General features: G+C 43.9%; 1 protein-coding gene and 1 pseudogene across 2 annotated transcripts; one reads left to right on the top strand and one right to left on the bottom strand.

Annotated features, from left to right (window-relative positions):
• Window positions 1-59323: 59323 nt before the first annotated feature.
• Window positions 59324-141195, bottom strand: Aldh1a2 (aldehyde dehydrogenase 1 family member A2). Of its 2 annotated transcripts, none has more exons than XM_036192982.1 (14): window positions 140597-140766; window positions 102422-102526; window positions 102112-102252; window positions 99966-100095; window positions 93776-93837; window positions 91656-91784; window positions 91423-91536; window positions 74228-74330; window positions 72348-72532; window positions 70416-70580; window positions 70139-70296; window positions 68941-69015; window positions 61406-61494; window positions 59324-59971 (listed from the first exon to the last, which is right to left on the bottom strand). In XM_036192982.1, exons 1-13 carry the CDS (start codon window positions 140711-140713, stop codon window positions 61422-61424), a joined length of 1557 nt encoding a protein of 518 aa, XP_036048875.1. In that variant the 5' UTR covers window positions 140714-140766; the 3' UTR covers window positions 59324-59971; window positions 61406-61421. The 2 variants fall into 2 exon arrangements, with proteins under 2 accessions (XP_036048875.1, XP_036048877.1); XM_036192984.1 differs by lacking the exon at window positions 140597-140766 and adding an exon at window positions 141146-141195 and having other exon boundaries at window positions 59347-59971.
• On the top strand, window positions 108363-108777 carry LOC118587215 (annotated as a pseudogene).
• Window positions 141196-144179: the final 2984 nt, after the last annotated feature.

Genomic DNA, 144179 nt, shown 5'->3' with positions numbered 1-144179 from the left:
CCATATGTAGCTGTGGGACACTTGAATGTAGCTACTACGGCTAAAGTACTGAACTCTGAATTTAATTCTATGTCAGTTGATTCCTGTGTGCATGGTCACATGTAGCCAGTGACCCTGCACAAGACAGCTGTTGAGAGACTTTTCCTGTAGACATGGGAACAAATAACTCCTCACCTCAGGGAGGGTACTGACGCCTAGATTCCCCTGCAGAGAATCCCACCCAACTCTAGCTTGGTGAATTGATGAATTTATTGGGACTCCTTACAAGAGCATGGGGGAGGGGTTACTTACAGGGGTCTGGGTAACTCAAAGGCATCTGGATCATTGCAAGGCCAATTCCAGGACTGTTGACTCTCAAAAGTTGTGTCCCTGGAACTCCTTTGTTTGACTTGTAGTCAGTTCCAGTGAAGAGTCTCTTCTTCCTGAATTATCATCCCCAGTTTTTCTATAAACCATGAGTTCTGAGTTTGCTAAGATTCATGTGCTTTCCTGAGCCCTGCAAGATTCCTCAGTCTTATGGGTCCCCCTCCTCCCTCCAGAAGGGAATGTTTTAATTCGGAAGAAATAGCTAACAACAGCAGCACAAGTCTAGACCTCCAATTGAGAACCTGGCAAAAGGCTTATTTCCATTGGACCTTCTTAACAAAAGCAGGAGATCTTGCAGTGTGCTCCCCACATCACTAGCAGCCGCATCTGGGAACTTATTGAAAATGCAGAGTTTTGAGTACCACTTTGTAACCCCAGAACAGAAATTCTGGGGCTGAGGTCAAGCAATCTATATTTTCACAAGCATGTTGTACTGACTGACCCAGGCTGGGCTTGTACTAGGCTACACAGCCAAGGCACAAGCAACCATGTGCTCTGCTGGCGAATAAAACCAAGGTTTCCTGCACGCTAGGCAAGCTCTCAAGCGAGTGAGCCACATTCCCAACCATGCAAAAATATCTTTAAGTGACTTTGTGGCTAAGTCTAAAAGAGTTTGGATCATGAAATACCAGCTTTTCTAATTACCTCATAGATCAAATCTTTCCAATTTGAACTCCCTGAAAAAGGCAACCAAGATGGTGAAGATGAAAACCGTTACAGGAGCCTACTGTCAGCTTCCCTGTTAGAGCTTGAAGACCTTGCTGACCCTCACCAACGCTCCATCTTCTGGGAAGCAGATGGGCTCAGCCAAGGGTGGCTGCCGTCCCAGCCTTAAGGCAGTCACACTAAGTCCTGCATGCCCGTTCCTCTGCCATCTTCATAATATCCCTGTGAGAAATCACTTCTGGTCCAGGAGTTTCGCTCACTTGACTCTGAGGGAAATAACAAGGTACTGGCCTGTGAAACGCTTCAATGAGGTAAGATGCCATGTGTCCCAGGAAAGTACAGGAGGGGACAGGACTGCTTTCCCAGAGTTGGGCTCCAGTCCCTGTCTCCCTGCTGTGGCAGAGCTCAGCTCTGGTCTGTCTGTGGGCTAGCCCTTTGGGACCCTTTTTCTCAAAGGAGGTGTGGAGATGGGGGGAATATCTATGTCCTTTTGGCTGATCAAAGTATCCTGCCTTTATAGAGGGCTGGAGGTTGAAGCCTTGTCTGGAATGAGAAATAAGCTGAAATAAAAACAAACAAACAAACAAACGCCCTGAGCATCTGACAAGAATCAGTCTTCCATGGAGGAGAGTCATCTCTACATCCAAAAGGCTGAGGGCAGAGAGGGAGACACTAAGAGAAGTTGAGAGAGGTATCAAAGGCTCAGCATACATAACCAAAACAGTCATCCAGTTATTCAGTCTACGCTCTTTAACATGAGGTGGATGAGCCATGGTGGAGAAGAAGCAGCTTTGCATTTGCAAACCCACTCACTGTTCCAGGAGATCCCCTAGAGAACTAACCTGATGATAAGCAGCCTATCCTATCTCATACATAGCATACATAATTTTTATTTATTTGTGTGTGTGTGCTCGTGCACAGTGTGCACGTGGGTGTGCTCGCCCCTTGTGTGTGCACGAGGAGGCCAGAGATCAACACTGCATGGCTTTCCCCACTGATTTCCACCTTATTTTTGAGACAGGCTCTCTCATCGAACCTAGAGCTCACTATTTTGGCTAATCCGACTGACCCAGCCTTTGGGATCCTCCTGCCTCTTTGTTGGGATTACAGGAGTATGCTGCCACACCTGGCTTTTTCATGTGGATTCTGGAAACCTGAATTCAGGTCCCCTTGCATGTGAAGGGAGCAAGGGTTTTATCCAGAGCCATCTTTGCAGTAGCACCTGAATTGTCTTCACAATTATTTTCATTTGGCCTTTGACCAACTACAAACGTAGGAACAACCTTGTATAGTAATCAGTACTGTCGTGTTTGGGATGTGGAGAGCCTCCTGTGGGTTCAAGGGTTTAAACACCTGGTCTCTAGTCTGTGGCACTGTTTGGGAAGGTTGTGGATCCTTTAGGTAGAACTTCAGTGAAGGAAGTGGGTCACTAGGGGTGGGCCTGGATGTTCTATAGCCCAGCCCTACTTTCTCTCCTTTCTCTGCAGATACAATGTCGCCCCTGGCTCCAGTCCTATCCCCAGCTTCTGCACTCATGTCTCTTCAACTGTGAGCAAAAATCAGACCTCCACACCTTAAGCTGCTCTTGTTAGGTCTCAGGCATCAAACATAGGAGCCTCTGGCTCATCACTGTGTGGTATTTGACCATGTCGTGCTGGCGGTTAGATGTTGTTTCTATTGTGAGAAGTATGTATGAATCTAGTCTACTGCTGGTGGGAGTCTGGGTATTTCTCTTTTGTGGCTATTATGAACAATGCCACCATTTCCAGGTTAACTGCACACTCATTTTGTTTTTTCTAGAGGTGGAATTGCTAGGTTGCAGGGCATGCATGCAGAGTTTTAGTAAATTATTGGTGAAATTATTAAGGCCACTCCACGTAGTTAAAAGGGAGATTTATTTTGTGGGGTAACTTACAAATGAAGGGATAGGTTGTAGGGTCTGGCAAAGGTATGGCGCAGTCCGGCGGTGTTCTCTGGAGAACTCTGCTTGGTCTACCTCCAGCGTTCAGGGTCCTGGAAGCAAGAGAAGCCTCTCCTCTCGATCCTGGGTCTTCAGCTTCCTCCCTCAGCCCCGCCTTGTGGGCGTGACCATTACCGAAGCCTCAATGGGGGTTGGAACTTCCAGGCCAATGCTGGGATGGCTACCCACTACAGTAAATACTAACAGCTCTCCAGAGGGTTGACAATGATTCCATGCTCACCAGAACTGTAGGAGTTTTCAGGTTCTGAAGACTGTCTGCTCCACAGTGGTGTCTAAACTATCACCTTTATCCATCCATTCCTGTGGGGGACCCTTTTGAACAGTCATTTACATGGAAAAATGGGTCCTCTGGCTCTTGTCCTGACAGATTTCCATGAAAGCTATGACCAAAGCAGGAACAGCTAGTGCCCTTAGTGTTGGGGGGACCAGGGAGGCAGGAGACAACTGCCTGCTTTACCAGCCCCATTCCTCAGCCAAGTTCCTGAGCTTAAATCTCTCTGCTTCAGGTCCTCTTCTCAGCTGTCACCCCATGGAATCATGGATCTGACATGTGACCTTTAGATTACGCTTGGTCCTTGAGCAGAGACCTGTCCCCAGGAAGGTGTGGAGCCCCCTCCCCCTCAGCCCGCACCCACTCGGTCCCCTTAGCTTCTTTCTGTTCGACCTTACTCCATCTTCTCTCAACCCTCCCCCAAACTCCTTCTCTACTTGTCTCCAAAACAGGAATTATTTTGCACATTTTCTTTCCAAGTCCAAAAATAGGAAAGAGAAGGGAACAGCTAATCTGGTCCAGCTGCTGGTTTGCTACTTAACAAAGATGTTTTAAAGTCATTTTCTCTCTGGTTTTTCCTTCACATCTGCACCACCTCCCACTCCTCACACATCCACACCCTTTACATAACCATCCTCTCTGGAATTCAAGGAAGATATTTCACCCTGCTGAAAGGGGCTGTACCCCAAAATGCCAAGCCAACATACCAGCCAGTCCCCCCTCCTGTCTTCTTTGCTTCTCTTATGCACATTCCAGCACATTCTACCCCAGGCAATGTCCTGGACTTCTGGCTTTATGGGGAAGTTTGGAGGGCAGGGAAAGATGTGAAAAAAGAGACCCCACCTCTGTAAAAAATGCAAGTTCAATGAGCAGGCAAGCTGTGAAGTGATTGCATTTCTTGGTGAATCACCACATGCTATACTTCAGTCATGTGTCCCATTCATGTCCCCAACCTACAAATGTGTGATGTAGGACAGGCCTGGTGGCCAGGTCTGGGATTGATGCTAACACAGCCTCGCCATGCTGCCTTTGTTGAAGACATTGACACTGGAGGCATCAGAGGACTTACTATAGTGTTCTTTGTGGTCAGAGAGTATATCACTGGCAATGGAGAGCTTCTGACAGGAAAATGGGCCATGCGCAACTAAGTGAGGACATCAGGCATGCTTTGGAACTATTGTGGGTAATGAGAAGAAATGAGTATTCTATGACTGAGATAATAAGCATTTCACCTTTAGCCTGGGACACTTGCTTTGACCAAAGTGTTCCAGCCAAGTGGCTGTGGAGAAGGGAGGTGCTGCCTTCCAAGGGTTCCCAGAGACCCCCTTTCCAGCACAGGTCCCTACCTCTAGCCAGGCCTGTAGACAGAATGGGGTAAGTATCAGGTCCTAGCAGTGGCCAGCCCAGCTCCTCCAGCAACCAGCTCAGCTTCACCTTCTGTCTGCCCAGAGCCTTCTCAGGCCTTGTACATTGCCATTGGAGAAAGGGGCCGTGCCTCAGTTTCCAGCCCCTGCCTAGTAAGGAACTCTACTCCTCTCTTGTGCAGCAGCTCAAGTCAAATCCAGACACTCAGGGACTATAGATGTAACCTTTCTCTTCACATCCTTCTCTAGTCTACAGTTGAAAAGGCCACATGTAGTCTTAGAATGTGGACCTTTTTCAGCACAGCTTCTGACACTTATCTGAGGGGGCCGTTGTAGAAGTCACAGTTGGCTGAGCATCTTTGGAGGGGACCCTCATATTCAAATCCAGGTCAAATCCAACCTCTGGAAGGCTTATTAGGTAGGGGGCATTTTCTTTAAAAGTATTGTATCATTTGGGCTCAAGAGAATCTACAGGTAAGAGAAAATCTTTATTCTTAGCTTGGAGACATCGAGGAGCATACCCCCCCTACACACACACACACACACACACACACACACACACACACACACCATTTTGGAAGACATCCCTAGAACAAAATGAGGGACATCAGTGACTTCTTGGATAGCTGGTTAGCCAAGGTGCTTCCTCATGCCAGCATCCACTCTCTTGTTAGTTTTAAGTGTTCTTCAGCTTTGCTTTGGAGCTCTACCTTTCAGCCCATATAACTAAGGTGGGACCTCCCACACCTCCAGCATCTAGTGTTGATGTAGGTGTGTCCAGTTAAAACTGCAAGAATTGATTTAGAGATAGGTGCTGTTTGGTTCAAAGATGGTCTGTCTGCTTTCAACAGTGTCTCTCTCTTCCTCCCCTTCTCTCCCTGTGTGTGTGTATGCACCTAACTGTGCCCAGCCTTTTACCTGGGCACTGGAGAGACAAACTCAAGCCTTCATCCTTGCCCAGCAAACACTTTACCCATGGAACCATCTTTCAATCATTTCTAAAAGGAGGTTTCCCTTATGATTCTGAGGAAATTAAACTTTATTTCTTCTTATTCAGTATTTAATTTCTTCCTACATAGAGCCCTTCTTCCTCCAGCAGCTATATGTAATTAGGAAGTTGTAAGTATTCTGAGTTTTTCAAAGATACCTTCTGGGGGTAACTCAAGACAAATCTGGTTGATATCAATTGTCCCTGCATAATTACTGAAAAATGTCCTTTAAATAAAAAGGGCCTTAGTGATGGATGGCACATTTCAAGGCCCCCTCACCTGCGGGAATCTTTGGTTAGTAGTAAACTGAAGACTATGTTTTATCTTTTTCAAAGCTTTGTCTTTAATGAGGCAAGGAAATCGAGTTAGGGGATAGAAGCAAGAGAGAGATTTGTTTAAAAATAACTATTGCAGCCTTAGCAAAGTTTTTCTAGCATGAATTCAATAGGAATCCAACAATAATTTAGGGGAAAAACCCCTCCCAGGCTGTTTCAAAGCGTGTTTGATGGGGGCCGTTGACTTCTCTGCCTCAGCGCCCTCTCACTTGAGGAATCTGTGCTTGCTAAAGGCCATCAGATAACGTGTAGCTGGATATTTTCCCTTAAAGCCAGAAGTGGCTTTGGATGCTAGGATGAGTGTCTTTACCAGAACAGCTAAGGAAAAACTGGATCTTTGATTCAGGGAGTGTCCTCAGGAAATGAGATTTATAAACAGAATTTTTTTTGCCACAAACTATTGTCCTGTGAGTAGTGCCTGATGCAGAAAAATGTGACTGTCCTCAGCAGAGAGTGGGGATCCCTGTGGAGGTGCTGACTCTGTCACCTCTCATCTGGTGTGTGTGTGTGTGTGTGTGTGTGTGTGTGTGTGTGTGTGTGTGTGTGTGTACATTAATGTTGAATATCTCTTTCAATTACTCTTCACCTTAAATTTGGGACAGAAACTCTGGCTATATCTGGAGCTCCTTGATTCACTAGGTTGAATAACAAGGGTCTTCCCATCTCTACCTCCTCAGCATTGGCTTTACAAATGTACACTGCCACTCCCAGATTTCAAATTTATTTGTCTATCTATCTATCTATCTATCTATCTATCTATCTATCTATCTATCTAATCTATCTTTCTTTTTTGTTTCTATTTATCTATCTTTCTATCATCTGCTTTCCTTCCTTCTTTCCTTCCTTCCTTCCTTTCTTTCTTTCTTTCTTTCTTTCTTTCTTTCTTTCTTTCTTTCTTTCTATAATCTATTATCTATCTGTCTTTCTATCATCTACCTACCTATCCTATCTATCATCTATCTATCTATCATCTATCATCTATCTATCTATCTATCATCTATCTATCTATCTATCTATCTATCTATCTATCTATCTATCTATCTAATCTATCTTTCTTTCTTTGTTTCTATTATCTATTTTTCTATCATCTACCTTTTTTCTATCATCTATTATCTATCTATCTATCTATCTTTCTTTCTTTCTTTCTATCATTTATCTTTCTATCATCTACCTATCCTATCTCTCATCTATCTATCTACCTACCTACCTACCTACCTATTTATCTATGTATCTATCTATGTATCTATCTATGTATCTATCTATCTATCATCTATCTATCTATCTCTCTATCTCTCTATCATCTATCTATCTTTTGAACCCCAAGTCCTCCATAGCTAAGCATTTTATGTGGGTGCTGAAGATCTGAACTTAGGTCCTCATGCTTGAGAGGCAAGTATTTTATCAGCTGAGCCATCTCTCTAGTCTTCTGGGCTCATCTGTCTGTCTGGGTCCTCATTGGAATCAGTTCCTAGAACATTTCTAGGTCACGCCTACCCAATGTATACATGTTAACTATGTCAGTAGCTCACATGTCATTGGGACCTTACACTTCTTCCCTAAGTGGCACAGAAATGTAGCTGGGACCATTGCATCAGCAGGGGTTTCACTGTCCATGCAATAACCACTTATCTGAATGACCATCATATGCCAAGAATCATATCAAATGCCAAATATGGTAGCTTATTCTTTACCTTACAGTGAGTTATGATCACCATTTTACATACCTAGTGAAGACTAAGGCACAGATAGGTTGCCTTGCCCAAGTTCATACAAATAGTGAGACATAAAGGCAGACTTCAAAAGAAGGCACCATGGCTCCCAAGCCTATGCTACCCATCCTTTCTCTCCTCTACTCTAGTATGAATGACAGCCTATCCACTCTCTTAAAACTGGTATCCTGTCCACTCTAGTGTGAATGACAGCCTGGCCTCTCTGGTGTGAATGACAGTTGTCATTCTAGTATGAATGGCAGGCTACCTACTCTCTTATTAATGAATGATATTCTGACCACACTAGTTGAATGACAGCCTGGCCTCTCTGGTGTGAATGACAGCTGTCATTCTAGTATGAATGGCAGGCTACCTACTCTCTTATCAATGATATTCTGACCACTCTAGTGTGAATGACAGCCTGGTAACTCTGGTAAGAATGACAGCCTGGCCCCTCTGGTATGAATGACAGCTGTCACTCTAGTATGAATGACAGCCTGTCCACTCTAGTTTGAATGGACAACCTGTCTGCTCTCCTATGAATAGCTTGGATGGTAAATGGATACCTTCTCCTGATACTGGTTCCTTCACTAGCCCCTTCTTCCCTTTCCTGGAAAATTCTTCAGATTTCACACAACATGTTATATTTGCAGTCTGCAATTTCTCATGGTTCTCTCCTATGAAATGTTCTCTCAATCACCTCACTAATGTCATCCTATCAAAGTAGCCAGTGGCTTCTGTGTTGATAGAGTGGATGGGAAATTCTCATTCTGTATTTTCCTTGCTGAGCCCAGAGCCAAGTAGTACACCATTCTCAATTCCTGGAGACTTTCCATTGGTTGCCAGGGTACACTATATTCTCTTGTGTCACAGTTCACTCTTCAGTCTTGGAACCAGCATGTCTTGGCTCTCTCAACATCTCACTATGGGTGTATCCCGGGACTCTAGGCTTATAATGCCTCTCTTGTCTGTCTACACTCTGGTTGGTGTCGTCAATTTCATGGTTTTCAATATCTATACCTTTTGCTTTTTATATCACTAACCTGTGCTTCTTCCCTAACTTGAGATGTTAACTTCCTCCAGCACCCAGTGTGTGTGAGTGATTTTCACATGTGTGAAAATAAGCTCCTGTTTAAGCCCAATGAAGTCCCAGCAACACTCTGTCTGCCTATAGGCTTGTCCACGTCACTTTTCATCACATCCATCACTGCCCTGTCATCCAGGCTCTCATCACCTCCTGCTTGGATTATTGTGGTAATTTCCTAATTATTTTCATGTTTCTACCCTTGTCTAGAAATACCAGTTTGGAGGAGAGTCAGATCATGTTTCTGCTCTGCTCAAAATAATTGGATGGTTTCCCCATGTGGGGGAACGGGGCTAATTCTAATTTCCAAAGATGACCACAACAGCGTTGTCTAGCATCCAGACACTTCTTACAGTGAGTGTTAAGAGAGGCAGAGTTTACATTCTCTCTCTTGATCTGGACAGGCTCAGGGATATGGCAAAAAATGATAAAAGTAACTTCCAAGGAGGGGTCATGTACATCAAGGCAGCAGAGTGCTCACCTGGTTCTCTGAAGACTCTTGCTATTGGGTCCTTGAGCTTTCATCCAGAGAGTCCAAATACCTTGAGGTCGCCACACTGTGAGGAAGCTCAGATCCTGGATGGAGGCTGTCTTCAGATGTTCTCTTGGAGAAGCATAGTTGAGGTCCTAGGTAGCTGGAATTACCTGCAAGCCTATGAGAAGGATACCTTAAAAAAACTTAGAATTTTCACCTATCAGCCACCAGCCTAGGAGTCTACAGTGATCCAAACACCATGGACATGCCATGTAAAATATGTAAGATGGCTCCCATAGGATTACAACCATAAACCCATGAGTGTAAGAAAATGATTTCTGTACTGTGAGTGTAAAAATGGAAATGGGACCACATTCACCTCATGTATCCCTCCCTTGGGTCCTATACTCCCCTTTAAGGTATGATTCCTACCATGCTAGCTTATATTAATGATAACAGACAGTATATTTTGCCATCATTTGACACTCATAACATCAGGAAAAATATTTATCTCCTCCTAATTCTCAATACAAATGTCAAGATTCCATTTACTCCTTGGCACTTAATTACCTTCTGAGGAGGCAAAGAATAATGGTTACCATTACCTTTAAATATCTCTTCATAAAATTTAGAAAATAAACATTCAGTCGTGAAAACCAAAAGGTTTACAACAAGAGAATTTTAACCTTGAAAACCATCCAGCCCCAGAATCTAGAGTTTATGTAGGAGTTTGAAAGTAATTTGCCAACTGGGCAAAATACTCACACAGCCCCAGGAATACCACCAGCGCTGCTATGAATCGAGATGGGATGTCACATTCCTGAGTCTACGATGCTGCCCATGTTCCTAGTACTTTGAAAAAGGACCATAGGCTTCATTTATCAACTTAAAATTTATGTTCTAACTGCCTACTGTGTTCTTGAAGTTGCTTTAGACTCGGGTAATTCTGCAAGAAATTGAACCTCAAACAGCTTCCACTCTTTTCCTCGAACAGAGTGATCTGGCTGGCAGTGTTCCCACTGGCTGGAACTTCAGGACACATGTGTAAGAGATTGCAGTATTGGGCACTCTCCCTTTGTCCTCGACCATGCTGGATGCAAGACCCTGAGCTAGAAGAGCCCAAGAGCCTCTACTCAATCAGGTTGAATTTTTTAATTAGTTGTTCTCAAATCCATTCCTCTGTGTGTGTGTGTGTGTGTGTGTGTGTGTGTGTACCTGTGTGTGGAGGCCAGGTTCATGCTGGGTTCTTCCTCAATCACTCTTCTTATCTTTTGAGACAGGTCAGCCAATGAACTCCCAGGATCTGTCTGTCTTCCCCCAGTCACAGCTGATTGCAGACATCCATGGCTACACTCAGCTTTTGCATGGGTACTGGGATTCTGAATGCAGGTCCCCCAGTTTGCACAGCAGGCGCTTCACTGACTGAGGCATTTCCCCAGCCCCAAAGCCTTTTACCATTGTAAGAAGAGAGAGAATTAGAGTTGCAACTTCTCTGTCCATATATTACTGCTGCAGGCTTCTGAGAATATGAAAATCAATGTTTGTCCACATGCATCCTGTACAACCTGATGCGATTCTTGGTATGTTAATATACCGTCACATTTCATATTTGAGAAACAGAGAAGTGCCATTTTTTCCATCTACAGATGAGGAAACATGTCTCAACGATGCCTTGTGATTCCCAGGGTAACAAATCAAGGAGAGGGTGGAGCCTGAGTACCTGACTTCTCCTTGTATGGATGGCATTTCCTCTCCAATATGGTGATATTTTATTTGTACTGAAATGTGATTTTATTTGTATGTTAATAAATAAAGTTGCCTGGGGGTCAGAGCTAATAGCAAGCCATAGCAGAAGCCAGGCAGTGGTGGTGCACACCTTTAATCCCGATCACATGACAGATCTCTGTGTGTTCAAGGATACAGCCAGCATGGAGACACACACCTTTAATCTCAATACCAACCATAGAGACCTGGAGGTCTATATAGACAGACAGTGACGAGGAGGTCATGTGGTTGGGTTTACAACCAATAAGGAAGCAGAATAGAAAGTCAATAAAAAGACAGACTCACAGGAAGTAGGCCTCTTTCTGAGGAGAAGGACAGCAGTGGCAGGAAGGGTAAGAAGGCGGTTTTAAGTCTCAGCTCTCAGCTATTGCTCTGACCTCTTGGGCTTTGAACTCTGCATTTGGCTCTGTGTTTCTTATTTAATAAGACTGTTACATCTACACTCCAAAATGGGGAATCACTCACAGACCTTCAGTAGCTAGTTCATTCCAAATAAGCTGGCTGCCATTTACATGACCTTCGTCTCCTGTAAGGGACTCACATGACCCAACTGAGGGGAAGGGAATGGGAGGTTTAAGAAAAGGAGGGAGGTTGGGGTAGAGTGGAAGCAAGGTTACTGATTTAGTCAGTGAAAATCCAAAGTGCTCAATTAAACGTGAATTTCAGATAAACAACAGGTTGTTTTTTAGCATGGGTGTGCCCCAGATGTTGCATGAGACATAGTACAATTTTGTTGTTTGCACTTGAAATCAGCCTGGCAATTGTAGAAGGAACCCACACTCTTCCCTTCCCTGCTTCCTTCCTGCCTGTGGCAGGGGCTCAGGGCTCCTTCTCAGCTTGGTTTTGTGTCCAGCCCTTCCCGTTATGGGGTTTTTCCCATTTCCAGACTTACCCTGTTTCCTCCACTTTCATAGATGCTGCCCTCTGAGCCCATAAAGGAATCACCTGGAGCCCTTAGCCCTGGTCTTCTTGGCTGGTCTTCAAACTAACCACACCCGCGTGCTTCCTTTCTCTGCCAGTGTCCTGGTGATGTGAGAGGGAAACTCAGAAAAAGGAGGAAGGGTGTAGTGGGTAGCTGTTCCAGATTTGACCTGGAAGTACTACCCCTAGTGAGGCTTCTGGTAACTGCCATGCTTACCTATGACCTGCTCCTGGGGCAGGGCCAAGACAGGAGCCCTTAAGACCCAAGATCTGGACATGCAGGACCTCTTGGTTCCTCATGATCCTGGATGCTGGATGGAAGACTGAGTCAGAGTTCTCTAGAGAACTTCGCTGGACTGCACCTCACCTCTCCCAGATCCTGTGACCAACCCCTTTACTAGCTGTAAATTACCCCCAAATCAACCTCTTTTTAACTATGTGGAGTTGCCTTGTTAAATCCCCACATTAGAAAGGGACACTTCCCAAGCACCCAGGAGAAACCAGACCGCCCTGGAATGATGCTGAAGTTCCTCGGCATTTACTTACTGCTCTTGCTGTACCCCTCCACCCCACCTTTAGCTCAGCTATAACTCTGCTGGTTTTAGAAGTGTCCCCCGGGAGGAACCAGAAGATCCCCAGCACCATAGCCTGCAGGAGCTGTATGTCTTTCTATTCCAAAGGTGAGGTTCATTCTCATTTGTTTTATTTAACAAGCAAACAAACAAACAAACAAACAAACAAACAGGCCAAATCCCAACTCTGCCTTGTAGCAGCTGCTTTGAACAAGACTGAGAGGAATTGCTCACTTTGTTCACCATGACAAAGGATTCTGTTCAGCTCCATGGGCTTGGGCAGGACATCATGATGGGGAAGGGAATTCTTCATCTTATGGTGGACAAGAAGCAGAGAGGAAGGAAGGGCCTGGGAGTCAGGTATAACTAGTGACCTCCCTAAAATGATGAAAACAGAATTACTTGAAAAAGAACAAAGAATGTGTAACAGACAGTAACTAGAAGCAAGAATCCTAGTCTCTGCTTGCTGCAGTCACCGAGCATCAGGAACAAGTCAGGCATAGCTGAGTGCTGGTTTCCCTGGGGCAGCCCCGTATGTGCCTACTGCCCCGTGAGTGAGACCCCAGTGTGCCCTCCTTAAGACACCTAGCATATGACGAGATTCCACAAGGCTGCAAGTGAACTGTTGCTACACACCTGGGTAAGAATGGGTTATGAAGAATGGAGTGATGGATTTGAGCTCCAGAGGTTTGTTTCTGCTTTTGTGATTTTTTAAAAGAAGATTCATTTATTTATTATGTATACAGAAGAGGGTGCCAGATCTCATTACAGATGGTTGTGAGACACCATGTGGGTGCTGGGAATTGAACTCAGGACCTCTGGAAGAGCAGTCAGTGCTCTTAACCTCTGAGCCATCTCTCCAGCCCCTACTTGTGTGACTTTGTAGCATCTTTTTGATACATCCATATTTTCTAAATTTGTACAATGAACATGTGAGTTTGTGACTGGGGAAAGTGAGTTTTTGGGGGGGATTAAAAATCAGCATTTGGCTGTTGTCTAAATCAGCTTCAAGTGTTTAGGAGAACCACTTTAAAAACTCTAGAACATTAAACCTCACTCTAACACTCGAGTCTCAGAGATTCCTTAGTGATGCTCTTAGGTTTTAAAAAGCTTTTTTTTTTTTTTTGGTATTTTACTCCCTAGGAGCGCTCTGTTCCTATGCCAGACTGTGAGAACCCACTTCTTCCCATTATCATCAAAGGAGGGTATTCACAAAAATTGAACCCAAATCTGCCTATTTACATATCCCGCTAAACCCAGACTTTTCTCTGCTTCAGAGGCAAATCTTTTCTTTTAAGCTGTAAGTGTAACATTGCAGAAATACACTTCCAATTCTTGAGGGACTAGATGGGGGAGAAAAAAATGGGGAATGTTGGAGGGAAAGAAATAGAGAATACATTCTACCCTCCTCAGAGAAGCTGCTGGAAGGGAGGGTAAGAGTAACAGAACTCTGTGTGTTTGGGTGGCCAGCGAGACGCCTTGAAGATCATACCCTTGACACAGTGTCCTGACTGTCATTCTCCGGCCTCATGGCCTTGTATTCCTTGATCCTCCAACTCACCTTAGCATCCTGCAATGGTTCTCTTCAAAGACCCTGTCTTCCCATGGTTTCCACTCCCAACCATTGGCTCATTCTTCCACCAATACATTTCCACCTTACCTGGCATCACTGAGGACCACCACATGCTCCACCTTCAGAGAGCTTTCCTGGAGGTGCCTGTCATCACTGGAATGTAAATGAAGGAATGCCATCCAAGCACCTACTGTGTGCAAGTGGCCACAGGGGATACATTTCAGCTCTTTGACATCATCAGAGTTAATTGGAGGAAATGTGGAGCAGTATTGGCTCAGAGAGGGAGTCAGAGCGGACCCCACCTGGGCAGAGAACATGTGTATGGGACCCATTTGCTGCTTTCATCACTTGCCTCCATGGGACGGAGCTACATCTGGATCCCATTACCATTATGAAAGGTACAGGCTTCATGCTTGCTCCAAAGCCCAGCTCTGATTTCACAACCAGCTTGGAGAAGCAGGAGGCAAGTAAATACTTCCTGTTCCATTTGTAATCAACATGCACTTGACATCAATAAACTGGGGTAATTACATTATCATTATCATTAGCATCATTATTACTGGACACAGTCTAGAAGACATTAATAGAGGCTTCTACAGAAGACTCCTGGGACATACGGGACTCCAGTTGGAGTAGAGAGGGTAGAAGGAGGGTGCCATTTGTCTCTTCCCTTAGACAAGGGGATGAGAGCTTTGTAAATGTCCCCAAAAGGCTGTAGTGAGCAGACAGGTAGAATAGCAACAGACATCCCATCCTTTCTTCCACACAAAACTGACAAGAGCTTTGGGCTGGAAGCCTCAGATATTGAAATAGGATGGTACCTTCCAGTAGACAGGTCCAGAACAAACCAGTCAGTCTTAGTCTCTCTCCATCTCTCTCATCTATGTCTCCCCCTCTCCCCACCCTACTCTCTCCCTATTTTCCTGTCTCTACCTCTATCTCTCTCTATTCCCTCTAACCTCCTGACACTAACTGGGACCTTTGGGACTGATGAGCACCCGAGGCTGTAGAAGATTCAATATTGAACTCAAGTTCCAGCTTCTCTGCTAACCCTCTTGCCTGCCGACCAAAGAGCTCCCCTGAAAGATGGTTCCTGGCCGGCATTCTCTGTTGGTGACTCAAGACTCTCCACTTTGGCCCTAACTAGACTTCCTTCTATTCTTCTGCACTCTAACTATCAGGAGAGATGCTCATCATCTGCCCTGAAGACAGAACTAATAGCTGATCTTTAAAGCAGGCCTGCCCCGGCAAAGCCATTAGGTAGTGGGGGACATCAGACTTGACATGAATTATAGTAGAGGGTGAAGGGAAGATGCCACTTATCTCCTAACCAAGTAGACAGGGAAGCTTTCTGGTGATTTCTGGAAGCCCTATGTTGAGGATATTTACTCAATTATTTCTTAGCTAGTTTTCTTAAGATAAAGCTTAAGGGGATGGTAGGAATGGGAGATGTGACCAAGAAAGGCACCCAGATGGTTTTGGTATTCTCTATTAGTTTTTTCTGATAATATTGTATTCCTAATATAATAATAGAATCTAATAGAGTTAAGCATTTCTATTGATATTGTATTCTCTATTAGTTTGTTCCTAATGCCAGACACCATGATCCTGTGTTGGCTTCTTTAGTGGCTAGGTCATGTGTTTAATGAAGCTACTTGCTAACTCTATATTCATACACATACCCACACCAGCACCTCCACACTTCCTCCCCTCCTTTACCAACACACAATGTGACAATCAACACAACAATATATCAGCAAAACAAATAAATCCACCTTGGACCCACATACAGCTCTCTTCAGTGTGGGTACAGCTGGGAACCAATGAATGGAACCGTAAGGAAATGTGTTCCTAACATTTTGTGCCTTTGATCACTTCAGGTTTGTAAATCATTTGTGATTAAAACCAAAACGATAGTTATGAAGCTGGTAGCTTTCCAGAGGCCTCCCGAGTCACTTCTCTGGTGAGTATGTTCAAAGAGTTGAATGGTTCGAGGCATATCCGTTCTCTGTGATGCCGAGAGACATCGAGGCTTCAAGGCAGCTTCTTAGTTCAAACAAGGCTCAAAGACGGCAGGGCAGCCAACAGCTCCAGAACTACAACCAGGAGGAAGCACATGCCAGCCTCCACACTTGGACCCTTGGGCTAATTCCATTCACATTTCTGAAACTGCTCTCGGATTTGCTCCACTGCCTTGATGGGTTGTTGAAAACAAGAGCTATTTATAAGGACTCTTCCCAGGCTGGGAACTAACTCAGTCAGTAAATGCTGACCTGGCAAGCAAGAGGACCCGGATTTGGTCCCCATAACCCATGCAACAAATTCCAGGCTTAGAGGCATATGCTTGTAATACCAGCTCTGGGGAGGCAGAGACAGAGTCTCTGAGGCTCACTGGCCAACCAGTCTCCCTTAATTGGTGAGTTATAGGCAAAAAGGAAGTCCTGTCTCAAGGAGGTAGATGGTATATTTGAAGTTGACATCCAAGGTTGTTTTCCAGCCTACACACACACACACACACACACACACACACACACACACACACACACACATCTCTGCATAACTTGAGTGCACACACATGCAATAAGTAGCACTCCCTGGAAAACAGCAAAACTCCCATGACTTCCCAGGTGCCAGCTCCACACTGTAGCACCCTTCCTCTAAGTCAGGTAGGAAAAACAAGAGAAGAAAGCCAAGTTAAACTGTTTCTTTCACTCAAATAAGCTTAGCTCCAGGACCTACCAAGATTTTCAGTGCTAGAGGCAAGGAGGTATTAAACCAGGAAGGGAAGGGAGGGGAGAGATTGGTAAGATGTGGCAAGCCAGGGATGTAAAGGGCTCACAAGACCAGGGAGCCTCCGGCTTCATCAGACTCAGTTTGTGAAACCTGAACATCTGTTCCAACATCTGGCGTCATGTGTGAAACAGGGAAAGAAAGAAATCGGCAAGCCACTTCCGACTTGCTCATAGAAGTCTCACAGCTTACCAGCCAGGCTCCAGACTGGACAGGTGTGAGCATGGTTTCCTTCCTAGTGTGCCCTGCTCCCCGGCCCTCACTTCTGGAGTCCCTCTGCTTCAGGCTGCATACTTTACTTTGGACTATTCCAGGCACAAATATTAATAACGTCCTGTTGATCTTCTGTTTCAAGGTTGAATCTTTCTAAAACATTTTCCTTAAGAAAGAAGAGAGGCTTATGATATTTGTAGTATATTTATATCATATATATACATGTGTATATACATACACACATATATACATATACACACACACACATATATATACATATACATACATACATACACACATACATACACACACACACATATATATATACATACACACACACACACACACACACACATATACATATACACACATACTCACACAAAATCTGGGTTACTTTTGTTACACAAGCTCCTCTATTTATTGTCTCATGGTGTGTTCCTATCCCTTTGTGGCATCCAGGGTGAGTGAGTTATTGTTACCTGTTGTGGAATATTACTTTAACTGTGTAAAGGTGTGTTGCATTCATTTATGTTGCATTTGTTTCACCTTGCCTGCCTAAGGCCCCTGATTGGTCTAATAAAGAACTTAATGGCCAATAGCTGATTGGTCTAATAAAAAGCTGAATGGCCAACAGCTGGGCAGCAGAGGGATGAGTGGGGCTGCCAGGCAGAAAGAATACATAGGAGGAGAAATCTAGGTTCAAAAAGAACAAGAGGAAGAAGAAGAGAGGAGAGAACGAGGGAGATGCCTGGGATCAGAAGCCAGGCAGCCGCCAGACAGACAGACACAGAGATAGCAGCAAAGTAAGATGTACAGAAGAAAGAAAGGCAAAAAGCCCCAAGGCAAAAGGCAGATAAAGTGAAACAAGTTAATTTAAGTTAAAAGAGCTAGTCAGGGACAAGCCTAAGCTAGGCCCAACATTCAAAACTAATAATAAGTCTCCATGTCATGATTTGGAGCTGGTTGGTGGCCCAAAAGGAAAAGCTGCTACAGTTACCACCCTGACACTCGGGGATTAAAGGCTGGTTGAACTCACAGCGAGTAGGGGCTCTAGTCTCCCCATACATTGCTTCCACTTTTACCTAGCCAGCACATTGCTGGGGAGAATGAGAGTCCCTAAATTGAAGACAGAAATATCTGGAAGACAGTAGAACTCCCAGGACAAGGCTGCCATCCCTGGGGTTCCTGGGGTGAGGCGACTCAGGAGAGCCTGGGCAGGGACATCATCTGCCACCTGGCTCCTGGGCCTTGGTCTGGTGCTATGGAAGAGAAGGGGAAGTTCTTGGGGAGAAGGAGGGTGGTATCAATTGGAGCAGTTGTTCTTAGGGTCCAGAGCTTATTCTGAGTGTCACTATTCTGATTCTTAACAACTGAAGCAAAAAGGAACCTTGTCCCTATCAAGGAGAGAGGTCAGTATTGAGGATATCAAAGTCAGGTGGATTTAACAAGTCTCTGTGCTTATCAGCTGTGTGGCAAGTCTCTCAGCCTCCCTATGCTTCACAGTAACAGGAGAATAGTAAGAATCTTCCACATAGGGGTTTTGAGAGGATTGGCTGAACGGAAGTATGTAGAAGCTGTTAGATCAGCGCCTAGTACAAGATAGATAATATACTTCATGGATGAGGAAGTTGAAGATTTAATATGTTGCATGGATAAAGAAGTTGAAGGTAAGATCTTAATGTTACTTCTTGACATTCCCTCTAACTTTAGAACAGCCTCAATGGCATTGGAAACCAGGTTTAGTAAATAAGCTAGCACCTTTCCATGTCACGAGTGGAAGGTTACTGGGCAGATGCAGTGAGCACAAGGACCAAGGTGGGGAAAACATTTGTTGTGCAAACATGAGAATCCCAAAAGATATTCAAGAGCCAAGGGAGAAAGTGTGGTTGATTTTAATAAAGAAGATAGCCGACTGTCTTGCCAACTGATTTATGGGGAAGAGAGCAGAGGCAGTAAAGAGGATAATACTGACAAAAAAGGAAAGAGCAAAGAAGGAATAATCAGTACAATGGGATCCTGGGAGAGATAGAAGAGTCTGTGGTATAGAGCTTGGGCAGAGGAATTAGCTCTAAGTACCAGAAAGATGTCACCTCCTCAGAGAAAAATCAGAAGGAGGTGGTAGATGCAGTAGACTTCTGGGTAGGAGTCAAGAGACCCTGCTTGATGGTCCAAGTCATCTGCTAAGGAAAAGAGGGAGAAGTTGGCAGTCTTCTAGAAGCATAGATGATAGCAGAGGGCTTTGGGAAGCCACTCCAAATGGGACAGTTACCTCAGATAAGTAGCATTGCAGAACAGACAGGAAGGCTCACACAGCTGGGACAAGTAGAGATGGTCACCCATGTTCATAGTTTGGCATCACTCAGGTTTAGGAACGGGAATATGGACCAGTTGGGAAATTCTAAAGAGTCAGGGAGATTTAGAGAAGGAAGAGGGACAGAAATTGAAGTTAATTTAAAAAGATTTGGTACTAGGTAGACAAAAACAGTCAGAAGGGACTCAGGCATGGAACAGGCATGGATGCTGGAAGAAGTGATAGCCAGAGACTTTCAAGAGTTGAGGCTAGTGTGGCCAGACTCACAGGCACTGGGGCTCATGAACTTGCAGATAAAACTGTTCTCCTAAGTGCCCGGGTCTCTAGTGTGGATTTGAACTTGGGTGGCATGGAAGGGGTGTCAAACAAGGTCAACAACAGTCTATTCACAAGAGAAACTTGCTCTGGTCCTCCTGCCCCTCATACATTCCTCTAATGGCATGCCATTTCTAGTCTTATAAAAGATTCTGGGTTGATTCAGCCTCTTTAGCATGATTCTCTTGGATCCACTCTGTACAGGAGGACTGGCCTAGGCCTCATTCTTCCTGTCTAGCATAGGCTCTGTCCATACATCCCAGATTCCCATTTCATACATCAACTTCAAGAGCTCTGGGGAAACTTCTTAATTCCAATCTTGAAAAGCTTGGGGGTCTACAACTCTTGAAAATGACCTGTACAAAAAACTTTTAAAACTCATCTGGGTTTTTAAGCACATACTACTCCCTTGGGTGATGTCACATGAAGTTCCTGTCTACTCAGTAACACAATACATTCTTTCATCCACCCTGAATTTGCCTCTCTCAGTATTCCAAGGAGACTCATTAACATTACGATTGGGGGAACTCACATGCTTTAGGAATTGAGATATGCCCCAGAAGGCATTTTGGCAGAGTTGACATCTGTATGCCTGCTCATATCATCCTACATCCTCTGTGAGCACTTCTGATTAGGATGATGGCGATGGCCATTTAATTAGCACTGTACCTTCTAAGGTACTTTCTCGTAGCTCATCTAAGTTGAGCCTCATTGTAATCCTGAGTTAGGAAGAATGCAATTGCTGCTGTCCAGATGAGAGGTAACATGACTTGCCTGAGGACATGTCCATGACTCCAGATTCTGGCCTAGAATCTTCATGCCCCAAGTACTACGTCCTAGAGATAGGAGCATGGTTTTTCTGGTTCTAGGTTCAGTTTGCTGCCCTGACACTTCCTCAGAATATTGTTTGGGTAGTTTTATCCAAGCAAACTGTCCAGTTGTTCTTGCCCTGAAAGAGTATTGTGTGGATTAAGTGTGACAGTCTGTAAGGACTTAGTCATGAGAACCACAGTCTCTAATCCTCCATGACTTTCATGAATTCGTGGTCATTTCCCTGAATTATAATAGATGCCATGATGTTCATCACTTATAACTATAGTTTGGGAAGTCCTATTCTTATATTACTTTGTGCTTTGGTTCCCTGCACATGTTCTGTACATTTATGTCACTGAGCCCATCAACAACAGCAGTGGGTACAGTGGGTTCAAGTGGGTGCATGTGAAACACTATTCAAGGGAGATCATATTCTTGGCTATTAAATGTTTCAATAAGTTTTGAAGTAACTGAAATCCTATAAAATTTGTCCTCTGATCAAAATTAAATTAACAAGAAATAACAGATAGTTAGAAAATCCAAAACATATTTGGAAATCAAATATGTACTTCAGGATAACCCATGAGTCCAGAAATAAAATGAAATTAAAAGAAAAGTGAAAGTTTGAACCAAATGGAAATGAAAACACAGTGTGTCAAAGTTGTGAATGGTAGCTAAACCATTAATTAATTAATTATATGTAAATAATATAAGCTATTATGCATATGTTAAAAGAAACAGCTCAGGTAAACAATATAAGCTTCCATACTAAGAAAATAGAGGAAAAGAAAAAAAAGATGTAAAAGCAAAAATCATTGGTGTAGAAAAGAGACATAGAGATAATCGATGAAACAGAAATTGGTTGTTGATCTCAATAAAATTAATTAACATCTACCCAGATTAATTTTAAAAGTGACATAACAGAGTAAGAATATCAGGAATGAACGGGTTGTTATCACTACAGGTCTTAAAACATTAGAAAGACAGTAAAAATGTTTGAACAAATTTATTTTAATATATCTGACAACTCTGATGAAATGGACCAACTTCTTAAGGAACCTCCAGGCCAAGTTCACTCCAGAAGAAGCAGAAAACCTGAAGACCCCAAGTAGTTAAAAGAAATGGAATTTGTGCTCTAAGACTTCTTATTGCAAAACCAAACACCTCCAGGGGCAGGCATGCTTAGTGCTGAGTTCCACCTGACAACTAAAGAAGAAATCATTTAAATTCTATATGGTGTGGATTTCTCAAGAAAATCGAAGAGAAGAGTTTTTAGCTCAACATAGGAGAGCAGCGGTACTCTGATAGGAGAATTAAAAAAAGAAAATATGAATCAACAGCTAATTCTATCATGAACAGAGATGTGAAAGCCTTAAAAAATTAATGAGTGACATTCCGGAACATATACAGAGTATAACATACCATATACTACTAAGCATTAATACCAGAAATACAAGGTAGGTTTAAAATTTAAAAATCAGTGCAACTAACCCTATTAATAGTGTAAAGGATAAAAGGATAAAAACTATATAATTATAAATGTCAATAATTGAGAAAGTATAATACCTGTGGTAAATATTACCAGTGAACTGTAATAGAAAGTAATTTCCTTTACTTGATAAAGGCTATCTATGGAACACCAACACCTCGCATCCTTGGCCAGAAAGACTAGATTAGGAATAAGTTATGTTATGTCTGCTCTCAACAGCTCTGTTCAGATTGTCCTGGAAGAGCAATAAGGCTAGAAAATAAACCCAAGGAGGCCAGGTGGGAAACTTTACTTCAGATAACAGAATAGTTCACCTAGAGTCTAGGGGGAAATTTCAAAGCCAGAATGCTAATTGAGATAATAACACCACAAGAACACATAGTGATGGGTATTATCTGAGATGTACAATATCTTTGTGTACAAACATACAAAAAGCTCACTCATTCCTGAAATTACACAACACTAACGAGAGGAGTGGAAGAAGTCCTGAAGAGAGAGCCCCACCATGCAGTTGGTGCACGTGTAACATTTTGTCTCAGCAGTGCATGTGTGTGTAAATGGGCAAGGTTTTTTTTTTTTTTTTTAAATGTTTTTATGGAAAGACAAAAGAACTAGAACAACAAAAAGAAGAATACTCTTGAAATACTTTCCAGGAAGTCACAACAATCCAGAAGATGCAGTATCAATGAAAGGACAGCTCTATAGGCCCATGGAACTGGAGAGAGGTGCCCGAAATAGACCTACAGTCTTATCCATTGATTTTTGTTGAAAGTACAAAAATGATTAAATATTTCAAATAAATGCAAATGTATCAGATGATCCTATGAAACAATAAAACTCAATCCATAGTTTATAGAATGTGCAAAAATTAATTCAAATTTGATAATAGAAGTGTAACACTTCAAAAATTTCAGAAAAAAATTAGGAGAAAACCCTTGTTAACTTGACTTTCTTAAAAAAAAAAAAAAACAACCCACAACCTAGACAATAAAAACCTGATAAATCAGAAATACTACAATTAAGTACTGTCTTTTTGAAATGTACTGTTAGCAGAATGAAAATCAACAAAAGGAATTGGGAGAAAATATTTGCAAATCACATATCTGATAAAGGACTTGATTCTACATATAGAAGGAACTGTCAAACTCTATGATAATAGGGCAGTGAGATTGGCTCAGTGGGTAAAGTGTTTGCTGCCAAGTCTGATGACTTGAGTTTGATTCCTGGGAGCCACATGTTGGAAACAGAGAACTGACTCCCATATGCTGTCCTCTGGTCTCCACAAATAAATAAATGTAATCCAAAATTTAAAAGTGAATAATTTAAAAACCCTGAACATATTAGAGGGAGGGATTGAAAAAACACTTGGCCAACAAGACACACCAGTAATAATTACACATAAAAAGGCATTCAATATTACTAATCACTTGAGGACCACTATTAAAGAGACTAACAACATCAAAAGCCTGACAAATAAATCCTGGCAATGATGCTGAGCACACAGGAATGCAAAGTGGTCTGGCCACCTCTCAGAATCTGGACGCTTCTTAAAACATTAAACATATACATATGCTGCCCACCAACCTCTTTCCTAGGTCTTTACCCACATAACATGATAGTTGATGTTCACACAAAAATGTCCACAGAAGGTTTATACAAAACTGGTAAGTTCTAGAATGGAACAAGTGAGCAGACTGGGTGTGTCCATGTGGACACTACTATGTAACGGCTGAAGTGAGCCACAGACATACACCACAAAGTGTCTGAGATGGAGGTGCAGTATGGTAAGCCCAAATTAAATGCTATGTTCCACTCATTCATGACATTCTTATAACAGTTTATAAAAACAGAAAACAGATCAGGAACCAAAACTGGGCAGGAGTCAACTGCACTAGACCACGGAGGATCTTTGGAGGGCTGGAACTGTTTATATCCAAATTATGGCCATTAATGCTGGTTATTGAACAACATGTGTTTGTCAGCATTTACAAGAGTGTGCATTGGAGAGGACTGATTTATTGTATGTATGTTGCATCTCATTCATGTGTGTACATTTGTATGTGTGTGCATATGTATGTGAAGGCCAGGGGTGAACCTCAGGTGTCATTTTTCAGGAACTGGCTACCTCAGTTTTTTGTTTGTTTGTTTGTTTGTTTTGTTTTGCTTTTTTAAGGCTCCAGCCTGTAAAGTCATTGAAACTGTAGGGTTTCTTTGGTACTACAGCACAACATATCTTATGCTGAATAACATTGCCACTATCCTGCCCTCTCTAGAACGCTATTTTTCCAAGGCTCTGTGTAAGAGTTTTGGGTTATAACTTTTGAACATAAGAGAGAGAAAGAGTTGCCAAGGGCCTTAAATCCTGGAAGTATAGATAGCGCTGAGTTGATGGTTGGTACTCTTCCATAGGAGTGAGTCTTACATACCCATGGAAGGGCAGTGGCCCAGTTACAAAGTTGTGTTGACTCTATGGCTTGGCCACTGCGCCTCTACCCAGGAGCGGTTTTCGTCGGTCGCTACATTCTTCCCCGGCAGTCTCTCTGTGGGCTGAGCCCCTTAGGCAGCAGGAGCATCCGGAGTCGTCCAGTTTGAGATGCTGTGCCCTGGCTGGCTCCTGCACTTACAAACTATATTTTCCTGTTCAGGTTGCAGTGTTCTGTGGAAAATGTGAAGCAGAAATTGTTGTGATAAGCCCGGAGCTGAGGGGCCTCTGGGGAGCAGCCCTGGTGAGCTGGGTCACCTCATTTCATGAGGGCCAGCCCTGAGGGAGGTTCCACAGGCTTAATTAAAGCCAGCAGGAGCCTGTGTGAAGTGAGGAAAGCAAAAAACCAGGGCAGCAAAGAGCAGCAAAGCCAAACCCACCTCCGTTAGCTAGAAAGCAACCTGGGGAGTCCAACACACTTGAACCCATTCATGATCCAGTCTCTGAGCACAATGGACTAGGGCAGGGCAGCACAAAGGCATTGTGGGTAATAGACCATGGAGGCTAGGGAAGTGAGAGAACCCTAGCAGAAATGCAAGGAAGCTGACCTAAGGGAGGCTTAGCATCCCTTCTGGAAACTGTAGGGCAGAGCTGGGAGTACTCGAAGGAAAAGCAGCTGGGACTTCCCGGATGGCTAGTCTAGCCTAATTGGCCATTGAGAGATCTTGTCTCAAAATGCAAGGTGGACGGCTTCTGAGGCATGACCTCCGAGGTTGTCTTCTGGCCTGTCTACACACACACACACACACACACACACACACACACACACACAGAGAGAGAGAGAGAGAGAGAGAGAGAGAGAGAGAGAGAGAGAGAGAGAGACGCACATGTACGCACATGAACACCTGCACACATGTGGACGTGCCTCACCAACTGTCACAGACATGCACATACACAGAAGTAGAGGGGACCGGGCTTGTCTTTTTCTAATGGCATCGGCCCACCATGAGACTGGGTCCTTCTTAGGATCCGTTCCTCATAGCTCAGCTGCCAACCAAAAGTTCCACCTCCCAGCACTGGCAGGAAAGTGGTCAGATTTCAAGAAGTTTGTGGAGGATAGGCACACCAAAGCAAGGGGTGTCAAGCCTGGGGAGGAGTCATGAGCCTTCACCTCTTCAACCAGGGAAATCCTATTTTTTTTTCTGCCTAAGTGGGACCTCACTGAAAATTTAACTTTGCTTTTTAAAAATTGGTTTAAAACAATCACAGAAAATTTGAAGATCAATACTCTTAACTTTGTAGATGAGAATGAATCCACAGATGTGAAATGATTTGCCCATGTTCATGCTGAGTTCTGGCCATGGTAGGGCCAACACCCATGTCTCCTGCTTCCAGGTGAAATCTCCTTGTTATCCGCACATGCTCCTGGGCCAGAACTGGCTAGTGTGTCTTCTTCACTCCTGAGGAGCTTGGGCAGTGTTTTCCTCTCATCCAGATTCAGAACAGAACCTCAGAATTCAGGCTAGAAAGGACTCTCATTGTAGGAATAGGGTTTTTTATTTCACTAAAGAGGACAAGTCCTGGTGGAGGTGGCTCTTCCATATTGTATGGTTAGAAGCAGACTTAGAATGAGCCTGTGCCCTTCCCCTCCAACCTTCCCTCCACAGTGAATCTGTTCCTCCCCAGTCCCTTGAACTGTCTCCCCCAGATCAGCCCCAAGCACAGGTCCTGATTTCCTATGTTAGACCAGGCTCCCTCCTTCAGTCTGTTGACTCAGAACATATGGGCCTCAGAGCCAGCTAAGCATCCTTTCCATGTGTGATGCGCCCAGCTCCTCACAGCTGTGGTCTCCCCTCTCCAGTGCTTTCCAGCACCTGGTTCCAGACCATTGCGACAACGCATGCCCACAGAGAAAAGGTTATCTGACACAGAGTAGAAACGGAAGAGGTGGGAGGGATGGAGGGACCCATCTCTTCTGCCCAGTCCTTAGCTCTGTAGAACTCATCACTGCTCTCTCGAGCCCTTCAGGTCACCATGCTGATGGCAGAGGACTTGGAAGCAGCCTCTCAGGGAAGTGCTAGCTCAATCATGGAGAGAAACATGGAGAGACAGCAGCGGTGGCTTAATGTCCTGCTCCTTCATTAGATACATCCGACTCTCAGCTCCCAGCTCCTGTCTGTTCTGCAGGTGTCCCAGCACATCTACACAGCACCAGAAATTGCTCCATATGCAGTACCAGATGTTTGCTTAATAGTCAGTATAATTAGTATCTGTATATTGCATTAGTATACTTTGTTCATGCAGCATTTATATTTATACATTTAGTAATATATCTATTAGCACTTGGTTATATAATACATTATTATATGATATAAATCTTGTTATAATAATTACAGCGTGTATGTGTGTGTTCCATCATTACATGGGTTCTGGGGAATCGAACTCAGGTCTTCAGAACTGTGGGGCAAGAGCTTTACCCACTGAGCCACCGTGCCAGCCCCTGAAGTCGTTTTTTAAACTCAAACGTATGAGCCCCTGACAAGCTGTGAAAACACTTAATGGTTATCAACAGGATGCTGTGTGTCTGCAGGCTCAGCCTAGCTGGAGCACCAGTCTGGGAGTCCTGCAAGCTGCTTTAGTCTTGGAACACACCCACGGGTGTCTGAGTACTGGGAGGGTGAATCAGAGGAGGGTTCTGCCTCTCCCGTGGCCCTTTTTATGAGCCTCAATTTACTCACCTGCAATAGGGCTGAGTAAGGAAGGTGAATTAATCCTTCTTCACCCCAGGTCTGTGAGAAACAATTGGAGAAACATTGCAAAGTGTTTGCATGAACAAATTCATCTACAAAACCACCCGAATGGGCCTCTGGGGGACGACAAACAGACTTTTACAAGTTCACAGTTACTTAGCTCCGATCAGGTGATGATGTTTTATTTCAGGAAAAAGAAAACACCATGTGCTAGCCTAGTTGCTCATGTTGGGACCGAGTGAGGACTGTCTGGGGAGGAGGGCTGCTCTGGGCTCGCCCCTGGAGGAGCAGTACCCCTGCCCAGCTAAACACTGGCAGCATCTCTGCCAGCACCCAGGGTCCTGCCACTTCCTTATCCAGATGACAGGCTTTTCCTGCCCCCTTTGGCTTCATGTAGCCTTTCTAGTATTTCATGCACATTGATTTTGTCTTCTTCTGGAAAATTTCAGAGGAAAAATGTCCTGTAAGAACTTAATGTTTTCTTTTGACATATCATAGGAAGTGGCTAAAAGCATCCTCTTCTTTGTCTTGTGTTTTTCTAACTGGCCTTCAGGAATAAGAGGACCACCCATTCTAGTTAGCAGAGGTGACTCTTTCCCCTCCTCCCTCTCCCCTCCCTCTCTTCCTTCCTCCCTCCTTCTCTTCCTCTCTTCTTTTTCCTCCTCTCCTTTTAAACATGATTTTAATGATTTATTGATTTGTAGCTCTGGGGAGCCTAGCTTGTAGCTATGTTTATAAAGCTGGAAGCTGTATCTATTTGGTGGTAAAAGTGACTTTGTCCTCCCAACAACTCAGAGGGGACAGGCACAGATTCATGTTTTATCTTAAAACTCACGTGACTGTGTTTCTCTGGATCTGAAAAGGACATAGCTCTCTGCCTCTGAGAATCACAGAGGCCTTCTAGGTCTCAAGTCTGGCTTGAATAACTTGAGCTGTGAGAGGAAGGATAAATATAATTTCTCCCTTCAGTAAGCCTGGCTTGTGCTGTAGCTACTCTCCTCCTCCTCCTCCTCCTCCTTCTCCTCCTCCTCCTCCTCTTCTTCTTTTTCCTCCTTCTCCTCCTTCTCCTCTTCTTCTTCCTCCTTTTCCTCTTCTTCCTCTGTTTCCTCCTCCTTCTCCTCCTCCTTCTCCTCCTCTTCTTCCTCCTTCTCCTCCTTCTCCTCCTCCTTCTCCTCATAGGAAAAATCAGCTGAGGATATGAAATGCGAAGCAGGGCTGGTTGTACAGTTATTGCTGTGTTCTTTTGACTTACCACTTAACTTTGGTGGGATTATGTTTGCTTATAAATAAACACAAGCGTCTTGAACTAGATCACAGTCTTTGTTTTTCTCATCAGTAGGATCCTTTACTCAAAATCTTGCACCAGGCCTCTTCATCGGAGGCCGTGGAAGTTTCTGGGACTGAAGGAAGTTGGAATATTTCTTGCCCATCTCCAATCCAGGGCCCAGGATGAGGACTGGGAGGCAGAGGAGGGTTGGTTTGTATCCCTCCCAGTTCTGGTAGATGAGGCTCTGGGGACCACAGACTGTACCCCTCTTACTGATGCTTCCTCCACCTCTCCTTCTTGGAAGAGGTGAAACTAGGACCCTCTGGTTCAGACATGGCGCCATGTGATAACGGGCCAGCCCACCCCCTGCTAGGACACCATTGCCTTCATCCTCAGCCTCCCTGTTCCTGAGGCTCTGGCAGATGGGAAAATGCCCTGAGACCTGGGAGAAGGCCAGGAGAGTGCAGGGAGCTGGTGACCTCACAGGGGAGGAGATCAAAAGAGGCTGAGCTCATCTGACCCAGGACAGCTGTGAGAACAGAGGAGGCCTGAACCACTCCAGGCAGGGAAGGCAGAGGCCCTGGAGCCTTCCCCCAGCTCCAGGTGGTACCTGCTTTCCTTCACAGTCATTTTTATGTGGGCAGATGGGGAGGGAGAGACAGGGTAGTGGATTTCTGCTTGTTTGCCTTCTTTTAATTGATTTCCTGCCCTGTCCTTTTCTCCCACCTCCTCAGACTTTACAGGAATTTTGGGTTATTCAGCGCACCCTCCTCCCTGTCAGACTAGACTTCATTTCTCGCATTCCACTCGGGCCTTGGTTCCTAGAGCCAACTGCCCCGGTTAACCTAGGTGAGATATTAAACTCTACCCGCCTCAGGGAATCACCCATCGTTGGCCCCCGAAGCTCCGGATCTCTCCCCAGTGAGGCTGAGATGATAACAGTTCCCGTGGTATTTCCAATTAAAAATTCCGGACATGCTTCCAGCCTCAGCCAGGCAGCGAGGAGGGTGACAGGGAACAAATGGTGACAAGGAGAGAGAGAAAGCTGGGAAGAGGAGGGGTGGTGGAGAGCAAGAGGAGGGAGTGATGACCGAGGCCAGAAAAGATGCTTGGAAGGATGGAGAGAGCCGAGAGAGGCAGGCCTGTCTGTGGAGAAAGGTAAAGAAAGGGCTCTGGGTCCAGCCTGGACAACAGAATCAGCTGGTTTTCTCTCGGTGTTCCTTCATGAGCACAACACAGTGTTTTAAATTACCTTTTTCTTAGAGTAGTTTTATTTAACTCATCCGAGGGCCCATCCAAATCTGTACCTGAGATCCTGCAGAAGGAAGGAGTTTCAGAGGCCTCACCTTTCAAGGAAGAGAGATCTCTCCTCTCCTCGCTGTTGGCCTCTCAACTGTGGAGAACCATGACTCCCAGACAGGCACTTGACAAATATGTTTTCTAGAAACTCATGTATCCACCAGGCCCTCGAGAAGGCAGTCCACAGGAAGAGACCAGAATGAGAGGGAGGAGGAAGGGCAGTTATGAAACATTCCCCAACAGCTGTAGAGAGAACATGCCATGCCGTGGAGGAAGTGAGAACCAGCCATTTCACATGCAGAGGAGCAAGCCAGGAATCCCTCGGTCACCCATTTCCATACAAATCATGTGGAGTCACCGCCCTCAGGGACCCTGGCCACCAGGGAGTCTCTTGAGGAAAGAGTCACATAAATGGTTTCCTGCAGTGTGCAGCCAGGAAACACCCTTAGTCAGACCTAATCTCCCTCAGATCCTTCTCCTCAGGCATCTCAGAGGCCAGGAGAGGGTGCTTTGTAGTGTGAGTGTGCCACAAACCTTCACGTGTGTGTGCCACAAACCTTCACGTGTGTGTGCCACAAACCTTCACGTGTGTGTGCCACAAGCCTTCACCACCTCTCTTCCTATCTAGGTGATGGTCAGTCCATTAAAGTTGCCAGTCAAAATTAACCATCACAGACAGACTCTGGAGTTTGGCTCAGCTCTAACAGTCAAGGGAAGGCACTGAGACTCCTGGATTGAGATGGGAATGCAGGGGTCATAAGGTGGGTGGTAAAGGGTGGCATAATTAGGGTTTCCTTTGAATGTGAGGGGAGCTGCAGTGCACAGAATGAATTCTAAGTCCAAGGTGAACGAGAGTGGACCAGTAGAGAGCGTTGTGGTGGACTAGCCAAAAGGTAGGATGCTAGTGGAGACAGCAGCAGATTCTGAAAGGTACTTAGAAACTGAAGTAAAGGGGTTCAGTGAGGGGTACAGAGATTCTCTGGATTTTTTTCTTTCACACTGGTGGGATAGGGTGTTGTTCTCTGAGGTAGATAATATGACCCGGTGTGGGAAGCAGATGACAGATTTTAGTAAGCTCTTCTCACATCTAGACTAGACCTCCCTATGTATTCTTACCTTGAGCTCAACACTGTTGCATTAATCATTATCTGTGCAATTTTGTGTTTGTTCTTTGAGTTTCCTGGAAAAGTATTAGTTCCATGAGGGTGGGACAGAGTCTGCCTTATTCTCCAGGAAATCTGCAAGGCTTGACTTGATGGCATCCAGCAAATGTTCATTGCGCAGATGAGTGACCATCTGCCTTGGCCCCATCTTGCCCATGGGAAATCTCCACTTGGAACATTCCCCAGTTCTGTAACCTCCGTGTATCCCAAACAGGATCTGTTACTAATGTCTCACGCTGGAGTTGAAAGTTATTGGGCCGGGAGTCAAAAGATCTGGGTTGAAGTCCCACTGGTTACGTGTCCTACTAGCAAGAGGTTTACAGAAGATTCAGGAGTATGATCCTCCAAGTGTTAAATAACCCGAAAACCAGGCCACAGAAACCCAACCAGCCAAATGAGCCACAATGAGTATCATATGGAAGGTGTTGACACCAGAATGCCTGAGGATGACTCAGTTTATAGTATTTCACTTCATATTTATTTATTAAATTTTTGTGGTGTGGTGTGGTGGTGGTGGTGGTGGTGGTGGTGGTGGTGGTGGTGGTGGTAGTGTGTGTGTGCAAATGCACACCCAGGGATGTATGCATATGGAGGCCAAAGGACAACCTCAGCTGTCATTCCTCAGATGTCAATCTTGTTTGTTTAAGACAGGGTTTTAATTGGCCTGGAGCACACCAAATATGTTAGGCTGACTGGCCAGTGAGCTCCAGCAATCCACCTGTCTCCACCTCCCTGGTGCTGGGATTACAGGGCCCTGTCACCAAGCCCAGCTTTCTGGGGATCAGATTTAGGTGTTCAAGCTTACAAGGCAGGCATCTTACCAACTGAGCTATGCTCCAGCACATGATGATGATGATGATGATGATGATGATGATGATGATGATGATACAGTACTATAGGAACCTCAGAGCAGACTCAGGATCTCCAAGGAAGGTTTCTCCCTAAATATTGGTTTGCTTCAAAAAGGATTTCTCTAGGGGACCTTTCACAGGCAACTGGGTCTCAGTGTTCCCTGGGAAGGGGTCAGAGTCAAAGGCCTGGGGTAGAGCTTTGGATTGTCGGCTTGAGGGAGAAGGGCTAACCTCATTCCAGAGTCTCCTTCCCATCCCAACCTGCAGTCTGACCACAGACAACAAAGACCCACAGCCTAGCCCAGGACAGGTGTCTACATGCAAAGATCAAAGCTTTGCTCTTGTCCATTTGCTACCTCCAGGATGGGACTGAGAATTGCAGGGTTGCTGTGGACACAGAAGACCAAAGCCAAGGACGCCAGAGCTAGAGGGATAAGGCCATCGACCTATCCATGAATGCTATGTAGACACAAGTTCAAATCTCCAGATGGCTTTGCTTTCATGATTTAAAAGGCTAAAACAGAATCTGGTCCTGAACATTGCTCTGGGGCCCCAGCCACCACTCACTTTCTAAAGTAAGTTTGCCCAAACTTCTGACAGTAAGAGCAGCTGTATGTGTGTGTTCGTGTGTATGTGTATGTTTACATGTATGCAAGTACATATATTGTGCATTTGAAGACCAGAAGACAACTGTAAGCATCATTCTTCATAGAGCTTGCTGATGAGGCTAGCCTAGCTGGAGTGAACCCTAGGTACCCACCTGTCTCTCTCTCCCCAGCACTGGGGTTACAAATCTGGGTCACTGTGCCCAGCCTTTTTTATTTTTTATAATATGGATTACAGGGATCAAACTCAGGTCCTCACATCTATAAGGCAAGGGCTTTAATGACTGAAACATCTCCCCAGCCAGCTTTGTTCATTTGTTCCTTACTCTTCGCCAGGCTTGTGCTGAGTGCTTCTGGACAAAACCATCCACCTTCCTTGCCACTCTGGAATGTGGCTGCAGTTCTCACCTCCCTCCCAAATGAGGGCATGAAGTGTAGACAGGACGTGCCCAGGGTCATAGAGCAGCGGTAGACATATTGGGGTTTGAATTCAGACAGCCCCAAGTTTGTAACCATCCTGTATGACTACCATTGTAGATTTTCTCTTGTCCTAAGAATGTTTCCTGCAGCTCAGTTCCCCTCCAGCTGTGACATTTCTAATCTAGAGTTCATGTTGGGTCCCCAAGTCATGTCCAATTGCAAAGCAGGCAGTGTGCAGAGGACTGCTGTGTCCTGGGGAGAGGAAATATTTTGCTTTGTGAGTGTAAATGGTGCGTGCAGGTTCTGCAAATTGTCCTCCGGGGGCTCCAGGCTGTGCTTGCAGGAAATGCTCAAGTGTCCACTCTGGACAGGACAAGCCCCAGGAGGAGGAACAGGTGCCCAGCTGCTGCTTGCTGGCTTCAATCAATAGCCGTGGCAGAGCTGAATCCCACACCTAGTGTCGCCTGCGGAGCTCTGATGCAACTCCAACACAGCAGTGGTGAACTCTCTGGCCATGGCATGATGTCTCTCAATAGTAATCAACCAAGATAAACACCAGGACATAGGAATTCAATCTGAAAGTGCGCTGATCAGCAGAACACAGCGCATAGAGGACTGTACCAAGACCTATCTTAAAGTAACAGATGTCCATGCTTCCAAATTAGTGCTTTTTAACCCCTCTTGAAGTTGCTTGGATTAAAATCTACTTCCAAAGAAGCCTGGAAGCAATACGCTGCAAGCTTTCTCCTCTTGACATCAATCTTCCAGCTGTTGCTTTGCTAGGATTAATTTGCCTCTGAGGGGTTTCAACACCCTCCTCCCTAGTGGATTTTCAGAGCCTGTAATGTCATGTAATCGGGACCGTGTTATTTTTGTCTGAGTCTCTGGGAGTGATGTAAGAGGGGAAAGAAACTAGCTGACTTCCAGCCATTGGAGCAAAGGTTAAATTAGTCTTGGCCCTTCACCAGCTGGACAGATCACTGTCCAAGCATTTGCTGCTCACACACACACACACACACACACACACACACACACACACACACACCCACACACACCATGGAAGTCCTCTCCCTTTCTTTTGAAATTGCTTTCCCTAAGATATCCTTGCCCACCCACAATGTCCCAAGTAATATGTCTATACATCTGTCCCTTTCCATGCCCTACCATCTTCATGGTGCTACTTATGGAGCTTCTGTGTTTGGGATAGTCATGGCATAGAGCTGTGGATGTATGGGGAAGGACTTCCATCACTCTGTGGCTGTGGAGGACACACTACCGGGTTCCTGGTCCTGTCAGCAGTGCAGAAGTGGGTATCACGTAGACCTCAGAAACACCCTTGTGGCTTTGCAGTTCCCACTTAACTGCCAAAGAGTACAAGCCCCACAGCTGCCTACCCCAGGAGCAGGTCCACTTGCAAGACACCAAAGGACTGTCAACAGCTTCAAGCTTACACTTCCAGCAAGCCAGTCTGGAAACCCGGAAATGCATCCTCAAAGACTATGTCTCCATGGTCACTATTTGCTTTGCATTCTAAATAACTGCAGGACATGAGCTGTGCCTGTTGCATAATACCCCAGACCTGGTGCCTATCTGTTTTATTTTGGCTATTTTTCTTTTGTTAGTAAGCAGGAACTCATCGAGTGGCCTTAGGGTTGAGTGCAGGCTCTTGAGAAAACATCTCTTCAGGAACAGGAGACACAGTGACATGGTAAAGTGGACTGGGACTATGGAACTCAAAGACAGCAGAAATTTACTGAGAAATCCTCAAGTCCATGCAAACCACCATGCGTTATTTCCTTAGCAAGTCCAGGAGGAGAGTCTGCGGAACAGGCCCAGGTTCCTGGAGTGAGAAAGCTGTCTGAGAGGGTCAGGGTGGGCCTGCCATGCTACTCTGAACTGTGTCCCAGCAGTGGGTGATAGGTCCAGCTCAGCTTCTTCCTCTGTGCAATAGAGCAAAGGCACACTTCTGTCCTACAGACACAGGGTCACTGGAAAACAGAAGGTGCTTACCAGGTCACCACTCTGTAGCACTATACCAACACCACCAGCCACCTTGGCATCTACCCATTAATTGTCCATTCAAGAGCTGAGGAGGTCCCATGGCCCCACTACCCACCCTTCTCAGGCATAAAATGAGTCACAACAATCCAGGTGTGGTGCAAGCCTTGACTCCCAGGACTCAGAAGGCAGAGGCAGGGGCATGGCTGAGCTTCTGTGTTTGGAACTGGCCTCATTTGCAAGATGGTTCTCTGTTTTCTCAGTTCACTGACTAGGTTCTGCAAGACTTGAGAGTCCACAGCTGCAGGGCCAGCCTCTCCTGCCATTCTGGGGCTTCTGACCCTTTCTGAGCCGAGGGGTACTGGGTGGTTTGTAAAATAGCTTCAAGGAAGCAAAACAACACTTTTGTTTTTGTTATTCAATGGAAGCTTTTTATTCAATCAAACACTTTTACTGAACCCTTAAGAACCTTGGAAAAGATTCTGGGTCAGCACAAGGTTTGAACAAGATCTTTGCCAGCAGATGAGTCCAGGGGCGTGGACCTCCACACCTCCTTTCCTCCAAGCTTTTCATTGGTGGAGGAGAGAGGACTGGAATGCAGTCCCAGATACCACATGGTCCAGGAGAGCAAGAGTCGCTGCTCTCGCTTCCATCAAAGAGAAGCAATGTGGACTGGGCAAGCACAGGCATGTTTCCACTATTTACTCATGAAAACCTACCCCAGTTCCGTGAGTTAACCGCAGCTATTTTGGAGGTACGCTGTTAGGCATTCAGGCACCGAAGCCAAGCTGTCAATGGTGGTTTTATTATCCCTGTCACTAATCTTCACTGACTTTTATATATTCTGTTCTTTAATTTCCCCATCAACCGACACACAGAGCAACCAGGACATAGGAACAGACCAAAAGTCATTTCTACTAGCCTGAATATTGATGGAGATTAACTTGTGTGGTTAAGAACAACTGTGACAGCCTCGGCCAATTTCAAATGAGTAGCTTCCACAGAGGGGACCCTGCTTAGAAACAGGGGCTAAGCTGGAGTTCTAGATGTAACCAATGTCTTTTCCGGGAAGTTGCTGTCAAGAAACAATTGTCTAGTGGGTGGTTCCAATACCCACCTCAGGCATTTGGGAAGCTGGCATTTGGGTCTCCCATCTGAGCATTAGCCCTGTTTAGTTCCTGAGGTCATATGAGGTGTGTTCAGGGTGGCCTGGCCACAGATGCCAGGCACATGGACCTCAAAAGGGAAGTTCTCAAAAGTGCCACTCCAGACTCCTGCCCAGGTAGGTGAACTGATCTGGTGTGTCCAAAGGAGGCCTGGGGAGGCCTCTGGTTTGCAAGTATTCCTGTGGATCTGATGCACAGAAGGGTTTAGGAGGTCTACCTGCACCCCACCTCTCACCTTGCCCTGGTGTAATTTAGGGTAACACCTTCCTAGTTGTCTAAGGGACTTAGAGTGTGTGTGGAGATGACCTGCCACTGGTGTTCAGCCGCTCTGAGAGCTGGAACTTGGCATGTGTGGGCAGTCCACAGCCTCGTCACATGGAAGTCATTTGTCACAGATCACTCTGTGTGCATGAGAAAAGGGGTGGCCTACCACTTGTAACAGAGCTGCTCTCACAAACACCAGGGCTTTCCTCAGACCGAGTCTACAGGCGAAGCCATGCCCTTCAGCTGCCCCACAGTGCCTCGGTGGGAGGCCCTTTATCTTGAAGTCGACAGAGCAGAGTCACCTTATCTGTTATCCAAGGCACAGGTCAGAGGGCAGCTGAAGGGCGGAGTCACAGGCCAGCCAGGAGAAACACCTCAAAACAGCAGTGTTGGCTGGACCGATTGCTGTTAGTTCACTCAAGAACTTACCAAGAGTGGGAGGTGGTTCCCAGCCTTGGCAGCAGGTGACACTGGACAGCAAGTTGTTTCCTTTAATATGGATCATTGAGTGTTTGGGATTTCCTGTTTTCTGATCAGATATATAATAGGCTAAGAATTTTTTCTCAAACTCAGTTATGTAGCCGAGGCTGAACCTTGAATTTCTGATCTTCCTGCCTCCCACTCCCACACCCAAATGTTGGTATAATAGGACTGCACCGCCATGCCTGTTTTCATATGGTTCTGAGGATCAAACCCAGGGCCTGATACATGCTAGGTGAGAACTCTTATCAACTGAGCTACATATATCAACTGAGCTACATATCCAGCCTGAAATATTTTTATCACTTTATCTCCAAGAGTGGAGAATTCATTAAAAAATTTAAACAGGGTTGAAGAGTTGGCTCAGAGGTTAAGAGCACCGACTGTTCTTCCAGAGGTCCTGAGTTCAATTCCCAGCACCCACATGGTGGCTCACAACCACCTGTAATGAGATCTGGCGCCCTTGTCTGTATACATAATAAATAAATAAATCTTTAAAAAAATTTTAAAAAGAATATAGGATTCCCATTTAGGTATAGGAAGTAACTGAAGTTTAGGAAGAGAAGGAGAGAGGAGGGGGGAGGGGAGGTAGTGAAAAGGAGCGAAGAGAAAGCGAAGTGGGAGGAGAGGAAGGAAGGGTCTGGAGTTTTACTTTGGACTGGGTAAATAGGCATAGTTCTACCTCCTCCCCCAGGTCTTTGACTTCTTGTTACAAATGGATTGCTCCAGAGGGTAAAACATCGGGCTATGGACCAGCAGGAACAGCGGCTCCCACTAAGAGAAGAGGGTCTCCATCCAAAGACTCACAGTGCTGGCGGAGAGCACTCCAGCCTCAGCGAACCACAGACATTCTACCCTTAAACACTCAGGGCTTAATTTCCATAGGATTCAAACCCCAGAATCCCATAGAGACAGACCTTAAAACCACAAGTTCTTCAAGGTGGACTGGAACCTGGACTGACTGATGAGGTTTCCAGAGAGGTTGTGTCCTGCCACAGCTGTGTTGGCTCTGACCCCAGGATGGTGACCCCATACCTTTAGTGTGCCTCCTATTATCCTTTTCAACTGTGAATGACTAAACCAACCAAAGGAATTGATCTGTGTCTTACCCATGACTCCTTGGTGCTGGCAATGAGCAATAGCACTTTGCATTTCTTTTTCAGGAGCTCTGGTCTCACCCCAGGCTCAAAATTGAGCCATTTGAAGAGAGAGAGAGAGAGAGAGAGAGAGAGAGAGAGAGAGAGAGAGAGAGAGAGAGAGAGAGAGATTCTTTACTGGTGCCATGTTCAAGGCTGAGGAGGTTTCCAGGAGGCCAGCTCACGTTTCAACTGTCTCTCTTTGGAGGGCGTCAAAACCTCTGCTTGGTCTCCACTGTGCTCAACTAGCTTGTATCATAAGCCTGGTCCCTTCTGCAGCTGAGAACAACTCAGGGTTCAATTGCTTTGTTCTGAGGAGATGTCACATATTGTCTCCCTTACTCTTGATGTTACTCAGCTTTCTGTAGCCATAGCAAGATACCTGAGACAGCAACCTTTCTGGCTTCAGAGCCCAGACCATGACTGGACAGATTCATTACTTTAGAGCCTCTGGTGGGGATGACAGCAGACACCTCATAGCCAGGAAGTGTACCAGAAGAGGAAGGGGAACAAGGTCCCCTTGAACCAAGTGCAATTTGTCCTCAAAACCATTTGTAGCATATTATTTCTTATTCTTTCTCAGGAATTAGTCACCAATAGTGATCTGACAAGCAGATAACCCCACTGAACTAAGAACCTCCCACTAGCCCATGTCTCCAACAGAACCATTTAGATGGAGCCAAACCTTTAGCACATGGGCCTTTGGGGGACACTCAACATCTACCTTGTAGTATCCCTTGCTTCTTTCTCTCTTCCTTTTGTCTGTTCTCTCTTCCTTCTGTCCACCTTTCTTCTTTCCTTCTTTCCTTTCCTTTCTTCTTTCCCTTTCTCTCTCTCCTTCCTTCCTTCCTTCCTTCCTTCCTTCCTTCCTTCCTTCCTTCCTTCCTTCCTTCCTTCCTCCCTTCCATCCTTTCTCATAACTTACTTCCAAATCCAGGGAACTGAGGCCTCGGCACATGAAAAGCCTCCCACACTACAGGTAACTAGCTAGTGGCTTCCCTTACCAACTGGAGACTGGAATTGATTTCTTTTCTGGGGAAAGGCCAGTTTCACAGCAAACATGGTAAACAGTCTGCCTTTTCTTCTTCCCATAATGAAGGCGATTCTTCTGAAGCTGGAGAGGCGCGATTTGTTCTCCAGGCCATTCATACCGCAGTCTTTCTTTTGCTTTCTCAGGAACTCATGTCATGACGGCCTCTCTGACAAGCAGACATGAGCCCAGCATCAGGGGCCAAGCCACAGCCATATCGTGTCCGTTCTCCATCAAGACCGAAGAGAAGTCACTCGAGGAACAAGCTTGTTAAATCTTTATTCTTGTGAGTGGCACTTAGTACCTGCTACAAGCTTCCAGCCATGGAGCGGGAAAGACATTCCACAGACACATTCCCAGCTATCTCTAAAAGATGGTCGGCCTAAAGAATAACAACGATGTGCGGTGTGATGGTGAGAACCTGACCACTCCAAGTCCTCCAGGCCGAGGTTGGTAGAGTGAAGGCAGCTGAGCTGGTAGTCCAGGCTCCATCCATCACCTTCAAAGCCGGTCCTGCACAGGGCCTCTCCTGGGGTGGGCTACACTGGGCCAGGGCCTCTCCTGGGGTGGCCTACACTGGGCCAGGGCCTCTCCTGGGGTGGCCTACACTGGGCCAGGGCCTCTCCTGGGGTGGGCTACACTGGGCCAGGGCCTCTCCTGGGGTGGCCTACACTGGGCCAGGGCCTCTCCTGGGGTGGGCTACACTGGGCCAGGGCCTCTCCTGGGGTGGGCTACACTGGGCCAGGGCCTCTCCTGGGGTGGCCTACACTGGGCCAGGCTTCGCCATTTGCATTTCTTTGTTTTCACTGTTTTCTCTTTGCACATCACCACCTGTTGTACCCCAAGTCCATTAAACTGTTCTCAGGAGAAGATGCCTCCTTTTCCCACAGCTCCCCTCCCAAACCTCAGCCTCCCCTGGGCGGTGTTCAAGGCAGGGCTCTTTCTTCCAGGCACATGACTCTGAAGACCAAAGCTCTTCCAGTGTTCTCTCTTATTTACCTGTGGGTACTTAAGCCTTCCTGGACACACCTGTCCCACTCCAAGTCTCCCTTGATTGAGCTCTGGGGATTAGAGAAAATGAAATGACTAGGTCTCTTCTCAGGTACTTGCTAAGGGGCTTTAGAGGGACAGAGACCGATCAACTCACAGGGTTAAACAGATCAGATCTGCACACAGCACCAGGGAGCCCAGTGGCTCTGTTCCCAAAGTCCTCTTACTGATTCCCATGGCAAGGAGTGATCTCCATCTCCACCAGATGGGCACCTGGTGGAGGAAGGCCCCTCCCCCAGCTCTCAGAATACTCAGAGGAATTTTTGAAGCATTTCCTAAGTATTAGCTCCATTGAGTTATGTTTATCTGCTACCCAAAAGTACTATATGTTATTTTGACCACTAATGTACATTAAAAGAGAACTTTTTAAAAGTATGATAACCAGATTTTCTGAAACAAGCTCAAGATTAATACTTCATCAGCGAAGCAAAATATCTGGAAGTCATGCTGTTCTGAAATATTCTAAATGCATACATACTGTTTGTATATCTATTCATCTAAAGCAGTGGTTCTCAACCTTCCTAATGCTGTGACCCTTTAATATGGTTTCTCATGTTGTGGTGACCCCCCCAACCATATAATTATTTTCGTTGCTACTTCATAACTGTATGAGTCGTAATGTAAACATTTATGGAGATGGAGTTTTGCCAATGGGGTCACGTCCCACAGGCTGAGAACCGCTGATCTAAAGGCTGCCTGGACCTGCCTCCATTCCAACTCTGGAAAACAAAACGGTATTGCAAACTTCTTAAAGTGCTTGTTTTTTATTTTATTTTATTTTTAAGAGATTTTCTTTTATTTGTGCGTACATATGTGCACACTAAAACCTGCAGAGGCTAGAAGAGGAAGTTAGAGACCTTGAAGCTGGAGTTGCAGGTAGTTGTGAACCACCTGATGGGGTGATAGAAACTGACCCCCACTTCTCTGCAAGAGTAGTGAATACTCTTAACTTCTGAGCCATGTCTCCAGTCCCTGAAATTGCTTACCTCTTAAAGATGAACTTAAAAGCTGCCATTAGTGGTTTTTTTGAGATTTTTTTAATGTGTATGGGTATTTTGCTTGCATGTGTGTCTGTGCATCACATGTGTGCAGTACCCTTGATGTCAGATTCCCTGGAACTGGAGTTACTGTTAGTTGTGAGCTGGGAACCAAATCTGGGTCCTCTGGAAGAGTAGTCAGTATTCTTAACTGCTGATCTCTCTGGCCCCTAAAAGTTCATTTAATTCAGTAGAAAATGAAATCATCTCTAAAACTTGGGAAAATGACCCAAGATTTTCTCAATTTCTTCTTCTGTATTTTGGAGTCAGGATGAGACCAGATGTGGCAGGTTTGGGAGCTGATGGGATACTAACCACAGCACCTCGACCACAACCGTTAGGTGTCATATTCTTGGAGCACCGACTGAGAACAAGAAGAAGAGAATCACCAAACCCATACCAATTTTTCTCTCTGGCCCCAAGCAGAACATTCATGCTGTGCATGGAATTTTTACTGGAGTCGTGCCTCTCCTAAGGAGGCCTGGGGAAAGGTGTGTGAAGGATGGGACAGCAAGGTGTTTTGAAGGGAAGTGTGGGCTAGAGATTTCTGAACACTGAAGAACTTGACTTTGTATGTCAGAGAAGTAACCCAACCTGATCCGGGCTTCCAAGTTCAACAACCACATCCCTTAGACAAGCATCAAAAGTGCTGGCCTTAATTTCTTTATCAGTTGATGAGAGCAGGCTAACTGTGACCCTCTCCAATGCCAACATGTTTTATATCTACGGCACAGCAGCTGCATCTGATCCTCAGCTGCTGACTGAGCCTCTGCAGCCACCTTTGTTGCCTCCTCCCTGCTGATGCAGCAGCCTGGGGGGGCCTTCACACCCTGCCAGTCACCACTGCCTCAGAAGCCTCCATGTAGGGAGGCAAATGCTTTTTAACTGGGTCTCTATCATTCTATTTTACCAATAAACACTCGGGAGCCAGATGCTGGGGTGAAAACCTGCTAGCTCAGGGAGGCAGAGAAAGCAGCCAGATGACCCTCCTCCACTGTCATCTCAGAGAGTTTTCTCCTATCCTGTCTGAAACAAAGCTCCTCCAACTGGGTGTCCCTCCCTTCTACTTCCTGTGTCCCCAGGTCTCTCTCTGTTCTCCTGACTTCCCCTCACTCTCTGTGACTACTTCTAGTCAACTAGGTGTCTGCTTCCCCTCTTGACCTATGGTTGTCCTTATTTAAATAATGCCATCTCAGGGTTCACTGTGTAATCAGATACCCTGCAACAAACAGGCAATGATTATCCAGCCTGCAAGAGGAAGGAGGGGGTGACTGTGTGGATTACAGCACTGAGGCCTTCCACACACCAGACACTGAACTGTTAACATGTGAGACTCATGTGTTCACACAACTCCCCTTTGGCAAACACTGTTACATTCATCTGGAAGATAGGAAAATGGAGGCAAAGTGAAGTTTGATGGCTTGGCATGGCTCAGAGGAAATGGTAGAGCAGGTGTACACCCAGGTGGGCTGGCTCCAGAGTCAGGGCCTCTGAGTGCCCCTCAGGTGGATGGAAGTTATTGGATATACTTGGTATTTTTCATGTAACTTATCAATCAACTTAAACAAGTCTGAGAACACGTTCTTAAGATAAATTGAGGCTCTCTGCATAGAGTTCAGATGCCCTTTGATCCCCTCCCCTCAGGCTGTTCCCTAGGAGTAACTGCTGATGTTCATCCAGCAAGACCCTTCCAAGCCTTTCTCTACTCCCCAACAATCATGTTTTCACACCATGCACTGGCATGTTTGAGTGCATTTACAGCTTAGCAGGATCTTTGTCTGTCTGTCTGTCTATATGCATATGTGCACATGTATTGAAAGAAGCTTTTTTTTTCTTTCTTTCTTCTTTTTTAGCTTAGCAGTTTGTTAAAACAGTCCCATTCTCTCGGTTCCTCTCCCATGGAAAGGAGTTAGTAAGTACAGTCTGCTCTGCTGGAGAGCTACACAGAGTTTATTTAAAGCAGCTCTAAGGCCAGCTCCTCAGTGAGAGTCTGCACTGCTGTCAGGAAGTCTGCTTGGAGGCCAACTGACCTCTTAGATTCATTCTGATGACTGACCTCTTAGATTCATTGTGATGACTGACCTCTTAGATTCATTCTGATGACTGATCTTTTAGATTCATTCTGACAACTGATCTTTTAGATTCATTTTGACGATCACACATTCACATTATTTGATCAGTTTTCTGCTGATGTGGCCTTTTTGTACTGATTTGGTGGGCGCTCTTGATGTTTAGATATGGATATTTTGTATGTTATGTATATTTCAAGTATTTTCTTCTGGTGTATTGTGTGCATATTTTCAAAGACTATTTATGAAATGTCCTTCATCATTGTCAACGATCCCCATAATGTGGGCATACGGTGTGTGGTATTTTTTTCCCTTCATTTTCTTTTTAATTTAAAATACCTATCTATCATCTATCTACCTACCTACCTATCTATCCATCTATCTACATATCTATCATCTCTCTCTCTCTCTCTCTCTCTCTCTCTCTCTCTTTCTCTCTCTCTCTCTCTCTCTCTCTCTCTCTCTCTCTCTCTGTGTGTGTGTGTGTGTGTGTGTGTGTGTGTGTGTGTGTATGTGTGTATGTGTGAGTGTATGATGGGTGATGTTGTGCATGTATGTTGTGGAGGTCAGATGTTGACTTTGGATGACCCCTCAATCACTCTTCACCTTGTATTTGAGGCAGAGTCTCTCACTTGAACCCTGAGCTTTCAACTAGTCCAGCTCAACAGCTTACTGGATGTCATCTCCTCCCCCTGAGCCCTACCTAGGATTATGGGAACGATGTCAAGCCCATGCAGCATTAATGTGAGTGCCTAGGGTTTGAACTCTGGTCCTCACACTTGAGCATCAAATTCCCCACTGATCAAATTTACTCACTGAGCCATCTCTCTAACCTTCTTCATAGGAGAGGAATACACAGTGCAGAGGATCAGCAACGTGTCCTGAGTCTCACATACAGGGCAAAGCCAGGGTTGGAAGCATGCCTGACTCGAAACAGATCCAGTCCAGTTACCTCTCTCTCTCTAACTAGTGGCTCTCCCAGCCAAACGCAAAGATTATTGTTTCACAGCTCAGGTCATTTTGTGACAGGAAGTAAGAAAAGATGCACATTTAACCAGGAAGTTCTCATTTGTGTTTTAATGAGTGTCATTGAGTTTGACACCTAAAAAAGACCTAGGAAGGATAAATCAATCCACAAGCCCCAGGATACGGGAGCTAAGTCATGCTCACAGTGAAGCACCGGAGCCCAGCACAGGGCCTGGGAAATGAGGGTGCTAGGAATCTGTGAGTGAAGGTCATGCCTCTGGTAGTCTGGAAGTCTATTTTTCTGGAATTGTTGTCTGTACGCTTCAGTGTCTTTGGAATCCCCCCCACCACTCCACACCCGCTTGTGCCCTTGGCTTCAGGCTGGTTGCTGTGTGGGATCCTGCCCTGCCCTACTCTGCCCTGGGCTGCTTCTTCCTGTCCATAGTTCTTCTGGGGGCTCCGGCAGAGCAGCCCTTAGTCCACTGGCCAGCCTGGGATACCAGAGAAACCTTGATGAACCTCCCCGTCTTATGGTCTCCGAGTGAAGGAGGAGACCTGGCATTGGGGCTTCTCCTCTGGAATCATGCCTCTCCCAGCAAGGCCCATTCAGAGTGGAATGGGTTCTTGCACCCTGCCAGCACCTTCCTGCTTTCTTAAAGCACCCTTGGGAACCTGCCCTTGCCTGGTGGACAGGTGCTTTCCTCTCCAAGTAGACTTCAGACACGTAGGGTTTTCTTCTCTAACGAATCTCTGCTGCTCTCACCCTTTTCTTCTGAGAAGCTACATGCCACAGCGAGCCAGCATAGGGTCCAGGATCTGAGTTTCAGACAGGCCTGCCTGTGAGTCGTCTACCTACCTGCCACTGGACCAAGAGAAAAAGCCCTGTACGCAGTGGACTGCATGGTAAATCTGTGTTCCCACTCTCTGACCTCTGACCTTCACCTATCCTTCTAAAATCCCCTTTGGGAGCAAGGAGGTATTAAATAATTCAAATGTCATCCTCTCCATAAGATTTATCTCCAAAATGTCATCAGTTCTTTCTCCCTTATCAAAATTTATCACCGTCTTCCTCTGCCTCCCCAAGAACCTCTTCTCATTGCTAACGGAGGATTACCATGTAATGTTACAGAAATTTTCTGTTTCCTGTGTCCGACCTGTAATGTGGGGTATCTCAGGACCAGTACTTCCCTTATACAGCTCCCCACATCCAGCACAGGGCCAGACTCTGGGCACAGAGCATGCTATCTTTGTTGAAAGTATGGAAGAAGGCAAGAGCACAGCGAATGAGCAGCTGGACATGGGCATGGATTGTATGGGAAGAAGGAGGCCATTGTGTAGAGTAGGAAGGATGCCATGTGAGCGAGTGGGTTGGAAAGGAGACCTCTGGAGACTGGAGAGTGGTCTGGAAGAGGCTGACGGGTTAGGGCTCCATGATCGCTGTTGGTACCAATGCAGTCAGGAAGAACTCTGATTTCTGGCTCCCACATCATTGTTCTGATATTCTCTCCAATCTCATTTGTTGTCAATAAAATGGGCTTACTCACAGCTCTCACCCCAGGGAGTGGTGAGATTTAGGCACAGCAATGTAATGGAGAAGTCTGGTGTACACAAGGGACACATGTGGAGAAGAATAGCAGCCCCGAGCCCTGAGGCTACAGAGCAAGGCCAAGAGCATGGAGTCAGCGCACAGCTGGGACCAGAACCCAGGTGCCTGGATCCTAGTGGGGGCTCTCTCCCACAGCGCTGGGGCCATTCCCAGGGCCCTCTAGATTTTCAACAATGCGAAGGGATTCTTCCTATACTCACACAGAAAGCCTGCACTCAGGCCCAGCTCTGAGGCAAGCCAACTGGCTGGGATACCGGAGGCAACCCAGAGATGAAGTCAAGGGACCCAAGTGCTGAAAAGATAATTTGTCCAGAAACCAGACCCCTGGTGTGGCCTCACTGTGTTATTTATTGACTAAGAGCAGGAGAATGTGAAGACACAGAGTGCTAGGACAATTAACAGACAAGCTGCGAGCTGTTTCTGACTCTAGTCCCAGGAGTGAGGGGCTTTTACCCTCTAGCATCTGGGGTAGTTTTTCAGATACATAATCAGTCAGCTTTTGGAAATGATCTCTGCATTCCAAGTTCCCATGTCACAAAGGACAGAAAGAGAGAGAAAGAAGCAGAACTACAGAACTCCCATTTTCCCAGGGACCTGGGGAGGGCTGCCTTCTGCCTTGACCAGCCAGCTGCCTTCTCAGGCAATACCTGAGGCTCTCCCCTGTTGTCACTCTGGGGGTAGACACCATTCCCAGCTTGGTTCCAGGTCAGAGGGAGAATTCTGCTTTCCTTTCTGAGAGGGGAGAGGCTGGGAGGCACACAACTATTGCTTTCAGGTCCCTGAGCAGTGCTGGCCTTCAGCAGGATGTCAGCCAATGTACACCGTGTCTCCAGGGTATGCCTGGCAGAGAACTATGCAGAGCAGGCCCCGGGCTTGTCTTAAGAGCAGCTGCAGCACGAATACTCGGGGTGTTTGAGACGTCAGAGAACATCTCTGGAGAGCTATCAAGAAACAAGATGGGGTTTGTCTGGGGAAAGATGGACACGACAGGGAGATGTTCCATGTACAAAACATTCTTCCTTTTGAAGACTGAATCTAAAGTTTGGAATTACTAGTAATAATAACTAAAATAATTCAAATTTAAAATAAGACCAATACATTGCACTCAGGACCTCCTCCCCTCTCCCCAGTTCACTTGAGTGACTCTCCAGAGAGAAAATGGGGAGACATTTTCGAGCCAGTTCACTGACACGACTCTGCCTCTAGTTCAAGAGCCACCATCCTCGAGGGGCACACTTCTCTCCCCAGCGCAGACCCCCTGTTTTCACAGATAACAAAGCTGAATTCTGAAAGGACGTTTACGGGGCCATGGTGAAAAGGTGGACCTGATGTAAGGCTTCTCTTGGGGAGAGGACAGCAAGGAAAATCCAGGCTAGGCGATGGCTTAGTTGGTAAAAGATGAATGAGCCATTGTGCCTATCCTCAGTGCTGCACAGACTGAGGCAGATGTGTCCCCAGAGCCCCCTGGACAGCTAGTCTCACGGAATAAGTGAGACTCAGATTCCATGGGAGACCCTGTCTCAAAAGAGAAGACAGAGTGTGATGAAGAAAGACACATTGCCTGAAATCACCTATACACACATGTACATGTGCATACACAAATGTACAAGAACCAACACACACACACAGGCACACACATCCATATGAACATGTCCACACAACACACACACACACACACACACACACACACACACACACACACACACACACATCTGTTTTTTGTTTTGTTTTATTTTGGTTTGGTTTTTTGAGACAGGGTTTCTCTGTGTAGCTTTGAGCCTTTCCTGGATCTCACTCTGTAGACTAGGCTGGCCTCGAACTCACAAAGATCCACCTGTCTCTGCCTCCCGAGTGCTGGAATTAAAGACGTGCACCACCACTGCCTGGCACACATCTGGTTTTTAATGCCTGGATTTTAATAGTCACAATGGTCATCCCCTGCCCCTCATCATCTTTTTTTTCTTTTTCTTTTTGTTGTAATTATTTTTTTAATAATTTACTTATTTGTATTTTATGTGCATTGGTGTTTTGCCTGTACAGATGGATGTCTGTGTGAGGGTGTCGGATCCCCTGGAACAGGAGTTGGAGACAGTTGTGAGCTGCCATGTGGGTGCTCAGAGTTGAACCCGGGTCCTCTGGAAGAGTAGCCAGTGCTCTGAACCTCTTCAGCCCCCATCTTTTTTCCTTGATGTTTCTTTCTTCACAAAAAGACTTTTGTCCAGGTTTCATAGTCTGTAAAACTTTTGCTTTTTGCAAGTTAATCTTATAAGCCAAGTGATCATGTATTTAAGGGCACATTAATGGGCTACGAAGATTCTTTGTGGAACTTTCTGGACCATCTGCCTTTAGCTACCTCATCTTATTCTTCAGCAGGATACCAGCTTTTTCCAAAGGGCAGCCAGGAGGTAGAGGAGGAAAGGTACCGTACTGAGGCTCAGAACCCCAGACATAAGGGTTGGTCCTGTGGGAGTCACTTCTTTTAATTTTTTTGGCTGTATCTGAAAACTGAGGGCATTAGACTAAATATTCCCCAATGCCCTCTTTACATCTTAAAATACCATCATACTCCTGCAATTCCTGCTGAAATTGACTTTATGTTTGAATCACAGTGAGACTTACTGTTCCTTTAGGAAGTCAGCTCCTTGTACCCACCATGTCTGTATCTCTGAGAAACAGGAGTGTGTGCTGTGCCATTTCAAATCTGGGTGGGTGGCCAATTTTAGTCTCAGTCAGAAAAAAAGAAAGAGCAGCAGAGATGAGAAACTGCCTGTTGGAGTTGCAGAGGACCCAGTGTGGATAGCTGTTCATTAGCTTGGACATGCCTGGCCCTGGTCAGCCCTGCCTTGTAGAGAGAGGAAAGCAAGGTGTGTGTTGGAGAAAGGGCAAGGCGGGGCAAGGCGGGGCAAGGCGGGGCAAGGCGGGGCAAGGCGGGGCAAGGCGGGGCAAGGCGGGGCAAGGCGGGGCAAGGCGGGGCAAGGCGGGGCAAGGCGGGGCAAGGCGGGGCAAGGCGGGGCAAGGCGGGGCAAGGCGGGGCAAGGCGGGGCAAGGCGGGGCAAGGCGGGGCAAGGCGGGGCAAGGCGGGGCAAGGCGGGGCAAGGCGGGGCAAGGCGGGGCAAGGCGGGGCGGAGCTCCAGTGTCCATTGCCTTGCAGATTCTGTGGTCCTAGTTAGGAGGAGGAGGAACCTTGATTTAAGGCCTCGTTCCTGCCAGAATACAGGTGTTATTGAGAAAGTAACACTTCAAGTCTTATCAGCCATATACCTTGAGTGTGTGTGCATGCTTGGATGGACATATAAAACATTATTATGGACAGATTTTCTAAAAATGTATAGTAGTAACATATACAAAACACAAAACTCCCCATTTTAACTACACTGAGTGAATAGTTCTGTGGCATTGAGAACATTTACCCTGTGGGCTGCCGTTACCACTCTCTGTCTTGCCTACTTGAAGCTCTGCACCCATGGAACACAGCCACATTCCTTGCTCCAAACCCAATGCCCACCATCCATCCATCCATCCATCCATCCATCCATCCATCCATCCACCCATCCATCCATCCACCCATCCATCCACCCACCCATCCATCCATCCATCCATCCATCCATCCATCCATCCATCCATCCTTCGGGTGACTCTAGGAACCTCATCAAAGCAGAATGCTTTAGCATTTGTCTTATTTTACTTCATAAAGTGTCTTAAGATTCATTAAGACATTCATATTTTAGCTCATCTCAAGATTTCCTACCTTTCCAGGGCTAAAGTTGAAGAGTGTATATAATAATGCGTATATTGACACATATCATAATTTTTACATTGTCAGTTACAATGAATAGAATAACTGTAAGCACCAAGAGCAGAGAGTTAGTCACTTGGGGATGAGGTAGGCGGGGAAAACTTGCAGTATGCTTTCATTTTCAACAAGAAGAGTGTGGCTGGGACTCACTACAAAGAAAAAAATATAAAAAGAGAAATACATAGCCTGTTTCTCATCATGCTTTGCTTATCCATCCCTCCACTAGTGGATATGGGCAGCTTTTGCCTTTAGCTTTCATAAATACGACTGCTATTAACATGAGTGTACACACATCTGTTCAAGTCTCTGCGATGACACGTATTCATGGTCCTGAGAGGACCCATTTTTGGCGCATTGTGACTTTGAGGGCAAATGCCTCAACTCGAGGATTTTGCACAGCCTTCAGTGGAGCTGGTCCCCTGCCCTCATAGCTTTGAACCTGTTAACACCCTGGCCCTGACTCCAGCAGGCTGAGTCCCATCACCCTGTGAGGCCCCCTAGTGGGCAGCTGTAGCCATATCTACAGGTTCCCCTTTCTTTCCAGGACATCGTGGCTGCTCTACAGAAGGCTTTCTCTTTACCAGTGTCATGGCTTCCTGCCCCTCAGCTGAGGACACAGATATGTGACTCAAACCCATGTAAATAAGCACATATCCTGGAGTCTTAATGACCTTCAAAATCAGAAAGAATTCACTTGGAGGGTATGGAAACCTCTGTCCTGGAGACAAACTTTAAAAGTTACCCAAACATTTCTAAACAATGTGTTGAATAGACAAGATTCAGATTGTGGCTTAATTTCCTGAAAAGAATTCCTGATGAGCTTATTTAGTACAAAGCTCTTCTTAAGCTGATATCTCTGAGGGCTAGAGGGAAGAGAAAGATAAGTGCTTCCAATATGTATGTGGCTTTGGCACTCACTTCTTTGTTATCTTTGAGAGGAAAAAGAAGCCAGATCAGAATTTCTGGGTCATCATGCCCCGAGCTAAGCCCTCAAGATTGAGTGGGTTTCCCAGATGGGTTTATTTGTCCTAGGTTTTGTAAAGGTTGTCAACCAGTCTTATGGGCGAGCCTTCATTTAGTTTGCAAGAATAACAGTTTTATGTGGGAATGAAACCACACAAGTAACAGAGCAACTGTTCTAGGCTCTTTGGAGCCTGCAATCTGTGGTCCTTCAGGCTTAGTTGATGGGGAGATGCTCTTGTCTGCAAGGATTACCTGGAGCTGCCCCAGCTGGGACCACCTCATGGCTTTGGGAAGGGAAGATTCTACTTGTTATTTTAAAAAGGTGTGTGTGTGTGTGTGTGTATGTGTGTGTGTGTGTGTGTGTGTGTGTGTGTGTGTGTGTGTGTGCCATCTGTGTCTAGCTGTGAAGGCCAGAAGAGGGTGTCAGAGCCCCTAGAGCTGGAGTTATTCCCTGGAACTGGAGTTACAGGTGTTTGTGAGCTGTCCAACATGGGTGTCAGGAACTGAACTCTGGTCCTCTGGAAGAGCAGCAAATGCTGTTCACTGTGAGTTATATCTGCAGCCTGGGAGAGTCTTTTTCAAAACTCGCCTCTGGGGAAGCCGGATCTCCTTCCTAACGATGTTTATGATTTCTACCTCTAGGCTAAAAGCTACTATGTTTCTCACATCACTAGGACAGCATCAACAGCAGTAATGTAACAACACTAGTAACCTCAATCCAGTCACCACTTACTCAGCTCAGTGTGTCAAAGTCCTCCTCTAGGTTAACCACTTACTTACCTTTGACCCCTGCTTGTTATCTGTCCTTTCAAACAGAAGGAAGCCAGAACAACTGGTTGACACTAACTTTCTAGGTGTCAGTGATTGACAGGTGGGAGGGAGCTCTGAGTGGGTTTCCAGGTTCTGGCTATTACAAATAAAGCTGCTACAAACATAGTTGAGCAAGCATCCTTGTGGTATAATTGAGCATCCATTGGGTATATGCCCAAGAGTGGCAATTCCTAATTTTCTAAGAAACCACCATATTGATTTCTAAAGTGACTGTACAAGTTTGCATTCCCACCAGCAGTGGAAGAGTGTTCCCCTTGCTCCACATCCTCACCAGCATGAGCTGTCACTTGAGTTTTTGATCTTAGCCATTCTGACAGATGTAAGATGGAATCTCAGAGTCGTTTTGATTTGCATTTCCTGGATGGCTAAGGATGTTGAGCATTTCTTTAGGTGTTTCTCAGCCATTTGAGATTCTTCTGTTGAGAATTCTCTGTTTGGGTCTGTAGCCCTTCTTTTTTAAAAACTGGATTATTTGGTATTTTGATGTCTAGTTTCTTGAGTTCTTTATATATTTTGGAGGTCAGCCCTCTGTTGGATGTGAGGTTGGTGAAGATCTTTTCCCACTCTGCAGGCTGTTGTTTTGTCCTATTGACAGTGTCCTCTGCCCTACAAAAGCTTCTTGGTTTCAGGAGGTCCCATTTATTAATTGTCAATCTTAGTGTCTGGGCTACTGGTTTTATATTTAGGAAGTGGTCTCCTGTGCCAATGCATTTAAGGATCTTTCCCACTTTCCCTTCTATCAGGTTCAGTGTAACTGGATTTATGTTGAGATCTTGATCCACTTGGACTTGAGTTTTATGCAGGGTGATAGATATAGATCTATTTGCATTTTTCTCCATGCTGACATCAAGTTAGATCATCACTATTTGCTGAAGATGCTTTTTTCCATTGTATAATTTTGGCTTCTTTGGTGAAAATCAGGTGTCCATAGGTGTGTGAGTTAATGTCTGTGTCTTCAATTTGATTCAATTGATCCACCTGTCTTTTTATACCATTATCACATGGGTTTTATTACTAAAGCTCTGCAGTAAAGCTTAGAACTCTGGGAGTTCTTTTATTATACAGAATTGCATTAGCTATCCTGGGGGGTTGTTTTTCCATATTGAGTTGAGTATTGTTCTTTCAAGGTCTGTAAAGAATTGTGTTTGGATTTTAATGGGGATTACATTGAATCTGTAGACTTCTTTTGGTAAGACTGTCATTTTTACTATGTTAATCCTACCAATTCATGAGCATGGGAGATCTTTCCATCTTCTGATATCTTCTCCAATTTCTTTCTTCGAAGACTTGAAGTTCTTCTCATATAGGTCTTTCACTTTCTTGGTTAGAGTTACCCCAAGATATTTTATATTCTTTGTGGCTATTGTGAAGAGTGTTGTTTCCCTGATTTCTGTCTCTGCTCATTTATCGTTTGTATACACATGGGATTTTAAAACAGCCATTAGCCTTTTAGCCCAGAGCTTTTACTGTATCACTGAGCCCAAACTCACACAGATGTTCTATTGCCTGGCTTCTACACAAGCTTCACCCCAAGAAAATGTGAAATCAGCCACTTCCTCAGAACTACAGCTTTGAGGACGGAGACTTTTCACTGGTTTGTTTTTCTTGTTTGGGCACTTATGATGGGGCCAAGCATTGCATGAGTGGTCTCAAACCATCACAGAGCAGTGATACAGTGGAGCATTTCATCACCCCATTTTAGAGGTAAAGAAACTAAGGATCTGGATGGCTAGTTTGTTGAGGGCACATGACTAGATGCTGGTAGAAACCCTTTAGACTTATTTTCTTTTGTACATTGCTCTCCTCTGTGGAATCAGAGTGTCGAATCTGAACAACAACAACAAAAACTAAGGTAAGCGATGCGTGATGGCTCCTTCAACCACCTCCTTCGCTCTTTTGCCTTCTTTAACTGACAAGCTGTCTGTCCATCACCTTCCCTGGACAGGCACCAGCAGCTTAGAGCTAGGAGTGGACAGTATTTCCAGTCTGAGTACTGATGGGCATCATACTTCCTTCAGGATCACCTGGGGACCTGAGCTAATTGTATTAAAACAACATCTGTGTTTTATTAAATTTACCCTGATCGTCTGTTGTTCATGAGTAGCCAATGGAGACTGAGGTTTCTGATGTTCCACAAACAACTTCTCTCTCCTTTTGGCTTTTCCAAGGTCTGGTTAGCTAAGCACTATGGGTTTCCAATTCTTGCTACTCGCCCACCTCCAGGGGAGTAATGAGAATTGTCACTCTAAGTGACCAACATGAAGGAACTGGGGTAAATTAAGCATTGACTCATAGATTAGATACCTTTGTCTGGAATCACAGGGGGGGGGACTTCCTGGGGCCCCAGAAACCTTGCCTTTGGTTGCAGGTGTGGCGGTTTCTGGAGAACTCTCTGGTCCAGCCAGGAGTGCTGGCGTTGGTATGTCTTTTCTGCTGCTCAGAATATTGAGTATGGGACCACAAGTGTTTCTCTAAACACAGAGGGAGACAGTGCTGAAAAGAAATCAGGCCATTTGGGCAGGGGTGATCTCCGCTTAGTGCTGAAGTGTTTGCTTTGCAAGCATGAGGACCTGAGTTTGAGCCCAGATCCTATGTAAAAAGCTATGAGACACATGGACCCACTGGCTAGGCAGCCTAATGGAATCAGTTCCAGGACAATGAGAAAGCCTGCCTCAAAAAAGGGGCAAGCGACATCTAAGCAATGGTGCCTAATGTTGTGCTCTGGTCTCCACATGCACACACCCAGACACATGGGTACCTGCACACACATGAATACCCACATACACATGAACATGTGCACACACAAAAGGGAAGATATAGGGTGAGATGTTCTCATTCAGTTTCTTCAGCTACCACGTAGAAGGGGTGGGTCTTTCCATCTCCTCCCCCACGGGTTTTTGTGACCAATCCCATCCACAGAGGAGCAGGAGGAAGAAGCAACTTCAGCTGGCCCAAGACACGCAGCACATGCCACTCCAAACAGCTACAGAAAGTCAACTCTGCCTGTCCATAGGACAGCAGACTCCATGGTGCCTCAGCCAGCTGTGAGGGCACCACCAACGCCTGGCTCTCCAAGATACTTTCCTCAGGGAAACCTTGGAGGAGAGAAGCTTCTGTCAGGAGGCCAGCCCTCTTTTGAGTATTTCACCCAGGAAGAGGAAAAGGGGGCAGATGCTGGTCTGGTTGTCACACAGGTTGGAGCCCTGTGTGCTCCAAACATGGCACAGGCATGCTGGGGGGTCATTGCGAGACCTCGAGGCCCTGACAGAGATGTCTGTGCCCCTCTGAGTGTCCCGGATCCACTGCTCACCACTGGACAGGCTGGAGGGGGGACACAGGGAACACCCTGGAGTGGCACAAGGTCCCTTTCCTTCTGACGACCGACCTCTCAGATGCTCACCTGCTTCTTGGCTAGATGGAGAGGGAGGTCAGCCCACCCGGCAGCCTTTGATGTGAAACTGCTTGGATAAGGTTTCCTTTGGCCGTTTATCTATGTGGCAAGGTCTGGCTGGACCACTGCTGCAGGGCTGGAGCACTCTGGAGCCTCAGGCCTTCGGGATCCCTTGTGTCTCAAACTCAGTCCTGATCTTCCTTTCCTCAAGACACTGGCGTTATCAAGTGGGCTGTAGCTGCTGAATTTGTGTGTGAGTGTGTGTGTGTGTGTGTGTGTGTGTGTGTGTGTGTGTGTGTGTGTGTGTATGTGGAGGGGGGCATTAGAGTTGGTGTGTGTGTGCCTGTATGTTCAGTGTGTGTGTGTGTGTGTGTGTGTGTGTGTGTGTGTGTGTGTAGGGGGCATTAGAGTTGGGGTGTGTGTGTGTGCCTGTATGTCCAGTGTGTGTGTGTGTGTGTGTGTGTGTGTGTGTGTGTGTGTGTAGGGGGCATTAGAGTTGGGGTGTGTGTGTGTGTGTGCCTGTATGTCCAGTGTGTGTGTGTGTGTGTGTGTGTGTGTGTGTGTGTGTGTGTAGGGGGCATTAGAGTTGGGGTGTGTGTGTGTGCCTGTATGTCCAGTGTGTGTGTGTGTGTGTGTGTGTGTGTGTGTGTGTGTGTGTGTGTGTGTAGAGCCCAAAGAAAATCTCAGCAGTCATGTCCTGCCTGTAGTGAAGTCATGGATCTTGGAGAAGAACCTATAACCATCAATTTTCAAAACCAGCACAATCTCTAACTACATTCTATGTGTTTGTCCTTACACCCACAGGCAAGTGTCATCCTCACCCTTCATCAAGGAAACATTTTGCAACAGACAAAGGCTATTACAGAAAACCACAACCATTCGAAATGCAGTTGTGGAGCCCAGTCCCATCTGACACATCTGTAACACCATACCTGTACCTACCTTAAGGCTCAGGGGTCACTGCAGAAGAAGGATCTGAAAGTTTGTAAGAGCCAGAGGAACGGGGAGTTTGCTGTAAGATTGTGTCTCCTAGGCATATTAGAAGCCACACCCGTAAAATCTCACCAATTGTCTGTGTAAAAGAACTGAGCAGGGATGACAGCAATAGACATGCTAACGTGGATGGGAAAAGCCCAAGAGGCCTCAGCCTTACACACACACACACACACACACACACACACACACACACACACACACACACTATAGGCAGTTAAGGAATGCTGAGAATGGGAGAAATAGATTTTCTCAGGGAAGAGCACACTAATTGGTTACCAAATACCACATTGTCAGCCCTGAAAACACACATACCAGTAATGTTATGCAGACTGAGCAGGTTGGAACACACACAGAAACCCACAATACATATGTGCATAATACAGGAACAAATACACATATACGTATATTTATGTTTCTGTGTGCATATTCCTAATATATTCCTAACACACACACACACACACACACACACACACACACTCACACACACACTCACACACAAATTCAGCAGCTACAGCCCACTTGATAACGCCAGTGTCTTGAGGAAAGGAAGATCAGGACTGAGTTTGAGACACAAGGGATCCCGAAGGCCTGAGGCTCCAGAGTGCTCCAGCCCTGCAGCAGTGGTCCAGCCAGACCTTGCCACATAGATAAACGGCCAAAGGAAACCTTATCCAAGCAGTTTCACATCAAAGGCTGCCGGGTGGGCTGACCTCCCTCTCCATCTAGCCAAGAAGCAGGTGAGCATCTGAGAGGTCGGTCGTCAGAAGGAAAGGGACCTTGTGCCACTCCAGGGTGTTCCCTGTGTCCCCCCTCCAGCCTGTCCAGTGGTGAGCAGTGGATCCGGGACACTCAGAGGGGCACAGACATCTCTGTCAGGGCCTCGAGGTCTCGCAATGACCCCCCAGCATGCCTGTGCCATGTTTGGAGCACACAGGGCTCCAACCTGTGTGACAACCAGACCAGCATCTGCCCCCTTTTCCTCTTCCTGGGTGAAATACTCAAAAGAGGGCTGGCCTCCTGACAGAAGCTTCTCTCCTCCAAGGTTTCCCTGAGGAAAGTATCTTGGAGAGCCAGGCATTGGTGGTGCCCTCACAGCTGGCTGAGGCACCATGGAGTCTGCTGTCCTATGGACAGGCAGAGTTGACTTTCTGTAGCTGTTTGGAGTGGCATGTGCTGCGTGTCTTGGGCCAGCTGAAGTTGCTTCTTCCTCCTGCTCCTCTGTGGAGCAGGGTGGGCATGATCATGAAACTGGCAGGTATAGATTCTCCTCTAAGATCCATGACTTCATGGGGTAGTTGGTTATTTTCTAGTGCCAGGCATGATTTCCCTTTTATTAAGAAGATCTTAAGTCAAATTAGAGATCTGTTTGTTATCACCACATGGCTTAATTTCTTTTCATCTTGGTCTCCTTAGCCTGTGTCTAGGATACACTAGTCATCTTAGAGTCTAGTGTTTGGAGCAGTATGGACAGACCAACCCTAGCACTCCTGGGAGGACGGTTCTCCAGATCCTGCCCCACCTGCAGCCAAAGGCAAGATTCCTGGGGCCCTGGGAAAGCACCTCCTGTGATTCTAGGGAGGTGTGTCCAACTTGTGGACGGATGATGAATTTATCCCCGTTCCTTCTTGTTGGCCACTTAGAGTGGGCTCCTCTTCTGGGACTACCTCTTTCCACACATGGCACATGCCACTGACGAACTTGGAGCCTTGTGCTTGTGAGGCAAGCATTTCACTGAGCCATCTCTCTGGGTCCTTCTGACCCCTCTGACACAGTGCTGTTCTGTTACCCTGCCGCACTGGCATTCCGCTATTGCCATGGGCAAAGCTGCAAAAGTGAGATGGAGCGAAGTTACAAGAGCTGCACCACCTTGGGAAGGGGCTCCTGAGATGGTAAAGAAAGTTACCGTGGCCTGAGTTACTTTATGCATGGGATTTGCAAGGCACCAGTACAGCTGGCTTCCCTGTATGCCCATCACCTTTGCCAGTTTCTAGTATGGTGAATGAGCATTTGTGGAGAGCATCACAAAGCGGGGTGGGGATGCTTTCTTCACAGGCCACTTCTCTGACTATAGCCTCAGGCATTGCACTGGGTGCTTCCTCCCTGGCCCTTGTCTCATCCTGTGTATACCTGGTGTCAGTCCTTCCATGTTTAGGCTACAGAAAGTCCGTCAAGCAAAGTTCCAATCCCTTCTCTCCCATACCTGCTCAAAAGTTCTGTCTGGATATCTCTGGATCAACCATGATATCCATGTCCAAAGCGCTAAGTCAAGATCTCACCCACAACTTTGATCCATGCTTTAGTTTCTGGGGCAGTGGCCATCTGTCTCCCTTCTGACTTGACTTTAAACAAGTATTATTTTCTTCTTTCAGATTCATTCAAGTGCTGGAAGCTCCTTTTCTTTCTTCCTCTCCATCCTTACGACCCGTCCTAGTATTGTGTCAGACTTTGTGACTGTCACTGTCCAGCAAACCACTTCCAGGGCCTCTGCCTAGACCTGCTGGGCCAACGCAGCTGTTAGTCTTGCCAGGCTCGCCTCACCTCTGTCTCTCTAGGGTTTTGTTCTCGCCAAGTCTGCATTCTTATACTAACCTCATTCATAATATGTACACACACACACACACACACACACACACACACACACACACACACGGAGTAATGACGTTCCAAAGGATTCACCACCCCAGGTCTTTCTCTTGCTTCATCTACTGGATGTGAGGCCATGAGGCCGATTCACAGGAGCATTGCCTTACATCTGATTTCGGCCCAAGGGGCTCCATTTTCCATATTCCATTTGTTCCTGTGAAGGACCACAGCAAGGAATCCTACCCAGTCCAGAGCAGGGCACCTCTGCCCACTCGGGTTTGCTTTGGGCAAAGTCATCGGTTCACATTTTGTCTCCTTTGACCAGAACCTTGACAGAGATTCCAAGGGTTAGAAGTGAGGGGTGTGGAGATCCTGAGGGTGGGACTGGTTCCCTGAGAACTCCACTCTGAGGCTGAGGTAATGGCTCAGCAGGTAAAAGTGCTTGCCATAAGCCTGACCACCTGAGTTTGATCCCAGAAACTCACGGTTGAAGGAAAAACCAACTCTAATAAGACCTCCACATGTACTCTGGCATGTGTATTCCTGCCCCCACTCCCCCCCCCCCCCCCCCTCTCTCTCTCTCTCTCTCTCTCTCTCTCTCTCTCTCTCTCTCTCTCTCTCTCACACACACACACACACACACACACACACACACACACACACACACGAGACAAATGAAATAAAAATTCAAGCCTATTAGAAGTAACGAAGTGGACTCTGGGAGCACAGAGAATGGCAGTAAGCTGTAGCCAGCAGAGCAGTCCCTCTTAGAGCCGCAGAAGTATCCCATCAGCTTGGCAGCCTTTGATGATTTTATTTCCCTTTGGTAAGAGTATAGCTACTGGGAAATGCCCCCGCAGCAGGAGCCCTGATGGTGAGCTCAGGGCTTGTGAGTTCCACATCACAGATTCCTTTGAGCTCTGTTCCTGAAGCCTGAAGTCTACATATGCCTATATTTATGTGCCACAGAAAACTGTAAACACACACGTTTTAAATAGTGTCAGAGCACAAGTTTGTTTGTTTAACCCTAATGTATTCTATAAAATAACCCTTCCAGACTTCTGCTCAGTCACGTAAGAGCACACCCCAGCCAAAAATCCCAGCTAAGAAGTAAAGACAAAAATGAGCTCAGTGGGACAGACTCACAAACACAAACAGTCCGAGGTGTACACAATATAAATGCTTTATTGCTAGCACAGAGGTTTCTTTTGAAGTAAATTAAAAGTCATAAATCTTCATTTTCACATTCTATACTGTGGTTTGAAGGGAACTAGCTGATGAATGCTGTGTTCACGTGGGTGTACTGTGGGAGGAGCAGAGTGCCCACGGAAGGACTCAAAGCGCATGTCAGGGCTCTGTCTGCTGAGCACATTGTCATTTGCCAATAACAGTAAGGAGAGCTCCTTGAAAATATCGTGGACAGGCAGGTTATAAATAGAAAACTGAAAACTGGTTTGGTTAGGAAGTGGAAAACCGTTAAATAGAGAAGACGATAGATATATGTCCATATTCTACACCTAGGTTATATTTGGCATTTTTAAATAAATGTTGTTCACCCAGGTAAGAGACTGGCTTCGATTTGGCAGCTGGGGAGAGGGGAAGGAGGGCAGTGCTGCCCACACTAGATGAGGCTCACTGGAGGCAGAGGGAACGGTGGCGTTAGGAGGAAGGAGAGTCAGGCTTGCTTCACACCTCCCCCCTGCAGGCTGAAGCTCACTTGTTGTGAGGCAAGAGTAGTGTGTGGACGAGCGGGCCACAGGGCATGACAGATGAGGCCTGGTGGACGTGGCAGTCTGGGCACACTGGTGCTCTGCAAATAGAGAAGAGAATCAAGCTGGAGCCCACTTTTCAAATGCACTCATAGCAGATTCCAGGCAGGTGACACAGGCACAGTGGGCCAGAGCAGCCATGGCAGTAGAGGAGCCGGTGCTGGTACAGTGGGGATGAGGATGCAGAAGAGGCCATGCTCCTGACTCCAGCAACAACTCACTTCTCAAGACTTCAGCCAGCCTGGAAACTCAGGCAGCTTCCCGAGTCTACCTGGACTGTTTCAGTTAGTCTTAAGATCAGCTTTGGAAAATACCTCATTCATCAGTGAAAACAAGGGCTGTGGTCCATGCTTTATTCTAGAATAACCAAGAATTTCACATACAGATACACACACACACACACACACACACACACACACACACACACATACACACACAGTCTATTTCCAAACCATGTAGTAAGCTCAGGAACCATGAACTACATGTGATGACCTGTGACCTCCACCACCATCTACACCAGTGGTTCTCAACCTTCCTAATGCTTCAAGCCTTTAATACGTATGGTTCCTTGTGCTGTGGTGACCCCTAACCAAAAAGTTATTTTTATTGCTACATCATATCTGTAATTTTGCTACTGTAATGAATCATAATGTAAATATCTGTACTTCCCCATGGTCTTGGGGAAAGGGTCATTTGACTCTCCCGCCAAAGGGGTCATGACCCACAGGTTGAGAAATGCTGCTCTACACACACACACACACACACACACACACACACACACACTCACACACACACACTCACACACACAGCATTAAGCTCAGAAGCTGTGAACTATACATGATGACCTCTGACCTCATCTGCATCTTCTTTTCGCGTGTTAATCATGGAAGTAAGAAAAGGACATACTACATCCCTACCACTTAGAACATCTGCAGTGTACCAGCTCCTGGCATTTTTAGTCTGCCCTGGCTCTAACTAAAACCATTTCATGTTTTGCTTTGAAGAAATGGATAACATGAAATGGTAATTTGGCTGCAAAACCTTGGAAAATTGTTCCAGGCCCAAACATCTGCCCTAAATGAGCTCAGCCGAGGTCTCCTTGGAAGAGGGAGGAGTGGGGAGTGGGGAGGAGCTGGAAGGAAGAAACGAAGACCCTATTGCCAAGGCAACCTTCCCTCTAGAAAAGTTCTCTGTGAGGACGACGACACCAAATACTGCAGCTCCCTTATTCCATCCACGGTCCACACAACAACACTGGCTGTACCAAGCACTCCCCTCCTTTGCAATCCACCAAGTATTCGGTAGGATTAAGGTGGCTCCTTCCAGAGTGTCTATGAACCCTGCCTTGCTGGCCTGTGTCAAAGGTGCAGTGACCTGGCTGCTCTGTCATTCCGGTATTTAAAGGAGGGCTGGCCTCAACTCTACTCCTCAGAGCTGGGCTCCACAGGGAAAGTGGGGAGTCAGCGGAGCTTCACCTTCCAGCTGGGCCTCTTAGGAGTTCTTCTGGGGGATCTTCACCGTCACTGTCTTCACCTCTGAGTATTCACGTAAGCCAAACTCTCCCCTGAAACACATAAATGGCAGATTCAGACACCAACGGCCCAGGGGATTGTGCCTGAGCTCTGGTGGCATCCTCAAGAAGGTGAAGCTGTCATCTCTGAGCAGCAGGTCACTGGGCTCTGCACACAAACTCCTAGTGGGCAAACAGCAAAGCCCTCCTTGGTAGAGAGCTGCCCTCTCATGGGCAAACACCCTTTTTTAAAGGATCACTTGTTTTCAGAGCACAGTATAGAAAGGAAGTGGTTGTTTGGTACCCCGAGAGCCAGGCCTGGCCTTAGCCAAGGCAGGATGGCTCATAGCCGAGCACTATGGCAGCAGAAAGCCAGGCCCAAGGTCTGCTAATGCCTGGGCCACGTTTCCATCTTCTGGGAGTACTGGTCCTTCAGGAATAAGTGTATCACTCCACAGAACTCTACTCCGGCCTCTGCAGACTTCTGATGTCCCCATGCCAACAGCCTACCTAAAAGGCTGCTCTCTGTCTCTGAGAGGGAAGTCTTCGACTAGAATTCTTACCAGTATACACAATTCCTGTTTCTCATTCCTTACTTCCTAAATGAAGATGGATAGGATAGCCAAAGGCCTACTGTGTGAAAACAGAAACCGCCTGCACCACCTTAAATATGGTCCCAATGAGTACTGCTCATGGCCCCACAGAGCTGGCGAGAAGACTGCAGGAATAATTGAGGGGACCATTACATTAGGGAGCCGTCTCCACAAGAGTCTCCTTAGTTACGTCCCTTCTGGAATTGCGGCTGGTAACAGGTCCAGGGTTGTCGGGAAGCATTTACTGAATTATCAGTGATGGGCTCAGGGAAAACCAAGCCAAGCAGCTGGGGGGAGCCCAAGCACCTTGCAGATGAGTGTGGCTCAGAGGAGGGCTCTGCCAGTGGTACCTCTGCGGGAGCACTTCTGTGCCCACGGAGCTCAGCTCGTTCATCTTGCTTTTGGACCTCCCTAAAACCGTGGGTTGGCTGCACTGCCCGCACACTGAGGACACAGAGGGAGAGGGAGGATGAAGGCTCCTGCTCTCCAGCTGCTTCCTCAGTGCTCCCCTGTTGCCACACTGTCTCCATTAGGAGACGGACTACTGAGAATTGCGTCTGTATGTGAAAACCCCGAGGACACTGTCTTCTGCAGCCATACACAGCGCAGTTCCTACAGCTGTGCTGTACAAGCAAGACCTGGGGCAATGGCCCATCTTCTTTCTTTTGGGATCCCATGGCCCTACACACAGCTCCAACAGCATTGCCAGTAGCTCCTCCAGGTACCACACCCAAGTTGACAAAGGCCCCTGGGATACTAACAGGAACCAAGAAAAGTCTGTATGTACAACATCACTGTCTGGGCCATTCTACTTCAAGAAGAGTGAACCAGACCTCTTCCTGACACCATACCCTCATTAACTCCATCCAGGCCCGGAGTGTCTATTACCAGCGCATTCTGGCTTTCTCTGGATTTTTTCCTGCCTTAGGGCAATTCTGAATGTGTCTCCTCATTAGGACATCACGAGCTTCCTGGTGGCAGTGATTACTCACTCACTGCCTTCTATTTCCTTCGGCATGCTCTTGGGCAGACCTTGAATCATGTTTGCTTCCCACTCTGATCTCCAAGCTGTGAGAAGTATAAGGGTTATACTTATACTTCTATGGAATCAGAAACAGATCACTATAGCTGCTGCATTCAAGTGTCCTCAGTGGCTCCCGCCATGTGTGTGTGTGTGAAGCTGTCGGTGTCCTTACTGGCTGGAGGGTCCCTGCCCAGTCCCAAGCATGGATGGATACACAGCCTGCTTGGAGGCAAAGGAGGTAACTCAGACCTACAGTTAAAAGTGAGCCCAGTGAGATGCTGCAGAATAGTGTATTAGAGGCACCATGGAACAGAAACAGAGTCCTGGAGTCAGTGGACAGAGAAACCAATGACTCTCCACTAGCTAGCTGAAGGGCTTGAGTGAGCTGTCCCTTTCCTCTTGGTGTCTAGTCACTGCCCTTGTGGCAGTTCCGAAGGAGCATGACTACACTGTGGAATTTTACCCCTCCCACACCGGAGTTTCCGCTTCCGTAGGTGTGGGGAGGGGTAAGGGAGGGTAGAGTGGTCATTCTGCCCACTCTTCGAGAAGACTGTCCAAGGGACTCTCAAATCTTTGAAGTTTCGATTCTTCAATCTGTTGACTACAGTTAAAGTCTGTGTCACATCTAGACCCACAATCAGCAAGGAAGAACCTCAGGGCTGCTCAAGAGCCAGGTCCCTTCTTACTGAAGCACCTCCATCTCTGAGTGGATCACCGCACACTGCCTCTTGGGGGGCACAGAGACCCTGAGAAGCCCCCATGTCTGCTCCTCGGCAGACTGGGTTAAACTCTGAGAAGAAGCAAGGGGACACCCCCAGAGATAAGGAAAACGGTAGCTTTTGATGGAGCCCAGCAAACCATCTTAGGAACTCTTGGATGTCTGTTTAGAGTATTCCCTAGTTTCCTTTGGCGTGCTGCGACAGTTTTCTGAATGACATCCCCACACCACCTGCACCAGCACCGTTCCAGAAGCTTCTTACACCAGGAAGACCCTGGGCTGTTGCCCAGATCTGCTCCACCAGAGTCCCCAGACAAGCATATTTAACAATCCCAACCCCAAGACCACGGATGACTTCTGTGCACATGCCTGCAATGCATTTGTGCATGCATGTACGTGTGCATGATGTGAGAAGCTGCACAGCCTCCCACCACACTTCTCACTCTTGCAGTCCTAAGGCCCATCGTCTGAGATGCCCACAGCTCTCATTCCACCCCTTTGGTTGGGGTGATATTTAGCCTGTGTTTTCCCTCCTTTTATTTCCGGGACTGTGATAAGGCAGGGGCAAAAGGACAGAAAACGGATAGGACTTTGGGGGCAGACAGCACCTGACGAAGCCTCTGATGGGGGTGGGGCGCCCATCAGATAACTGGTAGACAGCAGACCTCTTATAGCTTGGAGAAACTGAGGCTAGGTAGCCAGCCTTCCTTGCAGCTTGTTTATAAAGAGGGTCACGGGGGTGGAGGGGGCACGGAGACTGGGACGTGAGGCAAACAATTCTTCCCAGAGGGAAGGTTAAGTGGATTTTTCTGGAGATTATCAGACTAGCTAGAAGGAAGAACAGGTTCTTTTATTTAAAGCATTTCCTATTACTCTAGGTCATTAAGAGAGAGAAAATATTTTGGGAGTAAGTAAAGACCAAGGACCAGGTCATTTACATCACAGCTTCTTAACTGTGGCCTGTAAGGGCTTGTGTCGTGAACAGTGTCATGAAAAGGTGGCCAGTAGTAAGGGGTTTCTGAATACTCAATGGCCAAAACTTTAACTCAAAATCAAATATAGCATCTGAGTTTTCCAGGCTGTGCTTGCCCCTTGCATTTTGTGGCTTCATGTGTGTCTGCTTGGTTCTGAACACAGCACACCCTTAGTACTGTGCATGCCTCCATGCTGTCTACCAACCTCAACACCACAGCTCAGATTCCACTCTACTGTTTGCTATGGGGCAGGGAATTCTGTTACAAATTACATTTTATTGGGCATACAAAGTTTCTTATAGACACATAATTTTATTATGGAAAATAAAGAAAAATGAATAAATTTAGTATTTTCCTATCACCCTCCCCCAGCCTACAAATAGCAAATGAGTGCATCTTTGGATTGTACTGTTAGAATGTTTGATTTTAAAAGCTGCTATCTGAGTTTGATAAAAGCTTGTTAAGTGAATTTTGGCTTTGGATTGGGATAGAATTTCCAACAAGTTCTGAAATGGCCTTAGACATGCTTTTGCTACTCAGCAGTCCACCTTTATGTGAAGCAGTGTTCTCAGCTTTGGAAAGCATGGAAGATGCTCTTTGTCCTACAGCATCAAATATCCAGTAAATTCAGTTCTTTGTGAAAAATTAAACAAGTACATCCATCTCATAAATAGGCAAAGTTTCATTAATCCTTAACAAATAGTAAAGTGATATATATTCCAAATAATTGTTTTATAAGAAATTTCTTTATGATTATCAGGATATGTTTGGGTTGTATACCTATTTTGCATACCTACATACCCCAGGTTTCATAAAAATTTCTCAGACAATAAGGTGTCACAGGTGGAAAAGGCTGAGAAACCCTGACTTAGGTAAATGTAACCGGTCTCATCAAAGAGCACCACCCCCTGGCTATTTCTTAACAGCAGCAGGAAGGCCGCATAGCCAACATGTCATAAGTAGACAGAGGCTGCTCTTTGGTTTCCTTGGCCATTGTTATATATGGTTTGACAAAGCCAAACTGTCCCCCGACCAGCTTTCTTGCAAAGGGACATTTCTTCTGGGAAGAGACCAGACCTACATAACATCAAAAGTCTGAATCCCCACCGGGCCTGTTCCTGATGAGGGACAGGTGTAGCCTGGGATTGGGCTCCATTACCCAGAGGCCATTTATTACAAGTTTGTTTTATACTGGTGATTCACTACGTTAATGATCTGTAGCAAAACACTGAATGGGAACAGTGTTCTCAGGACCAGTGACTGTCCCAACACTTTAGAGAGATTAGTGAGGACAGTCACAGAGGCAGGAAATGACCGAGCAAGTGGAATGCAGCCTCAAGAGTGAGGGTAGAGAGTCTAAAGCCACATGTGAGCTAAGAAGAGGTCGGGTGTGCAGGAAGGTTTTGGAGCAGCTGACGAAGTACAAGTCCCTGTGAGAACAGGAGTCCAGGGGGTTATAGTTCTGTGGGGAGACAAGTGTGGCCAGGAGAGCAGAATAGCTGGTGCCACTGGCTGGAATGTAGGAAAACTGCTACACTTCCGCAAGAACATGTTCCCTAAGGAAAAGAAGGGCCACCGTCCTAGCAGCCCGTCCTTGATCTTTACTTTCTGAAGGCTTTCCAGGCACCACCTCATCCTCACTTAATCCTAACACAGCAGCACTCCCCAGCAGCTGGTATAATTATGTTCCTCTTATAGAGGACATCAAGGCTTAGGGAGATTGACATGTTTGCCTACAGTTACAGAGGTAGGAAGCAGAAGTGCCAAGCTTTGCATCTAAGCAACACGACTTTCCAAACAGCTCTTAGCCTCAAAGCTGTTCCACCTGAACAGCCCAACACCGAGAGGCTAGAGACTGCCAGCTCCAGTACATGAAGCTCATAGATCCCCTCTTCATGTTTAATGGGGTCCCTGCACATCCCACAGACAGCACCCCTACCTTTCCCATACTACTTCTGCCCACACTCCTCTCTGCTACCCTGCTTTGCTCTCCAAGCTCAAAAGGATATTCTCCATTTGCTCAACTACTCCCTCCTTAAAAGGCCAACTCAAACCCAAGTACAAGGCCATGGTAAAGCCCCACGCAGACTTTCTCCCTCATTTCTGAGCTTCTCTCTCACCCCAGGGTTTCTGCCCTGGGGCCTGTCTGATCCCTGCAATGGACATTTCCTTTGTCCAACAACATTCTAAGTGCCCTGGGGCCGGTCTGATCCCTGCAATGGACATTTCCTTTATCCAACAACATTCCAAGTGCCTTAACTGCTGTAGTCCCTGAGCAGACCAAGTCCAGTGCTTTGCTGTCCTGTTCACTACTAGTTAGTAGATTGTGATCTAACCATTCGCTTTTAAAAGTCATTCAGTAAGGGTAGAAGGAAGGCACATGGATGATGTTCCTTCTTGTGGCCCACAACGTTCAGAAAACAAATCAACTCCTTTCAAACTGAGAGATGGGAGCTTTCTAAATGGGGGTGTCACACCAGGAAGTCTCTGGCCACCACTCACTCCATGAAAGCCACTAAAAAGAAAAATCAATTATATTGTAGTCTGCACTGAGGAGTCAGTCTCTTGTCTACTTTCCTTCTGCTGTAGCCCCGGTTTCTACAGGCTATCAGCATCTCAGGACAACTGTGTTGGTTTTGAAGCCTGTTCCAGAAGAGTCCTTGTGCTTGGCCCCCACGCTTCCATGTCTGAATGTCATCAGACTATCTGAAGCCACTGAGACTTAGGTTAGAAGGTCAGAGCTGACACTTACTAGTTGTGAGATTGGGACAAGGTGGTTGACCACTCTACTCCTTAGCTAGGTCTCCTGCATGTAAAGAGAAGTATATCTACACAACTGCACAATCCAAATGGGATAATGTGAGGGAAGCAGTTAGCACAAAGCCAGATACACAACAGATACTTAGCTAAGGGCAGCTGCTGAGGTCCGGATGTTTGTGTCACCCCAAAATGTGTATGTTGGAACCTATTGCATAATGTGATAGTATTAACAAGTGGGGCCATTGGGAACTGATTTAGTCATGAGGGCTCCACCCTAACAAATGGGACCAGAGCCCTTCTAGGATAGGCTCCAGCACACTTCCTTTCCTCTGAACTTCATGAGGACACGCTAAGTGCCAACTGTGAGAAATGAACCCCTCCCAGACACCATATCTACCAGCACCTTGACCTTGGACAAAGTTCCCAGAACCATGAGCAGTAAGTTCCTATGTTTACACTGCCAGAAGAAGGTTGTGTTGTAGCGGCCCCGGTAACTAAAATAACATCAGCTACTGTTAATGCCACATTCCTCTACTCATCTTCTCCACCAGGCTCTGCCAAGACATTCCTTATATGCCAGGCATCTAAGCCTTAAAAACTGATATCTCCCCAGTCCCCAAGCAATTTCCCCAAAAGGCACTGGGATGTGTTCAATTTATATCATCAGCAAGTACCCCCCCCCCCATGTCTTAACCCCACATTCCCAACTTTAAAGGACTCGTGGGGGCTGAGCAGGTGGTACAAAAGGATGGGCACAAAAGGAATGGAAACCAGCAGTTAGCCCCTTGAAGCTACAGGTGTCACGGGAATGCATAAGCTGCGGAGCTCAGAGCTCTGGCGATTTGGGGGTGGAGAGTGAAAGTGAACCAACCGTCCAGGCTTCACACAAAGCTTCCTGTTTCAGCGCAGAGCTCAAGGCTTCTGCAGCTGGGAAGGCAGACTGCAGTGTTCCCAGGGCAGGATGAGGTCCTTGGCTAGGCAGCTGGTGAATGCCAGGCCCCAAAACTGCAGTGGGGTGTTCTCTGTGGGGTCTTCTCTGCCTTCAGCAGACATTATGGAGCTTTTCCTCGACTGACAAGATGAAGCTGAAGAATGGATCCGTGTTCTCTGTCAACTCTGAGTGTGAGGGAGCTGCATCTTGTTCACTTAGGACCAAACTCAGCTTATATGAGTTTGTACTCAGTAAGATGTTAGATTAAGCTGGGTATGGTGACTCATACCTGTAATCTAATGCTCAGGAGGCAGAGGCAGGAGGATTACTGTAAGTTTGAGGTCAGCAGACACTACAAAGATCCAGGTAATACTAGGCTGCAGAGTGAGACCCTATCTCAAACTACAGCACAACAAAGCTTGTGAATGGAGGCGTGCAAGTGAGGTGAGCTGTTTTGTGAGTACCCCATCTATGTAGACACTGAAATCCTTGACACTTACATTTCTCTCCCATTTCCAGACATCTTGAACCCTCCAAAGGGGCTCTGAGCATTTAAGGCATTGTAACAATTGATCCTGAAAGAAGAAAACAGTATTGTTAATACGAATCCCACCTCACAGAAATAATTCAACTGGTGTACTTCTTTGGTGTATTTATTTTCAAAGTGAAAAATTCAAAAATGACTTTGATTTTCCCGTCTAGTTTATAAGAGTGTTTTCTTGGGGCCAGAGAGATAGCTCAGTGGTTAGAGCACTGGCTGTTCTTTCAGAGGACCTGAGTTCAAATTCCCAGCACCTACATGGTAGTTTGCAACTGTCTGTAACTCCAGTTGTAGGGGATCTGACACTTTCATACCAATGCACATGAAATAAATTTAAATAAATAATTTTTTAAAGAGTGTTTTCTCAGGTTGAGGTCTGGCTGCTTTTGTTTCTCCCATCCTTTCAGAGGACCCTTATTTGTTACCCTGGCTCCTGAGAATTAAAATGCCCTGTCACAGTTTGGATGTTGTTTGTCCCTCAAGGATTTACTTGTCAACAGCTTGGTCTCTGGTGTGTGATTTTGGAGGATGAGGTGGAACTGTTAAAGGTGGAGCCTAGTGGGGACTCCTTAGTCACTGGAGGAGCTAGCTACCCCAGAAGCAAGACATTCAGGTAGTTCCTGCAAGAGCAAGCCACTCTAAGAGCAAGTCCCACCCCTGAATCTTGCTTTCTGTCTGGCCATGTGACCTCTTCATCCACCACCATCTGCCATATGGTAACAGGGTAAAGGCCTGCAAGAATCTGACCATGCTCACTGGACTTATAAAAAGGTCTGCAAGAATCTGACCATGCTCACTGGACTTACAAAGGTCTGCAAGATTCTGCCCATGCTCACTGGACTTACAAAGGTCTGCAAGAATCTGACCATGCTCACTGGACTTATAAAAAGGTCTGCAAGAATCTGACCATGCTCACTGGACTTACAAAGGTCTGCAAGAATCTGACCATGCTCACTGGACTTACAAAGGTCTGCAAGAATCTGACCATGCTCACTGGACTTACAAAGGTCTGCAAGAATCTGCCCATGCTCACTGGACTTACAGCTACCCCTGTGAGCTACTTAAAACTCTCTTTGAAGTAAAGTTAGGATTTCATGATAGCAATGAATGTGAACTGACACAGGCCTCCTTATATCACTAGTGGATCTAAGTCTTACCAAACAGTTCCGGCTTGCATTGCAGAGGACACCATGAGAGCCTTGTTGATGTCATTAGTGAAGACAGCTGCCACAAGTCCAAAGTCTGAGTTATTGGCTCTCTCTATAACCTCATCCATAGTCTTAAACCTCAGAATTTCCTGAACAGGACCAAAGATCTGCAACAAAATAATGTATGCAAAGATGAAAAGCGTTGAAATTTGATTATTGTCCAAATGCTCTGGAAATCCCTGGAAAGGTGTGGAAGGTGTGGCAATTGTAAGAATGCCCGTGATACCTCCTCCTTGGCGATCCGCATGTCATCAGTGACATTGGAGAACACAGTGGGCTCAATGAAGAAGCCCTTCCTTCCCAGTCCTTTGCCTCCACACTCCAGCTTGGCGCCCTCAGCCACACCACTCTGGATGAGCTCCAGGATCTTGTTGTATTGTTTCTTATCAATCTGCAGGAGAAATCACTTGATGACTGTGGTGGTATTGTGTTCCCCAAAATATTGTGCACCCTAATAAATTTATCTGGGGTCAGAGAACAGACAGCTGCTAGATACAGAGGCTAGAAAATGGTGGCACTCACACCTTTAATCCTAGCATTCCAGAAACAGAAATCCCTCTGGATCTCTGTGAGTTCAAGGCCACACTGGAAACAGCCAGACATGGTGACTCACGCCTTTAATCCCAGGGAGTGATGGCAAAAACAGAAAGATATATAAGGCATGAAGACCAGAAACTAGAAGCATTTTGGCTGGTTAAGCATTTAGGCTTTTAGCAGCAGTTCAGCTGAAACCCATTCAGATGAGGACAAAGAGGCTTCCAGTCTGAGGAAACAAGATCAGCTGAGAAGTTGGCCAGGTGAGGTTAGCTGTGGCTTATTCTGCTTCTCTGATTATCCAGCATTCACCCCAATAACTGGCTCAGGTTTGATTTTATTAAGAAGACTGTCTAAGATTCCTGCTACAGATGACTGTCTGAGGGCCTTCCATGAAAATAGAAACATGCACATCCTCATGAATCTCCCTCTGTATGATTTTCTTCCCCAAATGTCACTGCACTGAGTCAAATCATATGAAATTGATACTACCTACTAAATTTTGAATGATGAAAAAAATTGAAACTTTTTTATGGTTGCACCTAACAGATGGAGGAATCCAAAGAACTCTAATGACTGCCTAACCTGGAACACCAGGTCAAGATTTTTTTAGAACTTATCAAAATGCTAGAGGCCTGTCTCAGTGATTATTCAGTGTTTCTATAAAGAATAGATACTTCTGCCCAGATGAATAATTAAGCAAGGCATAGACTGACATTAAAAAGACAAAAATAATGGATTATATATAGAGAGCCTTTTTCAATAGCACCACCTTAAGATACTATTACTGTCCTAGAGGAGTTATACCTTTAGAGAAGGGAATTAAACCTCCCAAGAGAAAGATTCAGATTGAACACAGAAGCCAACACCTAAGAAGTCATTCAGTCATTATGGCGAATGACATAAGAAGCTGTATTCACCCAGGTTTTCTTAGCTAGAACATCAACCTTCTCACCAGAGGTCCCCAAACTGAGAGATGGTTTCCTTTACTAGAAAACCCATGCTTGGTGATACAGCTGAGAGCCAGTTCAGACAAACCCTTGCAAAATTCCGACCCTGACTAGATTAAAACCACAGGTTTGGGAACCTATCATGGTTACAGCCAGGCCAAAGTGCTCCAAGTGCAGCCTGGCTGCTCAGGAGGTACATCTGTGACATCTCCATTGCACTATGGGTGTAGCACAGTCAGGGTAAGAGATAACTACACAGTCAAAGAGAAACCTGGCTAACCTTTCATTCCTACATGCTACAGACCATGGCAGGGAACAGAAAGCTGCTGGCAGTTGGTAAAGGGGAACTGAGTCTGAGAAGGAGATCTCCACCTTTCCTGACCTGGGCATCTGAGAAGTGGCCAGAGGCCTGGGGTGGAGCTACTTTAGCAAGATCTACCCTGCCATGCCCAGAAACCCCCTTACAGCTAAATCACCCCAAGTTCTTCAGTGATTCTGTTTAGTAACGTAAAGAGAGGCAACACCTCAGTGCCTACGTTTTCAGCTATGAAGATAAGGTACAGGAATAAGAAGACAGCCCCAAGTGGAAGAGGTTGCTTTGTTAGGTCCCAGTAGCTCCAGTGTCTGGGCCAGCCCAGATTAATTTGCACAAGCGTAATGCTTATGTTTCTTACCTGAGGACCCTGTTCAGTGGTGGGGTCGAAGGGGCTCCCCACAATGCGCCTCTTGGCCCTTTCCACACTTCTTTTCACAAACTCCTCATAGATGGACTCCTCCACGAAGATCCGAGACCCCGCGGTGCAACACTGGCCTTGGTTGAAGAACACTCCCTGATGAGCCTGCTCCACAGCATAGTCCACTACAAGAGGAGGCAGAGGAAGCATCTGTGTTCTCAACACAGCTTTGCCTGTGGCCTGTCTGGGGAGACACCTTCCCCTCCACTCTCCAAAGGCCCAGGTATACTGCCCTGCTCATCACAGCCTATGCCAGTGAGATGTTCTGGACTGAGAACCCAGACCATACTTGCTATATGAACTTGGACAACCTTACCTCATTGAGCCTCTTTCTTTTTTTTCTGCAAACAGAAGGACCAGCCCTCATCACTCATAACAGGAGATTTAAATTTCACTATACAAAAGCCCCGGGATAACTGTGACTCTTCCAGTTCAAGAAATGCAATGGAGACTAACAGAAGCCACCACAATGGACTGTTAGCATACATGAATGTAAGCCCAGAGCTTACCAAACCTCTCCAGTTTTAAGGAAAATCAGAAGTCAGAGTTTTAATGTGACTTTTTTAAGATTAGTGTAACGGTTGGAAAAGTAAACATATATTCCATGCGTTTGACCTAAGTCCTGCCCACTTAGATCTCCTGACCCACTGGATTCTGCATGTTTAATGACCATTTTGGTGATTAAACTGTAACAGGAGTGGTCCTTTGCAGGACCACTATATGGAATTGTTCAACATCAGTGTGATAATTATTTTCCCCTCCCTTCTGATAGCTTACACTTCAAGGTACTATTGATAAATCTGTATGCTGGTTGCTAGATGACTGAGTCAGTGTGACAGTTGACTGCCCAGTCCTCAAGAGGAAGAGGAACAAGAGCTGACTTTTTTGAGATTGATTTTTATTACTTTTCATTCTGTGTAGGTGTTGCTGTCTACATGTAGGTGTGTGCACACGAGTGCACGTGCTCTGAAGCTTGGGTTACAGACAGCTGTAAACCTCCTGTCTGTAAACCACAGGGATGCTAGGAATGGAACTCAGGTCCACTGAACAGCAGCGAGTTCTCTCTCCAGCCCCACAGTCTCTAATCTTGACCAGGAAGCTTTAGGTGCACTCTGCAAAGCCCACGTGGTGTGTGGTTCCAGTCACTGCCTTTCTCTCTCCTGACTTCTCCAACATAGAACTGAGAAAGGGTGCTGCCTGGAGGGCATGAAAAAGAAAAGGAATGGCTGAAGGGGATTCTGGATTTGATTCTGGAGAGTTTTTTAGGATAAGATCACACGACTAGGTGGTCTCTTCCTGGCAGGGGTTGCCTAGGTTACCATCTATGCATCTGGTAAGGTTTGTCCCACCCAAAGTCCTGGGAGCAAGGGGAAGGGGTCAGCATGAGTAACTAGAGAAGCTGGTATGGGTTTGGAAAATGTAGCCAGTGCCCTGGAAGCAGCATTTACTTTTTGATGATTGGCCAGCCAATTGAAAAGATGGCAGACCCAGATGAAAAGTTTCAGACTTCTTAAATCTAAGCAGAAACTATCTTTGAGGCATCAGGATCTTAGAATGTTGCTCTTTCTATTACATATTAATGACCAAACCTTCACCTTTTCTGCCCTGTCCTACAACCCCAGAAAGTCAAAATGGCCCTAGACTGGTCAACGGCTGGCTAGGTGTCCTTTCTCCTATATGAAATGATCATCCCCTCAGAGAACTGTGATGACCTTGACTTCAGAGACCTGACCCTCGCTATCCCATCAAAAGCAGACAAAGAGAAGAGGAAGGTGACGGGTAGCATTCTGACACACGCAAGACATCTGTGGGCCACTTACAGTCAGCGTCGGCAAAAATAATATTAGGGCTTTTCCCCCCGAGCTCCAGGGTCACTCTCTTCAAGTTACTTCTTCCGGCTGCTTCTTGAATCAGCTTGCCAACCTGAGAGGAAGGGAGCAGAGGGCTGATGCACTGCTGCAGTCAGAGACCCAGCTGGCCCCAGGCAACAACAGGCCATGGTAGCCAATTGATCCCGAAGGCGAAATGATCCCAAGGGATGACTTTTGTGGTCAACTTGGGAGGATGAACCAGGCAGCGGGGATGCAGGTGAACACATATGTTGAAGAGGATGGAAATAATGATTTCCTTTCATCATGGAAGACACAGGCCAGAAGGTTTTGTTGGAGATAAATAGTAAGTAATATGTGATTAAAAGGTTCACCACCTCATTATGGTTTTTCCTTGGGACTATAGCTTCTGGGGGAGGGGAGGCCAATTGACCCCACTTGAAAGTTACCATATCAAGACAAAAAAAAAAAACCCTGTTCATTTACCTCCAAAACTACCAAGTCTTATGCCTTTGCCTCTGCTTTGGGCTAAATTGTTCTAGACAGTTGAGAGTCTGTTTCTAACTAGTGTTAGTGTAAATGCCTATTCATCTAGAATTCAAGCGAACTAGAGACTATTTAAAGAAAAACCATTTGACACTAAGTGGATATCAGTCATGAAACTGAATGTGTCCAATGGAAATAGAGATGTGCCATTGAGAGGCTCTGCTCAAGAAAGAACACGGTACCTCAGGGGCCGAGGATGCTTTCAGAAGAAAGACTGAGGCAGCCAGACCCCTCAGAGTCTGTCTAAGCGGAGATGGGCACACTGGGGATGACCTAGATCCACTCATTGATGGCAGCAGGCTATAAAGGCCCTGTCCAGCGCAGGACCTCACTGCAGTGCCGCCATATATGGCCCGCCAAGCCCAATGTGGGTGGCTAATGCTGTCAGGCCTGCCTGTGATGTGTCTTCCCTTTGGCAGAGATTACTGATGGATGTCCTGGGCGAAAACTGCACCTCAATCATGGCCTCAGAGGATCCACTTGCAACACGGAGTATCATACTGATGAACACAGGTCACTTTATGGAAAATGCTGAGCTGTCATGTAGCCTATACAGGAAAGTTTGGTCCTGTGCCGAGAAAATGTTACTGGTATGGAATTCTACTGGGAAATAAAACATTTAAAGTCTTGAGAGGAGAAAGCTACATTTATGTTATGCCTGGTGTTTCAGCGGCTTTACTGAGACCCTACAGCAGGATAACGTCTTCTCAGACACTGGAGAGGTGAAGTTAAGAGGTAAGACCCCACCTAGCCTGCCTGGGCTTTTCAGCACCTTATACTCAGCTGTGGGATCTTGAGAAACTGGGTCAGCTTTCTTTTTGAGAGTTTACAGTGACTTAATGCAGATGGCTCTCAGCACCCAGTCCAGCACACTGTAAGTGTCCACATATCCTAAACACATGCAAGGGTGAGGAGCAGGGAGGGCCTGTTCTTCATGCTACCAGGCTCACCAATGTGTGTCTCCCCCAGATCTCCCCAGCTATCTACATGCATGGGAACTGCTTCAGGAAAAGCCCAGGTTGCCAATATTGTGCACTAATTGGGTTGAATGCCTTCGTGTTGCACTGTAATTCTGCCTCACAATCATGTTTTTTTTTTTTTTTTGTCTTTTAAGAAAAAGTGTCCTCATTCTGAGGAAACAACCTGTTTTGTCCCAAGATATTTTTGTCCAATGGCAGTTTTCATGTCTACAGTAACTATACAATCTATGACCATCAGAGAACAATATTTGTTGTTTCAGAGAAGACATATCTCTGAAAGACACAGAATTAGTTTCTTATTTTGCACAAAAATGTTACTCATCCAGGTGTGGTAAATCTAAAATCTGATCACAAATATTAATAGACTGATTTTGGTTCACCAGCCCAAGTTCTCCTTTGCTGTCCTTCCAGCTTAGGTCTCTTCTACCCCCAGGCCAAGTACCTAGGAAATCCTGGGCGTATTAAAGGCTCTTTCCAGAAAAGCAAGTATGTCTTCTCTCTCTTCTGAGAAGAAACCACGCAGACACAAAGGCAGTCTCTGGCCCTTTGGTCTGACAGACAACAGTGTAAAGTAGAAATTATGGCTAGAGCCCGAGACACTAGGAAGAGGGAGGAACCTGTCTACGGGCAGTTCAAGAACCAGCTACTCTTTGACTCTGTGCCATCACCTATGAGGAGTCCCTGAAGACTTGGCCATTGGTGGGTGACTGCTTGCTCTTGTGAGGCATTTCCATGTGCTTGGCTCTCTCTGCTCTTTGTAACTGATGTGGGTACATTCTAAAGTCTTGGGAGATAAATAAGTAAGTGATTTGTCAAAGAAGATAGTTACTGGAATTCATGAACATGTCATTCATGATGTGAGTCTAGGGCAGACCTTTACATGTCCTGATTCAGTTATGCTGCCCACAAACCCTTGGGGGGCATATTATCTCACTCTAGAGAACAACAGATTTAAGAGTCAGAAACTAATAAACATTAATTAGCAGGTTACCTAGCTGCTCAGTAGCAGGCTGACTCTAAGGCCCAAGCTTAGGGGCCTGCCCATCCCTCCCTATTCTGTCCTCTGTTCGCCTCCTTTTCTGTCACTAAGGATGCAGTGTGTGTCACAAACCACAAGATCTTATCACCACACTCCAGACTGATGGGAAAGGAGAACAGCAGCTCCTGTATTTAAGAAAGAAGCTGCATCAAAGGGAAGCCATGGATTTTACACCGAGCAAGAGGTTGACTTAATGCTTAGGGTGGTAAAGACAGTGCCAGCCTAGCTGGCCGGCTTTTCCCTGAGCCTCGCTCCCTGACACTCATCGGGATGGATGGACCACCAGACTATTCTGTGAGGGGTCAGCTTTTGCTGCTAGGTATGTCGTCCAATGATGATTTTCATGGCTCCAGTAACTTTACAGTTCGTGATCACCAGAGATAACTTTTCCTATGCCAGCCTTTCCTTAGAAACCACGATTATTTGTGATAAATATTGCTGGGCAAATATAGGATAAATAATGCCTTTCTTCTTTGTCTCTGCACAAAGGTCAAGTTGTAGTTCAGCCTCCAGGAGAGATGGATTTGGTAGCAATGAGAGAGGCACTTCCATCTGGGGTGGTCTGAGAACAGAACAATTCTAAAAATCCACCTGCTACAGAGCGCCTTCGTTCAGCACATTCTCACAGTTCTACTCTCTGGCAGGTGCAAGGCTGACTTAGTCTCTCATCAACAGGGGATGTGCAGCCAGGAAGACTGGCTGGTACCCAACAAGTGTGGCTGGCTCTGAAGTACGCTTTGAAAAACCTGGGTCTAATTTAATACTAGGCCCGACTAGATTAAGCCATAAAGGAACTTTTATATTAATGTGATTCTTCACTACAATCCACTCAGTTAGGTCACTCTGATCCTTCCCTGGGGAAGAGGGCAAGGATGCAACAATCTTCATCAATTGCAGGGGCAGGCATCCTATGCCTACCCAAGGTGTTCTTAGCTTACAGATCAAACTCTCTGACAAATAGACCACCAACACACGACTTTCCATGGACTGGAGAGAGGTTGAGTGACTGACTCCACACGGGAAGTACTCCTTACTACCATCACCACAAAGGGAAACAGAACCAATGCAAGCCCAAAGCAGGGAAATGGTGTGCTGAAAGGTAGAGTCCAGGGCAAACCTGTGCTAACATGTCTGCAAGCCATGAAAATCAAGCTAAGGTATTACATACACCATTCCTTGGAAAGGTGATGTCTAAACCTACGGGATTAGAAAGTCTAAGAAGCAGTGATCGTAAACAAGACAAATCCCTGGGGTTGACTTCCCTTCTTAGGAGGGAGGGTTGGAGTGTAGCTCCACAGGAGCATGTTCCATACCCCTTCCTACATGTCCAGAAGGTGGGAAGTGCCTTGTGAATAAAGGAGGCTTAAGGATCAAGATAATGGGCAAACTGTATGAATGCTCCGCCAATTGGAATGAAACAGGCAATGGATAGATGAAAAGAGAAAAATCATACAGTTTGGGAAATGGTCTTGTAAATGGCATAAATAGACCATAAGGACCTGGTTTTCAATCTTTCACAGCACACTCTTATCAGCCCGTCCCATCTCTGGGATGATGTGCCTGGTAAGCATAACCACGCATAGGTTTATGGAGTAGTTTGGTCCCTAAGGATTTGAAATCCTAGGCTTGCCAGGCATGGTGGCCCACACCTTTACAGCTAGCACCCAGGTAGCAGAGTCAGGCAGATCACCAGTCTGGTCTACAGAGCTAGTTCCAGACCAGCTAGAGTTTTACATGATGAGACTGCCTTAAAGGAGAAAAGGAGGAGAGAGGAGGGGAGGGGAGGGGAGGGGAGGAAAGCCCTGGGTACTATGAAGTGGGTTTGCTCCTAACACACTTCAGTTTGGAACTGTCCCTTCACCTTTCCTGGTTTCAGGTTCTTCACCTGCAGAATGAAAGCTCAACCCAGCAGCGCATGCGTCCCTTGGCACTCTGGTTAACTGGAGTTTAAAAGGACAGATAGGACTCCTGGGCCTGTACTCACTCAGAAACTGTGGTTTTCTTGCCATAAGGAACAGAAGTAGCTTTTCCCAAGAGCACCACAGCTGTTGAGGCCAATAGAGAAGCTGGTCTGTTTTGAGTTTCCCACACAATCCTCCTTATGAAAGAGTAAGCGATAGCGTGGCTATCACTGTTTCCTGCACTCCCTGCAGAGACTCCAGCTCTATCTGTGCTCCCCAAGCAGGCATGGTGGTGAGTGGGGGTTCCCACACACATGTGAAACTGGGCTAATTCTCAGCAGGAATGTTGGCACAGACCAACTCTGCCTCCCATACTTGTTTGAATAGACTTCAAGATTGATATTAGGAGTATCCCTACAAGACCCGCAGAATCCTGTTCACAGCAATGCCACAGTGAGGTGAAGGTAATTTGGTTCTTCACAAAGAAAATAATTTGTTATCCAGGACCAAAGAGGGGGGGGGAGAACACAAAAGGCGTCCCAAGGCCATTTTCACTCAAGGTGTTTCTCTCTACGGTTTCTGAAGTTGGATACAAATTTTCACAAATTAATTACCTTAATTAAGGTGGGTCCCTTCTCAGAGCTAAGATGCCTTTTCAGAAACAGAAAACAGACCTGGACAAAAGATCTCAGTCCACTTTCTGAAGATGCCAGCTTTCTCTAGTATATGTTCATTTCTTACTAGACCCCAAATACACTGATTCTTTCCTCTTCCTTCTGGACTTCCAGGGCTGGACTTCCTCATTCTAGCTTAGATGGAAATGGCAAAAACATACATGTAGTGTTCATTTCTTGTCTGAAATACCAGGAGACAAACCAAATTAATCTGTTCGATTTTCACCAGAAAGAAACAGCACCCAAGGCAACTTTTCTGTGGTGACAGCAATTTGAAAACACTGTCTGTGAAATGCAGATTATGCAGATTATAGAAATCAATACAACCATGAATATGCATCTGGCCTTTGTTCCCACGATCCTCTCCACTACCCATCTACCACTGGAAGCCCACGAAAACCACACACGCTTCCTGGAACAGGCTCTGGGTCTTTGAACGAGAACCCCTTCATCTGCAGGCAAGGCTTTCGGGAGAGGGTGCAGAAACCATCTCAGAACTCCTCTCACTTGCAAAAGGTCCCTGGGCTCACCGGATCAAGTCCTCACAGACCTCCCTCAGGGCACCCGCTCTGAGTGGCTAGCTTCTCCCGCCTTTCCTCGGTCCATCTCCTCCCATCCCACCATGCTTTGCCATATCTCTCATCCTGTACTAGCTTACCAGCTGTCTGTCTTCCTCACAAGACTGAATTGTCAGTGCAGGGGCTCTCGCTGGTGTGTGTGTGTGTGTGTGTGTGTGTGTGTGTGTGTGTGTGTGATTTTCAGTCACATTTGCTGAGTCAGTGAGCCCCTTGAGAGGCGAGACACTGTAGAAAGCCCATTGCAGGCTGAGCTTGCCCCTAGCAGGGTCTTGACCTCCCCTTTCCCTCATCCAGCTTCATGTCTCCTGCAGGGGATGCTGCACGGTTGGAAAACTGACTGTACCTGGGAAGCCCAGGCACTCACAGCCTTTTCTGGGTCTGGGCTCTATCTTTAGAGCAGACACAGCTTGGGCTTGAGGGTTCATAGATGTGGCTGTTCTTTAAAAGATCCATGTGTAAAATTAAAACACAAATATAATAATAATAATAATAAAAAAGATCCCAAGAGTATTCAAATGTACCAGTACCACTAAGAACCATGGAAGCAGGCTGGGGACATAGCTCAGTGGCAGGGTGCTCACCTAACATGTGTAAAGTCCAAGGTTCAATCCCAGAACGGTAAAGGAACCTGGGGCAGGGGTGTCAAAGAACAAAACAAGCCGAAGCTCATCAAGCAGGACAGCCATCACCTCTCATCACGGCTTCATTCCAATGTGACTGTTGACTGAGTGCCTCTTCTGTGCTGTGCGTTTTCAAACACATTATTTTCATCCCCACAGCAACTGTGAGAGGCAAGAGGTATCCCTCCATTTCATAGCTGGAAGAAAACAGGACTCCAAGAGGTTTAGGAATGACTTAGTGACCGGTCCCTGTGGAGTGGCAGAGCCTGACTGGACCTAGAATGCCCACAGGGAGCTTCGAGCTTTCCCACCACAGCCTCTCTCTGTGGTGGCTCCCCTTCTCTGGATGTGCTGTGACCAGGGATCCTCTGCTATGCAGGAGTCTGACCATTATGCACAGGATCTTATGACCAACCTAGTCTAAGTCAGCTGTCTGCTCCACGTCCTCCTTCTGTTCCGTAACACTTCTTTATTTCAGATCAATAAGAAAAAACTCAGGGTTTGATTTCTTACTTTACTTTGATAGGAAGAAGTGCGATTCACTCAGGTCAGAAAGATGCATGTCCCACTAACTAGCTGAGCTACAGGGACAGGCTTCTTAGGGCCTGACCATTCAGCCTCAGCCTGGAGAGAATCCCTGCTTCAGCAAATCAGAGAGGAAACCAGAATACCTCAGGCAGAAGAGACAGAAGCACACATCCTCTTAGTCTTTGCTATTTGTGACTGAAGAATTTTTAAAAAGAAAAGAAAGCTCACAATTAAAAACCTGTACAGTTGAACATTTTGTCACATCAAACTAGTATTTTTTCATTAAAAATCCTTTGATTTACTACCTTTGCTGTTTTGTTCTGTTTTAAGGGGGGGGGGAAAGCTGAAACTGTCCCAGACTGCAACCTGCCTATGAGGGATGAGGCCAGAGAGAGAAGAGAGCTGACCTAATTCATCACTCCAGCAGTGCAATGGGCTTGCATCATATAACAGGACAGTCACCCAACTTGGGAAATGAAAGGGGAACCCCACTGCGTGAATTAGCATCAGTGGTAATACAGCTGCTAGCTACAAACATTGGCTTGGCCCAGATCAATCACGACTTTCCTGTGGTCTGCTTTGATGGTTTCCCTACTATCTTGTTGACTAATGATGAAATCATGGTTTGCTAACTGAATGAAAAAAAAATACATCATATCAAACAAAATGCAAACCATCTTCCTGTACTTTGTTGAAGATGTTTATTGACTCTGTGTTTATAAGGGGACTTTCATATTCACTTATTAAATATTTACATGTATTTAGCTACATAAGGAGAAGTTAATCCTATCTTAAATCGGAGTATAGTTTGCTTTCTGAAGGTTTTTGCTAAAGTAAAATGGAAAGCAGCCACTTCAACCAAGCTTCTAGTTTCAGACTGTTGCAGATGTTTTGTGATGTGTCAACAGGTTCCCTGTCCCTGGAGCGATTCTAACAGAAGCTATGATCAAATCTACTTTCAAGTGACATGTTCGATCTAGAAGAATCTATGTGATTTCCCAAGTAATCAACAAAGTTCAAAAAGAACAAATGAGTCACAACTTGATTTTCATGTTCTAGATAAGGTCCCGTGACAACTGCCACTGATGTCATTCAAAGAGAAAACAAGGAGATACCTCAAAAGCCACAGAACTGGTTCCCCTCTAAATGAATATACATAAACCTCCTTGAGAAATAGCAAGTGTATATTCTACTGGAAAAAGTTAGATGAAACAATGCGCACTGGAGTATTGTTCTCAGTGTGGTACATGTTCCTACCAGCCAAGCATGTCACAGGTCTACTTCTACCTGATTCTCTTTCCCAAACCATCCTGGCTTCTTCCTTGTCTTATTCAGTGTTTTACTACAGCGAAGAGTCACTATCCAAGGAAACTCTTCTAAAAGAATTTAATTGAGGATGGCTTACAGTTTCAGAGATTTAGTCCATTACCATGATGGTGGGGGGTATGGCAGCACACATGGTACTGGAGCAGAAGCTGAAGCTAGCTTGATCCACAAGCAATGAAGAGAGAAAGAGACTGAGCCTGGCATGGGCTTTCAAAACCTCAAATCCTGTCCCCAGTGACACACCTCCTCCAAGGCTACACCTGAATCCTTCTAACCCTTTCAAACAATTCTACTTCCTAAGTAACCAAGAATTCAAATACATGAGCTGGTTTGAGCTGTCTTATTCAAACCACGACACCCCCACTATCTCTCTTTCCCATAGACTATCTCCAACTTTAAAGCATGAGTGCTCAGTTATTGAGCACTTTCTCCTGTTTTTATAGAGCTATTGTCATCAAAATCATGTGGTGTCAGTGAATGGAAACACAGACAAGTGCAATAGAACAGTCTAGAAAGAGCCAAACAAATATGGATACTCATGCTTGAGAAAGACACAGGGTAATTAATCCAGTGGAGGAGAGCATCTTTTTAAGAAGTAATGACAGCTACAGCCATTCATATCAACAAGAAAGAATGACAATCTCTACCTCATAACAAACACAAGAATTAACTCAAAAGTGCATATACCTAAATGTAAGCAAAACCAAAAATCCACACATGGAGAAATAGGAGGCAATCTTTGAGCTCTTAAGTCAGGTAAATGTTCTGACATAGTGCCAAAACCCTGATCTATAAAAGAAAATATTACTGGACTGGATTTCATCAAGCCCAAGAGCAACTGCTCTCCTCCAAACTACTATTAAGACAATTAGAGAGAGACCACAGACTGTAGGAAAGAGCTGCAAAATATAAACAACTTGTACCCAGAATATACAAAGAGCTTACAGAATTCAAAAGTAAGAAAAAAATATTCCCCTTCCCAAGGGGCAAAGATGAAAAGAAACCCCACCAAAGATAGTGCATGGTGACAAATATATAAAAGAAAAATGCTTAACAGTTGAGAATTCTAAATGAAACCACACTTATATTAATATAATCCAGCTATCTGAATGGCTTAAATTAAAAGACTACCATATCAAATGCTGGTGAAGATATAGGGGAGTTGGAGGTGTTTCCATTGCATAGAAATATAAAATTGTATGATAACCTGCCATTCTATCCCTAGGTGTACACACACACACACACACACACACACACACACACACACACGGGTTAGGGGAGGAAGCAGGAAAGATTTGTCCATGAAAAGGTTTTTATTTGTACTAAACCCAATCTGGAAACAACTCAAATGTCCATTAGTGGTTGACAGGATAGTCAAGTTCTGATCTATACATAAAATGAAATATTGTTCACCAGTAAGAATTAGTAAAAATATACAGCAACACAAGTGAAATTAATTATTCTGAGAGAATTCTTCTCAAATTAATTGTTCTGAGAGAAAATAGCTATTGATACTATCAGTGTCCATTCACACAAACTTGTAGAAAATGAAAGTAACTTAGTCAAAAGGTATAAAGTACCCAGAAGTGTAGGGACTGTGGTGGAGGGAGAGATGGGAGAAGACTTCTAACTGTGGTGACTGCATGCACGGATTGAGCTTGTGCTCTCATAGGTGGATGGCCACACATGCCTGCTGTACCATGCCTACACTTTAAATGCATGAGATCTACTGGACCTAGACTATGCCTCAATAAACCCATTAGTAACAATGTACTAAGCAAGTAAAATGTTATGGCACAGCTTAACTGTGCCATATAGCTCTTGGTTGTCCACTGTGGACTACTAGCATGAAAATTACTTTGAACCTATGTGACTGACTAAGGTATGGCTTAATAGTTTTTAGAGTAAAATAGATGCACTGGGGATAAATTAATTAAAATTTAACATAATCAGAGCCTGGAAGGAATAATGAAGAGGAGTAGAAGAAGTTAAGGGGAAAGCAGAAGCAACAGGAAGACTATATCCGTGCCCAATAATCTGTGATTTCTGGAGCATAAGGAGGCAACACTTAAGGTTTTCACTCCAAACAAGTCCAGTGTCACAGCACAGGAGCTCATCAGAGCTTGCTGAGCAGCACTGGGTCATCTGGGAAGAGCCTGGAAGAACAGCTGCCGTGAAACTGTGCTTCTAGAAGACGATGTGGGTGGCCTTCTATGTAGACACATCTTGTTTCGGCACAATTAACACACTCAGCATTGTGAAGTTCTAAGTGGGGTGTGGAGTGTGACCCAACTAATCCAATCCAAGTAAACCACTGACTCTTGACCATGGGTGAAGAATTCCTAGAAAAGTTTATTAAAATGAGGATTCCTAGACTCACTGCCAATTCCAACTTAAGCCAGAAACTCTGGGTGAAGTCCTGCAACCAGAATCTGAAGGAGCCTCCACCAGCACCATAGCAAGGTGTTCCTGAACAACTGCTGAATGCAACAGTATCTACTTTACATGTTTCTTCTTCCTAAGTCCCCCTTGCCACAGAATCTCATTTTGGAAAACCCTGGCTGAAAGAGTGGCCCCTACTCTAGACCACAGCAAAGAACCTTAACTGAATTTTTCAATGGATACCAAACTCTCTTCCTGGGCTACATTCTAAGCAGTCCACTAATTAACCTAAAGGATTTAAAAAGAGCTTATTATGCAAGCTAGCACTTGGTCAATTTTCCAAAACATGAAACAGAAGAGAAACACACATACACTGCTTACTAGAAGCCAAAAATATCTGTAAACTCTTTATGAAAGCCACAAAACAAACTAAAGGAGAGTGAAGCTGCCAGAGAGTGGGAACTAGCCCTCGACAGACATTCTTTGCAAATGGAAGTTTCATACTCAACTAGTGTTTACTGAAATCTTTCAACGTGCCAAGCAATAACAGTAGACCTTCCAAATGTATTGTCCCAACCCACAAATAAGCCCGTACAGAGTTACTACAGGCCTGCCAAATGTGAAAAATGAAGGACAGGAAGGAGGCCAAGATCACACAGTGAGAAAGCTGGGTCCTAAACCTTGTCTGGGAGAATCCATTGGCTCTTCTATTATACCAAGGATTCTCAAACCGTGGGTCATGACCCCTTTGGGGGGGTGTCAAAATACCCTCTCATAGGGTCATAGATCAGATATCCTGCATACCAGATATTTACATTATGATTCATAACAGTAGCAAAATTACAGTTAAGAAGTAGGAATGTAATAGTTTTATGGTTGGGGTCACCACAACAGAAGGAACTGTACTAAAGGCTCACAGCATTAGGAATGTTGAGAACCACTGTTTTATACCATGCTTCCCCAAGCATAGATTGTCCTATAAATGTCACTCAGAAATAAATAAGAAGCTGGAGTGGTGGTACACACTATTAACCCCATCATTCAGGAAGCAGAAGCAAGCAGGCAGATCTCTGTGAGCTGTGAGGTCAGCATGGTCTACATAGCCAAATTCCAGGACAACCAGAGCTACACAGTAAGACCCAGTCTCAATCCCCCACCCTGGAAGATCCTCTCACAAACAAACAAACAAACAAACAAACAAACAAACGAGACAGCAAACAGTTGGCTATGGCAGCACATGCTCTATCCTTTATCCAAGCACTCAAGAGGTGGATCTCTGCCAGCCTTCCTCCAACTACAGAGAGTTCTAGATCAGCCAGGGTTACACAGGGAAACTCTGTCTCAAACAAATAACAACAACAAAACAAACATCCCAAGTAACAGTGATGGCTCATCTTCACTGACACTTTGCTAAGAACCAGGCCCCACGCCAGACATTCCGTTGCAGTTTCTTTCACCCTTTAAAAGCATGAAGTAGGTAACAATCATTCCTAGTCTACAGACAGGAAATCGAGGACTGCAAAGACTGCACAGTACCAAGTCCTGTGGCGAAATTCATACAACCATAATCGGCATCTAAATCAAGTTGAGGTTTCACATACAAATCTGGCATATGTAATCTTAATTGCTCTTCTTAATGTAATTTGAACCCTATGTTTGAATTTCTTCCCAAAAAAGTACAACTTTATCCACTGCTTTCCAAAGTGAGGCAAAGTACAGTTCATTGATAGTGTTCTCTCCAGTTGTATTGAGTAGTGCTTTATTTTCTAAGTAAAAGATCAAGGGATATTAACTCAAGCTGAAATAAATTAACTTTCTAAGTGAATATAGAATTCTAGGGGAGTTTTTGATTACCACAATGCTAATTCAACTAATCATCAATTGTTCAACTCAGATACAATCTTTGCTTGTTACACATCACTGCATAGTTTTGCTGATGGAAATTAATGTGGTCTAATGTGGCTGAGTACTATAACCCAAGGACTAGAATGATGATTTGAGGGAGACAGCACAGAGAAAAATCTCATCATTTATCAGCTCTCACATACTGTATACTCTTTACAGATGAAGTAACCTAGCAAGAACATGGAGGTCCCATGTTCACCAGTCACTGGGTGATGAGATCTGGTGCAGGCTAGATCATCAACTGTGGATGACATTAGGAAATTGGATATATACTGACTCCTCAAGAGGTCCCACCAGGTGTGGTCAGTTTTAAGGTTGTGTTTGGCTCCCTTCCCCATCTTTCCACATCATCTTGAAGAAATTTTGCAGAACAGGTACTGGATTGGTATATAATCTGAGGTTTTGGAATTTTAAATGTCTGACAAAAGTAGAACTATTGGAAAGATGAAAAACAAAACAAAAACAAAAACAAAAAAATACCTGCATGTTATTGCCAGAGAGCATCAAAAGCTAACCTTCCATTCTGCATTGCAGAAAAGTATGCACTGACCTTTCAGAAGGTCCTGGTCCTGGCATGTGGGATTGATTCTGAGACATGACTAACACCAGCATCACTGATTGCACACTAATGTCAAGCAACACATTGCTCACAGGGGTCTCCACAGCTGGGCTCCTTTCCTCCCATGGTCTCTTCACAATTTGGTTCCTATAACCTGCAGTTTCCTTTTCTTCAGTGGTAAGATTAAAAGGAAGGGAGATCCAATCCTTCCCAGCTGAGATAACCACAACAGAATTAAGAGATACAATTACCATTTCCTTAAACATTTGTTTTTCTTTTTGGAGAAATAGCTCAACTCAATGACTATGAGCACTGGCTGCTCTTGCAGAGGACCTGGGTTTGGTTCCCAGCACCCATATAGTGACTCACAATCATCTATGACTCCAATTCTGGGATTATGACGCCCCCTTTTGGCCTCTGTGAGCACTGCATGCATGTGATGCACATACATACATGCAGACAAATATTCATACATATAAAAAGAAATAAATATTTTTGAAAAATAATCCATCTCAAAAAATAAAGGAGAAATGATGTTTATTTTTAAAAAGCACTTTTTATTTTTGAATGAAGTTACTTTTTATTCAAGTTTAAATATCTTGAAGAGTGAAATTTCTCTAGATGCCCAAGATACAAGGTAAATTCACAAAGAAATTTTGGGTTCTATTCTACTAGAATGCATTTTTAAAACCAAGAAAATTTAAAGAAAACAATCAGATATCTTCTCCTCCTGTGTGCTTGCACACCACTTGAAGAGCTGCTCAGAGACTGTCCTGTGGGCTACCTTGACATGCATGTTTTACTGGTGCATCCCCAAATCCCAACAGTATATGGTAACTTGGTCCTCAGTAAAGGTTAGTGAAATGACTTCAGATAGCTTGGGATCGAAATTCAATTCCTGTATCGGAAGTGGTAGATAAATAACCTGTACCAGATCAAACCACGGAGGTACTAAAGATCCAATCCTAATTTGAGTTTTAGAAAAAATGAATTAGAACATTGGTGAAAGCCTTTCAGAAATAAATACTTTTAAATGATTCTTGCAATGAAATAGTTTTCCACTGAAGAATTTGCATCATCTAAAAACTGTGTTCTTTGAGAGCTGGGCATCGTGGTTCATATCTATAGTCCTTGAATTTTCTAACCTAAGGCTGTAGAACTGTCATAAGTTTAAGGCTAGCCTGGCCAGCAGACTGTAGCGTAAGACTATTTCAAACAACTACAACAACAATAATAACAACAACACAAACAATAAGTGAATAAATAAATACCCTCTTTGAGATGCTATCCCGGAGTTCAATAAGCCCTGCCTGCAACTGGTATGTACGAGCCTGCAGTCAGAAAGCAGTGCAGTACTGTCTGCCGCAGGAACTCTGGGTACGGCTTACAGCCTTGTGGCTTAATAGCATGTAGCAGGGCAAGTAACTTAACCCCCCAGCTGTGCTTAGCGCACCCCTGCACCTTTTTTGGCTGCTGAGGTGATGTGGGAGGATGACGAGTACTTGGCTGGCATTAAGAAGTATTTGTCCAATCAGTGTTGACTGTTAATATCCAAAGTTTAAAGCCTACATCAGAATCATCCATTTTCTACAGCTTTATTGAGATTCTTTCATACTCTATAGGACATTCCTTTTGATGTATGTGATTCAGGCATTTTAGTTTGTTAACAGAACTGTGCAATTCCCACAATGATTATAGTTATCTAAACACAGGACATTATAACAAAGCCACAAGAAACTTCATATCCATTCACAGTCACTCATCTTAGCCCCTAAAAATCACTAATCTGCTTTGAGTCTGTAATTTGCCCCTTCTAGACACTTCTCAATTAAGTATGATCATAAAATACATAGCTTGTCATTACCAAATTCTTTAAGTTCCATGTCTACACAGTTGACCCATGTTATATATATATATTTCTTTCCCTTTTTAAATTATTGAATAATACACCATCTGTGGCTATATCACATTTTGTCACCTCATCATTTGATAGACATTTGGGTTGTCTCTATCTTAATGAATAATGTCATAAACAGTTGTGTGTAAGTTTCTGTGTTAGGCAGATTTTGTCAGGTGCTTTTTTATGTCTACTGAGATGATTGTGTAGCTTCTGTCTTTTATTCTACTAATATGGAGTATTAAATTGATTGTTTCTCTATATTAAACTAACTTTTCATTCCTGGATAAATTTCTATTTGGCTGTGGTATATAATCCTTTGTAGATACTGTTTAATTCTGTTTGGAAGTATTTTATTCAGGATTTTTGTCAACCATAGTCATATGGGATAAAGATGTAGGTTTCTTGCGATTCTGTTAAAAGGCTGCCTATATTTTTGCCTCAGTCTTTAAATCAGTATTCTTTCCAATGGCTTGCTTTATAGATGTTACTTTCTAGTCTGGTCCTAATTGGATGCAAGTGTTCTTTAGCATCTAGTCTTTAGCAAACACTTTCAAAGCATCAAACTCAGTGCATCCAGTAAGAATACTTCCCTTTCATGTCCACACTTTGGTTTGTATGTTTCATACACTGCAAAATTATGATAGCAAGTACAAGTCAAATAAAAGTTCGGAAACGGAGAATATAAACTCTCAACAAATATAAAATTCAATCATTTTTAGCTGTAAATTGTCATCGAAGTCTATTAATCTTATACAAAATCAGTAAGGGTCCATTTAACTAAATATCATTAACTTTGCATCACCTGATTTTAGGAAGCTTCTAGAGCTGCTGTCAGGTATGCTGGCCACCAGACACATGTGGCTATGGACCACTTGCATCATGGATAATGGCACTAAGTTGTGCTATAAATGTAAATCATGCACCATATCTCAAAGACTACATAGGAAAAAGAGAATGTAAAATATGGAGTTACTAATTCTACAGTGACAGTCTGAAATAATGTTTTATAAACATGGTGTTAAATATGTTACTAAACCCAATGTCATTTGTTTCTTTTCCATCTCCTACTCTAGCTAACAGACACAGCTCTCATTCTTCCTGCTAGGCTGCAGTGCTGCAGAGCTGAGGATATCCTACATTCAGTGCCGCTGCCATCAGGAGGCTCCAGCAAGGATCCCCGTAGCTCTGGAGCAGTACAAGCTCACAGAATGAGAACAACACTTCAGTTCTGTTATCCAGTTTGATCCTAATCAGGTGCAGGCACTCTTCAGCATCTAGTCTCTAATGACGTTTGAAAACTCTTATATCATCTGAACCTGAATCACAGACATGACAGAACAGCAAATTTGTGATGATCAGGAATCTGTAAACCACCACTCATATTGGCCTTGCTGTTTTTGATATGACTTTCTAGATAAAAACAGTCTTTACATTTTTCACTATCTGGAAAAAATAAGATTTTTTTGATGTACAGAAATGACATAGAATTCAAATTTCAGCATCTATGAAAGAGGTTTTACTTGCACATAGCCTCACTCATTAGTATATTATATATATTGCATGCTCGGCACCAGTTGGGCATAGTGGAGTACACAATGGTGACCCTATTGCTTGCACAGTCTCCAGCACTTAGTATCTGGCCTTTCACAGAAAGCTTTGCTGACCTCTGCTCTGCAGCACCCCATGGCTTATAAGGTACTCAGTTGTCACTTGCACCTACAGAACCTGGGGACATGGAGAGAAGGGGAAGCAGAGCCTGGAATCTCCACTGCAGACCAGTTCAGAGTTCCAGTTTCTTTACCTGCGTCTGTCCTATATTCTTGACTACAAGTGTCCAGAGCCCCAGCCTCCGAGGTAGTTTTTACACACCCAGAATCACATACAGTCAGTGTGTACCTCTGCTTTCACACTCAATGCTCTACAAATGAGGCCGATGGGGCCCCTTCAGGGGCCTGGGGACTCACTGTGGGTTTTGAGCCCATGGCTACTATTTGCAGCATCTATTTATGTATTTATTGTGTATAGGTGTGTGCATGTACATATGCACCAGAGGACAATCTCAAGTGTCTGTCATTTGAGGCAGAGCCCCTGCCTTCTCCTTAAACTTGCCAAGCAATCCCAGAGATCTGCCATCTCGGCCTCTCCAGTGCTGAGATTAAAAGTGTGCACCACTACACCTGCGTTTCCAGCAAACCCCTTTGCTCATTCGTGGGACTGTCCCTCGGCCTGTGGTCTCTCAGGTACTCACCTCGGTAGAGCCTGTGAACGCAATCTTGTCTATGCCGATATGAGAAGCTATTGCTGCCCCTGCTGTTGGTCCATAGCCTGGCAGAATATTGACGACCCCGGGGGGAAAGCCAGCCTAGAAACACAAATTGGAGGATGGTGTGTGTGAACATCCCCTTTCAGGCTGCCTGGGCCCTGCTTCACAGGTTCCACATGAAGGAGGCGAGGAAACCCCCTGCAGTCAGCTTCGCCTACCTCCTTGATGAGGGCTCCCATGTACAGTGCACTGAGTGGTGTCTGCTCTGCTGGCTTGATAACCACTGTGTTACCACAGCACAGTGCAGGAGCAATTTTCCAGGTGAACATCAGCAGGGGGAAGTTCCACTGGAAGGGAAAAGCGAAGTCAGTAGACAGGGGAAATTTCTCCATTACTTTTTTTTCCCAAGCTGTGACTTGTCAGTTTGTCAGATTTTGAAAATTGTCCTGAACATAAATCTTCTCCACTGCCAAGTGTAGACCTTTGGGATTCTGATGACATCACCATGAAGAGAATAACAGTACTGGCCTTGAAAATCTCTCTCTGTGATCAACATATTACACTGCAACCTTCCACCTAAAGAAAGCTGATGCTGGAAGCGGGTAGAGAGTCATTTTTTATTTTTGTTTAGCTTCACTTTTTATTTTGTTTACATATTTCTAAAATTGGGCTTTGTTCCAAAGTTTCAATATATGATTTTCCCCCTTAAATTCAGGATTTTTACACCAAGATTTTCACATTGGCATGAAAAATGTTTTATGTATATGAACTAGAAACTAAAATCCTAGCTATCAATTATCATTAAGGCAATGTGCATTTCAATGCGGCATTTTTGCATGTATTGTCATAAAATGTACAACTATAAATTGTATAAAAATGTACCTATCAATGAGCATACAAAATTTTTATCAGCCTCCTTCCTACTGCAAAAAACACCATGGAAACCAAACTAGAGCATCTTTATGATTATATGAACGTGTGGGTTAACATGGTTTAAATTGACTTTAATAGAATATTAGGCTTGTGTGGTCATAAGCTCAGGCCTGGACTCCTTACTCTCAAGTGTCATTGATAATCTCACTAAGGAAGGAAACAGCACTCCCGGTCCCCTGCCTTCAGCCCCTGACCACACTGTGTTCGTGCCTGAAGCACCTCAGCTGCCATCCTTGAAGGATTCTCACTGGCTCTAGCAAGCTGCAAAAATATACAAGTGTCTTGCCTTCACCAAACACCCAATTTCTTTCCCCCTTAGTTGTTTATAAACTTAGGAGTCCTTGGTGATGTTTTAATTCCATCTCCAGTGTGTAAATCTTGGAGGCAGTAATTGAGGGAGGAGTTGACAGGGGCTCTTGCCTTGTGAGGGAAGCTGTGGTTCTGAGGATGTGGGAAGAGCTAGAGGGGCAGGTTTGATGCTTACAGAAAAGGTGGTAACCACAGCAAGGGACAGGGGTCCTGAGGGGAGGAGAGGAAGAACTTCAACCAAACCTCTCTCTTTCCTTTCTTCCTCCTTTAATGAAGGTCACAAATAAGCCAGAGCTTACTAATTGAACTAATAATAATAAGCCCCTAAGACTCTTTGGTCCTCAACTCAAAGATTATTCTTGAGTCATTTCTCTATGTTTTGCAAGAGAAAACTTCTTGTCTTATCTATACTGGAGTTTGATGTCAGCACCCCGCCCCCCTCCCTGCTGAAATCCCAGCCAGAACTATGAGATAGTACTGTTAGAAGCTTGAGTGACTCTTTGTATTGTGCCAAGGGTGTGTATGGGAGAGAGCGCAGAACAGTGTTTAATGTTCCAATCCAAACACCAGTCACTACATCTATTTTTCTTTACAAGATAGAAAACAGTGGGGAATGGTTTCAATTTTGACTGTGATGTTAACTGTACTGCTGTGTCTTCTGAAGCATCTTCTCTCTAGAGTCTTGTGAAAACAGACAGTGGGAAGAAAGGGATTAAGGAACCATATCAAACAATATGCTGGAAAGACGAGTTGCCAATCTAAAACACAAACAAGCAAATACAACCACATATTAATTTCCCATAAGCAGACAGACATTCATAACCAAGGGTGGGTTATTCAGACACTGTACTTTGCTTATTTTTATCAGGAGAATTCCATGACTTGAGAACTCAGCTCATGGTAATAGGCCTGAAACTCTATTCACCTGTTCAAATAAGCATTTACTGGGAGGCTGTTAGAGATATGTCAACAACATGAGCTCAAGTTTTTCTTCCCAGTAATGGAAAACACACATCACCAAGGACTATGTTTTGTGTGTCTTGAAGAGAACTGGGTCAAATGAAAATAAATACGAAGTGTGAGAAGATACACTCACTGGGATGATCTGTCCGCACACTCCAATGGGTTCGTGTCTCGTGAAAGTAAAATAGTCTCCATCTGGAAAACAAGAAGCACCATCACTCCACAAAACAGGTTAGGGCAGGGGAGATTCAGAGGGAGGACTTAGGTGGCAGTGAAAACCAGAAACGAAGCTGAAGCACATCCTAGTCACCATATCCCAAAGCTGGCACCTGGCATGTGTTCATGTGGGGGTGGCTACAGACAAACCTACCCCATGGACAGGATGCCAGAGGAGGGGACATCTACAACAAAATGAAGATCAAGCTTATGATACACAAAGCAGGACTGAAAGAGGAAAGTTAAAACTAGAACACGTTAAAAAAAAACTCAATTTTATGTTCAATAGTAACTCAAATAGAATAGTTAGCTGATTTAAATGCTCAAGTATCTCAAGTTTTTAAACAGCTCACTGGGTATTCTTCAAAATTAAAAGCAAAATGCTATTGAGCACATTTTTTTATGCTGGGCAGCTGGAAAATATGAGGAAGAAAAGTAAGACATATCCCCTCACTCAGTGCAGTGGTCACAGGCACAACCTGGGTCCTGGGGATGCGGACGGGTCCCAAGTTCCACCTCAGTGAGGCATGACGGGAGGGTGCCCTTGAAGGAAAAGCTTGAGAGACACTGACCGGCCTTGAGTATCTTGTAGGAATAGTAGGGACTTCCAACAATGATCTAGGAAGCCCAAAACCAAATTCTTTAGAAAAAGCTGTTGCTTTTTTTCTGGGTACTTTAAAAGCTAGTTGACTGAGTCTTTGTTTCCCTTCTGCTGGTGGACGCTGGTCACTTGACTAAAAGCAGTACCCCGAAGCCCAAAGGAAAGTGAAGCTCCAGCTAATACTCTGAGAAACCTCACCACTGGCACTGAGGGTGACGGTGGGGGCTGAGGGCGTGGGTGAGGCAGAGGTAAATGACTCATTAAGCTGTTAATCTTTGCCTCTCAACACATCTTAACCACTGACGTTTATCACCCAGGGTTGTTTCAGCTAAGTTCAAAATTATGGTTTTGAAATAAAGTCTCTCTCTGCTCCTCCCTTCTCACACACCCCCTCCCAATCTGTAGTCCTTCTCTAAGTTAGCTGCTATCGATTGCCTTCATTTCTCCAAGGCTTTCTCTGCAGGAAGTTGATGTGGAAGGCTCTCACCACAGATGTACTCAAGCTCCACCCCTCCAGGCCTTCTCAGGTAAAGCTAACTGCGGCTCAGTCCCCGGGCCCAATAACAGTGCTAGGTGAACTCTGCTTACACTGCTGTAGACCATGCAAAGGATAACACCTCACAAACCTTAGTATATCTCTGGGATTTCTCGATCAAAGTGTATGTGTCGTTAATGTTTTAACAAATGTTTGCCAACTCATCTTGGATAAAAATTATAAAAAGTTCTAACAACATGCTACGGTTTCTACTTGTTAACCAGTTTTCTGAATATCTGAATTTTAGCCAATTTGAAAGCTGGAAAATGGCAATTTGTTTTGTGTTTAATTTTGAATTGTGCTCAATGATATTTAAGGATGACCATACTAACCATTTTCAATTTTCCCTTCTGATTTAAAACGTTTGCCCCTTTTCTGTTGGGTCCTTCAGTATTTTAGTTGTTTGAGGAACACTGTAAAGGTCAAGGGGATCAGGCCACACTACTGCCAAATCTCCCCCAATCTTCACCCTGCCTCTTGGGCTTGTCTGACAGATACTAGCTTAAACGGAGGGAAGAAGGAAAGCAGGCTTTGAGCAGGTAGGACAGGGAGCTGGTATGTAGAAACCATAGGATGACAATATTTAGTTCAAGTGGTACGAATCAACCAAGATCAACTAATCTACTGGGTGGCGGTGATGCACACCTTCAATCCCAGCACTCGGGAGGCAGAGGCAAGCCAATCTCTGTGAGTTCCGGGCCAGCCTGGGCTACAGAGCGAGTTCTAGGTCAGCCAGGGCTGTCACACAGAGAAACCCTGTCTCAAAAAACAAAGAACAATAAACAAAACAAAACAAAACACCAACTATACGACACCAATTCTATATGGAGACAACTCACAAATCTTCAGAATAGATACCATCAACTGTGCCAGCAGAAGTCATTGCTGTCCATTAGTTTATCACTCTATGGCAAGGACTTCCATCAGGAACAACAACACTGATGCATACTCTGTAAAATCCCATTGGCAAGAAAGGCTCCCACACTAAACTCTGATTTAGCTAAGGTGACACACTCAAGGGGTCCAATTCAAAGCACTGAGCTGGAGGTGGGTCAGTCATTGAGGTGAGGACAGATGGCTGCAAGAAGTAATGGGAAGATGAAGTGAAGAACACAGTGTTTACTTTAGCACAACTGGAGGAAATGGATGGTTCAGAGCGAATTCTCTAGTCACCCATGTAAGCACAACACAGTGATTCATAGGTTCCCCCATCTCTGTCCTACATATGCAAGATTATAAACGTAATGTTGAAAGCTACTGAAAAATGAAAGCAAGGAAAGACGAATGAGGACAATAGCTTTAGAGGCTGATCTTATGGGGAGTAAACCTGACTTGATAATTGTGTCCTAAGAGACTGAGTTATGGAGAATAAAATGTACTTGACAATCTGTTCATACATTTGATACACACGGAGCTAAAGGCTGGCACAGAAAGAGTACTGACTCTTCCAGTCCTCACAGCTGGTTTCATTAAGTGCTAAACAAAGAAACGCAGGGTATCTTGGCTCTTGAACTTTTCTGAAGAGAATCTGAGTGGAAAGAATAAAGAAAAGGCCCTAGGTTCTGTGAACTCAATGGTTGCTTCTATATGTCCAAAGGACACCCACAATTGGGTGATTTCTGGAAAACATGAGAGATGAACCTTGTATTGGGCCCCTTGGCGGAGGGGGGGCACCTAATGGCACTTAGAGGCCCTTCATAGCTCCCAGAACCCTGCTACGAGTCCCCTGAGCTTCTATATCTGGGTCACCAGGGGCCAGTCCTTTGCAGTCCTTTGAAAGCCACCTTCCTAATCTTTTCCAGTGTCACTATCTCTATCACTGGCTTGATCTGCCAGGTCGGCTCACTCCTTAACAATGCACACAGAGCTACTTGCTGGCCTTATTTCAAGGAAAATTACCAAGGAGAAGTTTCAAGGATTTGTAACATTTTTCTTCTCATATTCATTAAATCTAAGAATTAAAATAAAATACATCTACTCACTTACTACTGTATAGAACTAGTTTTGCAAACTACCCATGCTGCCTAGATGTTACATGGTGCCTCTCACACTTCAATGCTCAAACAAAGCACCCAATGATCTTGGTGAATACATTCTGAACCCTTGGGTCATAAAGGATGTAAGAGTCTTACAATTAGATATCCCATTGTGCTATGAACTTGGTTGAACAGTGCAGTCATATCTATGTATGTACACACAGTAGGTACATTAGTAAAAGCCTTTGTCCTAGAGGACAGTACAGAATAAATCTATTTGATGTTTGTGAAAAATTGAGCCACGTCCCTATGTTCTTTGTTGGGGATTTAATAAAGTTACACAGGGAGAGATGGGGGAGACAGACAGACAGAAAGATGGAGGCAGAGAGAAATATTAATATTTAGATAATCAAAAGTTTAAATATTTGGGTAATTACTTCAAGGCAAACATTACTTTTAAAGGCAGAGACTAGAAATGCTTTTAAAAAATTTTAATGTAGCTTTTATTCTCATATTCTGGCACATCCTGGACATAAAGTCTAATGATGTAATTATAGTAAAAAAAATCTTAATGTGTCAGAAATTGAGATATGTGATATGAACCTCAAGCTCATGGTGGTAACAACTGTGGGCATTTCAATAGCTGTAGCAAATCTTCTATAGCCAGTAAGAATAAAATATGTTCTTTCAGTAGCATGAGAATTTATACATAATTCAGTGAATGGACACCATCTTCCCATCTCTAACGTTCACACAGAACTGCTCTGGGTTTGGGGGTATAGCTCAAGGGTAGGGCATTTGACTGCATTAGAATTACTCTGGAGGAAACAGCAACCCTTTAAATAAGACGAGTATTAAACATTTAGATCCCAAACTGTATAGAATGTTTCCATTCTGTATTCTAGTAGATTCCAGTGTGTGTAGACCCCATGCAGACCTGTTGGAGCACTTTGCAATAGTGACGAATTCAAACAAGGTGCTTATTCAAACAAGGAATCCTTACATTAGCATGAAGTGGCACTAACACTATTCCTCCCAGGAATCCACGAGCAGAATCTAAGAAGCGGCATTACATGCTCCTGAGTCTTCCATTTATAGATCTCGACTCTATCACCATTTCAGTACACAGCCTTGAAAAAAGGTTAGCTCACTCTTCTGTAATTAGTTCCTGTGTCTATAAAATGAGATCAGACTCATGGATCCCTTGGGTTCTCTGCAATGCCTTCAAGAGGTTCCTTGTGAAGGGCTGACTTCACTGCTTCCTGTCGCCATCCATTCATCCACCCCTGTTTTATCAAGTGACTACAGCAAACAGCCTTCACTCTCATTGTGGTTAACCAGAACTTCAGATTCCACCCCTGCATTCACTATCAACAGTACCAGAATGAGCTGACCGAAGGCAAAAGCTCAGGGTCTGATCATTATCTGCATTTTTGGCTCATCCTTTAGGTTAGCAGGTAAAACTTGGAGTAAATATGAAACATAAATAACTGTACGACCCAGGCAGTTCTTAACCTTCGCTATATGTGCTGTATGTTGACCCATCATAAAGCCATTTTACAACAAAATTCAGCTGAAAGTATGGATCCCATTTTCCTACTTTCTATAAAATCAATAAAATTGACACTCATGCAGAGGAAATTAGGGCACCACAACTCCTCCTTCACTCTTAGCAAACTGTAAATAAGTCTGATTAGTCTTCCATCACAGGGAAGTATGGGCAGGAAAGGAACAGAGACTCTTGATTTGAGTGAAAAAGATCAAAAAGGAGGAAATTATACTTCTCAGGGCTGCTACAACAGAAGAGATAAAAAATGAGCAGGGAAAAGTATCCAATAAATCGAAGTAATGATTATTATTAATCATCCTAAGTAGGAGTTGCCACAGGAGGGTTAAAGCTCAGGATTTATGGTCAGAGAGAATGGCTCCACTGAGTGCCAGGCCAGGAGATAATGGAGAGTGTTATAGAGAAAACAGCATCAGAGCCCCTCAGAATCAAACTGATATTACATGATTCTGCAGTAGCAGCGAATAGAGGGTCTTGAGTGAGATGGAATAGAGGGTGGTGGACAAAACTCCCAAGTCAGAGGAAATGGCACCTTGTTGAAATATATAGTCTAAAGGCTGTTCTTCAAGAAGACAAACAAGGTGGATATTTGTTCTCTACACCCAGTTGCCCATCTATAGTCAATATACACAAAACAATGCCATAATTCTTAACACGTTTACTAGTCAAGTGACCTTGTTGAGAGACTAAATTCTTAGTATCTCGTTAGGCATACACTCTTTAATTCCAGTTTATTTTACAGGACTGCACAGATTTATCATATCCTAAATGTAAAAGAAATTATTTCTTGTGTTATAAGGCCAAACAAAAACTGGGGATGTTTTGCAGATAAAATCAGGCAACACATAAAGACCACATGACCTTCCTAAATTCTGGACTTCACTATGTAAAAATCAACAATGAAATCAAATTGATATTGAATTATGGTGTTGTAAAGGACAAATGTGAATGGGCTGAACCAATCTGATAATAAATATCTAAGTAATTAATGACCTCTCTTCCCCAGTCTCCCCTCAGGAGGCCCCTGGTATTAGACTGACAACCATGAAGTGGGTCCTCATGTTATTTGGTCTCTTTCCTATAAAATTTCTTCCATCCAGTAGCTAAAATAGATCCCCTTCTTCTGAATCCCCTTCTGAGCCAAACACTTCCATCGTGAGGGCCTAAGCTAGCTCTTAGCAGCTAATCCTGCACAGCTATCTCCTAGCTGACTGATAAACTGATTTAAGTGGCCCTCCACACTTATATCTATACACAAAAAGAGGGACATTGTCAGAGTTAGTGACATAATCTGTTTGGCCCTATGCTCAGTTCAAGCTGCCCCAAGTGTCTCATATCTGCATTGTGGATGGCTGCTCTTTGTGTTTGGTGAAATATTTTCGGCAGAACTCCACATTGCCCTCTTTGACATACTCATGTTTCACGTACCTACAGGAATGGTCATTCCATGAATTTTATCAGCCCAGCCTGCATAATACCGCAGGGTTTTGATAACTCCCTGCAAATCGATGTAAAAAGCTTGCAGGAACGGCTTGCCACCATTTAGGGATTCCATGGTCTGTAGGAAAAGAAATAGAGAAGCGTTAAGTCCTCAGAACTTTGTAGTGATACACTGTAGTGATTCTAATACTGCAGAAGAAGAAACAAGGAATAGAGGGAACCTGGCTGGGTCTGAGTGGTGATGCCCACTTGTTCAACTCTGCTTTCCCAAACAGGAAGGTGTCCAGTCCTAACAGACTTGCTTTAGTTACTAGTAAAAGACCACAATGGACATACAAGTGCTGTTCTTGTGCCTGTGTGTTTTCCTTATCCACTGTCCAGACATATAAACACAACGCTTCTTTAACTGATGATAAAGAAACGCTCTGCTTGTCAAACCACCTTCTGTTATATTAATGATCAGAGCGGAATGAGGATCTTTCTGAGAGTGCACCAGTAATTCGAATCCACAAAGAGAAGCAGGGATGTCAGTTTTGTGTGCATTCAATGCGGATATAAAATGTTCTGCACAGCTGCCAAGACCCCTGCTGAGAAGTGAAATATTCATGGTGCATAGCAAGCTTATTTATTACCACCAAATAAACAAGATCTCCTCTGGGGAAGCCCAGATTTTAACAATTTAAAGACTGGTTTTTGTAAACATTTATGTTAACAACCATTATCTATTAAGAGTAAAGTATCTGGTCCATTTATAAAAATAGCAATAATAAACAGCTTTACATTATAAACATTATTTTAATGACATGTTCCTAAATTGATTAAGGCTGTTACAAAAACAGTGACCACTGAAACAATGAAGTAAGACTACTTTCACTTGCGACATACTAGGCTGTTAGAAGTTTAACAAATGTAATAAACAAAAATGGATATTTATAACTTCATGTTTCCCTGTAATAGGGCATTATACAATACATACTAGTATAAAATTGTTTAATTACTGAAAAAGTTAAAGCTGAAATATTTTCCATTCAATGAAGTTAAATAATACTATCACTAACAGCACGATTTACCTACTTAATCCACAAACAAAGCTCATTTTAAAATGCTACTTGTCTCTCTACATTGGCTCACTTTTATAAAAGAAGAGCCAATAATTCCCAGTCCTTCTAAGAACATTTATATGTCCACAAATCAGACAATACATTTTCTAATGTAGTTAGCTAACCAAGAGCCAAGGTCCATAAAACAGAAAACATGGCACCCATAACCAATTGAGGACCATCCAAGGATAGATCCCTGAGTTAACACTGCCTACATTTCTAAATGGTCCTTAGCTTGAGAAAGTCTTCGTTCTCAAAGAAACTAGCTTTTTAGAAATTTTTTCTTTGTATTATTTAAAGTGTATGTGAGGGGGCATGAGCACATGAATACAGATGCCTGTGGATACCAGAGGTCTGATCCCCTAGAACTGGAATTTCAGGAAGTTATGAGCTAGCCTATGTGGGTGCTGGGAACCAAACTCGGATCCTCCCCCTGAAGAGCAGTATGTACTATTAACTGCTAAGCCAACATTCGAGTCCTTGAGGTAACTTTTTATTTTAAAAGGCAACAGCAAAAACAACCAAAACCACCAGATCAAAAGAAGTCCCTGTGTGCGTTGGGAGTGTGTGTGATAGTTCTAGTGAAAAGAAATGGCAATCTCTCTCATAATTCTAAAAAAACGGTAGAACAAATGGAGTAGAATGTATGAGGGGCCACATCCTTCTTTTCCTGTTTGATTTACAAAAATGCCACTGGGCATTTGTCTTTTACAAACAGCCTGGAGGTCCTGTTTCTCTACACTTTTGTTTTGCTTGTCAAGTGGATGTGTTCTGCTTTGCTGGTGGGAGAAAATGGCAATGGAGGATCCTTAGTAGTGATGCAATGCTATGGCTTTTTTCTTCAACATGCCACAAAGAGCTTCCCCAAAGATCTCTCATATTTCATATAGAGTACATATATATAATATAGTACATATTTCATATACGTACTATTCACTTCCCCAGCTCCTCTACCCAACAACACTCCACAGAATATGTTCTAGCTGAGTGGTCACTTTGGAGTAGAAACCTAACTGTGTTCTTAGTTTACTTACTGCAAGAACTGCCCTGTCCCGCTCCACCAAGTCTGCAAGCTTGTCCAGCAGACGTCCTCTCTCAGAAGCGTCCATCCTTCTCCACACTGAACCAAGAGAGAAGGCCAGGCGGGCTGCCTGCACTGCCTTGTCTATATCCACCTGTTAAAGAGGAAGAGGCCCAACTGAAGAGAGACACTCAGTACACAAGCACAACCTGCTGCCATCAAAGAAGGGATGCTTGAACCTAAGTGTAGCATCAGGAACACACAGTCATTACTTTGCTGTTATTGGTGGTTGTTCCACAGGGAATCTTCTAAGCAGCACATACCTTGTCTGCTTCTTGAACTTCACACACTTGCTCTCCTGTGGCTGGATTGCAGACAGGGAACACTCTCCCACTCTCCGAGTTCTGCCACTCATTGTTAATGAAGATCTACAAAAGGACACAACAAAATGGGATATGAAATCCGGGAAATAAGAAGCCTGTCAGCGGCTCAGCAATATGGAGGAATCATGGTAACACCAGTTCTAGGCACTTATTGGTACAGACATGTAGACTCTGAAGTGTTGAAAGACATTCAGAACAGTATCAAGTCCAGCCCCACTCCTAATGCAGGAGCATCTTCTCATGACAGTTGGTTTTTCCAAATACGAAGTAGGGATCTTAACTTCAGTGGCCATGCCAAACAATTAGAGTGTCCTTCGACCAATAAACACAGCAAGATTGAGCATCTTGTGTACAAGGCTAACAGTATTGATATTCCAATTTCTGGCATTATCTATAGGGGTAACACCCTGGGTTAAAATGATGGTTGTTAAGACTTTCATATCAGCTTCTCTGTTGGCAGCCTCAGGGAATCTTCAAAGAACATGGATGGCTCTGGAATAAGCATTTCCCTGATTACAGTCAGCCCCTGAATTAAGATTTAACTGTGCCAACTGGTCTGCTACTGAGTTAAGCAAGTCATAAGCCACACGTATTAGCAAAATCAAAGAGCTTCTAGAACTTTGAAACTGGTCTAAGATTTTCTTAGAGGCATGTTATTCTTAAGTTTGAAAGGATTTTAAAGAGTTCTTCCATGTGTCCCATTCCTTAGCCTTTCAAACAACTTCACCGTCTGCTGGGTTCAAGCTTAGTTTTTAAGTTTTCCTATGGGGTACATTTCTAAGGATTGTATGAGTATTTATTGGAAGCTTTCTAAAGATCAAATAGAAAATTACTTTAAAAAATTCTTTTTTATGCCGGGCAGTGGTGGTGCACGCCTTTAATCCCAGCACTCGGGAGGCAGAGGCAGGAAGATCTCTGTGAGTTAGAGATCAGCCTGGGCTACGGAGTGAGATCCAGGACAGGCTCCAAAGCTACAGAGAGAAACCCTGTCTTGAAAAATTTAAAAAAAAAATTATATTTGTTTATTTTTGTGCCTATGTGAATGTACATGGGTGCCCACCGTGGTACATGTATGGGGATCAGAGGACAACTTGTGGGGGTCTGTTGTCTCTTTCCACTATGTAAGTTCTAGGGATCAAAGGAAAACAGGCTTGGCAGCTAGTGCCTTTACCCACCAGCAAAAAAAAAAAAAAAATTACTTATATTTCAATAGGAATATTTAATATTATTTAATAAATATTTAAATATTTCTTTGAAAAGAAAAGACACACTGGAGGAATTTAAAGTCACCTCACTTTCCCTGGATCTTGAAACACTGTGCTGACTCATCATCTTAGGACTGATTCCATCACCACTCACCAAAGAGTTCCAGTCAATGCTTAAACAATAAAAATAAGGAAACAGTGGACTCATGGGGTGAGTAAGTCACCACAATCACACCATCATTCAGTTTTCTAGTTATACTGACTACAGTCAGACATTTCAAGAAGCTAAAAAACAGTTCGGAGGCATCACCTTAGTCATTTTTTATTGATTTATTTTTTTTTTAGCTTTTACTGAACACAGTTGAGAATTCAGAATTAAGTTTCTTTATCAAGGGATAGAGGAAAATTAACAGAGAAAGACACTTTGCAATTGTTAGGTCGGAAGGTGGAGGCAGAGACACGGGCACACTTTGTACATTTCAGCGAGGACAGAAGGGGCTATCTAGTGAAATTTTTGGCTAGGAGTCTCTATGATAAATTTTCTCAGACTCTAATAAAAGAATCAGCCTGTGGGTGTAGCTCAGTGATAGAACGTCCGCCTCATGTGCATGATCCCTAACACTGAAAAAAGGTTACTAGCAATCAACAGTGCCCCCCCCAAAAAGAGAAATAAAAATCACTCAATAGGAAAGATTTAATAATTTGATATTGTGTAAGTAGTGTACCAAGGCACTGGTCCATCTTGTTTTAATAGAAAGATAACTGATAATTCTTCTATCTTTATGATGTCTATGAGTAAAACTTCACTGGATACAACAATTATAAAACTAAACATGAAAAGTCTTTTAATTATAATATTAAAAAGGTGCCATCTCTACTACAAAATGATGAGCCTTGGCACTTCTCAGGAGGATTGCACTGTGAGGACACAGGGACAAGGAGAAACAGAAACACTGCCCAAGTTCAACCCGGCAGAGCTGGGCTTTAAAATCTGAATCAGTATTTCAGAGGACGGAGATGTCCCACACTCACTATGATGCTCACAGGCAGGGTTTGCCTCAGTTACCTGTATGACACCCGGGTCAGTACAGAACAGCAGTTTCCTTTACCAGGGCTCAGTTATTATCTGTTCTCACTATCTCTTTATTCTCACTCAAGTTTTCGAAAAGGAACTGAAAATGTACAAACTTGCTAACCCACTAGAAAGGGTTCACTGGAATCAGAAGGTGCGTGTGCCTGTGTTCTCGGTATACAAAATGTTGACGTTCTGAAGGGTTCCCGGAGGCCGACCTTGGGCCCTGACTTCCTGGCGCTCCAGTGCTCTCCTTGGGGGTCCTGGCTGAGTGTCTGCAGCACTCCTGCTTATCTGCTGCAACTGTCCCTCCCGCCAGCTCACTAAGTCTACCTTACTGGGGCCTAAGCTGCCAGTTCAGGGGTTCCAATTTTCAGTTCTAAAACCTCTTCGTCATTCAAAATCAATAAAGATAGTAACAGATTATTCCCCATGGAGTGACAAGGGAACCTGATGATATTTATGATAGTTTAATGAGTACACAAATAACAGGTAAAGTCCCTCACAGTCAAATTCCAGGTAGCAGGAGTGAAGGAACAATGGCATCAGATGCTCAGCATCTGTTAAATGTTGCGATATCTCTACTGCAGGGAAAGAAATCAGGGGACGGTCAAACAAGCAGGGGATGTGGTAATGAAAATTGGGTATTCCTTCATTAATGTCTTAAGAATCTCCCTCCCATACTTACTTCTTGCAAAGAGAAACCTACTAACTTTACCTTGTATAAACTTGGCAAACACCACCTCGATCCTGTGATCAAACTGGCATTGGTCTGCTCCTGAGGCAAAGCCCGAGAGACATGAGATCTCATTGTGGTGTTTTATCCCAGAGATTCAACTGGAGTTTAATCAGGACAAATCCCTACCTAATCTAGGTTCAAACAAACAAACAAACAAACAAACAAACAAACGAACAAAAACATCCAACAAAAGAGCTGGCCCACGCTTTCTAAAGTGTCAACATCATAAAGGAGGAGAGGACCAATATGGCACAAAAAATGATTGCATCACGTCACTGTAGACTAGCTCTGGACCAGAGGGGGAACAAGAAGAGGGAGTGAGACAATTGCTCAAGCATGATCAAGCTTTAGACTTGGACATGACCATTATGCCTATGTCAATTTCCTGATTTTTTTTACAGACACTGTGGAATAGGAAAGCGTCTAGAGAATCTGGGTGAAGGTTTAACAGTAGTTTTTCCAATTTTTTTGATCAGAAATAATTTTTAAAAGAAAAATGTTGAAAGTTATGAGTCCTCTTTTTGTGCCTCTCTTTTATAACTATAAAATGTCAAAACTAATATTCTGAATGAATAAATAAAGGGCTCAACACCTTCCTTTTTCCAAAGCATCCTTTAAATGTGAGTTTGTGGAAAATAAAAACCTCAAAGTCTAACTTAAAATATGAACCTGTGTTGTCAAAAAATGCTTAATTTAAGGCTTTTCATGTTATTTTAACTCCAAGTCTTGTTAGTGAAAAGTAAGAAATTCTGCTTTACGGTATGCTGGGTGTAAAGAAAACTGTGGAGTTTTCCACTCTAGAGAGTTTTCAAAATAGAAAAGACATCTGACTCCCTATCTGACTATTGCTTAACTTGTTTGGAAATGACCAAGCATTAATTTTGTTTTGTTTTGTTTTTTGAGATAGGGTTTCTCTGTGTAGCCCTAGCTGTCCTGGAAATCACTCTGTAGACCAGACTGGCCTCAAACTTGGAGACCTGCCTGCCTCTGCCTCCTGAATGCTGGGATTAGAAGTGTGTGCTACCACCACCCAGCTAAGCATTCGCTTTTCACATAATTCTGTGATGTGAGTGAAGGCAAAAGAAACAGACGATCCATAAAAGAAGGAACCTGCCCTTTGCAGGTTCCTAAGAAGATGGGACGAAGTAGCTCATGAACGTTAACTTTCTTTTCATGGTTGTGAAAAGCTCTCTCACTGGTGTTTTAGGGGTTGCTGTTGGTATTAAAAGACATACTGGATGTGGCAGGCTCTTATTTAATGTTACTGGAATGGAACATCTATTGGAAGGAGACATGAATCACTGTCTAACATTTTTACAGGTAAGATTAGAAATACCTCTACACCAAGATAAAATCACACACACACTGAAAAATGAAGACGTTAGTTGGGCAACAGATTTTTATTACACTGTTGTACTTTATACAGAAGGATATGTGTAACAAGAACACAAGTTAAGATCTATCCTATTGGAACACACTACAAACACAGCATTCAAGCACTAGACTGTTAGCAGGATCGCCAAAACAACCTGAGCGCTTCTTTCTGGTCTTGCCTCCAGCTGGACCTGCCCAGCTGCTGGAGACAACCACTAGTTGAACTCTTCATCCATCTAGTCTCATGCACCTTCTTTCTGCTGCTTGTCCTGATATACTAATTATTAGTATAGTGGTGGTACTGTGTTTTTTATTTTTTATTTTTATTTTTTTATTATTAAGAAATTTTCTATTCATTTTACATACCAACCACAGATTCCCCTCTTCTCCCTCCTCCTGCCCTCCAGCCTTCCCTCACCAAACCCACCCACAATTCCCACCTCCTCCAAGGCAAGGCAGCCCATGGGGAGTCAGTAGAACCTGAGACATTCCATTGAGGCAGGCCCAAGCCCCGCCTCCTGAACCAAGGCTGTGTAAGGTGTCCCACCATAGGCACTGGGCTCCAAAGAGCCCACCAATGTACTAGGGATAGATCCTGATCCCACTGCTAGGGGGCCCCCTAAACAGTTCAAGCTAAACAACTGTCTCACCTATGCAGAGGGCCCAGTCCAGTCCTATGCGGGCTCCACAGCTATTGGCCCACAGTTCATGAGTTCCCACTAGGTGTTTTGTTTTGTTTTCCAGAGCTGAGGACCGAACCCAGGGCCTTGCACTTGCTAGGCAAGTGCTCTACCACTGAGCTAAATCCCCAACCCCCCACTAGGTGTTTTTAATGTTAAATCCCAGTGGCTTGTTTCTGGTCTTGTTCCTGAAACCTTCTAGTAGCTCTTACTGCTCTTAGGAAGCTTCATGTTTGGTGTGAGCAGAGTCCTAGAGAGTCTACAACAATTATTTCATCTATAGACAAAGGCAGTCTCTCTGCGTAGGACTCTCACCTCGGTCCTGTGTGATGGGTCATCTTCATAGTCAACAATTGATCTGTTCATCCTATGAAAAGTGAGAAATCTGTTTCAACCTCCCACCTTGGAGTGAATTTGTTAGTGTCGGCCTTAGTTCCATTATCTTTATCTTTATAAATACTACATTATTTTCTTTGCTTCTTTCTTGTATCACATTGTCTCATTACTAGACCTTTTTAGTAGGTCAGTCTTGAAGTTGGATAATGCTAGCCTTCCAACTTTGTCCTCTTTGAATAGTTAACTACCCTGGGTCTTTTGCCTTTCCATATCCGCCTTTGAATCTACAAAATAATTTACTAGAACTTTTGTCATTTTATTGAATCTACAGATCAAGTTGAGAAGAATTGTCATTTTAATTCACCAAGTCTTCCTGTCCATGGACTGTCCCTTCCTTTGTTCAGATCTCTTGTGATTTACTTTGGCTAAACTGTAGCTTATAAAGAATATATTCTAGCTCTCTGACCAGGCGGCCCCGGCGGTGAGCAGCTGAGCCATGGCCAAGATTAAGGCTCGGGACCTGCGCGGCAAGAAGGAGGAGGAGCTGCTAAAACAACTGGACTCTCTGAAGGTTGAGCTGTCCAGCTTCGCGTCGCCAAGGTGACAGGCTGCGCCGCGTCCAAGCTCTCCAAGATACGAGTCGTCCGCAAATCCATTACCCGTGTTCTCACCGTCCTTAACCAGACTCAAAAAGAAAACCTCAGAAAATTCTACAAGGGCAAGAAGTACAAGCCTCTGGACCTGCGACCCAAGAGGACTAGAGCCATGCGCCGCCGGCTCACCAAGCATGAAGAGAAGCTGAAGACCAAGAAGCAGCAGCGCAAGGCGAGGCTGTACCCACTGCGCAAGTACGCGGTCAAGGCCTGATGGGGAGCAATGAAGTGCGAGACCGGCAAAAAAAAAAAAAAAAAGAATATATTCTAATAAAGATATTGAAGACAGTCTCTCTCACCCTCCCTCAGTGGTAGTGTGTGTGTGTGTGTGTGTGTGTGTGTGTGTGTGTGTTCTGTTTTGGTTTTTTTGTTGTTGTTGTTTTGTTTTTTGAGACAGGGTTTCTCTGTGTAGCTTTGCGCCTTTCCTGGAACTCGCTTTGGAGACCAGGCTGGTCTCGAACTCACAGAGATCCGCCTGACTCTGCCTCCCGAGTGGTGGGATTAAAGGTATGCGCCACCGCCATCCGGCTACTGAGTGTTTTTAATGTTAAGTCCCAGTGGCTTGTCTCTGGTATGAAGGTTGTTCCTGCAGCCTTCTAGTAGCTCTTACTGCTCTTAGGAAGTGACACGTTTGGTGTGAGCAGAGTCTTAGAGAGTCTACAACAATTATTTCATCTATAGACAAAGGCAGTCTCATCTCTTCCTTCCCAGTCCTTACGATTTCTTTTTCTTAGCCACTGACTAACCAGGAATTCATTACTTATTAGAGATGATGACACAGTAGGGGACATCTTGTCCTTTTCCAGTGTTAAGAATGAAAGTAACTGGATTTTCACCATTAAATATACTGATGGTTCTACATTTTATAGAAATATTCCTTATTAAGTTGAAGACATTCTTTTTCTGCTCCTGATTTGTTAAGAGGTATTTTGTCTTGAGTAGGTGTTAAGATTTTGCCAAATGTTTTTCTCTGTAAAGAAATGATGATACAACTTATTTTCTTTATCAGTTCATTGATGAGATGGATTACATTAATCATACTTTCAACAGCCTTGTATACTTGAAATATGGTCAAGAATCACACTGGTGTCTAATTATTCTTATATGCTGTTGGATTAAATTTGCTAATATTTTATTGAACGTTTTGCAACTATGCTCATGAGAATCTGCTTTATAAGTTCTCTTTTCTTATAAAGTCTTTATATAGTTTTGGTATTTGGGTAATGATAGCCCCATAAAATAAATTAATGTTCCTCTCATTATACTTTATGGAATAGAATGTGAAGAATTTATATGTTTGATACAAGTCACCAGTGGTAACATCTGGATTTGATGCTTTTAAGTTTATTAATTACCAGCTCAATTTCTTGAATACAATTAGGCTTATTTAATTTATTTGTCCTTGTTTAAATTTTGGCTGAATGTGTGTTTAAAAGAATTTGTTCATTTCACTTAAATTATCAAATTTGTGGGTCCATGGTTGTTCATAATACTTCTAAATTATCTTTTCACTGTCCATGGGAACAGCAGCAATGCCACATTTTCATTCCTAATATAGTAGTTTGGATTCTATCATTTTAGCTAGCTAGGCTAGCTGTTTGGTACTCTTATTTATTTATTTATTTTTGAGGAAATAGCCTGTGATTTTATCATTTTTTAAAAATTTTTAGTTCATTTCTGCTATCAATTTTAAAAAGTTATTTTCTTCTGTTCATTCTAGACTCAGAGTTCTTCATTCTGTTTCTCTAAAACAGAATCTTAGATATTTTAATGTATGCCTTCAATATTATTTGATGTTTTATTTTTATTTAGTTCAAAATACTTTCAATTTCCCTTGAGATTGTTTTCATTGGCACTGGTGTAGGTTAGAAGTATGCTGTTTAACCGCCAAGTTGAGGGGGGGGGTGGAATTATCCAGCTATCTTCCTGTTCTAGTTCAATCCCCCTGTGGTCTGAAAGTATATTTGTCTTATTTCTACTGTTTGGAATTTGTTAAATGGTATCTACAGTCCTGGATGTGGTCCATCTTGCTGGCTGTCCTCTGAGCATCCTACTGTGCTAAGGCGCTGTGTGTGTGTGTGTGTGTGTGTGTGTGTGTGTGTGTGTGTGTGTTTATTTTACTGTTTAAGAACTAGCACCAGCATTTGCCACTATAGAAAACCTAGTTTTTGTATTTCCCTTTAGTTCTCTATTCATTTTCAGAGCATTTTTCTTTTATTAAAAGTAACAGCTGTATGAAAATCAGTTCTTAGTATTTGTCTTCCATACTGTAATATTTCATATTACAATGTACAATAAAGTGGAGGTTGGAGAATGCCTTTAGAAATGACATGATTATTCATGTAGAAACTCCTAAGAAATCTAAAAAAAGAAGATTATAAATTTATCAAAGAAGATCAGTATATGATCAGCATACTATGAAAAACTCACTGGAAACTGAATCTTAAATATATATACCTGTAATGTGCGCATGTCCAGGATCTAGTTGCATTGTGACAGAGAGAATCTTAAAAAACATCATTTCCCTTCATTGATGAAATAAAAATCTGTGTAACTCTTTCCAGCAGCAACTACTAACCTCTTAAAATACAGGAATGTAAAACTGCTTGCTTAAAGAACCATCTAAAAGAGAAGAGCTATGGATCGTGCTTGCAAGCAATAGCTCCTAGGATGAGGGACCTCCACAACTCTCTCTAACATCCTTCCTTCTCTGTGAAATACAATGACAAGACATAAATAGCAGAATTTGGAACTAAATGGGGGGAAATATTTAAGCAGAAAACTTATTTTAGAGGAAAAGAAAAACCTGTGCAATATGTATTAAAGGGCTATTTTAAACCTGAAATTGTTCGTAAGTACTACTGAAAACTCACAGAGGATGTGTCCTCTGGGACTTATAATAATATTTCACAGACTAGATTACTTTCAGGAAAGTTAAATGATGTAAGGCAGTCTGTGATTTAGTGCCAAGATGGACAGCAGAGATAAGAATTGCAAATGTTCTCTACAGAGAAGGGAGGAATCGGCGTGACAGTGTGGCTGAAACGTTAGAAGAATCCTCCAGGAAACAAGGACTAATGAGGAGGATGACCTGGGGTAGGGCAGGGAAGGTGGAAGGCAGAAACTCTACCCTAATAAAATGATTCTGCTGGCCTGGCAGTCCTTCTCTTTGACTGCAGTCCCTTTCTGGGGACCATCCGATATCCCGGATTACATGTGACAGAGAAGAAAGACAGGTGAGTTTAGACCCCCTCCTCCCCATTGCCAAGACCTGGCCATACAGAGAACTCCCAGGACTGAGCCTTCTCTGGCTCCTTAACACCCACCCCTACCTCCACATCATCCTCAGAGTGAGAAGTGAACATTCAGGGAAGCCAGGCCCAGGATTCATGGAAATCCATAAAAATAATAGTGAGTAAATCCAAAAACACATAAAAAGCAGCCAGAGAAAGTAGGAAGCCAGGCCAAAAGAGAAATAACTTTCAGTGTTATCAACTAATCCCCACATTTACAAAGAACAAAGATAAAATGGCCAAAAAAATGTCATGGGAGTAAAAAGAAGTTTCCAATGACACATAAAGTCACTAAAATAGGCTAGAAAATCATTTTTAAAGTATAGTTCTGTTAAAAGTGTAAGAGGCCCTAAGCAATTGCAGAGATTTGATGTAAATAAATGGAGAGGAAATTAATGGGTTAAAGATGAAGAAACGGAGGGAAGGAGGAGGCCCATCAGGGTCATAAATGACTAGAGAAGACGTTCAAAGACAGAGGTGAGAGGACAGAGGGAAAGAGGGAGCGAGAAGACAAAGAGAACACTTCACCTCCCAAGAGAACTCACAACGGAAGTACCGGCATTCTTTCTTGTTCCGGCTTACTAACTAGCCTTTTCTTTTCTTAATGTGAAAATATGCCAGAAAAAGCAAGACCATTCAGCAAACAGAAAGCCTGGAACGTGAAAACAAGCAAACAAAAGGTGACAGCCATATATACTGATTATGCTATGAGAACTCTTCATTCGCTGTAGGCTGGAGTCACGCTCCTGGCTAGGGCAGCCTTTGCATTTGCTACTACTCTCCATAGTGGAGGAGGACCTGCAGGAGTGTGCTGATGCTTGGGGTAGTCTTATACTGACATTCACAAGTCTGCCCTTGGTCCAGCAGAGTCTGAGAAGCCATGCAAAGAAACAGAAAAGTAAAGAGAGGAGTCAGACCCTGGAGGTGAGGAGTCTTAGGATGCATGCAGGCAATGTGCCCAAAGGGTGGGGGTCAACGGGGCTCAGGATATGCTTTCTTCTTTATAATACCTAACAAATCTCTATTTGCATTGATATCAATGCCTTCCTGTCTGTGTTTGCTTGTTGTCTGTTAACCTCAGAATTTCCCTATATGGCTTCTCCTTTCTTTTTTCTTTTCCAAACATCTGAACAGAGCCTAACTCAGGAGGCTGTGCCTCTTAGACACGGGCTTCCATGGTCTCTTTTTATTAGCACCCTCCTGCCCTCCCTCCTTCTCTTTGTTTCTTATCTCTCTCACCAATATTTGTTGAGTGTCTACGCTCTTCTAGACACTGGTCGCTGGGTCTCCTAGATTTGTTTTCCTTCTTCTCTAGGCCAAGTGCATTATGTCTCTCAGTCTAAACACATCTGTCTATCTCGGGCATATGATCCCATCAGTAAGAGGACCAAAGAGGGTCCTGACTCACCATTCCAACAGACAAAGACCAGGGCTTCCATATCCATATCACATCATATGCAAATAATTTTTAAGAGGAAATAAATGACTCCTGAGACCAAATCACTTGTAGAAAGCAGGCTTGGCTAAAACAACCCTAATTATGTACAATCTACTGTCCCATAATTCCTAACTATGCTACTGGCATCTGTTTTAGCAAAAATAGTAAGAAAGAGTCAAGTGGGTGGCTTTGATAGAAGCATGTTGAATGATAGCATCTGGGACTCTGTTGGAACAACATGGCATCGCAGCCAAGCACACACCAGTGTCAGTTGTGACACCGTCCCAAACTGGAAGAAACTAGACTTGCTGTCCGTGTTGCAGGAGAAGGCAATGGGAACTGCTACTGGTCCTGGTTAATGTTCATTTCTTCCTGTTCCACTTTCTATAAACAAGGTAATGCCTATACAAGCTCATTACTGTAAACTGAGCACATTTAAATTGGTAGTAAAACCAGAGTATTTACTCTAGTGCGTGTATAAAGTGCCTCGTCCAAGGTTTTGGAAATGTTTCAAGTTTTGAAACCAAGCAGCTGGCAGCTTTACAAGGCAAACCTTCCACTGAAATCCCTCACTCTGGAAAGTCTTTTGGTGTCCCGTGTCAGGTAGTACCATTCAGCAGACATTCATCTCCTCCCGCCCCTTGGATTCTTTCGCCATAAATTTGCATTCACAGGACTCTTATAACTCTTCCAGCACTACGGGCTCCAATGGCTGTTGATTAAATGTATGTATCCTGTGCATTCAATCTGACTTTCATTATGGTCACTTCGTAAAACCGCCATGGGCCGGACAAGCGATGACACATAGCAAGAACCTGGAATCCCTGCAAAGGCTCAGATGAGTTTTTTCCCCCTCGCTCTCTCTCCCTCTTTATTAATAGTGACCATTTTGTGGTCTAGCTCTAAATCAGCCAACGTATTTGACAGCGAATGTTCCTATCTATGGATTATATATAACCCGTCCTAAACACCAGATGAAAAAGGGATAACCCCAAGAAAGGAAGGGCTTGCTTCCATGTAAATCATGTTACAAATTGGACAACACCCAGAGAGTTCATTGTTCGCCCTCAATTGTGAAGGCCATTCCCATTTACTATTCCCCTGGAATGGATGTTAATTAAGGCCGACTGAGACCATAAATCACCCTGAGAGTTTTACAATGTAATTCAGCATTAAGCATATGTATTTAAATAAAAAGTAACTTATTAACCACTAGTGCTTTTCCAGAAGTTGCTGAGGCCATTTCTTTATAATAGAGGCATGTCACTTTTCATTTTTGTGGAAAGAAAATGAAAGAAGTATTATCTTCTTAAAAAGGCAATGGATAGTTAAGGGGTTCATGACACTGTTCATTAGGAAGAAGGGAGGGAAGCGGGAAAACAAAAAGGTTAGAGGGGACAGTTGGCACCTATTTCTTACCCACTTTATCATTACTTCTTCATTTGGCCTCAAGCATTTACTATGCATCTCCTCTGCATTAGGCATCATGTGGGGCACTAGGTAAGACTAGGCCTGCTCTTAACATTAAGTGTTCAGTGCTGTGGCTGGCGAGACCAGCCCAGCTGTTGCTTTAGTCATGCAATGTCTAGTAATACTTAGTTTTCATTGAGTATCCCCTATGCATCTGGGCACATACTTACAAAATGACATATCTCTGTGTGTGTTCATGTATGTGGGTATATGTGTATGCACAAGTGTCTATGTGAATGTGGACGCCAGAGGGCTCCTCCTCACGAATGCTCTACATGTTTTGGAATCAGGGTCTTTTTTTTTTTTTTTTTCCAGAGCTGAGGACCGAACCCAGGGCCTTGAGCTTGCTAGGCAAGCGCTCTACCACTGAACTAAATCCCCAACCCCAGAATCAGGGCCTTTTACTATACTAGAGCTCACCAAGATGGGATGGCTGGCTGGCCAGCAAGCTCCAGGGATCCACCTGTTCCAGCATCTCCAGTGCTGGGAGTACCAGTTCACATCACCATGCTTAGCTTTATTTTATATGGGTTCTGGAGAGCAAACTCACACCCCTACGCTTGCAAATCAAGTACTTTATTGGCTGAACTATTTCCCCAACCCCAACCAAAGTGATATGTTTTATATTCGAATTGTATATAATAATATCAGAGAGGTAATTTGTGTACTTCACAGAAATCAGACCACAGCAACCACACCTGCCTGACCGAAGGCAACAGGCCACTCTTCTCAAGACAGGATTTGGGTTTCATCAAAGAAAACCCATCTCTCTGAGCACACACTTTTAGAGGCAGGGTTTCGAAGGCTTATGTTCTTCAAGAACTGTGCTAAGAATCTAGATGCATGCTTCTGATGACACTTTGCAGAGTAAGAAAACCTGCAGAGAGACAAATGATAATCTAGAAAAGTACTTTGTTTTAACCCAAAGTACATGGATAATAGAAATCCAGAAAAATAATCCAGAACAGCCAGTAAAATTAGTTACCCACAATGTACTGAGAACTTTCACTATTTCATTTAATATATAAAACAAATCTGTGATGTAGGCACTATTTTACTTCCCCATAGAATACACTATGGTTGTGTTACAAGCTCACACTCATGCCACAGATAATTCACATAGCAAAAACTTGAATGTATGTCTACTGAACAAAGCTCTTTACATTCTACTCAGCATTCCTGGGTTTCCTCCTTTTCTTTGCCAAGCTGACAGCTTAAAAAGATTATGTTCTGTCCAGCCAAAGGCAGTAGAAGAAATAATATAAGTAGGGAATTCACTGTAAAGTCAAATGTGAAAACTGGTTATCAAGGGAATAATGAAACCTAATATTTGCACACATATGTGGTCCGGTTCTAGACACTTCAGACAGGTTGACAGTTTAATGCTCAGGACTGCCACGTGAAATGGGTTCTTACTGTTCTACAGATGAGGAAGCTGAGGCTCAGGATTACAAAGGACCTGCAAGCAGCCAGGAATGCAATAGATCTGGAGTCTAAAAATTCAGCAACCAGCCACCTTCTCTCAGTGTGACTGTGGTACTGGAAACAGGGCAGTACCCAGTGCAGCCTCTGCCATGGTACGTAATCTGTGAGTGGCATTTGTACTGCCCTAAGCAAGTCAACCTCTGTGTTTCTTTCTCTCTGATCTGCCTTAGCCAATCCTTCCAGGCCTCACTCATTCCTAACCCAGAGCAATGATGTAGAATACCACCATTTCACTATGAACTCCAAAGCATCCTATTTTCTATCAAATACATGTCCATACTTAAGTACAGCTAGGAATGGGTGCCTCTGGGAAGAAGCAGCAATTGTGCTAATTGCAGATGTGCTAATGCCCTAAATTCTGCAGCTCCTCCCTAATTCTGTAGCTCCTCCCTAAATTCACTCAACTGCTACTACAAAACAACATGAATCAGGTGGCTTACAAATACCAAAGGATCAGTTCTCACAGTTCTGACAGCTAGATTAAGGTTCAGTCTCTAGTGAGGACTCACGTTCTGGATCATAGATGACATCTTTCCCCTTTGGACTCTCATCATAGAATAGATGGGCTAGGTCTCTTTTGTAAAGACACAGTCCACTCATGGGGAACTCTTGTCTAATCATTTTCCAGAGATTTCACCTTTAATACTATTGTCTTGGTATAAGGATTGCAACATTAAAAAAAAAAAAAAAAACTGGGGAGAGATATAGACATTCAAACAATACAGCACTCTCAGGCTTCCCAAATTCCATGTTAAAACTACAGCAATTCTTAAACAAAATACAAGCCTCTATAAGCCCAGGGTATTTTAACATGCTGTTCCCTTTCTTTACTTGCTAAAATATTAAAATAATGGTGATCTTTCAAAACACAGTTCAAATACAATCTCTAGGAAAAGATTTCCCAAGTTCCTCAGCCATCTGCTACCTACCTGTAATATTTTCCTGTGATACTTCTATCGATGTTCCTACTATTCTATTTGCTCCTTAAGGACAACTATGGCCTCCTTATTTTCATAGCAGAAAAAAGCAGATCTGAAAGCAGACCTGTGGCCTTAGTAGTTGCTCAATAAATATTTGCTCTGTGTTGATGCTGCATAAGTAGCAAGAACTTCTTTCAGTAGAAACTAGACTAATAAGTACTTCAAATTCAAGGTTCCTAGAATCCCAGAGACATTTCCACCTCATCTTTGAGACAAGTTGTCCCTTAATCAACACTGAACACCATTTCACTTACATTGCTTATTTTCTCCTTCTACCTTGCCTAAATCCAAACTCCTATTTTATGGCACACTATAAACTATTATTGGTCTGTATGGTTCTTGTCTAAACCAAGACAAACAGTTTTTAACCAGAATATGATTTTAAATCGATCCTGTGACCACCAAAACAATGTAATTAGTGTTCTAAAAACAATGCCGGTATCTTGTTAAGGCCCTTAGGAACAAAAGTGATTTGTGGGCTCTCTCGGGTGATACACAGCCTGGAAGGCCAGTGAGAACTGCATTTTCCACAGCTGACCCCCCACCAAGTGTGTAGTGCAGTCAGTCTCCAGTTGAGTTGCAACAGACTGTGTCTTAAGACTTCATTTATAAGGAGATATTACTTTAAAAGCATATTTTTTTATAGCATTGGGAGTTGAGGAAGAGGAGGAGGAGAAGCAGAAAGAACAGGAGATGCTAAATGCCTGGCAAGTGACTCTGCTTTCCCAGCTTTCAGTGTCTTCCTAAGAGGCTCAGTTTGGTAACCAAAGAAAGGTATCTGTGAATCCTCCCCACCCCTTGACAGACACTTCCCAGGTGAGGTTCTGGTTAAGTTTTGAAATTACACTTTAGGGATTTACTATCAACTAACCGGGGAACATAACTGGTGATCAAACCTGTTGTCATTCCCACTGGCCTTGGCATTCCCATTCTCCTTACATCTGAGGTCCCAAAGAGCAAATGCAACCACCAGTGGGCGCTTGCCAAGGTGGCTTATCCGAAGCTGTGATAAGGCACAATGTTCTATTCCCTATGTGTGCTTCCAGCTTTCACAGCCGTTCAGACAGCAGCTGCTGAATTCGTCTCCTGCTTGCTGTATTCACAAGTAGCTTGTGCCATTTCCCCGCTCTATCTAGGTTTTAACATGTAATGGGTGACTACAGAGACATCATAGAATATTATGAAATTTAGGTAGAAGAGTCCTAAAACATAAGCCAGCTGAGACCCTGTCCCATACTTTCCCCAGGAAAACGGCCTTTAGTTTCCGGTGTGTAACCATCTGTATGGCAAGCTAGTACTCTGACAGCCAAGCCTACTAAAGCTCTATTTTAATATCCACTGATGAATGTCTTTGTCTGGTTTAAATATTAACAGAGGCTAGGTTTGGCTAGGAAAAGACAATCACAGGGCTGGAAGGGGCTTTAGGCAACCTACACATATATACAAGCACATCAAATCCAATCATTTGCCCATGGCTGTGTACTCCTTGTATGGCAGAAGCCAGAACCACCATGTCTCAATTCCCATACCAGTGCTTTTCCTCCAGTTCATTCTTGCTGATGTCCACTTAGAAGCAGGCTGGATAGGCAGTAAGGTCCAGTCCTCTTTGCTTCTTCCACAAGGTTTGTTAGAAACCTTGATATGTTCTCTTGGAAATTATTCAACACCAGCAATTTTATTCACATCTAAGCACCTTTTTCTTCCAGCACAACCAGTACAGAGAGACAGCAATTTCACATTGCCTTTTTAAAGGCACAATGTGTCAGGGAAACCTTGGCTTACCTCGGGAAATGTGACATAATTTTAAAATGAGGTTCTGGGACATTTCCACCAGTGTCCCCAGGTGTAGGAGAACTGCTGCCAGGAAACAGAGAGCAGCCAGCCTATGACGAGCCTCTGCTAGGAAATGCTTTTTCTGGGCTTCCGAAAGAATGGTTGTGTGCTCTTAAAACCACGACCCTCTGCACAGGAGCTAGAGGGGAGATTTCCAAAGCAATCTTGTTCTGATGACTTGGTCCAGAAGGGCTGGCTTGGGACAAGCAGAAGAAAAGGGAATGGCCAGCCTTGAGTTGCCCACATCTGAGTGGGTGAGTACCTTTCCCACTCCCTTCCTCTGCAGAACCTGGGCATCCAAAGCTGAGCAAGAGAAATGCATCGATTGCCCAAGTGTTTATGAACCAGTCACAGCTGTTTGGCAACAGTTTCCCTTCCTGGTCAAGGGAATGAAAATAAAAATTCACATTGGCACTTTACTAGAGCATCTGAAAAACTCTGTACTGAATTGTACCGAAGTAAAATTCCCCTCTGTAAATATTTTACAGCATCCTAGATGCTCAGCACCTGGGAAGGAAATGGCACATAAAATACTTTCCTCTCAGAAATACTACCTTCCCAGAGGTATGCTTTCAGTAAGGACAATCAATGCACCATGGTGATGGCTTTCTGCCCATCAGAAGTGCCTGTTTCCAGATCACAGAGGAATAGACAACTCATAGTCTCCGGGAGAGATGCTCAGATATGCAAGTGGAGAATATGGCTGTGCTACCAGGCTAGGAAGACACACCGTAAATAAGTGTGTGTTAAAGTCAAGTCAAGGCCATCATGCTGTTCTATACAATTTTATCTCCTAAGAGACTACTGGAGTGAGAAGTTAGGAAGATGCCTCATACAGTAAAATGGCTGCTGCATAAGCATGAGGAGCTGAGTTGGGATCCCAAGCACTCATGTAAAAGCCAGAGGCACAATGGGTGTGTAACCTCAGTATGGGTGTAGGTAGGGCAGAGGCAGGTGGATGTTTGGAACACACTGGTCGGTCGGTGCAGTCAGTCTGTGAGCTCCAGGTTCACTAAGAGACTGTCTGAAAAACCAGAGTGCTGAGTAACTGAGGAAGACATCCCAAGTGTCCCTCCATACATGAGCACATGTACACACACACTCACACACACACACACACACACACACACACACACACACACATCATTTGTTCTCCCCCCACCCTGAGGTAATTGTGGAGTTGCTTTACTTATTCATGCTTGGTAACTGTTAGGAGAGTTGTATCTACATATGTAAAACAAAGTAAAGTAGGAAATTCTCCAAGGACTGAAGTGAATACCTTTGCAAATATTTTCCCCCCATTTTCTTATAGAACACCCTAGGAAGGGAGTACCAGAGCTGAAGTCTCCATATAACTATCAGTCTGCCTGTCCCCACAAATCCCGGAGCAAGTCAGCAAGTTACCTCTTTAAACTTTGCTTCTTCTTGCATAAAAAGGGGAAGGAAGACCTATCTGCCTTACAAAGCTGGTATGGCATTAATGAGATACAGCAAGCTTAAAATGAAAGGGTCCCCTCTCTAAGTTCATTGATGAAAGGTCTCTGAGCTTCATTTCATTTCTCCTACATCCTAAGATAGCAAACAAAGTGAGAAAATACCCCAAAGATACAGTAAACCATGTTCCTGGGGGAGGGGGAGCAGAATAAGGTATTCAGATGGGCTATCAACATGACAGATTGTCCTAATGATGGCATTACCTTGGTTTATAACCTCATCAGTTACTGGGAAGAATACCCACCAGTGTGCTTTAGCCATGCATGCTGCCTCACTTAACCAGTTCTGGAGCAGCTCTGGAGGGTGAATCAGGCTTAGCACCCTTTGCAGCTTACGGCACAGTTGCCATGACTACAGTATAGACAGAGGTGGTCAAGTTTTTTCTAACTGGGAAATCTGAACTCTGAGGAATTCTCCAAATAGTAGGTATGGATAGGGTTTAGGTGGAAATTATTTCCTACCCTCAATCAGTCCCTGACACAAGCTGCTGTGTTATATTTCAGTAATAGAAAGCTTTGCTGTCTTTATAGTAAATGCTTTAAATTATGTACATTAAACCCTGCAGTATGCAGTGCTGCGGGGAGTTAAATATTACTTAATTTGCCACAGAAGTGCATTGAACCATCACTGGAGAGTACCAGTTAGTGAATCAGTAGGCAGATCTATCCGCTGGTACACATAGATAGGTTCACCACTTTCTAGTTAAAGACACCACACAGTTGTTTGAGGGAGGACTTACCGCACATAGACATCTCCCCTTGCAGGTCGACCAGCTGTTTCAGTGGACTGGAGTTTTGGGGTTTTTTTGTTTGTTTGTTTGTTGTTTGTTTGTTTTTTGTATGTGGAGCTGAGGATCGAACCTAGGGCCTTGTGCTTGCTAGGCAAGCGCTCTACCACTGAGCTAAATCCCCAACCCCAAGACTGGAGTTTTATGAACAAGAGACAAGCCCTGGTGGCCATCACAGTACAGTGCTCTGTGAAGCTAGCACCCTTAGGGCATTACAAAGGCAGCAAAAGTCTTTTTGAACTTTTAGAGAAAGTATCTCAGCTTACTTTACAGACAGCTAAGAGTCTAAAAATACACAGTGAAAAGATAGTTGATAGTGAAGCCGAGATCTCTGATAGTGAAGATCAAACCTCCTCTTGAAATATCTACCTACACAATTGGAACAGAAGGAGGCCTTCCACTCTACACTTTGCTTCGTGCTAAAACATCTGGCCAAGAAGTGAGAAGTGTTAAAACATGCTCTCTTCTCCCCCCCCCCCCATGGCATCTTATAGAAAGAAACACCTAGGTGACGGATGGCATTTTTCACTTTAAAGTCTATGTTTGGGTATAACGGAGGCATGGCCTTTGTTCAATAAATGTGATCTTTTACTGACAAAAACGTGTGTGGTTTTTTTTTTTAAAACAAGCTTGCTTTGCTATGACCTAATTCATCGATTCTAATTCAAAATCAATTAAAATTTTTAAATAATGGACCCAACAGTGTGTGACCTAAATGCTACTTATGCTCTGTCCTAAATCAAAAGGCAGAAAAGAGACTTGGCTTTCCAGAAGAATGCAACTAGACCCTTAAAAGTATTTGAGACACAAAAACAAGGTCGAAAGAAATTAAAAACCAAAGGAAATAGTTTAAGACAATTCTTTTTCTGAGCTGATTGTAAGTTTGTACTTTAAATCAAGCATTGAATGCCTAACATATGACACCACAGGCATGGCTGACCTAAGCTGTAATAATGAAGGGAGGGAGAACAGGACACGGCAGTCTGAGATGGCCATCTCACCCCCAGGTCTCTCTGAAAGTGAAAGGCCACTGATAAAAGCAGAGACGAATGGAGAGTCACCAGACCTATCCCCCTGAGGACAGTTCATGTAGGCCTGCCTGAGGTGGACAAAGCTCGCTCCAAATTAGCCGGGGAAGCAGTTAGACATTCCTGGCCTCTGTCAGGGCTATCTCAAGTCATTCACAAAAAAAGGGTCGTAGGAAGTTCCTGAAAGGCTGTGGTCCAGGTCAGTACAGACCTAGTGTTCCCTTGGAGCATAATCCCAAGCACTATAAAAGGCATTCCTACATCAGTTGTGACCATCCAGCTCTCCCAACTTCTTTCAGGCATAGATTATGTCTTACACTTGGTTTGGTCCCGTGGAGGCCTTTCGAGTATTTTTTAGAATCTCAATCTCCTACCTCCTTCCTCTCTGTCTCTCTCCCAGTGTGTCTGTCTCTCCCCCTCTCTTGAACACAGACACAGACACAGACACAGGCACAGACACACACACACACACACACACACACACACACACACACACACACTCCCTCCATGCTTCCCATAGTTCCTCAATGGGTCAAATTTTCCCACATGCATAAGAATTACTAGAGAGCATAACTTAGGCAAGTCATGTAAGCATTCTAGGGCTCAGTTTTCTCATACACAATGTAAGACGAAAACACTTTGCCAAGAAGTAATACTGATTGAATAAGGTACTGAATCACAGAAAAGCCTGGCCCAGTGTGCACTGAGATGTTTTACTAATTTTGATTCAAGATGTAAACAATCAATTCAAGGGGCTGAAGAACTGGCTCAGTAGTTAAGAGCATTTGTTTCTCTTTCAGAGGATCTGAATTCTGTTTCTAGCATCCATAAGGCAGCTAACTCGTTACCCTGTAACTCCAGTTCTAGGGGATCTGACACCCTCTTCTGGCCTCTGAGGGTACTAGGCATGCATATGGTATACATACATACATACATGCAGGCAAAAAAAAAAAAACCCATTATACCCATAAAATAAAAATAAATCTTTCTTAAACATGATCAATTCAAAGTAACCAGTGAATGTTCTAATCACCCATATTCTCTGTATTTGTTTATTCATTCATTCATTCATTCATTTATTTACTTCTCATTGTTACTTGAGGATCTGTTGCCAAACCCTCAGAGAGAGAACTGGAGAGATAGAAGAGGCAGTCCCACATATGAACTGAGCTCCCCAGATGTCCTTCCCATGAAGGCAGGCTAAGAAAGGTGCTTCAAACAGTCCTGGCCCGGAAAGGGACTGATCAGTGGCCTGGGAAATGGGCTTTGAGAAGAAAAGCTTGTAGAAAAGGCTGCACTGTCCACTGGCAGTCCTGAGTAAGCCCAATGTAACATGACTTCTTTTTGTCTTCTGCCTGGAAACAAATGTTCTTTGCCTATCTTCCCTGGGTTTAATTAGTCTTCTGTCTTTCTCAGGATTGACCGTTCATTTGCAAATAGAGGACATCAGAAAGACTGGTGGGTGTGGGTGTTGGAGTGGAAAGAGGTTGGAGTGTTTATTTTCAAAGCCACAGGGGTCCCCATTTGAAAAGCACCCAGCTTATCTCAATGTTTTTGTTTGTATGATTTTGAATTGGAAGGTTGAAGCAATTCATTTAGGAGATTAAGCTGTCTTTACAATGGATCTGTTGGCCTATCCAACAGTATTGCTAGGGTTAAGAGAAAAAGTCTTTCCAGGGTACTCAGTGGTGCTAGTACAATTAGAAAGGATTCTTTGAATCTTTCTTCATTTCAATGCCAATTACATTTGCATAAACGGGTGTCTATTTGCTGTTCACAAGTGAGAATCATATGCCTGCTGTCCAACACTTTAGGGTAGCCAGTTTCAACAAGATACAAGATGCCCAGTTAAATGGGAATTTAGTAAGAAGCGAAAAATGAGTAAAAATTCAGTCTAAGTACATTCCAAATCACTGAGAAATCCTTCCACCAGAGTTACTTAATGACCCCAATTCAAATTTTTCTAGATATGGTTTATCCAGCAAAGTTAATCAGATTTTTGGGCCACTGTACGTGTTTCGAGAGTGACAAACAGAGCAGATATCATTTCATTATTGCCCTTAAAACAACTTTCGGTAGAGTTGGAGTGTTTCGTCAGACAGAACAACCCTGATGTATGAATAAAGTGACATCGTAGAAATCAAGTGAGTTTTGACTCTCAGGATAAACCTTATTCTAGCCATGAAAGCCTGGCCACTTATGGGAACTGTTCTCAACATAGAGAAGCTTAAGGCCAAAGAGGCAAATGCACCTTCAGTTGAATGAGAAATTAATTTACAAGTTTACACGTGAATAGTACTTTTCACTTAGGTTGCAAAGTGAACGTTCTATGCTAGAAGGGCTGAATATCTTAAGACTGAAAAGGTCTTTTGAACCAATAAATAAAGGGATTCTCATTTCCTCATGACAATAAATAAAAAGCAATCATTTTCATATACTGTTGGTATAAAGAGAGGAATTCGTGGATTTTTGCCTGAAAATAAAATAATTTCCAACATAATTATGTCTATGTTATACTTAAATGATTCTTTTTTCCTCTCTCTTTGGCTTTACCAAATGTGCAAAAGGGTCTATGAAATGCCTCCTCCGACCTCAGAAATTAGATTGTAATATTCTTTACAAGGATTCATTCCAAACATCCTTGACTTAAAAGGATGATGAACTAATAAATGTCAGGCCTCACAGTTTATAGATTCTACTTGTTGCCTTAAATTCCCATCTAATGCTTAGGAAGACTTAAAATTGTTGAGATCTCAACACTCCTTCATTCATTCCTTCCTTCCTTCATTCATTCATTCACTCCTTTCTTTTCCCATTCCCCTTCCCTTTTTTTAAAAGGTATCTTCCAAAGAGAAGGAAGACAAGGAAAATGAGAGAAGAAAGGGAGAGAGGGAGGGAGGAGGAAGGAAAGAAACTATCAAATGTTTATTTTGTCAAGAAATCTCTACTTACAATTTAAATGCTAAAAAAAATTATTAGTGTACTTGATTGTGAAATAAACCCCATGTCGGCTATCAGTCTTTCTAAGAAATACCACTGAAAGTGCCTCTTGACATGGAATTCCTCTTCAGAAAAACGAGTCATAACTACATGATGGTCCTAGATGAGAAGCTGCTGGAATGTCAGCTTCACTCCCAGCGGCCCCATCTGGCCTGAGCACTCTCCCTGACATGATAAATCACTGACAAGGTCCTTACCTTCTCGCGTTTGATCTCAGCTCAGCAAGATGTGGTTTTGATGTGAAGAACTCCAGAACTCTTAGGTCAGAGACAAATCGCAGTGGCACTGACCTGCCAAGTGCTAAGTCTCTATTAGACTGTGTGAAAAGCGGTGAGCTTCTGACAAGGTTTCTCACCTCAGAGTTTCGGGGCTCTCTGTGGCTTTCAGGAACTGAGCTGGGCAGAAAGGCTGCCGAAACAGTTTTCAGAAGGGGCTGCAAACCTTCCCTGGCTGCAGCCACTGCTCTTCTCTCTAGTGCTGTAACTCTAGCCAACGAGAAACACAGGATTTCTGTTGGGCATATTTTTATAGAGGTCTCTTTTGTATGTAGCAAAATATTGTCTTTTGATAAACTAAAGAAACAAACAAGCAACAGCAAAAAACCATGAGAATCTCAAACTGATTCTTACTCAATGAACTTTTACTGCATTGCAAACCACTCATGTATAGAAGGAGAATCATTAACAGAGGGTTTTGTGGGCCACTCTTTGGTAATTACCACTATATCTTTGGGAAAGTATTCTTAACAAAAGCATCCCAAAATTGGCCCCAGAAAGACAATTAAGTGTGAACAAGTTCAGTATTGTCCTTCCTGTTCTCTTAACCCCAGGTTCTGGGTCTTGGAGCGTGGAGAGTTGTAAAGCATTGGGACAGGAGGGAAAAACAGCCCTTCTAGTTCTTTAGAGAAGTACATAAATAAATCTGCATCTCATTCTATCCCCTGTATTTTATAAGTAATAAAATGGTGTCTCGGAAATTGTCATCCAGTGCCATAAAGCATCTTCCTATTCCCAGGACCAAATGTACTGGGACACTCAACAAGAAATCAAATGACTTTGCTTATTTGTTAGTTGAATAAATAGGTTACATGATGAATCACTAAATGCACACACATTAGAGACACATCACAATCCTTGAGTGTCCCGTGTACTGCCTTGTTCACTCTTGTATGTGTACCCTCAGTGAGAGGCTCCATTCCAAGGGTCTGGTCAAGCAGATGGGGCTAGAAGAGTTTCCCATCTTGAGATGCATATGTTTTCTTGAGAAGAAATACATAAAAGATGGTTATTTCAAAATGATAGCCTAACACTCACTTCCTGGTTGACATTTTACCAATTAGTGACCCCACAAATGAGTGAAGCAACTTTATTTTCTATTGTGTGCTCAATGATTCATTCATTCAAATACCAAAAAAATTGGGGGGGTGGTGGTAATACAATGTATCAAAGCAACCATGACATGTGCTCTTATGAGTATCAGTTTTCTCCTATGGAGTGTTACTAGATATATAAACCACACTCAACATCGGATCCCATGACAAGAATCAGAGGGCCAACACAAAATTTACTCCATGTTTTGGGGGCACTTTGTGCTTTGTTTTGGTATTTTTTGTCTTACTGGTTCTTGTCTTTTCTTTTTTTAGTTTGCTTTGATTTTTATTTTCTTTCTTTCTTTCTTTTTAGAGAAAGAACATAAACTTGGATAGGTAGCGAGGATCTGGGAGGAGTTGGGAGAGGGGAAAGAATATTTTGTGTGGAAAAAAAACATTTTAAATTAAAAAAAAAAACAATTAATTTCAAAACAAAAAAGCTCAAGTCCAGAAAGAAAACTAGTGTAAGCATTAAGCAATAATTATACTCCTTGGTGTAATATCATCAAGCATATACATCATTTAATAGTAGTAAGAGATGAATATTAGAATTAAATCTCAAATATTACCTTTTGGGAGGCTTCTTGTAAGAGATTTGGTATGCTTAGAAGCTATGTGTAGTTTTTACTAAAAAAATGACAGCAGAAACTCCCAAAGTTGAAAAGCTAAAATTGGTATTAAAGTTTAGTTGACTGAAATGATAACAAATAAGGAAACAGCATGCTCCATGGCTAAAGACAGATTATTTCACAGGTCTTTCTCTTTAAGCCATTCACAATCAGAAACACAAATCAGACCCACACTATCAACTTGGAAAACTAAGTTAGTGACTTTGCAAGCTCATTAAGGGCAAAACATTTATTTCTCTTGCCCGTATGTGTGTAGAGACAGCTTCAGTAAATTCTGAGCAATGCTCTCCCCGCTTAAAGCAGATCATCAAGGGTCCCCAAATCCCTGTTCTGTGCATTTCTTTTCTAAGCCTTCTCCTTTTCTCTGTTGGAACTCCTGGTAATGACACCCGAATGTGGGCAAGCCTCATTAGTCTCCCTGTTGTTTACAAGACAGGATTTCTGCTCAGTGTGCCGAACACAATGACACACATCACTAAATGGCTGAAACTACCACCCAGGTTCTAAGCTGAGAAAAATTCCATGCAGTGCAAATACCTATCAGCATAGAGGAACACGGAAGAGCAATTACTGCCAACACATGTAGTCCTTTAAGAGTACACCAATAAATACCCGTTTGCAAAGGTTAATTTAATGCAACCCAGGCTGTTATCTGGAAGAGTATATGTCACCAATTCAATCCATTAAGTAATTACTAAATTCTCAAGAGGGCTCATAGAAGTCAAATGTGGCTAGTCCAGGTTCACTGCTTCTGGTTTCCCTGAACACCATTTAGGCCAACAGCTGGAAGAGAGAGCCACAAAGGTTGCCCAGCCCAATCAGCTATTTATGAAAACAGGTAAATGAGTCTATCCAGGGTTGCCCATCACCAAGGTCTGTTCTGAGAGAAACTCCTTGACACACAGAGGAGTCTCGAGTGAATAAGAATAAAAGGAGGTGAAAAGAGTGAGTAGGGGTAGACCTGTGGAGACGTGAAGACAAATGTAATACTCTAAGATCCCACCAAAGGATACAACTAACAAACAGTATTTCTTTGCATAGGATTTTTTAGTAATTTCCAATGAAAATGCAGTCATGCCCCCAGTGACCTCCTCCTTCTACCACTGACTCTATTAAAAAGCTTTGGATACTGCTTGGATTGCTCTGTTCTGTGTTCATGCTCAGGTTCATGCAGTAACCATGGAACCTGACGGGAATCAGCTCTCCTAGCCAGCCATTATACAAAATCATTGGCTCAGGGAGTGGGGGTGTTGTCAAAAAAGGAATGCAAAATACATGTGAGCATTCAACAGCCTCACAGCACATATCCTCATTGCCAAGGAAATCATCATAACCATAACAAAGAAGAGCACCTTTTAAATTAAAAAGAAGCAGGTGAACAGGTGTTGTTCAGGGCAGTGTGTGAGTCCCCAGCCTGTGAAAATCCCAAACACCCTCTGTCTTTACCATCACCTGCAGAATCACACCTACCCAGGTGGTTCATACCTAGTATGTCAAATTGTCTCAGTTTACTCCCTTGGTCTTTTCTTTTTAACCATTCCAATTGTTGCTACTGGTGGCTACAGAAAACACTGATCAACTGGAAGTTTGGTATTTGTAGTCTAAGAGCTGGGTTTGAAATGTACTGTTAAAAGTCAGTTGAACTAACGGTCCAAATTGTATTGCTTTCTTAGAGTTCTTGTGCATTTCTTGCTGTTACCAACAGCGAAGAAGAGGACAGCATACTGGCATTGTTACCTACTATAGCTGATGAGCCATGAAAAAGGCATTTAATTGAAATATTCTCGATATTCTCACTTGGAAAAGGGAGAGATTACTATAATACTCATATAATAGGATTACCATAAGAATTAAATACACTCATAGGTACAGCAGTGCCCATTTAGCAGCTATTAATAATAAATTATTTATTAATAATAAATTATACAGCAGGCATTCATTCAGCAAACATTTTTAAAGCATCCTCACTGCTACACATGGAGCTCAATGCTTTTGATAAATCCTGATATGTAAGAGTTTGCAATTTAGTAATAGAATTACACAGAAAAAAGTATAATCTCTAACACAAAAGTTGTACAATTTCAAAGAAATACAAATAAGCAATATGGGCACATAGACAATACAAGTTCATTATTGAAAAATAAATCATGCAGCCAACTTTGTTAGGTGTTATATGGCACTACATCCAGAGGGACTGGACTCTGTGTCATGGGCAGAGAATCTGAAACCATAGGCACAGCTGCATGAATTGTATCACCTGCAGAATCCAAACACAGAGGTAAATGTGTAATACCAGCTTTGGCTTTTAAAATGAGTTAAAGTATATTAAAATGGAAAGTACTATGATTTATTTTCAACTCTGATGGTAAGACATAATTCAAATTTTCTAAATGGGCAGGATAAAACACTGTTCCAAATTAGTTGGGGTTTTTTTTTTGTTTGTTTGATTATTTTTGAGGTTTTACTTATTTTTATTTTACGTACATGAGTGTTCGTCTGAATACCACACACATGAGTGCCCAAGCAGGCTAGAAGAAGGTATCAGATTTCCTGGGACTATAGTTACAGATGGTTGTGAGCTGCCATGTGGGTGCTGGGAATTGAACTCATGCCCTCTGAAAGAGCAACTAGTATTCTTAATCACAGAACCATCCCTCTGGCCCCTGAATTAGTTTTTTTGTTTTTTAAAAAAGAACTCTGAACTAGACATTATTTTTCAAATTGTCACCTATACATGCTTTCTCCATAACCTATAAATAAGCAGCTTATAATTAAGGACTGTTTACTTACCTTTCAAAAATGAGTGGTGTGTGTGTGTGTGTGTGTGTGTGTGTGTGTGTGTGTGTGTGTGCGCGCTCACAGAAGAGAGAGACAAAGTGAGAGACAGAAAAAGCAAGCCAGTCCTGTAGAGGGAGTCAACACTAATTGACATTTAAGCACTGACAGTTACAGGCAATGTCAGACCATGAGAAGAATTAAGGCTTGAAATGAAGGGGCTGTAATAATCCTTAGCTCAGTGTTTTACAATAAGTTCACTTAGAAGTAGGTTAGAGAAACCAGTGTTATTAAAATTACCCATCAACTTCTTACAGTCTCCCATAATAGAGAAGACCAGGCTTGGAGACCACACATGACTTCCTAATTATATTACAAGATTACACAGAACAGAATTAAAAGACAAAACAAAATAATGTACCCATTAATATATCTAACTTTCCATATACTACATCATTTGTTCTTCATATTTATGTGCCCTTGCACATAAACATATATCAATTCCAAGGAGATTAAGACACAAATATAAAAATCAAAATTTTTAATTTAATAAAAACAAAACTTTCATAACAATATAAAACACTTAAAATTATAATGTATTCCTTAGTCAAGATACAAAATTTCTTCATTTGAATTTAGAACTTTATGACAAAAAAGATAAATGACAGAGAAAGAATATAGTCAGCAAGAAAATATTTGCATATTATATATCTGACAAAGGATTGCAATCCTGAATATGAAAAAGTACTATAAAACACTAACACATATACATAGAAAACGAGTAAAAAAAAAAAAAAACCCTAGCCAGTTTACATAGAAGACAAGCCAAATGGCATGTGAGTATATAAGAAGCTTCATCTCACAAGAAATCAAGAAACTGCCAATTAAAAGAGTCCTGAGATGATACTCCAGCCTTACAGGATTGCCAAGTCTGGCAAGTATCAGAACCCAAGTACAGGCGAGGATATAGAGCAGTGAGGACTCTGGTGGGCAGATGTCTGACAGCTAGTGAAGATGGAAACTTACGTAATCACACTGGACACAAACCTGGCATTCCGAGCTGAACTGAATGAGCATACAGTCATGAGCCAGCAAATCTCCTGTATACATGTTCTAGGAGCTCTGGCATCGGTTAGATAAGGAGACATGGTGAAGACTGCTCGCCATGTTTATAGCAAAATATTGAAAATATTTTAAATGTCAATAGTTGAATAAATTAAAATTTAGGATATAGACACAGTATGAAACAATATATAATTATGACAATGAATAAGTTTACAGGTCTACCTGACAACACAGGTGAACCTTGAAAACACGATGCAAAGCAAAGCAAAATATATCACAAGATATATACAGCACGATGCCACATATAAAAAATACTGTATCGTGTTTTAAAACAACGCCATACTGTTTATGGATACGTCTATGTGTAGATAAGATAAAGATTAATGCCTCTGAGGAAAACAGGGATGGAAGGAGTTGGCAGTAGGGTCTCAGTGCAACTCTTTAAGACTCAGTAATTACGGAAGGTCTCCAACTTGTGATGGCTTCACTTTAAACTTTCCTTTTTATGTGTAAAAGCAATCCGCATTCAGCAGAAACTGCACTGCAAATGTTGCTCTTTTCCCAGGCAGGGAAGATGTCAAACGATACCTTCAGGTGACTATGGATGGCAGCAGCAGCTCTAGAAGCCACATGTTGGAGTACACAACCCTTTGTCTACAGCACACTGCTGCTACGCTATGATGTCAGATAGGTCAGGCATGTTAAATGAATTTCCTATTAGAGCAGCTTCAACTTGAGATAGGGAAGAAATTGCCTATGTTGTGAACTGTTACCATATTCATATACACACACACTTGTGTTACCAGCTATACTTTTCTATATAATTGACTCCTCTTGGATATATCTAACACTACACTGACTGTTCAGCCAAGCCTTATTTTTGACACCTCAAGCACTTGACTCAGTTTTATCCTGTGATCATGCATGAAAGTCACTAATGTGCATCCTTACTCAGCAGCTGAGTGGGAATTCTCTTCAGGTTTTTCCTGGTGATGACCACATCTATGTATCATTTTGTTTAACTACCAATGTTTTGTACAAAAGATAAACTAATAAACAAATAAGCAACTTTAGGTAAGCAAAAGGATAACTCTGGCTACAGTTACAAATAAAATGGGCCCTAGGCAATAAAATTGGATAGCTTACTCTGGAGCTAGAAAGATGGCTCGGCAGTTAAGAGCATGTTTTCTTGCAGAGGACTTGGGTTCAATTTTCATCGGCAACAACCATGCATAACTCTAATTCTAGAGAATTCTACCACCCTCATTTGACCTTCCTGGGCACTAGACATGCACATGGTACACAACCATACATCCAAGCAAAACATTTACACACATAAAATAAGCAAATCTAAACAAACAAGCAAAAACAAAAATGAATAGCCTCTCCACTAAGTGACATTGTTAGAGTAGACATCAGACTCTAAAGTGCAGATGAGACAGAATTGCTCAGTTCAGGTTTGGTTGAGAATGAAACCAAAGTTTCATATTTGATTCCTAATCTCCCCTCAACAAAGGACTTGGTGAGGAAGTCCAAACTTTACACCTATGGAAAGAAGACCTCCAGTTGTCCCCATAAATCCACACAGGCATTTCCTAACATCATTTCCCAGTCAAAACCTTGTCATTGCGTCTTCTCACCCTGACCTTTTCCATCAGCAGACCCAGTCTATGGTATAAGCTGGAGAAAAAGAAAACAAAGTTGTTTTTGTCTATTAGTGAGCTTGCCAAATTCATATTATCTTACCAGACTTACTTCCTGGAGGTAGTTCTATTTTAGAAAGGGACTCATGACCTGTAATACTTGGTCTTGGTTTAACCTTCAGGAAATCTTAGAAATCGATGAAGCAAAGTGCTTGAAGTCTCAGACTGGAAATAAACAGACTTAGGCTGGATGAATGAAAATTATGGTTACATATATAAATATAATCTTTTAACTATTTTGAAATGCTTTCTCATCTTTAATAATCAGTATCAGAAAGGATTTTCATACTCATGTTCACCGAAATTCTTATAAATAAGAGGAAAATGCTTGCTGTTTCATCTGGATAATCAACTGTATCTTTCTGAGGATCTAGGGAGGGAAACCATTTGTACTTTGGTTCTCTAAAAGTCAGAGAGTGAACAGGTAAGGAGGCTGAACAGATAACAGCAAAAGGTACCAGCGCCCAACTGCTGTAACAGGAAGGCTCCTTTCTAGAATAAAAATGAGAATGTATACCCCAGGCTATTCTAATTTTTGACCACACTTCAAGGAGGGCAATGAACTCCCAGGCATAGTCCCAGGGAAGCAAGCATAAAAGGCCCAGCAGAAGCTAGGGTGCTGCAACCACCCAATTATTATTATTCCGACAGGAATTTCCAAAGCCTGAAAATATTTTCAGATCATATGATACATACTTGATGTAAATACATTAGTAAGAGTTAAGATTCTAGTAGTTTGCTGGTAGAGAGCTCGCCTACTAGGAATGTTAATACTTTAAAGGGAAACAGTTGAAATATAATTCAATATTAAAACAAGACAAGTAATAAATACCAGAGATAAGAAATCCCCAACTTGGAAACTTTAGTATATTTGAAAGGTTACACTGAGTTGTAGTTGAAAGTTTTCTCTGGTCTCATCCAGCCCCGGGGTCCTGCAGCCACTTATAAAATAATCACTCAGAGGTTTAATATTATTTACAAACTGTATGGCCTATGGCAAGCCTCTTGCTAACTAGCTCCTATATCTTAAATTAACCCATTTCTATTAATCTATGTTTTGCCACATATTCCATGGCTTTACCTGCATCTCATTACATGTTGCTCCTAAGATGGCAGTCCGGTGTGTTGTTGTCGACCTCCCCCCCTTCTGCCTTTCTTCTTCCTGTCTCTCTCTTGGATTTCCTGCCTGGCTGTAATCTGACTTGCCATATGCCAGAGCAGCTTCTTTCTTAACCAATCATATCAACACATTTTCGCAGTGTACAGAAAGACATCCCCCCAGCATAGAGTAGTGTTTTGAGAATGTCTGAAAGGCAATTAAAACTTAGCCAAGATGACAAAACAGCATTAGATTTGTGTTTGATAAGAAATGAAGGGTCTCAAATGACCTGTCACCATAAGTCAAGAAATTAAAAAGAGGCTAAGAAGGCTGTCAATTAGTCACTGGCAGATGTTTTTAGTTTCTGAAAGGTGACTGTCCTCCACTCCCAAATTTAGTCATTATCTTGGATAGTCAAAGCCAATGAAAGTTTCTTCAGTTTCAGGTTACATAAATCAAAGACACTTTTCCATTGCCAAAAGATAACTGCCTCCTGAGACCTGGCTACATCTTTGCTCAAACTATTTTAAAAGTATTCATAACTTGGCATTTAGGTTCAGCCAATTGAGCATATTGCATGCAGCATGTTAATATCAAATCTTGGCTCACATATCAGATAAGAATTTGTTACTGAAACACTAGCTGGGAAATCGATTTAGTGACTTTTTGATAAATATGACCATGGTGAAGAAACATCCAGGGAGACTCTCTTAGTAAAAATATATTGCAAATATATAAGGATTCAATTCTGTTCTTTCTTAAAATTGGCAACCTTCAGTTTGGAACTACAAATATAATTATGACCCAAATGAAATCATTATGTCTGAAAAAACACACAGAATTTGCACTGGCTTATTGTCAGGATATGTACTTTCCTGTTTAGTCCTGATAGAGCCCTGAGAAGCAGGTACTGCTATTTCAGTTTTGATCAGTGTAGAAATTGAAACTCGGTAAAGAAACTCCTTGAGAGAAGACACTACACATACTCTTGACTACTGGTACTATACTTGACACCACATACTCAATATATGTTAGCTGGCCATGCAGTCAATACAGGCATGCCTTACCAAGAGTTGATCAAAGGCCTATTTTAACTCAAAGCCTTTCTTTTTCGATGTCAAGGACTTGTAAACTTTTTCCAAAAATGTGGGCCATATGGTCTCTGCTATAAGGACTCAACTCTGACACTGTAAGTCCCAGTGAAACCATAGACAATATGCTATTGAACAGACAGGGTTGTGTTGGAATGAAACTTTATTTACAAAACCAGGTGGGTGTATACAGTCTGTTGAGCACAGTAAACAGTTAGTAAAATAACAAAAAACACAAAAACACATGTGAGTATATGCATCTCATTATTCCACTGAGAAAGACTCAGAACTGGGAATCATGTGCTAAGCCATGAAATGCTTATTGGCTTGATCACAGTTGGATCATCCAGTTTCACTAATGGAAAAGAGAAAGAACCAACTCTACTTGTCTGGCTTTTCTTAAGCATGGCTATCCTGAAGTCAGACCTCACAGAGCAGGCTCCTAAGTCTACACTGAAATAGAAAACTATTCATCATTCTACAAAACAGAAGTGCCTCAGCACATGATGGTTCCATAAACCCAGTTCCTCTAGTAGAAAGCACTGGGGCAGGGCCTCAGGAGAGTTATCTAATCCAAGTCCCATAACGACACTGTTTAGCTACTCTTTGCTAAAAAAATATGATAAAAAAACATCAAAAAGCTGTATAGTTATTTTTAAAAAGTATGTGTTTGGGTATGGAAGGGGTGTGGAAGCCATAGGTCAGTGTCAGGTATCCTCTTTGACTGCTTTCCACCTTTTGTTTGTTTTTTGTTTTTTTCGAGACAGAGTTTCTCTGTATAGTCTTGGAGCCTGCCCTAGAACTTGCTCTGTAGACCAGGCTGGCGTCGAACTCATAGAGATGCACCTGCCTCTGCCTCCCGAGTGCTGGGATTAAAGGTGACACTTCCACCTTATTTTTTAAGGCAGAGCCTCTCACTGGACCTGGAGCTCACCAACTCAGCCATGTTAGCATGCTAGCAAGCCCGGATATCCCCACCCCTTCCGTCTCCATACTGCCGGCTGTCTAACCCAGCTTATGTTTGAGTGCTGAGGACAGAGTTTCAGGCCCTCAGGCTTGCAGGCCAACTACTTCACTGACTGAGTCATCCCCCCAGACTCTGAAAAGGTAAACCAAACTAAACCAAAAGTCTTCTATATACAGGGAGCTAGATGGATAATTTATCATCAAAACCATCGTGAATAAAGATTTGTAATGAAAACTTAGAATGAGATCCACAATGGCAAGATCCAAGACCCAGAGTAGGAACGAACAACAAAAATAACAATAGTAAATTAAAGTCATTGAATCAAAAATTATCAAGGTGGCACTGGAGATACAGCTTGGTGGTTTTAAAAACACTTGCTATTCTTGCAGAGGGTCTGTGTTTGGTTGCCAGCACCCACATCAAGTGGCTCCCAACCACCAGCTTCGGAAGATCTGACACCCTTATCTGGGTGTCATGTAGTACAAGTGTAGTACACATACAGATGCTCAAGGATACCTAAATACATTTAAGATAAAAATGTATCTTGAGAAAAATTATAAAGGTGACTCTTTGAAGTGGAGTAGATCAATTTCATGGTCTCCTCATGTTTCCATTAGAAGCAACAAAAATGAATATTTAATCTTTCTACATTTTTAAAGAAGTGTAATAAATAAGAAAAGTAGAGTATGACAAGGAATGCACTCCCAGTTTTTCAAGGCCAAGTTCTTCCTTATCAGTTAATTCTATTTTTACCCTCCTTCAAAAGATTTCACAGAACTAAAGTGTGTGTGTGTGTGTGTGTGTGTGTGTGTGTGTATGAAAGTACTAGGTAAGCCCTAATAAGCCCCGTGGAAATGCAAGTGACATTGCAAACATTATCATTACGTTGGTTAACTTATCTACTCCTGTGCTGAGAAGAAAATTTTGGCACACAATCTTTCTAATAAGACTTCAAGTTCCTAGAAGGCAGATGTTCCATAATCCAATTTGCACTCCTGTTAGGAACATGGTCCCTCAAAAACCCTTTGAACTGAGCTGGAATTGACCTCAGCAAAAAGAATGCACTTATAAAAGGGGTGTTTAATGAATGAATAATAGAATAAACAGTAGGTATCCAAGTGCACATTTGTTCTATTTTTTCCCAGTGATCTGCCCTTTGTGTTGCCTCTGCTAGTGTAGCACACCAGTGCTCAACAAACTTCCTCTTCCTGGATCCTTACGCCTCTCCCAGCATCAACTGCTGGGGGGACACAGAACCTTGCCTGATGTCAGTTATGGACAGTTTTCAGTTGCTCACCAAAAGTGGAGCTAGAATGAAAGAGAAACCTGAAAAGTAGCAGTGGAATAAAGAGAAATGTTTTAAAGACCTGGGAATCTGGGAAAGGATAGAGAAAGAAAGGAGGGAGAAGAAGAGAGACCCCTCCCCTCCCCAAAGTTAGGAGCGGTTCCTAGGAGAAGGCTGAGCCTTAGTTTCACATGGATGCTCCCAGAATATGGCCAGCAATATAAAAACCAGACAGATGAAACAGAAACAACTCAGAAAAACCGAGAAAAGCACAGCTAAGAGCAATCTTCAAAAAACACAGGGAGCATGCATTCTCTCAGCGCCACACTGGTGCCCTCCAGGCTTTACACAAGTACTGCTTTTCTGACTATTAGTCTAGAAAAACAAACAAACAAACAAAAAAAGCCATCTTCCTTAGTAAGTAAGAATCACTTTAAAAACGTGGGGTCTAGGGTCCTGTATAGGAGAAAAAGAAAACAGACATATCCAAAGGTATTATTGTCATTTAGCCTCAGTCTAAAATAGATACTAGAACTTGAAGCAGGCGACTTATTTTTTAAGGGAACACAATTACTTAAAAGTCAATACAAAGCCACACTTAGCTTTCAGAATGCTTCTAGACTGAACTTCACTTTCATAGCGTTTTTTTACAGAACCTTTGACAAACAATGCCATTAACATAATATTGACCATTTCTGCCATTCCTTATTAAAAAGTGCAAAATTCTTTTAGAAGAAGAAATTCAATGATGAGAACTGCAGGAAATACAGGATCACAAATGCAAATTATTCTAAGAACATATTTATAAATTCTCATAATCTGATCAGTTATGTTGGTCACTTGTTTATGTTGATTGTCAAATCACATAGAAAAATCAAATTGTAGTATTATTCAATAAGGACATGTTTAACAGGACAAAATGATGAATGATAAATCTACTTGCTTTCTAGTACCTTTATTTCATGCAAATGTTTTGTTTCCTGTTTTTCAATAGAGCCTAAGGCATAATAAAATTTACATTACACTTTAAATTTTTCCTAACAAATAGCACAAAAGGAGTTCCCCATCTACAGTGTTCACTATTCTTGTGAAATTTCTGATATAATTTCCCTCACTTTTAATCATGAATGAATTTTTAAAAAGACCTCCCAACTCTTTCTTTTGAAGAAAAAAAAAATCGTAGGCTACCAAAAGAGCAGTCACTATTCTTTCTGTTAAAATAAAAACTGCTTGTTCGTAATTCCCGTCTCAGAAAATTTAGAAGTCTCACTAAAGAGCAGAGGACAGAAGCTGCCGGGAATGTTCACAGATACCTGATTTTACAAGTTTTTGTGAAAGAGCCCGCCTGTAGATTAGTGTTGCTCCGCATTTATGAGGGTTGTTTGTCAAGGCAAAAATAAGATGCCTCCTCCCCACAAATTAAAGAATCGCGTTACAATCCATTATTTCATTTCTGATTGTTTTTCTTGGTAATAAGTGGGAAAGTGGATACTGGATAAAAGTCTTCACGGAGCTAAAAAGACTCCGACATTAAAGGCTCCAATTAGCTATAAATCAGTTGTCTTTCCTACTGGGGGAGAACAAGAGAGAAGAGAGCGGCTAGAGAAAAGGAGAATTGGAGGAGCTTCCAAATGAAATTCTGAAAAAGATATCTACTGCAGACTTTCAGGAGCTGTTAGGATAATCTGATCAAAAGTGCGTCTAAAACAAACCCTCTACAATCACGTGCGGACCTTGCCTCTTAAGATCTCCAAAGCGCATCAGAAGAGGTTAGGGACCCTCATAAAACAAAAGTTTTATGTGAATACTTCCCTGGCTTGTTCCTAAACCCGGAGATGTGCCACACACTGGCACTATTGTTATGCAAACAATGCCTAAAGGGCTATAACCAGTAACGACCCTCATTAAAACCGCTTTCAAAAATTTGTCACACCATCTAAAAGCTAACAGGTATATTAAATCCACCTAAATCCACATTCAAAAATACGAATCCTACTGGTCCTGATTCTGAAATGCAACAAATTTTCAGAAGCGATGTTTTTGCATTTCTGTTTCAACCATCACAGTGTCACAGAACAACGTAAGTTCTCTACAACATTTCATGTATCGTCTAATGCCCGCGGTTGAGCACGAATTAGTTGTATCGTGTGTGCACGCGGCATTTGAGTTAATTGGCAGAAGTTAGAAGTAGGGATGGGAATCCAGTAAGAGACTTTTAAAATGAACTCCCAAGAAATGTGGCTTTAAATGCTACACCCGCCTCTTTGCTATAACATTCAATCCCTTTGTGTATGTATTTCACAAATTTCACCTCATGGTTAAAATAGATTTTTCGCCCCTGAGAACGGGGTGGTAGGGGAATTTACATCGGGTAGCAGGCGCGTATTGCTTTTTAATGCGGTTTAACAACAATAATTCCTGCTTGGCAAACCTAAGATGTCAGAATTCGTTAGGGGAAAAAATAGGGAAAAAAAAAAAAAAAAGTTAGGTTTTTCAGTGCAAAAGTGAGCTCGCTAATTTGTGCGAATTCAGTTTTTTCCCTTTACTAAAATGAGCATTGCCTACAAAATCCTGAAGAAATCCTGGCATCGATCTACCTCGTTTCGGCCAGGTTCCCGCGAAATCTGTAGGACCTTCAGCGACCCGGCTCCGAGGGAAGCTGGTCCTGCGCGGCCGCGCAGCCCGGACCCGGAGGACGGCGGGGCGACGCGGGGCTGCAAAGCCAGCCTGGCGGGGAACCCCAGTGTGTGCCCTGAGGAGACCCAACGGAACCACCTCCCAAGCGGGACCCTGGCCTGCTGAGGAGACCTGGGGGACCCCCAAACCGGAACTCCATCTGCTCTGCGAAAACTTGGGGGGATGGCTGAACCGGGGCTCCAGTCTGCTCTGAGATCCGAGGGATCACAGAACCAAGCCTAGTTCTGCCCTAGGGATATCTAAGGGACCCCAGAACCGGACCCCGGCTCGCCCTACGGAGACCCAGGGGACCCCAGAACCCGACCCAAGTCTGCTTTGAGGAACCCCACGTCCCCAACCGGCCCCATGGGGTCGTCACCACCGTCCGCCGCAGACGGCGACCCCCGCCCGCGCTGCCTTCTGGCCGGGACCGGTTCCCCGGAGACGCTCCCCGAAGCCACGGCGGCACTTCGGAAGCCCGCATCGTAGTTCCCCCGCGGAGGCGCGGGGATGACAGGCGACCTCCGGGCCCCGGCCTCGGAAGCCATCCGGAGGAAGCTTCTAGCAAAGCGTCCGCGGACGGCTTTACCTTGGTGTACTTGATCTCGAGGTTGGGCGTGGGCGACGGCAGGAGCTGCAGCGAGGCCATGAGCGCGGCGGGGTCGGCCTTCACCTCGCCGGGCATGGCGATCTCGCTGGAAGTCATGGGCAGCCGCGGGTGGGTGTGCGCGGGGCGCTGCGCGGCCGGGGCGCGCTCTGCTGTATATAGGCAGGTGTCAAGCGGCGACGCTTCTTATTGGACGTGCGGGCCCACAGGCGCGGGGGGCCGGCCCATGAGGACGCCCCGCCGCGGCCCGCATTTGCATACGGCCGCGGCCGCGTGGCGCCGCTCGCCCCGCACGGTCAAGGCCGCGGCCCACGCTCCCGCGGCCGCCCCCGGGGCACCTCGACGGCCGGGGCACCGCCTCGCGCGGGACCGGGCTCGGAGAGAGCGGCCCTACGAGCCTTAGTGCCCGGCCGGCCCCGGGCTGCCCCGAGCTCAGGTCCCCCCCGAACCCCGCGACACCCTGCTCCGCCCTCCCTCTCCTGTCCCCCCACCCCCGGGTCCCCAGCAGCCCGAGAGACCCTTCGCCCAGACCTCCGCGTGGCGCAAAACGGCGCGTGGCCACGGGTGGGGTGAGAGATGCTCCCCGCGCTCAGTCCCAAGGAGAACCTTCTGGAGCCGACGCCGACGCCGCGCCGGCCCCCGCCGGGCTTCTCCGCCCAACTGCTGCCCTCTGCCGGCCCTGCGGCCTAGCTGTGCCGGAGGGCGCGGGCTTCCTCTGCCTTGGGCTGCGTGGTTGGTTCCTGGTTCTCCTTCCAGCCCTCTCCTCTCCTCCATTCCAACCGCACCCAGAAACACTTGGGAATTTCGGTTGCTCTTCTGTTAACAACTGCCATCCTGTCGGACCTCCAGGTTGAGCTTCTGTCTCCATTCCTTCTGGTCCAGCAAGCGGCCTTCTAGTTAGCAAAGAGGGCCAGAAGGATGGGTGCCAATCAAGAAGCTGGACAGCTCACTCCAGATAGGCTTGCGGGGGAGGGGGATCACTGGACTAATATTAGGGCCCCCATATGGGAAGATCTTTATAGGGCTTTCCGCCTCATGCCTGTGAAAACCTCACAGCCTTCTCCGGGCTGTTTCCTCCTGTTTTCCATGGAAGATTCTGAACTCCCAACCAACTGCTTCTTTCTCGAGTGTCATTTTCAGAACCCCTTGACCCAGAACCGCTTCTTTGCAGGTTGTTCACCAGAATACATTGACTTTAAATGTGTTCACTAAAACCGCCTAATGATTGGTGCTTAGCTGCTATGTAGACGGAAAGAATGCCGTGGTCTCACTGACTTTGTGAGACAAGATTCAGGCTCGGGGAATTCAGATTATCTGCCTCAAGTGACCTGAGTGGAGTGTTTCAGAGAGCAACAATATGCCCAAATTTAGGCAGTTCTTGGAGAACATCTGTGGCCGAAGATTGTGTCTTTCTAGCAGAATATGCTCGTGAGAATCACTTTTTACTTAAGCTGTAGACGACCAGGTACTGAGGAAGAACAAAAACTTAGTGGAGAGGTAGCTCCTTTGGTAGAGTGCTTGCCTAGAACCCTGGGTTCCGTTGTCAGCGCCACACAGAACTGGGGTAATGATGCATGCCTGTAATTCCCAGCTTCCCAGCACTCTCTTGGGAAGTGAAGGAAGTTCATCTTCCTTACACGAGGGAAGCCCAGAGACCATATCTCCGGGTGGGGGGTTGATTTCCGGATTTGGTGAAAAAGCACCAGCAAATAGTTGTTTTTTGTTGTGTCCCATGTCCTGCCCGCCCCGACCCCAAAGGTCTTTTCCCCATCTTCTAGTGCTGGAGGTCACTTTGTTCCCAGTAAGCTCACAACCCTTCCTGTAGCTATGTAGACCACTGACTCTAAGAAGTACTACTCTCAAAAGTGCATCAAGGACGGGACCTGGGTGCTCACCTAGGCCGAGCCTAAACAGCTGTTCGACAGTGTTCTGCTGTGCATCAGATGCAGCCCGAGGAGCAACAAACAAGGGCGCCAAGGCAGTTAGGTCCAAGTTGTTGGGACTCCCGTGTTTGTGGGGACCTTAATGCTGAGGTACTGAGAAGCCACCAGAAGCTTTCTGAGGAAGAAAGAAAACAGGGAAACGTGTGTTAGGACTGCTGGCTGAAAATGGTCTGGCAGGGTGGTCACGTACTAGAAACCACCGGCATAAGCCAGAGTTTTCGCTTCTGACCCAGACCTTACTTGCTAGCTCCAATTTGAAAGAACAGTATCCACGGGTCATATAGGATTATCAACATTTGTTACAGGTAGAATGACTTCTATCTTGGAAGGTAGGGGAGTGTGTCTTGACTTAACATCTCGGGACAACTCCCAGGTCATGCCCAATGACAGCTGGTTTGAATTGCTCCCTCATGGCTCCTTTCTCATGACACTTTGTAATTAGACAGTAAAGTGGTCAACACTGGACATGAGTCTTCTATTTCCCATCTGCCCTCCTCAGTTCCTAAAATGACATGGGTCACTGTCCCTAAAGCATTTCTGCTGACTGCTCTGAGCAAAAGGACTACAGCGGACCCCTCCCACGAGTGGGGGCAACTTCCCCGCCTGCCTTCTCAGAGTAAAGAGCACTTGCTCTTTGAAGTGGTAAGCTTTGTTGCTTGTCCCATCTTTACTAGGCATATTTACATTCAAGGATTTCTGCAAATGGTTTCCTTCATGATTAAGGTGGGACAACCCTCCCCATCTCAAATGTGGATTCTAGGCATGTTTTGACCAACTTCTTCAAGATGGGAACAATATTATAGCCATACGAGTTCTTTAGTCTGTTTTTTCTCTCTCTTGATTTTTTTTTTTTTTTTTTTTGAGACAGGGTTTCTCTGTGTAGCCCTGACTATCCTGGATCTCGCTCTGTAGACCAGGCTGGCCTCGAACTCACAGAGATCTGCCTGCCTCTGCCTCCTGAGTGCTGGGATTAAAGGTGTGCGCCACCACTGCCTGACTTAGTCTCCCTCGGAACTTAAATTCATCAGTGTTGAAGACCCTCTCCTGGATGTTCTCACTCTTTCCTCCTCCTCCTTTATTATCTTCTCCATCTCATTGCCTCCATAGCTTCTAGAATTACAGAAGCAGTTATATATATTTCTAAGTTTTGACCTTTCCCCCTGATTTAGTTACAACATATTTTCCCCCACCGGTACAACATTTCTCCTTTCAACCTCTCCAATCCGTAATTATTTATTGTTTAGGAAACATCTCATTTGAAACCCCCTGCACCAGGAAACCTAAGCTACAGTATGCTCTGTTTCCTTGTGAAAACAATTTATTAGGCCTAGTGGAGCCAATACCCTGGAGTTGTAGAGGAGAAAAATAAATTCTTGCCTCAAATTTCCTCACCTGAAAAATAGAATGCAACCTTGTAATTTCAAGGCATGGGTTTTATGTGAAGGTCGACTTTAAGGCATAAAACCATAACCATTTGGGCTGCATTTTAGACTCTTTTAAGAGTGTGCAAGTATTTATTAAGAACGATGCTTTCTAAATCAACAAGGAACCCGAATGAGACATAGATCCCTCTCCAGGAAGGAACCTTTGTTTCAATGAGAGCTGCACATTCAGCGTGGAAG

The sequence above is a fragment of the Onychomys torridus genome, chromosome 7, assembly GCF_903995425.1.
Source record: "Onychomys torridus chromosome 7, mOncTor1.1, whole genome shotgun sequence".
Classification (NCBI taxonomy): Eukaryota; Metazoa; Chordata; class Mammalia; order Rodentia; family Cricetidae; genus Onychomys; species Onychomys torridus.
The sequence above is the reverse complement of the archived record's forward strand: the minus strand, read 5'-3'. Positions and strand labels throughout refer to the sequence as shown.

Excerpts from the sequence above, each read along its gene's own strand:
- Aldh1a2 (XM_036192982.1), bottom strand. The coding sequence starts at position 140,713 with ATGACTTCCAGCGAGATCGCCATGCCCGGCGAGGTGAAGGCCGACCCC. Across the intron at positions 93,838-99,965 it reads TGGAATGACCATTCCTGTAG|ATGGAGACTATTTTACTTTC; the intron begins GTACGTGAAACA and ends CTTGTTTTCCAG. Across the intron at positions 70,581-72,347 it reads CCACTGAACAGGGTCCTCAG|ATTGATAAGAAACAATACAA; the intron begins GTAAGAAACATA and ends TTTCTCCTGCAG.